At 40.3% G+C, this 121,896-nt stretch overlaps 3 protein-coding genes across 3 annotated transcripts; 1 reads left to right on the top strand and 2 right to left on the bottom strand.

Moving 5' to 3' along the window:
- Positions 1 to 567: 567 nt before the first annotated feature.
- Positions 568 to 24,664, bottom strand: LOC124111938. The gene is made up of 26 exons (XM_046471854.2): positions 24,555 to 24,664; positions 23,488 to 23,686; positions 22,192 to 22,314; positions 21,470 to 21,599; positions 20,892 to 21,013; positions 20,440 to 20,637; positions 20,099 to 20,281; positions 19,204 to 19,455; positions 18,599 to 18,796; positions 17,605 to 17,799; positions 16,800 to 16,975; positions 15,774 to 16,074; positions 15,124 to 15,285; positions 14,259 to 14,420; positions 13,586 to 13,793; positions 13,244 to 13,419; positions 12,428 to 12,595; positions 11,951 to 12,181; positions 7,023 to 7,193; positions 6,390 to 6,593; positions 4,671 to 4,931; positions 3,906 to 4,088; positions 2,969 to 3,124; positions 2,250 to 2,267; positions 1,740 to 1,830; positions 568 to 822 (listed from the first exon to the last, which is right to left on the bottom strand). Exons 1-26 carry the CDS (start codon positions 24,630 to 24,632, stop codon positions 687 to 689), a joined length of 4,482 nt encoding a protein of 1,493 aa, XP_046327810.2. The 5' UTR covers positions 24,633 to 24,664; the 3' UTR covers positions 568 to 686.
- A 7,819-nt stretch (positions 24,665 to 32,483) lies between these two features.
- On the bottom strand, positions 32,484 to 36,361 carry LOC124111976 (sushi, von Willebrand factor type A, EGF and pentraxin domain-containing protein 1-like). The gene is made up of 6 exons (XM_048403891.1): positions 35,987 to 36,361; positions 35,556 to 35,729; positions 34,484 to 34,597; positions 34,083 to 34,337; positions 33,589 to 33,786; positions 32,484 to 33,214 (listed from the first exon to the last, which is right to left on the bottom strand). Exons 1-6 carry the CDS (start codon positions 36,297 to 36,299, stop codon positions 33,042 to 33,044), a joined length of 1,227 nt encoding a protein of 408 aa, XP_048259848.1. The 5' UTR covers positions 36,300 to 36,361; the 3' UTR covers positions 32,484 to 33,041.
- A 1,030-nt stretch (positions 36,362 to 37,391) lies between these two features.
- On the top strand, positions 37,392 to 62,112 carry LOC124111975 (sushi, von Willebrand factor type A, EGF and pentraxin domain-containing protein 1-like). The gene is made up of 27 exons (XM_048403830.1): positions 37,392 to 37,456; positions 39,259 to 39,340; positions 39,695 to 39,863; positions 40,055 to 40,177; positions 40,493 to 40,628; positions 42,002 to 42,126; positions 43,051 to 43,221; positions 46,819 to 46,995; positions 47,231 to 47,479; positions 47,978 to 48,202; positions 49,955 to 50,143; positions 50,553 to 51,026; positions 51,293 to 51,454; positions 51,827 to 51,988; positions 52,418 to 52,610; positions 53,001 to 53,191; positions 53,573 to 53,716; positions 54,358 to 54,588; positions 55,051 to 55,221; positions 55,640 to 55,843; positions 56,308 to 56,592; positions 57,368 to 57,568; positions 58,060 to 58,218; positions 59,484 to 59,519; positions 59,648 to 59,741; positions 60,874 to 60,997; positions 61,484 to 62,112. The coding sequence occupies exons 2-27, from the start codon at positions 39,266 to 39,268 to the stop codon at positions 61,565 to 61,567; spliced, it is 4,554 nt and encodes a 1,517-aa protein (XP_048259787.1). The 5' UTR covers positions 37,392 to 37,456; positions 39,259 to 39,265; the 3' UTR covers positions 61,568 to 62,112.
- Positions 62,113 to 121,896: the final 59,784 nt, after the last annotated feature.

Raw genomic sequence — 121,896 nt, 5'->3', positions numbered from 1 at the left:
TTTCATTTAACGCACGTTGTCCATGTTAGACAGGAAAACATTACAAATAAACACTACAAATGTTCCCTCGCAGTCAATCTATATATCTGGTGGTAAACATGAGTCTCGGAAACCCAGACAGTTGATGTACGTTACGTTATCAAGAACAGTAAATGAATTTACGCCGCTTTTAGCAATATTCCAGCAAAATCACGACGGGGCACACCGGAAATGGGCTTCACACAATGTACCCATTCGTGACCAACTCGTGTTATTCCGGGACAAGCCGTCTTGCAGGTTACGGAAAGGGGCGAGTGGTGACGAATGACAATGTACCCTGCGGGAAATTAAACCCGTGTCGAGCGAACCCCTTAACCATTGGACACGGACTAGGACCAATGCATCTTCATGCTTTTCTTCAAACATAGGAACCCGTGAAGATCCGGGGTATAATAAGTCTTCAGCAACTCATGCTTGCCGTAAAAGGCGACTATGCTTGTCGTAAGAGGCGAGGTTGTCAGGCCCGCAGACATGGTTGATGCATGTCATCGTATCATAATTGCGTGGATCGATGTTCATGATGTCAATCACTGGATTGTCTGGTCCAGACTCGATTATTTACAGACCGCCGTCATATAGCTGGGATATTGATGGGTGCGGCGTCAAACAACAAACAAACAGACAATCAATCAAACATAGGCCCCTCTTTACATCTCTCCATCGTGAAGGGACAGTGCGGTTTTGGGTCGGAAGTGTGTGTTTCTGGGCAGAATATACGGTTGTTGTCGTTGTATTGTCTCCATCTCCATCTGCAGCACCTTCACCTTTCGGTAACGCTTCCGCCTGGAATACAAAGGGTGTGTGCGCCACTTAATCGGGTTGATATGTCTTCACACCTTGCATACACTACTACTACTACTACTACTACTACTACTACTACTACTACTACTACAACCATCAAACATAAAAGGGACAAAACCCTTTCCATTTTCATAAGAAAACTCTGCTAGTTGCAGTGTCGACTTATGATTCGAACTATATCATGAGCATATGTTTATGAATCACTGTCAAATTAATAGTGATTCATAGCATATGTGTTCGCAAAAGGGTGAGCGTATCCTGTCCCAACGTCACAAACACATGCAAAAGCAAGCCCATTGTTCACCTGAAAAAACACGGGAACGTATGGTACAAGTCAAAATAGGTACTTGCATCGGACGTCATTCTTGTCACTGATGCGTCAAATTTGTAAATTTCATCCACATGTCTACCTAAAACGTTTTGAAAGCTTGAAGGCACGGTGGTACCGCCTACAGTTATTACCTCGATTAACTGATCAGTGTACATGTATCGTGCAGTTCTCTACTCCCAGGAGAGTATCTACAACCCAAGCGGCCTGTGTCGTTCTATATCGTTCTGCATTCACATTTACATCTAATCTACCGGGTACCCATTTACTACTTGGTGAACAAAACCTCTTCCCTGAGGAGACACAAGAGGTTGTACAACCTATGTTGAAATGCCGGTCAGGACCGAAGCACTTGTAACTCTCAGGAGTGAAGCTGCCACCCATTCATCTGATATGTAACCTGTGTTTTTGACACGAAGCCATGTGCGACCTTTCGGCTAATGGACCACTTAACACAACGTCATACTCATTTCGGGCTTCATTATACTGAGTGGGTGAACGTCGATATGACACCGTTATTCTGAATCGAGCCTTGTAACAGAAATCACATTAATACAGCATATTGTCTCACCATTTCTTATATAGTACGACAATGACGATGGCAGTGAGAACACAGCATGCAGACACGGAACCGGCAATGGCAGCTACAGGAAGGTTCCAATCTAATATTGAATTAGAAAAAAATAAATTTTATTACCTATAGTCACCCTTAAACTTTTTTAACCTATTCATATTATGGCGAAAAAACATACTCATTATAAATACTTTTACATAATTTATGTACATAAATGTCATTGAATCAATCATATCTTAAAAATAAATGTTTTCATTCAACCCACGTTTCTCAACTTTGTTAGATAGGAAAACAATACAAATAAACACTAAAAATGTTCTCTCGCTATCAATCTATATATCTGATGGTAAACCCGTGAAAAATATATTTTAATCCCTACAGTCATACTTAAACTTTCTTTTTAACCTCCTCATTTTTCATATGACGAAGAACATAATCAACGAATATGTGTTTCACTGTATGATCATAAGTCTACAAATATGTGTCACAGTAGTTATTGATACATACCTGAGCCTTTTACATCAACTGAAAAATACAATGAATTAGTCACGATCATTACAATTGATAGGATATATAATAATAATGTAAGGAAATACACATCATTACGTTTATGATACTTTAGTTTAGCAAATATTATTATTTCTGACACAGTGAGTGAGTATGGTTTAACGCCGCTTTTAGCAATATTCCAGCAATATCACGGCGGGGTACACCAGAAATGGGCTTCACACATTGTACCCTAGTCGGGAATCGAACCCGGGTCTTCGGCCTGACGAGCAAACGCTTTAACCACTAGGCTACCCGACCGCCCCATTTTCCGTACACAAGATGGAGAGCTAAATAGACAAACTAATGATGAGAAAATGATTGCAAAAATGTTCTTATGTGAATTCTGATAGATCACACCGACCCACAAAATTTAATTAGATAATTTAATTAGATTTAATTTAATTTAACCTTGGGTTTTAGTGCGTCAGATAAGTAGACACTGGAGCAATTTTTGTTGTTGAAGTATATGAGTTTTAATCAGTAAATAAAAATACAGTTGTAGTAAACATTTGACAAAGCTTGTTTATCAGTCTTGAAAACAATATTGGCCTCATATCCTGATATTTTCGAGAAAAAAAAATATCTTACACCAAGCTTCACGCTTATAAAAATATGTTTGTCACGTCACGGATGGATATAATTGAGCATTTTTTTATATTATAGAACAGAACATGTACCGTTGCATTCGTTCACGTCAACAGCACCTCGCCCAAGAGTTGTCTTCCCGGAAGTACAGGCCTTACAAAATGTCTGCCCAGTTTCATCCTGGTATCTTCCCTTGTCACATGTCTCACAGAGGCCGTTCAGCAGGTATGTGCCGGGTCCACACGGCACTGTCAACACATACGTCACGTCAAACACGTGACAAGATACACATACATGTACAAATATACATCAACGTTTAGGTTTGGATGCAAGGTGGTGGTAATAACGAGATTTGTTTCAGTCGAGATGAACTGTTAATTTTTGATTGTCCATAAATATGCAATTCTTTGGGCTAAAATATAGCCATGTTTTTTTTGGCCTCCGCACGTATTTTTCAAAATAACCGCTTCCTATGATTAAGTAGACTCTGTCATCCATACAAGTTACACTGGTATTGTAATGAAGAACCGAGTTCAGTGTGTTCCCAATTGGTTTTATTGGTATTCTTTTGTTTACAATAAAAAATAAAGAACCCCCCTTCTCACTTTTGAGAACCATTTGTGCAGCCTAACTATCACCATTTCTTTATTAGGTATACATCCTTTTGTTTGATACATTTATCGACACAGCCACTATTTAAAAAAACAAACATTCTGAGTAAGGAACTACCGTAGCCTACAGCATAGCGACAAGTGAGCTGGGTTCAACGCCACTGTGACATTATTCCAGTTATATCACGGCGTGTCAGCTTGATATGGGAGGAAAGCCTGAAGTTACGGGTTGGTGCTGACAAACCTAGAAACATAATCAGACTCAACCGGGATTGGAACTCAGAATATAACCTGGGTATTGACACGAGGTGGCAGCGCAGGTGCAAAAACGGTGTTTGTGAAGTATTCTATTAATGCTCATCAACGAACATGTTTACAGTTTCGATGACTGATGGATACGTCGTAAAAATAGACCCACCACAATAGGCATCGACCCTTGTCAGAGTATCGGGACACGTGACGTCCCCTGTGATGGTGGTAGAATGTTGGTTCAAGTAGAAGTTCCTGCCTCCGATCTTGACAGTGAAGACTCCGCTTTGACCTGATGTGTTCATGTGTATCACTGCACTTTCCACATCTTTCAAGCTGACTATGAGGCCAACTATGAAAAAAACGGACAATATTTGTATTTTATCATCCAGCTGAGCTGTCATCAGCAGTTTTTTATAAATAGTTCCATTGTCTCTTTATACTAAACAGAAACACGTTATAAGAATGTTATGGGTGTGTGAGTGAAAGAGTGAATTGTGTTTAACGCAAATCGTGTCCCATGAGTATTCAGAGTAATGGTTGTTTTCATTGATGTTCGAAAGGAAGAGAAGGTGACGTTAACCTATGTTGTGTACTCCGGTTTAACATTCTCAATAATACACACTGAATATATGAACAATAACTTTTTGTTTGTTTGTTTGTTGTTTAACACCTCACTCAGCAATATTTCAGCTATATAACGCCGGTCTGTAAGTAATCGAGTCTTGACCAGAAAATCCAGTGATTGACAACATGAGCATCGATCCACGCAATTGGGATCGATGACATGCATCAACCAAGTCAGCGAGCCTGACCACCCGATCCCATTGGTCGCCTCTTACGACAAGCATAGTCGCCTTTTACGGCAAGCATGGGTTGCTGAAGACCTGTTCTAACCCGGATCTTAACGGGCCGAAACCATACCTGTACATACCAGAAACAGGACTGTTTCCAAACGTCACCGTGAACCCAGTTGGATCTGCCGAACGTTTTTCCCGCCGTGACGCGTCACAACTGTCGATGGTAATGTTTTTCACCTGACACCGTTTGTCTATAATACAAGGGACTGAGGTTGTCTCAGCACGAACCGCCCCTTCAACCTTTCTCTTTGCATCATCCATATTGGTGTGGTCACATATCAGATCCATATACTCGGCTTTATAATTAACCGTCAAGGCTTCTGCTGGATGGATTTCTACAATGTAGATAAAGGAATCATTTTTCCATGGGGAAATCCCATATATGTGATAAAGGTATATCATGATTGTGTGGAAATCTCAGCCGTTACAAACATACGATGCCTTGTCTGTTTTTGTTTGACGTCGCTCTCAACAATATTCCAGCCAAATTCATTAAAGTATACAACAAAGCCAGAATTACCAGTGTCGTTTATCCAACGAAACAAATAAAATTGGGCGTAAAAGGCAAAATAGCGTTGAAAATTATATTAGTGGATCACTGAAAATGAGTGATGACACCAGGTGTTCTCGAAACCGGTTTGCATGTCCTGTGCTTCCGGTGGCAGTCGCCACTCAGAAAATGTGCACAATCCAGTGATGGACCATTCATCCGCATGAAGAGGTGGCAGTCATATCGGAGTAAACAACCTGATTTTAACGAGATTTATGCCACCTTTACGACAGCTTGTAAATAATCAAGGTTGGACCAGTATATGTTGCTAGGGACCAGTATATGTTGCTAGGGACCTATATTTTACCAGGGATCCCCACAGGTCGATTTGTATACGGTTCAGTTAACGTCACTGTGGAGTGCACATAACGCCTACATGAGATGATTTAAACTTCTTAAGAAAGAGACTTTCGGGTCGATTGATCCTGGCTTAATCCTCGATAGTTCAACAGAGCCACTAGTATTTTACTCATTCGCATTTAGTAGTTGTTGCGTTTGATAAACAAAATATCCAATTATGATGGGTAATTTAAGACCATCAGCTCACAAAACCCGTACCTCAAAATTGTACGAGTAATTTAACATTCATATTCATTCCGTCTTAACAGGTCACTTACATTTGCTGATTCGTTTATGACGATTAAATGAAAAGCCATGTGCTGGATGAGGAATCATGACACAGTAATAACAGTTGGTCCTAACAGTGTGCTACAGCAGATGTCACGCCTTTTAGTCATGTGTGTGAGTGAGTGAGTTGGGTTTAACGCCGCTATTAACAGTATTCCAGTTATATCACGGCGTGTCAGCTTAATGTGGGAGGAAAGCCCGAAGTGATGCAGGTCTCAGACGTTTACCACTTCGGTGAAACCCACGGGCACGGGTATGTTGCTGACAAACCTAGAAACATAATTGGGGCGAACCGGGATTCGAACCCGCAATCATAGGTTTCTGGCGTTCCCAAGGGACGCAACTCTGCACAGCGAATCGCGGCGCCTTAGACGACTGGGCCACCCGTGCCTCTTTTAGTCATGTAATACACTGATAGAATGTATACTAAAGCATTCCGTTTCACATATAAACATGTCAATCAAGAAGAATAAACATCAGTTATCCGCTGATGGAACCACCGCAGAGTTAAACTTGTATTAATCAATAATATAATTAGGATGATAAAATGAATATGATAGTGGTGATTAATCCTGTGTATGTTATTAAATACATGTTTATTATATTTGAATCTTACCCATGCACTTTGGCAGTCTGTGATAGGGGTTGTCTTCAGTGATGAAGTTCCACACGTATCCCGTCTCATCACCACACTCGTACACGTCCAGAGGGGGGATGTCGAAGTCGTAGCCTTCTTCGCAGCTCACGTTGCAGAACATCATCTTCCCGTTCATGTCGCAGTCGAAAGTGCCATTCATGGGTGGGGTAACTTCAGAACATGCTGCAACAATAACAAAGTCGCCAGAATTGATCATAGAAGCGTAAAAATATAACACTAAACCGATGATTATACTACATGTATTTCTGAATAAAGCTTCAAAAGAGTATTCAGTACAAACAAAAAATATTACCATCCAAATCTTTCATAGTCTAAAGTTTGTACCCGGTGCAAAAACATCGTCTGACCACAGAGCACATTGTGCGCTTTGGGCATAATTTCCAAAATGGAAAATGCGAGTTACAAACGAACCAATACTATTATTTGATAAAGTCGGGTCAGTTATTAATGCGTGAACTCAAACATGTAGTACCCATTGTAAGCACTCGATCAACAGAAGTAGTATTTTTATCATAGGAGCGTTACTGTCACCTTTGACTGAGGAACACAGAAACAATGAATCCCATATGTCACCAGTCGCCCGCACTATACCTGGACACGTCTGTGTGTTACAGTCCCTTGCGTTAAAACTGTCCCCCTCACATTCGCTGCCTCCATGTTGTGGTACCGGGTTGTCACAGCGTCGAGAACGATTTTGTTTCCCTCCATCACATTCCTCGCTGCATCTGCTCCAGTTTCCCCAGCTTCCCCATCCGCCGTGTACTGCAGAACAAAACATGTCCCTATAGAGGTGTGCCCGTCACCCGAGGTGTACTGCAGAACAAAACATGTCCCTATAGAGGTGTGCACGTCACCCGAGGTGTACTGCAGAACAAAACATGTCCCTATAGAGGTGTGCACGTCACCCGAGGTGTACTGCAGAACAAAACATGTCCCTATACAGGTGAGCACGTCACCCGAGGTGTACTGCAGAACAAAACATGTCCCTATAGAGGTGTGCACGTCACCCGAGGTGTACTGCAGAACAAAACATGTCCCTATACAGGTGTGCACGTCACCCGAGGTGTACTGCAGAACAAAACATGTCCCTATTGAGGTTTGCATGTCACCCGAGGTGTACTGTAGAACAAAACATGTCCCTTTACAGATTTGCCCGTCAACCGAGGTGTACTGCAGAACAAAACATGTCCCTATCGAGGTGTGCACGTCATCCGAGGTGTACTGCAGAACCAAACATGTCCCTATACAGGTGTGCATGTCACCCGAGGTGTACTGCAGAACAGAACATGACCCTATAGAGGTGTGCACGTCAACGAGGTGTACTTCATAAAAAAACATGTCCCAATACAGGTGTGCACGTCACCCGAGGTGTACTGCAGAACAAAACATGTCCCCAAACAGATGTGCAAGACACCGGTCGTGTACTGCAGAACAAAACATGTCCCTATAGAGGCGTGCAAGACACCCGAGGTGTACTGCAGAACAAAACATGTCCCTATACAGGTGTGCACGTCACCCGAGGTGTACTGCAGAACAAAACATGTCCCTATAGAGCCGTGCACGTCACCCGAGGTGTACTGCAGAACAAAACATGTCCCTATTGAGGTGTGCACGTCACCCGAGGTGTACTGCAGAACAAAACATGTCCCTATACAGGTGTGCACGTCATCCGAGGTGTACTGCAGAACAAAACATGTCCCTATACAGGTGTGCACGTCACCCGAGGTGTACTGCAGAACAGAACATGACCCTATAGATGTGTGCACGTCACCCGAGGTGTACTTCATAAAAAAAACATGTCCCTATACAGGTGTGCACGTCACCCGAGGTGTACTGCAGAACAAAACATGTCCCTATACAGGTGTCCAGGTCACCAGCTGAGCATTGCAGAACAAAACATGTCCCTATACAGGTGTCCAGGTCAACCGCCGTGAACTGCAGAACAAAACATGTCCCTATAGAGTCGTGCACGTCACCCGAGGTGTACTGCAGAACAAAACATGTCCCTATAGAGGCGTGCACGTCACCCGAGGTGTACTGCAGAACAAAACATGTCCCTATAGAGGTGTGCACGTCACCCGAGGTGTACTGCAGAACAAAACATGTCCCTATACAGGTGTGCACGTCACCCGAGGTGTACTGCAGAACAAAACATGTCCCTATTGAGGTGTGCATGTCACCCGAGGTGTACTGTAGAACAAAACATGTCCCTATACAGGTGTGCCCGTCAACCGAGGTGTACTGCAGAACAAAACATGTCCCTATCGAGGTGTGCACGTCACCCGAGGTGTACTGCAGAACCAAACATGTCCCTATACAGGTGTGCACGTCACCCGAGGTGTACTGCAGAACAAAACATGACCCTATAGAGGTGTGCACGTCAACGAGGTGTACTTCATAAAAAAACATGTCCCAATACAGGTGTGCACGTCACCCGAGGTGTACTGCAGAACAAAACATGTCCCCAAACAGATGTGCAAGACACCCGAGGTGTACTGCAGAACAAAACATGTCCCTATACAGGTGTGCACGTCACCCGAGGTGTACTGCAGAACAAAACATGTCCCTATAGAGGTGTGCACGTCACCCGAGGTGTACTGCAGAACAAAACATGTCCCTATACAGGTGTGCACGTCACCCGAGGTGTACTGCAGAACAAAACATGTCCCTATACAGGTGTGCACGTCACCCGAGGTGTACTGCAGAACAAAACATGTCCCTATAGAGGTGTGCACGTCACCCGAGGTGTACTGCAAAACAGAACATGACCCTATAGATGTGTGCACGTCACCCGAGGTGTACTTCATAAAAAAAACATGTCCCTATACAGGTGTGCACGTCACCCGAGGTGTGCTGCAGAACAAAACATGTCCCTATACAGGTGCCCAGGTCACCAGCTGAGCATTGCAGAACAAAACATGTCCCTATACAGGTGTCCAGGTCAACCGCCGTGAACTGCAGAACAAAACATGTACCTATAGAGTCGTGCACGTCACCCGAGGTGTACTGCAGAACAAAACATGTCCCTATAGAGGCGTGCACGTCACCCGAGGTGAACTGCAGAACAAAACATGTCCCTATAGAGGTGTGCACGTCACCCGAGGTGTGCTGCAGAACAAAACATGTCCCTATAGAGGTGTGCACGTCACCCGAGGTGTACTGCAGAACAAAACATGTCCCTATAGAGGTGTGCACGTCACCCGAGGTGTACTGCAGAACAAAACATGTCCCCATACAGATGTGCAAGGCACCGGTCGTGTACTGCAGAACAAACATGTCCCTATACAGGTGTGCACGTCACCCGAGGTGTACTTCAGAACAAAACATGTCCCTATAGAGGCGTGCACGTCACCCGAGGTGTACTTCAGAACAAAACATGTCCCTATAGAGGCGTGCACGTCACCCGAGGTGAACTGCAGAACCAAACATGTCCCTATAGAGGTGTGCACGTCACCCGAGGTGTGCTGCAGAACAAAACAGGTCCCTATAGAGATGTGCACGTCACCCGAGTTGTACTGCAGAAGAAAACAGGTTCCTTTTAGAGGCGTGCACGTCACCCGAGGTGTACTGCAGAACAAAACATGTCCCTATACAGGTGTGCACGTCACCCGAGGTGTACTGTAGAACAAAACATGTCCCTATACAGGTGTCCATGTCAACCGCCGTGAACTGCAGAACAAAACATGTCCCTATAGAGGTGTGCACGTCACCCGAGGTGTACTGTAGAACAAAATATGTCCCTATAGAGGCGTGCACGTCACCCGAGTTGTACTGCAGAACAAACATGTCCCTATACAGGTGTGCACGTCACCCGAGGTGTACTGTAGAACAAAAACATGTCCCCATACAGGTGTGCAAGGCACCGGTCGTGTACTGCAGAACAAACATGTCCCTATACAGGTGTGCACGTCACCCGAGGTGTCCTGCAGAACAAAACATGTCCCTATACAGATGTGCAAGGCACCGGTCGTGTACTGCAGAACAAACATGTCCCTATACAGGTGTGCACGTCACCCGAGGTGTACTTCAGAACAAAACATGTCCCTATAGAGACGTGCACGTCACCCGAGGTGTACTTCAGAACAAAACATGTCCCTATAGAGGCGTGCACGTCACCCGAGGTGAACTGCAGAACAAAACATGTATCTATACAGGTGTCCAGGTCAACCGCCGTGAACTGCAGAACAAAACATGTCCCTATAGAGTCGTGCACGTCACCCGAGGTGTACTTCAGAACAAAACATGTCCCTATAGAGGCGTGCACGTCACCCGAGGTGAACTGCAGAACAAAACATGTCCCTATAGAGGTGTGCACGTCACCCGAGGTGTGCTGCAGAACAAAACAGGTCCCTATAGAGGCGTGCGAGTGACCCGAGTTGTACTGCAGAACAAAACAGGTCCCTATAGAGGCGTGCACGTCACCCGAGGTGTACTGCAGAACAAAACATGTCCCTATACAGGTGTGCACGTCACCCGAGGTGTACTGTAGAACTAAACATGTCCCTATACAGGTGTCCATGTCAACCGCCGTGAACTGCAGAACAAAACATGTCCCTATAGAGGCGTGCACGTCACCCGAGGTGTACTGCAGAACAAAATATGTCCCTATAGAGGCGTGCACGTCACCCGAGTTGTACTGCAGAACAAACATGTCCCTATACAGGTGTGCACGTCACCCGAGGTGTACTGTAGAACAAAAACATGTCCCCATACAGGTGTGCAAGGCACCGGTCGTGTACTGCAGAACAAACATGTCCCTATACAGGTGTGCACGTCACCCGAGGTGTACTGAAGAACAAAACATGTCCCCATACAGATGTGCAAGGCACCGGTCGTGTACTGCAGAACAAACATGTCCCTATACAGGTGTGCACGTCACCCGAGGTGTACTGCAAAACAAAACATGTCCCCATACAGATGTGCAAGACACCGGTCGTGTACTGCAGAACAAAACATATCCCTGTAGAGGTGTGCACGTCACCCGAGGTGTACTGCAGAACAAAACATGTCCCTATACACGTGTCTAGGTCACCCGCTGAGAATTGTAGAACAAAATTTGTCCCTATACAGGTGTCAAGGTCACCCGCTGAGCACTGCAGAATAAAACAAAATAATGCGGTTGTCCGTGCACGTCAGTAGAAAAAAATCTTTATATAGGATGGCTTTAAGCGACACTTATATATCGATAAATATGAAGGCATAAAGGCCACAATTTTGCATTTTGTAGTAGACATTCTTTTGCACATGGCCAAATATTGAAAGGCACTTTCAATATTGTACCCATCTTGGGGAAATGGTCAATAACCTACAACCAATGTATGCATCGACATACTTGTAACTGAAAGGGGTGTGTAAATCTTGGGTAATTGGAATCTTGTCGATGCGGCCTAAATTAATATAGACCCACTTACTCTGTAGCTTTATCAAAAGGCTGTTGAAATATTTTTATTTATTTACTTTAAAAGGAAAGTGAGCACATAGTGTAAGGGACCATTTCTCATGAAATTCAAACTACTGACCTAGAACATCGTCACAGTATTGTCCCGTGTATTCCGGCGTACAAAGACAGGTGTAGCTCGCGACGCCGTCCACGCACGTAGCGTTGTTTGCACACACGTTACCGCCACAGTCGTCCATGTTGACGTCGCAGTTCACCCCGGTGTAGCCCTCACTACACGTGCACCTGTAGCCGCCTAGCTGATCCGTGCAATCGCCATGGACACATGGACCAGAGGTGCATTCGTCACTGTCTGAAGAGAAAACCATGACGTTGTTCAAGAAATACTAAACACACCGTAATGGTCGCTCCCGTATTTTGAACCCTTTATATTCACACCATCTTCTATCAAAATGACATAACATCATAAGCTTCACCACTGCATATAGTAGGAATCATATTCCTTTACCATATTTCATCTAGCAACTTCATCTGTAGTAAGCCTAATTTCCGTTTAATAGATTTTAGTTTAATGACTTCTGTTGTGCATAAGTCGTACCATCACACTCGCTGGGTATCTGCAGGAAGCTGTCCTTTAAATCAGCTTGACCAAATATTCGCCATGAAAGAATGTCTCCACCGTCACGGCTGAAACACTTATGAGGGTTGTCGACATTGCTTCCGGACCAAAGGTTCATCTGTGAGATGCTCCCGACGAACCCTTCCCCTGTTACACAGGAATGATTTTTGTGTTAAACTTGTGCACCCAATTCTACTTAACTCGACCTATTAACGTTTCTTAATACACATATGTCATGTTGTGCCATGTTTGGTTTTTGGGTATTCGATGTGTACAGTTACCCACGATTATTTATATACCTGTACGTTTATATGACAACAAATCTCACTTTAGTATACAATCTTGGAAGTGACATTGTCGCGTTGTTGTCCATACAGAAAAGAGCAAATAGTAGCAAAATTGAAAACAGCTGGACAAGTACTTAAAGTGTTGTCGTTTATGTAAAGGTTGATGTATTAATAATAAAGACATCACAAAAAACATTATTATGAAGTTTGTTCATAGTAATTATTTTTGAAGGGCAATAAGGCGACAATAACACTTCTTAGATTCCATACATTATATAAACAACAATGAAAGATTTCTTTCACATTACGTTATATCATGTAAAGTATGTAAAGTAAAGTAAAAGTATAAGTATTATGTCGTCATAGGCACACACTACATAAGTTTCAATCAAGTATATGATATTTACGATAGAATACACTCGGCAAATAATCTACGTATAATTGTAATGATGTAATTGTTACAGATTTGGCGAAGTAACGCCATATAATAAATGATAGTTGTCCATACCACCAGCGGTGAAAACCAGTGACTCGTTGATGGTCATGAGCTCTGTATGTATATACCCTGACGTCCTTCCACGAACACCGTCTGTGTGGGCTTCAACTGCGCCAAGTGTGACCACGACGGTGTGCTGGTGCCATCTTGTATCGTTTAGGAGGACCGCTGACTCGATGATGCCACTTCTATATGCAAGTATAAAACTGTAAATAGTTTACTCTTTTTCTGGAATTTGCAACGTACAATTTCGAACAAACAATAACTTTTGATTTCGACGTTAATAATAGAAAATAAGAAAATAGTAAATTTACAAGTGGCTTTAGGGCACTGAAAAAGCAATTGATGATGTACCCTTGTGAAGAAGTCTTAAGCTGATAGTCTTCCAACCGAATTGACATCAAGTCTTTCCCCTCCGATGTGACCGTAAGGACATGACCTTCACCTTTGGCTGCCTTCAGCCATAGGGTTAAAGTGATATTGTCTACATCCATCTTCTCTCTAACAGATATCTCAACTTCCGCAGTAGAGTTTTCGCTCTCTATAAACTCAACATCAAATTCTACAACAGAATATAGGTATCTTTAACCTTTTCAGAATAGATCAATTAGAACAGATGCCTACCTATACAGAGTGCACAAGTATCTGGGATTACGTAAAAGCCATCCTAAAATAATAATAAACGCATTTCAACATAGAAATAAGTTGAGGATGAAGCTATTGGTACGAACGCATTTTGCCGGACACCTTCCGGCATGTTTGGAAGGGATGTGCGGGAAGAAAATGTAATTTGTAGTTACCAAAGTTTATGAAAAATACCAAGTTTCTGATGAAACGTGTCTCTCATGGATGTCAATGATGGGGTTACCGCATTCCTTTATGGAACTTCTAATTACGACTATTTTTCAATTTTCAATTTTGAGGTTTAATAATGTTTAACCAGACTGAAAAGCAGTGGCGGATAGGTGTCCGTTAAAATGTATGAGTAGCAAGCTATTTTACCATAAAGACCAAATTAATATTTTACCCTGGCATTTGTCAACTGACTCTGCTTCTTGGTTCAAGGTAGTCCTTCCACCGGGACACTCCAGACATGACCTGCTTCCCCATCTCTCCTGATACTGGCCGATGTCACACAGACTGCAGGGCTCCACTCCGCTCGCAGAGAACATGCCCGGCTTACACATAGCTGGCAACATGGAAGCGAATTGTGAGCACCTGCTGAATCAATGTCATTGTACAGATGACATTTTAAGAATTGACTTTTTTCATGAATAGTATTTTTAATTTTGCTTCGGAATACCCACAAATCATATGCCCGAGAAAGCTTCGCAAGTGAAGTAAATACAGCAATTGAAGTAAATACATAATGTCAGACCCGTGAAGATCCGGGTTAGAATAGGTCTTCAGCAACCCATGCTTGCCGTAAAAGGCGACTATGCTTGTCGTAAGAGGCGACTAAGGGGTTCGGGTGGTCAGGCTCGCTAACTTTGTTGATGTATGTCATCGTATCCCAATTGCATAGATAGATGCTCATGACATCAGTCACTGGATTGTGTGGTCCTGACTAGATTATTTACAGACCGCCGTCTTACAGCTGGAATATTGCTGGGGACGACGTAAAGCAACACACAACAAGAACGTCAACTCCAGACAATAACAAGTCTTGATTATCCACCGAAACATATCATTGGGCGTAAAATCTAAAATAGATGTAAATATAGTTCAATTTCAAGTTCAATATGATCAATGAGTTATAACCACAAAGGTTGTTCAAAAGCAAATCAAGTGCGGGAAATGACACGTAAAAGTTAATTGATAGTTTGCTACTCTGTCAGAGAGTCAGAATTTCTCAATCCTGCGTGGCCAAAGACACTCCACCCTACTATTACCTTCACAGTGCGTTGTAGACGTTGCTCCTGTTGCCACTGTGGTCGTGTGGGTGGGACAAGGACTGCATCTTGTCTGTCCAGCACTGTCTGCATACTGACCAACTGGACATTGTGTACATTCGGCTGTATCGGCGTTGAAGTAACTGCCTCGGACACAGCCCACTGCAGACAGTAGGATATTCATATATACACTGAAAACGAGAAGCGGTTATGAAACATGCCATAAAAAATCTTCAATAGAAATATTTCAAAATTGGCAGGGTTATAGCAAAAGTTAAACAGCATTTTATTAATTTCATGTAGGATTGAAGGTCACATTGGCGTTTAAAAGTCAACACAAATGTTGCTTTTTTAATCATATTCAGGAACGGACATGAACTCTGGAAGAGGCTGCATTTTTTGGTTAGAAAACGGGATATTTGCCGGTTACTGTGAAAGGTAAAGCCGAACAATTTAAGTTTTTATACCTTGTGTTTGGTATATGCCTCAGCATGAAATTTAAGTCAACTTATATAAAAACAAAACCCGGGAAAATCATATAGGTGAATGGCGTCTTGCGCATTGAAAATTGGTTTATTAATATTATTGTTGTTGTTACTTTTAAAAGTGTTCACTTGCCATAAAGCAACTTTGTGGCATAGCATACTCACCACATCCATATGTTCTGTATGAGGGGAATGTACCAAGAGGACAATCAAGACTCAAATGGTCACTGGTCACTCCTACTGTGTTAACAGGTTTGATCGAGGCGGGAATTAATGCCGAGGAGTTACTGTTTACGTCAGTTCTTATCGCCTGCAGCAGGATCTGCATGTTTGAGTTGGCATCTTCAAACTGTGCTTCATTCAAACGTGACGGATCCAGTGGTGATACAATGTTGGCATGAATGTGATATTCCTTTCGATGAGTCTCGTTGACGCTGCGCTTTACGTTAATAGCTCCACACGTAACCTGTATGATGTCGAAGGTTTGGATGTATAAAAGTCTTATTGAAAAATTCTATTCAAGAGGGTGGGAAAACATTTTCTATTATTATATTGAAAATAGTACAAAATGGTGCAACTTTGAGGAAAAGGTGCATGACATGGGCATCAGATTTTCATACAGCGAAACCTTGTTATTTCGGACGGTAACGTTCCCAATCAATATTCCGGTTTAACAAATTTGCGGATTAAAGACTCAAGCGTAGTGTGTGATGTTCCTTATTATTTATGTATACGTGCCGAGCGATATCGTCCGAAAGGTGGACTTTCCGGATTAACGGGATCCGGACTAAACAGGTTTCACTGAATATGGGTTTGTGGCTGGACTGGTCAGTAATTGGGAAGAATGAAATTATATATAGACATTTAAGATTTTGTAATTAGTGTAATTTAGCTCTTATTAAAGATGCATATCCTGTTTATATGCCATACATATGATAATCTATGAAGTAGATACTTACAAAAACAGTTTCGTTTTATGTAAATCCAAGAATCCACAAATTTGTCTCTCTAATATTTTCAGTTAACATTGATGTTATACGAAATTTGTCTATGTATATTTATCATGCTATGTCTGTTTGAAAAAAAGTTTATGTTGTATACAACCGCTTCCTAAATAGTGTATACCATGGGTCTGTGGCCTTACTGTTTTCTATGAATAAATTATCTATCTATCTAAAAAAGGTATCAAACCTGGACGTCGTCAGCCCGACAGTTGGACTTGTCACAGGCCTCCTTGAAAAGGCTGGCTTTGAAAGCAGTTACAAAATTCAGTTTGATTACATCCATGGTAGCTGGATTTGGACATTCTCCATCAAAGTACCAATGAATGCCCATGCGCAGTGTCGCTGATCCGGGATGTCTTACCTCTGACAAAGAATATGTAACATCTTGATACATAACATTAATACATCAGACCTAGCCCAGGGACATGAGGGACCCACCGGCCTTCAGGTATGGAGTTTCGGGTATGTATAGCTAGATGTCGACATGCCTGACTATTTATAGCTGATGGCGACACAAGAATATATTCAACTCAAAATATCGTCTTTATTTTTAAATGACATGAATATGGAAATGATTGTGTCGCTTTTATTTTTTGCAAATACAATAGGTTCTGGTGTGTCTAATACTTATACTTTCTATAAAGTTTGTTTGTTATACTTTGAGTAGAATACCGTAATACACCTTCATACCGTCAACAACATATATGTTAAGTCGTTAATCATTTAATGCCGTGTACACATGGACGTTAGGTGAGACTCCTGTGTATCTTGGTTTTCATTTGCAACTACACGGTACTTATTTGGTTCGCGAAGAGACCAATTTCCCAAAACTTTCTTCCAACTGAGCTTATCGTCTAAATAATAACGTATACAACTGGTGTGTATGTAGTGATGGGTGTTAGTTTTGAAGAATGGAAGAATCATACATGAACGTTTAACCCATGAAACATTGGAACAAGGTTAAGCAATGAAAGTTAAGCCAAGTTCAATACTTGCGCAGTCTGGTATGCTTCCTGAGAAATCCCATGAACCCGACGTTCCACACACGAAGAGTTTCTTGTACAGGAATGTTGGTGGGATATCTGTACCCGTCATACACTGCATCTGACAGTACTTGCCTCCCTCCCACAGATCACAGGCCAGGGCACCGTTACCGGGTGGGGCCAGTTGGGGGCAGGTTCTGGATACTTCATACACATGGAATATTTACGTTTATAGCTGTCAAAGACAGTTGACAGGTTAAGGAGTGAACTTGAATGTTGGATTCGAGAGATTCCTAATTGTAGAATTGAAAGAGACAAATATAACCAATGAACTGCAACGTGAAAAAATTCAGAAGACAATTAAACTAGTTTTTACCTATCCGAAAAAAAAACAAAAGCCACAAAACAACAACAACAACAAAACCGAAAAAAACAACCCACCAAAACAAGAACAAAACAAAACAAAAACAAAACAACTTTTTTATTAGTACAGTGGTCACGGAAGATGACAACAAAGCATCGCTAAGTGACAGCTATTTATATCTAGAAATTAATAATTTTGAAATATAGTACCGAAACATTTTTAATTATAAGTGATTACAATACATACGGTTTTCAGTTCATAAATTCATTTTAACCCCCATTCCATTTGTTTTCTATATAGGATCTTGCAGTTCACCCGAGAAAAGACTCAACTCAAGTACTTGCAGAAACATCTCACTGTCACCTTTAGGAGCCCCAGAAATCATTTCACACCATGTCATTGCTTAAAGCTACCAAGTAACCCTCTCCTTATTGTATTACACATGTTGTTATCTTAGTGAATCTGCATATGTAATATGATGGCCTGCTCGACAAAGATGTTTTTTTATTTATTGTATAATTATTTATATGTTGTTGAAATGAATTTGTACTTCTGATGTCGCTAACAGTGGTCTGGGTGTAATATATAAGTTCAAAAGTCCTATTTAGTTCAGTTAAACAATCACTGTTTTATACTCACAGTGGCAGACTGGTTGCCTGTTCGTCCATGCCACATACTTGGCGTCTTTCCCTGGTTTCTCACACCTCGTGTGATCTGGTCCCCCGAGCAGGCTGTACCCTGACTGACAGGTGAAGTTACACCGCGCCCCGTATCTGTGGCCATGGGGACAGTCCACTCGCATGTAGGGATGGGCGTATTGGGCCGGACACTTCAGTTCTGAAATTGTTTGAAAGGGCCAAACGCTTTTTGTCCGTTCCATCCAGTAATAAACGAAAGTCGTGTCGTGAATCTACCAGAGAATATTGTAAGTATTTTGACCTGATGAGCGTGATTTAACATTAAGGCGAGACTTTATACAAAGTGATTAGGGATACCACCGATCCTTAAAAATGGAAAGCAATTTAAAAATGAAAACTACCATTGGTTTATTCCTCTGAATGCAAACGACTGTTTACCACAAAAGATGGTACAATAGGTTTTTGTACACACATTTGTCCTCAAATAAAGAGTAATGTGTTTTTAGCGGGGAGACTGTAGAAAAATATACTAGTTTATAGACTCCCTGCTCTTAGTGTACCTTAGATCACATTATCGTGTAGCAACCTTACTTTGCTCAGTATTACCTCTTATGACGACCTTGAAGCTACACTGTTGCCCCTTGTTACCCTGGGCGTCTGTGGCTGTGTACACAACTGAGTATACCCCCGCAGCCTCGAACCCATTGTTGGACAGTTTGCTAACAGGTGTCACTGTGACCTTGTTACTGTTATCACTTGCCGTTGGTTCCGCCCAGTCAACGAAGCCGTTTTTTGACCCTTGCTCCGTGAAGAACAGCTGGTAGCTTGGACAGGTTGTGAATCTGGGCGGTTCTGTGTCTGCGGGTAGACTTTATTATATAACAGATCGTATGTTATGGAAGGTCGAAGGAGCTGATTATGAATTATAAGAATAACATTCTACAAAATGTATCATGTAACATATTATTGCCAAACATTGTTTGTAGATTCCCAATGAGGCTACATAAAAATCTTGTGTGATTATATAACGTTGAAGATAATAACTTGATTACTAAAACAAAACATGTACAAAAAGGTAAACAAAATAATGACGATAGTGATGTAAATGTATCTTATCATGAAATGACCCACCTAACACGTTATGATAAAATGACCTAGAGCATTTTTATTGCATGCAATCACCTAGATGTTGGTTGGTTGGTTTGTTGTTTAACGCCGCACTCAGCAATATTCCAGCTATATGACGGCGGTCTGTAAATAATCGAGTCTGGACCAGACAATCCTGTGATTAATATCATAAGCATCGATCCACGCAATTGAGATCGATGACATTCATCAACCAAGTCAGCGAGCCTGACCACCCGATCCCGTTAGTCGCCTTTTACGACAAGCATAGTCAACTTTTCGGAAAGCATGGGTTGCTGAAGACCTATTCTAACCCGGAATCTTCACGGGTCCCTAGATGTTGGATGCCTTAAAGATTGATAACGTGAATAATTACCAATGCACACTGGATTTGTCCCACGCCAAGTTTTCTGAGCAGTGCACACTCTAAGACGGGTCATGCCTGGCTTAACGTCATATCCGGGGCGACACTCATAAGTACACGTGCTTTTGAAGTACGCCTTATCAGAACACTTGACGTCAACATTTGCCACAGGTTCTAAAGATGGACATGTTACTCCTGAAACAATTGTGCATACATGTATACATTGCTAACTGTATTCTCTTTTAGAAGTATAGTCAACGTAACAATGGTATGTTATGAAAAACAGCCTACTCTTTGAGAGCATGTTTTGGATATGGCTAAGGGTTTGTGCAAGCAGACTTCAGTAACTTTACTTTCACAAGTTGGTTCAGGTTCCGACCATCTGCCATTGTCCCCTTGTGGTTCGCATGTCCGGACACTGTGTCCGTGTATCTCATACCCGCTGTAACAGCTGTAGGTGCACCGTGTACCCTGAACGAAGTCCGAGCTTGGATGACACACGTAGTACCCGTTGGGGAACACCTTGCTTGGACCAGGGCTGCATCGAACCACTGAGCACAAAAGTCTGTTATGTCACAAACATTTTATATTTTCACATGTCGGTTTTACGGCAAATATATACAATTGTAACAGATGAAAGAATCAGTATTCTATGCTTATGGATGCTGCATCGGAGTATTAGGTACGATAACATCTTCTTCACGTCATTTCATATCAAACTGTACTGTCCGGTACAAAATGGTGGTATCTTAGTTATCATGTAACGTAAGTCATGTCATTAAACAGATATAAGGCAAAACCCTACCCCGTACGTAGACATAGAATGACATTCGGTTTTCATTTCCTGATCTGTCCTTAGCGGAATAGACTACTCTTGTTCCGCCTTCTCCGAACGTGTAGCCAGGGCCAGGGCCGTATCGATGTACACTGTTGGTACGAAAGGAGAGCTGATTTGTCGTATATATGACAGATATATACAAAGGGGTGGTGGAAGGGTGTGTGTGTGTGGGTCGTTCTCTAAATAAAGTATATTGTCCCCGAAGTTTTAAAAAAAAAATGCTTAGGACTGTGGAAATACAATGAATTGTCTGCTTCAAAAAATGTCTTCCTTAAAAAATATTCAGGCTTATAGTTTGGAATAAGAAAATATTCTCAACCAAAGAAAAAGAAATTATGCTGTGATAGCGACTGTCTGCGTCATATCATCCAAATATAGAGTACCCCAGAAAATTAAGATACATTTTAGGGCAAACGTAATGCAAAATATGGTAATTTGTCGCGTTACGTGTAGAAGAACAATTACCACATAAGTATATGTGTTGCTAATTTCACGATATATCTTATAGAAATGCAAACATGAGCATTATATGAAAGGGACCCTACCCCACAGTTCCATCTCTGTCATCCGTGGCCGTGGGCTCCTTCCAGGTGACACCGCGTTTGTTGGTCTGTATTGGGTCAGCCGTTTTGTGAAGATCGGGCAATATCGAATTAAAAACAGGCTTTTGGTTATCTGCAAATGTATAGAGAATAAATAGAGAAAGGGTTTGAATGAAAAAAATGTGGTGGTTTGGTCAGGCTCGGTAACTTGACTGACTGATGTTACACTACACCAGTGGAGTGGATCGTTCTCATGATTTTAGTGGACCGCCTCCGTGGTCTAGCGGCAGAAGAGCGTCTGCCCGGAGAACGGAAAGTCCCCGGCCGCCTCATACCAAACGACGTTAAACGATGGTTCTTGTTGTTACCCGGCCTGGCGCTCGTCATTAAAACAAGGACTGCTTGGCTCGGAGTCAGTATATTGTCTGAGCGGGGTATTCATGTTAAACCGCTGCATGGTATCTCAGTGGGCTAACACTATACAATCGGCAATAGTCCGGACTAGTACAAGCAGCCACCAACACGAGCAAGCACGTCGCTATATAAGCGCAATAATCTTGAAAGCGTCATAAAACCCCATTTCACCTCACCTCACCTCATGATTTTGGTCACTGGTTGCCTTGCTTCAGGCTCGACCATTTACAGGCCGCCGTGATATAGCCGGAATATTGCTGACTTTGGCGTTTATCAGCATCAACTAAAATATGTTACATATAGTATCGTACCTCTTGGTCGACTTCGGCAAAATACCATGCCTGCAATATTTCCTAGCACAGCAGCAAGTAGGAAACCAAGAAAGCGTTTTTCCTTTGGTGCCACTTCTTTCTGCAAAAACTTGCTTGTTACCCCTACAACATGTCAGATATACCATACATTATATTTGCAGAACTAATAAAACATTTAACCGAGAAATCGCTGGACAGGTAACTTCAAGCCCATTTCACTGTTTATTCTACGTTAGTGCAATGTGTGCATAATGCAATTTGCTTTTTGTAGACTTGTAGACTTATCAAATTTAGACATGAAATAAGGAGTGCAAACCTCACGACTGTTATTTTAGTTATTATTTGTGTCAAATGTCAATTTACTTGCGTGTAACAATGCCTAAGGAATGGGTGGTAGATGATTCAATAATGACAGGCAGGTTGTAGTTGGTTAACTAAAAATACAGATGTTTTCCAGCTCCCTTAATTTTCTACATATCAGGGTTTCAGTGTAGTTTAAATCAAGAATATGTTATTCATACTGATGATATATTAATGTCAGTCGTATATTACGACCTTAAACTCCATTGAATTAAAGGATGCAAAATAATAAACCAATAGGTAATCAACTGGTAGGCTGTTGATGCAGTTGACAGCTCTCATGATCTCACCATTTTCTACCTTTATGAAACATCAACAGGCTGTTTGAAGTTCATGGTACATTTATTGTAAAAGTCAAAAGCAATTTCATGGTACAAAAAGCAATCAAACACACAGATAAAAAAGCTTCTGAAAGCTTTCACAGCACCTCGATAATGGCATCAATATCTTGGGTGGCATATATATCTCGATACACTACATTCGACCATCATGATTGAAAAAGTTGAGCGTTCTTGCAGTGTGTACAATTCCTCTCCCTCTGTTCTTTTGATAACCTTGGCCCTTTTGTCGAGTGCTTTTATGAGTTGTGGATGTTTTTGGTTGGGTCCCAACCGTGTGCTTTTTTACACCATCTGTACATTTTTATCTCTTGTTATCGTAAAATTCAGTTTAATTCGAAATTCACGACAAATCGTTCACCTCAAAATGCAAGGACTTCTCACAGTTGAGTGTGTTTGGACAATCGTTTTCAACCTGAATTCAGTTTTCTTTAGCCAATGGATTAAAAACTATTATCAGTCTAACAACGTATACAAACCAGGTGAATATCACGTACCTTGCTTCATATTGATTCACTCCCGTATAATGAAATACTAGTACCCGATTGACGTGTTGCATGTTCCCCTAATCTCACCCTTTGGCTCCTCGATATCTTACCTCTCTGACATGCCAACTCCCATTCTCCATCTACACATGTCGCAGTTCCTCGGTCATCAGGCGTTTGGCACACTACGTCACACTTAGTGCCTGGTTCCAGCAGCTGTGTCCGGTTGTGAGGCAACAGTACTGTGCCATTGTTTAAGTTGCAGGACTCCAAGGCAGGATCTAGGTCAGAGTGCCACGGACATGGCTGAAACTAAGCAAATAGGCACATCACCCCATCTCCGTACACAGTCAGCATGTCTTAACAAGAGGTGTGGTTGTTTTGTTATGCAAACATCTGGAATCCAAGGGACAAGTACATCAAATTACAAGCGATGTATGATGGCACTCAGAAGTCATTGACTTCCAATCCAGACTATGCTTTTTAAAGTATTTTGAATAAGTCATACTGTCCGTAACAGTTGTTTTGTGTGACACTTTAGAGGTTGCATGATTAGAAAACATATTCCGTTACGTAACATAACAATATTAATATTTCATTTTTCATTTTTTGTATTTCAAAGTGTTTGTATTTATCGTGTAGTTATCCGAATTTCGATAACGAACGTCGATATAACTAAATTTCGTTTATCCGATACACTCGTCAATCCGACTTAATCATATGCAACGGGACCTGACTGTATGTGGTTCCCTGAAATTTTAAAAATTCCGCGCATCAAATACTCCATAACATATGATGTTTATCGATAAACAACGGATCAGGTCAAATGTGTCCATGACGATTAAACCCGCCAGAACCCGAACAGAACGCGAAGAGGCCATCGAAATCGAATCAAACCTAAAATATCTTTTTCAATATCGCCAAACCGAATGTCAAGTCTTTCAAATCTAGGATTGATTGAAAAAGTATTTTAAGAAGAAAAGCATTCTTACGCAGTGATAAGGCAAGAAGATTAACTAGCTTGAATTTTACTGATTAAGTACATCTATAGGTAGTGCGAGTATTTACACATAATCCCTTCATTACATGAGCATTGCATCTATCCATATCTAGTCGTCAACGCAAGTGTACGTATTCTTGTATTGTACATAAAGATGGAATGTTTAATCTTTTATCGTACCTTGAAGTCTGGGATTTCTCTGTGTGTTGCGCCCGAGAGCACAAATACCAGAAACAGCGGATAAACTTTGTTAAACATCTCCCTCCTCGGCCTCGAAACCTTCTGTGTGCCACAAGTGCTATTGACACATACGTCATTACATCTAGTGTTACCTGATTGACCGTCTCAAGCTGTCAGTCACTGAGGACCGCAGCCAATGGGGTTGAAAGTTGGCAGCGTTTCAAAAGATTCGTCATAGTCATAGCATTGCCAAAGTTTGCAAAACAGCAGCTAATGTTAGGTCAAACTGCAATCGTTTATACTCCAGAATTAATGGCGTTGAACAATAACTACCCTGACCATAGTGTCTTTTCGGATCGTCCATGCAATAATTCAGTTTAGTCCCTTTTATTAAGTGTGATAAAAGGAGTGAGTGAGTTAGGTTTTACGCCGCTTTTAGCAATATTCCAGCAATATCACGGCGGGGGACACCAGAAATGGGCTTTACACATTGTACCCATGTCGTGATTCGAACCCGGGTCTTCGGCGTGAAGAGCGAACGCTTTAACCAATAGGCTATCCGACCGCCCCTGTAATAAAAGGAGGGACGTTTGACCTGGCATGACCAAAAGGCAGCGGTCTAAAGGGCCGAAGCGTACAACTTCACAAACATTTTATATGTTTCCTTGGCTAGACATTCGGCTAATATAACGTAGCTATATCCTTCAAATAATCTGTTTTATATCAGTGGGCGATCTAGTTTGGTTTGCTTTAGTTTGTTGTTTAACGCCGCACTCAGCAATATTCCAGCTATATGACGGCGGTCTGAAGAATAATCGAGTCTTGACAATCCAGTGATTGATATCATGAGCATCGATCCACGCAATTGGGATCGATGGCATGCATCAACCAAGACAGCGAGCCTGACCACCCGATCCCGTTAGTCGCCTTTTACGAAAAGCATAGTCACCTTTTACGGCAAGCATGGGTTGCTGAAGACTTATTCTACCCCGGAATCTTCACGGGTCACTGGGCGATCTTAGAAGTGTTATTATCATGTAGTTTGCTATCATTAATACTAATACTCTTATTTCCTTGATTTGAGTTTAACATATTTTCTCGTCACAGAAATCGACATTTTCTTCCTTCACATGTGAGCATAATTCTGATTTGGATTATGATACCTTGATACTTGCTTGACTCGTAAAAAATACGAAAATTAACAAAATTCACGCTTATTATAAACAAAACAAGAACTAATCTTAAAGTCTGCTTCACAAGATTACAGTTGTACATGAGCATAGCATCGATTTACAATAAACAAAGCACACACCGGCTCTATCTCAAATTAGGGAACAAAAATAGAGGCTTTTTTCAAAGCTGTGCATTTATAGAACAGACTTAGGTTAAATGCGTAACTTTTAATGTTTGAGGTTTGATTGTTGAGGTGACTGACATGTTGTGCAAGTGTATTGTTAACTTTGTTTTGAATTGAGTACACTGAATACGACTGCGTGTGGTTGACAGCAAGGATTTGACAATGTGATCAATGCATTCTAAAACATTGCATTATCAGGTAGATCGATACATAACCATAGGATATACGTCAATTAATCATACAGATTGGTTTATCTAAAGATTGATGTGTCACCGTGTGTACCAGGAAGTTGTACTCGTGAAGGAACAAACTAATCCGTTTTGATTTTCTCTTAATAGGTTTGTTGTCATTACCTCTAACTGAGATAAGTACATTGCACTGGATAAAGGTAATCCAGCTTAGTACCATACTGGCTGTAATGTGAAATATTTTAGAAAGCATTATGAAAATTACCTGAAATAATGTTTTTGTCCCATTTCATAAGAAATCCTTCCAGATCGATGCTCATGATGTCAATCACTAGATTTTCTGGTCCAGACTCGACTACTGACAGACCGCCGTCATATAGCTGGAATATTGCTAAGTGCGGCGTTAAACAACTCTCAAACAAACAAGCAAACAAACAAACAAAATATGAAGACGCACTGTAGATAGGTAGGGATAAAAGGACAGTGTAAATTATCTAGATATTAGTAAATGCACATTGTAAATTATCTAGTTAAAGTACTTTAGAAATGCTAGAAAATTGTTTTCTGGCTTCATTTAATAAATACCTATCAAAGGGCTATGAAATTAGCCTATATCGAAATAACACAAATCTACCTAATCTATCCTATCCTAACTGAAACAGTGATTAGCATTAAAACTATGTTTTCATGCATATATGAAACGAGGTGATGATCGCACACAAGCCCGTGCATTCTCACATGTGCAACTGTCCCCCGAGCTGTCACCATAGTAAAAATTACCATTGCTGTTATTGTACTTTATTGAGATATGCGTTGTAAAATATGTTCTGTATTATATTTGCTTGTGAAAATGATAGAATAGTTACAAATTATAAAGCGGGATGAGTATTGCAAGGTTGGGTTTTTTAATCAAGAAGTATTTGTTGTTGTACAGATAATTTCTTTAGCCAGCATCTGACTCAGCTGATGGCGTATCTGAACTGTACTCACCCAAAGGTATGACAACTGGTGTGATTCTAGCAAAGGCTGCGTTGATCAACCCTTTGACAAGTGCGAGAATATGTTTTTATGTTTGTTTTTTGTTTGTTTGTTGTTTAGCGCCCCACTCAGCAATATTCTAGCTATATGACGGCGGCCTGTAAATAATCGAGTATGGGCAAGACAATATGATGATTGAAGTCATGAGCATCAATCCAAGCAATTGGAGCAAGCCTGACCACCCGATCCCAATAGTCGCCTCTTACGACAAGCATAATCGCCTATTACGTCAAGCATGGGTTGCCGTTGACCTAGGACCTTCACGGTTCTTGCCCCTTGTATGACATGGCATATCGATCAGTTTCTTCAATTCTATGATAAAAGATTTTAGCATTGAACAGAACACTGGCCCATACAGCAAAACATATCTGTTATACATTTAATTATCATTAGAAAACATTTTGTGACAGGATATTAAACCTATTGACGATGCCTGCAAGAACAAGGTGGGGTGAAGTTACAGTATGTTGTTACAGTCTTGATACTGTGTGATACCTGATGAGGTGATGACATGCTGATGGAAATATTTCTGAAGATCATCCTGATGAAGGAAATCCACCTCTTGAAAACTTGCATATATATTTGAAGACTTTATATTTCGAAAACAACAATGAAAATCTCATTTATTTTGGTTTGTCAAAACTACCAAATTCAAACGATATACTTGGCAAGGAAATCACTTAAGATAATATATATCTGAATGTATAATAAACGCAAACCCTTGTACGATTCCGACTATATCGTAAGCATGTGTTAATGAATGACTTTCAAATAATGATGATACCAGGTGTTCGCGAAAAGGTGTGCGTATCCTGTCCCACTGGTGGCACCCGTCACGAACACATGCAAAGGCAAGTCAATTGTTCATCTGAAAACACAGAAAAAGGTCCTTGAATGTTGTAATCCTTGAATGTTTGGCAAGTCTAGATTACTGCAGTATTTGAAAATGAAGAAAGTCTCTGGGCTCCTTTTTTTCTATATTTTATAGCTATAATTTAACAACTGTTTTTTTGTGTAAAATATGTTCCTTTCAGAAACTAGATGTTAGTCTATGTACTTGGCTATGTGATCATTATTGGTTTGTTTGTTTGTTGTTTAACGCCGCACTAAGCAATATTGAATGATATTAACGAAAACTAACTACAGTTAACTCAGAAACTATCGTTGTCGATCTTAAAGTTTCGCAAAGTAACTTCTCATTGACATGTGAAATTGGTCGTTGGTCTAATCAATCTCATTAAAATCAGATCACTAAACAAAGCGATAGCGAGAACTAAGATCTGATTTAAATGAGATTGTTGGTCTAATGTACTTTTCCCAGACAGAATCCGTCATATTTGTAAAACAGGACCAATTGGTGAAGAATATAATGATTATCCTATTTTTTAGCCCAATTTTGTCCCTATAAATCTAAGCTTCTTTAAGCTCGAGTATATTTTTATTTATACTAAATTATTTTTTTTAACAAAACTAAGTAAGCTCATCATACGTATATCCAAAAAGTTAAATTGGGCTCCTAAATTGAAGTGCATATTTTGTTATAATGTATCATGTACAGCTATGAGTGGTTTTGATGAATAAAGAACTTGGGATGAAATAACCCTAGTGTCTGATGATTGTCGGCTTGAGTCTTTTTATGTGGATGGCTTCTGTTGTTTTCCTACAGGCTAGAGGCCAGGTCGTTGGAGCTGGTCCACCAGATCTGTTGGCTTGGGTTTTGCTGAATGTCATCTGAGATGGCGGATTTGTATTTTTGTGGTTAGGTTTGGTCATTGTTGTTGTTTTCTTTTTATAATTTTATCCTTTTAAATTGTTAGTTTCCAGATTTTTTTTGTCAAACCCCTTGCTATGACCATCGCCAAAAAACCGGTGTTAAATTACGGTGTCGTTTTCTTTTCTCTTGATTTCTTAGACCTTATCAGCGTCGTAATCTCTCTCAAACCTAACGTCGAGTTAGTTTACATAACCCAACCAACTGTTGACACATGTCAGGAAATCTGATGATTTAACGATCTTTATCAAACCTGTTTTATCGAAGTAACCCACTTCCAATCAGTATGTTGTTCAATGTTGATAGCAACATAATCCTTCACGACGTCATGTGTCAGTTGGAAAAAATGGTAAATGATCAATATGATATTAAACATATGACAAAATATAGCTTTTAGTTGAAAATATAAACCACTTTTCATTCATATAACCTGGAAACGGTTAAGTATATCTTAACAAGACTCTACGTTTCAGTATTAAAATATTTAACTTTCTTTCGAAACTAACGTAAATACTGTGGACAAAACTTTCTTTCCTCTGCCCAATAAAAAAATAGTCACAAATAAGGTAAATGATAAAGTGTTGCCTTTTAGCATTCTGAATGAAATGATTTTATTAATTGTGGCTCTTACGTTACGGAAACACGATCAAATTTAGAGATATTCGAATGGACTATGTTTCTGGAGTACACATCGATTTAGATTGTAGACTGCCTCCGCGGTCTAGTCTGGAGAGCGGAACGTCGGGGTTCGATCCCCGGCCACGTCATACCAAAAGACGTTAAAAGATGGTACATGTTGTTACCCTGTCTGTCGCTTTTCGTTAAGGGGCTAAACAACGACTGGTCGGCTCGGAGTCAGTATACTGTGTCTAAGTGGGGTATCCATGTGCGGCAAGGTATTATAGAGAGCTAGCACTATAAAATTGGCATTAGTCCGGACTAGTACAATCAGCTATATATACACACACGCGTGCATGCAATAATCCTGAACTCGAAGTTAAACGCAATTTCGCCTCACCTCACCTCTTTAGATTGTAATATTTTCAGTTTTATCAACTTTAGTATTCCATAGAAACAAGCTTATTCTATACACATAGACGTTCAGCGTAAACTAACAGAGAGACACGCTCTTCGTTAGGAGAGGCAACGAAATACAATTTGCATATCTCCATTCAATTATGATAATATTTAAGACAAAGTCTTCTATCTTAGAGAAGATGAACATTATGTTTTCGACAATATACGTTACTCTCGTGCATGAGAGTAAATGAATTTTGTTCAACCTGCTACCTTGTCAGCAATAAAGGCAAGAGACCATCTTCAAAGAAAGACATGTATTTTTATAAAATGGTCATCATCATTGTTATTATTGAGTTATGTTATCTAATGAGGTGAACATGGTCTCTAGAGTCTTCGGGGCGGTCGGGTAGCCTAGTGGTTAAAGCGTTCGCTCTTCACGCCGAAGACCCGGGTTCGATTCCCGACATGGGTACAATGTGTGAAGCCCATTTCTGGTGTCCCCCGCCGTGATATTGCTGGAATATTGCTAAAAGCGGCGTTAAACCAAACTCACTCACTCACTCTAGAGTCTTCAATTAATAAAATTTTGGCTAATGACACGAAAATCACTTTAAATCAGTATTGATGAAAACAATATTAATTATTCCTCACTTGCGTTTTCCCGAGTAACGTTGTGCCGTTAAATTTCTGATCTACCAGTGTAGGAGATGGTGGCCCACATCATCACACTACAACCACCAAATCTGTCCATTTACTGTATGCATGCCGTGCATAACGTTCCCCGCGACGCCTGTAAACACGACGTCTACCATCTGCGCAGCGAATCATAAAACGTGACTCGTCATTAAACCATACTTGTCTCCTTCGCAGATGTGACCATGTACAGTGAACTTGACACCATTGACGTCGCAACCGACGATGCAGGTCCGTCAAAATGATACATCTGGCGTCATCTGGCGCGAATACCTTCAGAGCGTAAACGGTTCCTCCCCGTCTGGGCTGATATCCTAGACAACCCTGTCATTGCCGAAGTTGTAGAGGCGGCTGGGTTGGTTCTTTCCTATGAACGACGTTGTCGTCCTGTGCTCTAGTCGTGATACGTGGTCGACCGGATCTAGGAAGGCTGAATATGTTTCGCCTGTATGCAGTCGGCCGATGGCGACGTTGTATTGGGTGGCATGTTTTCGCTGTTCACTTGCTGTAAGAGTGTAATGGCATGCAAATTAAAGTCCGACGTTTTAATAGCCCAACAAGTGATGTTCCACGTGATTGTCATATTGGTGTGTTTCGGCGCCAGGCTCTCACGTAGTTGTGTTATTTTGCGGATTGCCATCTTTTCACCACATTTCTGCAGTACCTCATTCTTTCCAAACATATCAATCCCAATCCATGCAGAAATGACCAATGCATTTATAGTATTAACTGTGTATGGATGTTGGCAGATATTTACGATTTTACTACTTTTGCGGAGTATAGATGCAGTAATTACTAGAAAGGTTTACTACATGAACCTTGTGATTATTTGACTTTGATACGTGATAAGATGAAAATTAAATTAAATATATTCATACCAACATTCATCGACATGTCTCAATCATATCACTTCGCACGAAAAAGATGCACAAATGTTTTTCGAAAGTCCTAGAAAAGGTTTTGTCTGACAGATTGGGAAAACTTGATTGTTGTCTTCATGTGTGTCCCAATAAGCGATTGTGGAGGTTAATATATTGACCACATGCGTACAACTTTCCGCGCCAGTAATAATAAACTTGGCCTTCTAATGTATGTCCCTAATATATTACATTATGTCAGTAGATCAGATTTTGGGATTGAGAAACGAACTCATCTGGTTGTATCAAATTCACACTGAATTGTTGATAAAGAAGAGTTATACATACATCAAACAAGCAGTTGTATACGAATATGGACCGCATGAGAAACACACATAAACATGCATCTCTATACATACATACAGATGCACCTCTGCGCACACAGATCAAATATGCCCCTCTGTACACACATTAACACGCACCTCTACACAAACATCAAACATGGACATCCACACACATACACATGAAACGTGTATTTCTATACAGACGAGTTAACATGCACAACTATACACACCTACTTCCAACATAAAACATCTACATCAAAACACACTGTTAAAATGTTCTTATGTGTTTTTTAAGTATCTTCAGATAATAGTATAGTGAGGTGCATGCACGTGTGTGTGTGTGTGTGTGTGTGTGTGTGTGTGTGTGTGTGTGTGTGTGTGTGTGTGTGTGTGTGTGTGTGTGTGTGTGTGTGTGTGTGTGTACTTGGTCAAGTCCGGACTTAATGTACTTGATGTTTTGTAAAGCTAGTCACTGAGATACCATGCCTCAGTCTAACATGTTTACCCAAATTTCATCCCCTTCATGAGGAGCGGCTGACATGATAACAACAAATACCATCTTTTGACGTCGTTAAGGGGGATGACGCGGCTAGGAGATCGAACCGACGACCTTCCGCGTAATGACTGTAACTCACATAACACATCACATAGAAATACGTAGTATCGACATAGTTTTTAATAAATGAGATTGTAATCATAACAAGCCAATCAATCGGAACCTTACATTTACAATTGGATTTATAACAAGCATTTTCACTCAGAAAACAATCTATTTTTCAAGGCGCATATGACTTACAATGTATCAGCAATGCAATGATTGAAGTTTATTTACAGATGGCAATCCAGGGAACATACAGCAATGTCGCACACGAATATTTCCTGTCAATAACATACATTTTGCATCTACTAGAATATGCCATACACTTTATGTTCACGACAATCAAACACAATCTGATGTTATTATATATCACATATAGTCGAACATCTTTGTGTCGAACTCTCGAGTTCGAGACATCAGGTAAATTGTATGCGTAATCTGGATACTTGGGACACCTAAATGAGTTCGAGACAACCGGGAATTCGACACATCCGGGTTTGACATAACTAGGTTCCACTGTATATATTCCCTTCAAACAGTTCTTCAATTATTTCATTAGCATATTTTGACGGTAGTTCGAAAACGATTCTGTCGATGTTCACACTGGTGTATGTCTACCATCTAAGCCCCGCACACAACAGTCACATTGTCAGGAGAGCACATTGAAGGGTTGTCAGTACAGACAGAGTTGAAGGACGATCGTTTCAGTGCATGGATATAGTCTTCCCTTTGCTTGTGAGTACCACTGAGACAGTCTTCACGGGTAAACACCACATGGCCAGCTGAATCACCCTCTGTAAAAGAGAAGCAGTCGTATTGCATGTATGAACACAACAGCTGACATCATAACGGGCGTATTCTGGTTCTGATCGTACCCAAACAGACATCACATTGTTAATCGTATTGCAAGACACTGCAGTAATTTCAAATATGACAGTGTCCTTAGAAAGTTCAGGAAAATCTTACATTCGAGCCTCGTTGTGTCGAACATGGATGTGTCGAATCCCTGTAGTCTCGGACTCATTTAGGAGTCCCAAGTATCCAAATTAAGCATTAAGCATAAAATTTCCCTAATATCTCGGAACCCGGATAACTCGAACTTTTTTCCCTATCCCCAGGACTTTGACACAAAGAGGAGCGACTGTATATAGAAACTCATGGCACCCACCATTGCATCGTCGTGGAATAGGATCTGGAGTCCAGTGGCCACTTGCACCACACACTACCCACTGTCGCGCGTCAAAGCTGAGTGGAAGAGAGTAGTTGGCGTTGCACCCAACGAGACAGAACTGACCATAGTCCGCTCTCCACCCGTTACACAGGACGTAACCTTTGCTCGGAGCAACAATAGAAGGACACGGCTTGGCTGTATCCGAAACATAATGAAATACAGTGAATAATATTATCTCCCATAAATATCAATACATTTTTAGAACTTGAGAAGACAACAACCGTGTGTAATTGATTACATAAATAATCGTTGTTGGTTGTGTCCTGATATGCAGACAGATCCTTAAAGTTTAGCTCAAAATGTTGTTACCTTCTGTTGCGTCGTATATGCAACATGAACTTCACAATCGTTGATGGTTTTGTTAGTGATTGTGACATGTATGTATATGGCCAGTGTCACGTGTATTCGAACGATTCAACGAATGCCCTTACGTCTGACGCTGATTGTAAAGCTGCAGTTCGTCTGAAGGCCGTTACTCGGTTTGACTGCAGTGTAGAGGACGGTGAAGTCTCCCCAGGGGAAGGTGAAAGTGTTACTGTCATAGCTGTCATAATTAGAGGAAGTATTCACAGGGTTGCCATGCGGGTCAGAGAAGTCAGGAGCTGTCCATGTGTAGTTCATCTCACGAGATGAGGTAGTCACACGAACACTAGAAGGGCATTGATCAGCCACTGGCGCTTGTATATCTAAAATAAATGTAAATAAGTGATTCCTGTATCGGCAACCATACATTGTACAGTTTACCTGTGTTCTCGTTTATGGTTTCGTGGCTAACGCTTATGCAGTCTCTTTGGAAAAAGGCCGTCCGCCGCTTACACTTACACTTACTTACCGACATCACAGTTTTTCCCAGTCCAGCCGCTTCCACAGATACAGTCATACCTGTCCAGGCCATCCACACATGTGCCGCCATTCTGACACGGGCCACTCTTACACGACTCGGCGACTGGAACAGTCCAGGATATACTAGTACGTGATAGGTCCAAAACAGATATGAAGAAATACGTACACTCAATAAAATGTTGATGCAATATACAAGATACAATTTCTCGAACACAGGAGTATTACAAAATATTACCTGTGAGGGTAAACATATCGGGGTTCATGAAAATCGTATGTGCCCTAGGGTCATATCACGTCACGAGACAACAGTGTATTGTTTCCGTCATCCGGACGGCATTGTTGACGTCATTCAAATCTGATTGTGACGTGAGGTCTCACTAGAAACGACGTCATAACTGAAGATTGTTGACGTCATTCGCCAAATTGTGGTTCCGCGACTTGCCATCCTTAGTTATCACTAAAATTCGTCTCTGTGTGTGTCATATTCTTCGGTAATAAACAGAAGGTTATATTCTTGTTCATGTCATACCAAGTTTACAAAACTCGTGCAAAAAGTCCGGTATTAGTACTTGTGTCGTAAACATAGTATGACACGAACACTCAATTAATATCCTCCATATTATGAATCTTAATAATACAATGCGACACAAACACACATATTTTCCTGCGTGGAGATTAAGGATTTCGGTCCAAAATTACCCATGTTTTTCGTTAGAGACGACGACATGTAACGTGTTCTCAAGCTCGGTTACTTGGTTGATTGCGTGTGTTCCAACCACATGATATCAACCACTGGTCCAGATTCGATTAAGTACAGGTTGTCATCATATAGCTGCAATATTGCCGAGTGCGGCGTTAAACAAAAAACACACGATGCCGATCCACATGTTGCCACCATATTCATTCAATCAAATGGATTAAGAACACTTCATAATTCACGCAGCTACACGTGAATTACATTTAATCATACACTGATCGAGAATACTTAATTAATTATAATTATGTTGTTATGTTATTTCCAAATTCCGTTTTATGCTTTCACAATGACATGTCATACGTACATAGACATCTAGGTGTAGAACGACTCCACCCTCCGTTAACCAAGCAGGTCCTCTCATAGGAACCAGTCAAGTTATAGCTGGTGTCACATGTGTATGTGATGACGTCATCATAGTTGAACCGTGTCCCGTGTACCTGTCCGTGTGTTATGGACAGTGGTCTGGCGCATGTCACAACTGAAGGAAGCGGGAGGAGGAAAATACCAACAACAAACATTTATGTCACATAATTCTGTTTAGATAATCATTGCATATTTCGCCCCTTTGCACTTTAGATAACATGTCACAAAACCTATTTCATTAACATAATCATTGTTTTTATTCAGTTTATCCATATTTTATTATTAACGAGTTACAAACATAAAAATCGTTATCTCGAATACACTATTTTGAAGAAGGTATGGGCAACATTAAGCGATGAAATAGATACTTACCGTCACCACAGCACACTCCATATCTTCCCCGTGGACAAGTGCAGCGATATCCATTATAGTAACCTGCATCACAGTGTTTGTTGCAGTCCCTTCTTTCCCATCCACCGTTTCCTTCATCGCATGCTTCAAATCCCTCACAATCTGGCGTGATGTGATGCCACACCTTCCTCTGGCGACTCTGACTGCCATAACATCTTCTGGAACACTTAGACCAGGCCTGCCACGTGTCCCAGCGACATCCACACCTGTCCCATTTGTCTGTTCTTTGGCAAGCAGCGATGGGAATGATCGCGACCAAGATCACCCACAGCATGGTTACACCTGAAATGAACTCTTGGTTTGTGTCGACTCGTACTCTACACTTGTCTGACACGCCCTTGTATTCATGCTGATAAGAGTTGGCAAGCATTCAGAGCTAAACAGGGACATTACACACTGTGCCGTGGTTAATCTGCTTCATATTTAGAGTGATAGTAAGGTATCCACCACAGTGTATGACAATAGGGATGACTTCAACCTTCCATCAGTAAAACTGTCACTTCCTCTTTATGTCACTTGCCTCTGCATGTGTTTGTGACGGGTGCCACTGGTTGGGCAGGATACGCTCACGTTTTCGCCAACACCTAATATCATCAATATTTGATAGTGATTCATAAACACATACTTATAATATCGTCGGAATCGTTCTTATGAAAGTATGCAAATTGTTTTCTTGCTTCTAAGAAGGCAGAATATACTTACATTCTGCTGCTGAAACTTTCATAATACCAATATATCTTGTAATGTTGCATTTATTCAATACACATTAAATTTGTGTGACTTAAAGGGAAATAAAAGATGCGTTGTTTCTCTAACCTGAGCCTAATCAAATATATGATAATAAACAAATTTGATGTTTAAAAGTAACGTGACGTACACGTGGATCTAAATGAATTACAATGAAGATCTAATCGAATTACAGTGAAACCCGACTGAAAATGTCCGAATTAACAATGTTCAGATTAATGACTCCTGCTTACGGAATAACGTTATTTTGTATATATAAGCGTTCCCAGTTATAACGAGGTTTCACTGTTATACAATGTCTATGAACGCTGTTTAAAGCTTCATTGAATTCTGTTTTGTGTGTTATGTACATCATGTGTGAATGATGACAAACTTAAATCATTCTGTTTTTAGAGCCGCAATGCCTTAACACTACTTTGACGTAAAACGATTTCATTGGTTAAAAGATATAGGGTAAAAGGCATTATCAACCAGGACGTCTGAATTAAAGGCCCCACAGCATGACTAAAAATCCAGTGACATTATTGATTTGCTTGTACCTCACCTCGGACCTTTTATGCACACCACCCGTGTATGCAAATCGGTGGGCGGGTAAACCTGATAAGAGTTGGCAAGCTGTCAGACCCTACAGGTATATATTTTTCCTTGCTCTCTTGTGTCGCAGACACGTTCGCAGAGAATAAGGTAAGCACATTATGCTGCTCATATTTTCTTTTTCTTAAATGTGTTTCATAAAATATTTTTATCTAATGGTGATATATTATACGCCTCTTTTCAATTATGTTAAAATATTAATTCTAATTATTCAATGTCAAAGGAAATGTTCGTCATTTTGACATGGGCTACACGACTTGGCGCCTGGAAAATGTTTTGAAATGAAACATTTATCATACGCGAAAATATTTGTAAATCGAATTTTCCTCCCTATGCCATTTGCAAACGGAAATACCACTACTTGATTAACAGATAGTATTATCTCGTTAATGTCAATACTCTGGAAACCAATCATTGGAGAAACACATCGATATCAAGGTGTAGAACGGCTCCATGCTCCGTACACTGTGCAGGTTTTCCTGTAGCAACCGGTTAGAACTGGTAATACTTGTGAATGTAATGACGTCACAATACTAGAACCGTCATCCACGTACCCTAACCACAGATATTGACACTGGCTCAGCGTAGGTCATAACTTAAAGATAGTATGTTTGTTGTCCAGCTATATAAGGACGACCTATTATTGAATCTGAACTAAATAAATCAGTGATTAATATAATAAACAACGATCCACGATGACACGCAATCTTAAAGATAGTTTGCATATTCTAACAAGGAGAAATTAATGTTCTAAATGTAAATGTTTCCATGATGTCTTTTGAGTTATGTAAAGGTAGACATAAAACATAATACACCTACATGCACATGTTCGACTGTACTTGAAAGTCCACATAACAGCAGGAAGATAGAGAATTTAGCAATCAATAGCCATGTATCATAAATAGTTGATACACTTGACAGTGAGTATCGGTACAAATGATTGGTAGCTACTTACTGATAACACAACCACAAAATCAACCCTGTGGGTGATTGAAGCCGGTGAAGATGCCCGCTTCACAATGTTTGCTGCAGAGAGACCTGTCTATACTAGCAAACGGGTTTGCAGGACTAAACTTGTCCACAACTGGACACCAGTGGCACTCATACTTTTATCTCACGTTCTTGGCTTCCGTAACACCTTCTGGAACACTTTGACCAGGCCTGAAATGGTACCCAGTAACACAGGGATCACGCCCAGTGTATGCATATCAGTGGGCGCCCTCATATAGCTTGAACATTGCTTACTACCGCGTTAAACAACAAACAAACAAAAACAAAAGATCAGTGGGCGGCGAAGCTTATTTTTTTGTTTTTGTTTAACGCCACACTCTGCAATATTCCAGCTATATGACTGTGGTCTGTAAATAATCGAGTCTGGACAAGACAATCCAGTGATTGATATCATGAGCACCGACCCACGCAACTGAGATACGATGACAAGCTAGGGCAAGAATGGGTTGCTTAAGACCTATTCTACACCGGATCACGGGTTCGGCGAAGCTGATAAGAGTTAGCAACCTTTCCGATTTCACGTGCTATATAAGTGGTACATTCTCTACACACATGCATGCGTGAAAGGCATGAGGCAATGTCATTATGCTCCTGTTCATGGTTCGAATATGTGTGATTAATGTCGATTGGTATTTTGATATATTTATTCCATAACATAATATGACAATAAAAATATGTTAATTTAAATTGTGAGCAATACGATTTCCAGGAAGGAAAATGTGGGAAGCCTGTTTATGGTGGTACCCACCGTGACAGTAAAATCCTACTCACTCACTCACTCACTCACTCACTCACTCACTCAAACTGCAAAGTGTCTTCTATGTGCTTTGGCAGCTACGTACAATTTCAATGGTTAGGACAAATGTTTTTGCTATTTGCAGGGCTGTCATGGCTGGTCGTTCGTCCTCTCTGGCTGCCTACATAGTTACCTTGATGATACTTATCCATACACATATCAGTCAGGTATGATACATTCCATTAGCTATACACTGGAGAAGTAAATTATAGAAATACTAAACCAAAGTGACACTGATAATATTTTGTGATAACTAATTTGAAATGAGCATGTATGATGTTGAATACTCGGAACCCGTTTTATAAATTATAATTTAGAATTTATGAGCACTTAAACACGTGAATTTATCATGGTCGATACATGTACAGTAATCTTAATGGGCCTTTTAAACAAAGACGACGATCTTGTGTTTGTGTCACAGTCTTAGCGCTACCGTCGCTTTGTGTAACGGGTCCTAGGATTACGCTGAAGAAATGTTTGTGGTAAATATGATCCATGTGTGTTTCCTATTGATTACACAGGCTGCAAACACTGGATGCGGGTTGCCAGAGTCATTTGCTGGGTCTTGTGACAAAGATGTGATTCCTGATACCTACTCAGTTACCCAGCATGTTCTTCCAGGAACTAAGTGCAGACTTTCGGGAGCCGTGCGAGTCATGCTATGTAACGAAGACAGCACGTGGACACATGGTAACACAATAATGATCTTAGATTTTCATCCGAATTACGATAACCAAACCTTAATAACAGTTCAATTCAAATTCACTACAATAACAAAAGGAAAACAATAATTATATAGTATCAAATACAAATGACCTGACACGCAGTCTGGTTGCCATATCGTGAAAACTGTATTGAAAAAGTGTGATGCAATGTTACAGAATTTGATGTCCGGAAACAAACCGCAATAACCAGACAGAAACGTCAAGTGGCGGCAATAATAATGGCAGTAACTGGACTCATTACTGGAATAGGACAAGTGGTCTGCATGTTTGTTTGCAAAAGTAAGTTCCTGTTGGTACATTAATTATATATTCTGAAGGGTTTTTTAAAAAAAGATTCCATTTTTCAAACTTCAAATCTATGTCTTTCAATGGTTTCCAGATTTTTTTGAAGAGTTGCATGATTTATGCATTTAGGTTTTATGAATAAAATAACATAAAAATTGTTCATTTGAGGCCTTCATCCATCTCAATGTTTTCATGATTCTACAGTGTGGACTTGTTAACACATTACAAAGGCCTACTTCAACCTAGCTTTAACCAAACATCAACCCACGTCCATGAGTATTTTTTAATCATCACAATGTTTGACAACAGAGAGCCCTCCACCAAACGCGCCCCCAACGATCACCTGTCCACGCGTGAGTGATGAGATAGCAGAGACGGGTAAGACAACAGCACATGTGACATGGGCTCAACCTACTGCTGAAGACCCAGAGGATGGGAGCAAAGGGTAAGCAGAAGCCGTCAAGGTCAATTACTCACTGTTCACTATTCTTATAGTAATAATTAAAAATAATTTTTAATCAGCACATAATAACACTACTACTACTACTACTACTACTACTACTACTACTACTACTACTACTACTACTACTAATGAATCGCTGTGTTGAGAAGCCCTACACAGTCCTTCGCTTGGATGAGGTCGGCTGGCCTGAAAAGTGAAACAGAAGGCTTTCTGTTTGCTGTTGAGGACCAGTCACTTCCCACTCGAAACCGTCAATGTGTGATTTTGAAATGTAAATATGAAATGTAGATAATGTAATGAATTTAATGAGAATGTCCAACACATTGTCAGTGGATGCCTAGCTTTGGCACAAACACAGTATCTTAAGCGACGTGATGGAGTAGCTCGATTATTTCATTACCGTCTTCGCCATGCTTGTGGTTTTGACATAGACGTCCATCCATGGTACGGCCCAGAATATGTAGAGGGCGTAATGAAAAATGATAAATATAAAAATTCTTTGGAATAGGCCCGTATACAGCCCCAGACGTATCCAGGCCAACAAACCTGATCTTGTCCTTTTTGATAAATCCAATGAAATCATTTATATCATTGAATTTTCTGTCCCCTTTGACCCTTATGTGATTGACAAGATTGGGGAAAAACATGGCAAATATGCGGACCTCGCTTTCGAAATGTCACGCTTGCATCCCAAGTACCAAGTTGTTCGACTCCCCATTGTTCTCGGTGCCTTAGGTTTGGTACCTCCCAATCTTTTGACTGACATTGGGAGATTTCCCAGATTTGCTACCAGGAATGCAGCCCTTCTGACAATCTGGGTAATGCAGAAGGCTGCAGTGTTGGGGAGTCTTCACATTCTCCGAAAAGTTCTTGGTGGATTTGACTAGGCAGCGCTTCCTGGGAGAAGTCCCATTCGCTGTCTGGGCTGCGTGTAGAGGGGGCAAGGGCCCTGAGCTGATGATGAGCCTAACCAGCCTGACTGTGCCAGGATCACTCAAACCCTCTTTGCTGATTTTTTTTATTTTAATCTGTAAATAATAATGATTGGTTTGTTACCAACTGACCTCTTAGCGTAGATAAGGAGAGTGTCAGGGTTCTCCGCCGGGTTCGCAGCCCTTCTGTTCAATTTGGGTAATGAAGAAGTCAGCTGTGTTTGAGATTCTCAATATTCTCCGAAAGAAAGCTCTTGTTCGGTTAGGAAGCATTTCTTAAGGAGAAGTCCTATTCTTGGCTGCGTGTGGAGGGGGCAGGAGCTTACGATGAGCCTGTGCTAGGACCATTCGCACACCCTCTTATGCACTTTTATATAAATCTGTGAAAATAACTAACACCTCTTAAAATTTCATGAACCAAAGAGTGCAACTTATTGCGGGAAAAGATCCCGGAAGTGAGTTTGACGAAGGTGCCCATTTCATACAATACAAGACACAGGACAACGGAGGGCTCACTGCATCCTGTACAATACAATTCAATGTCAAAGGTTTGCTCAAAATAACGGCTTATTTACTCAAATTATTTCGTTTGTTTTTTTGTTGTTTAACGGAGCACTCAACAATATTCCAGCTATATGACTGTGGTCTGTAAATAACCGAGTCGGGACCAGACCAGTGATTAATATCATGAGCATCGGTCGACGCAATTGTGATGGGATACCGTTAGTGCCCTCTTACGATAAACATAGTCGCCTCTTATGACAAGCACGTGTTCCTGAAGACCAAATCCAACCCAGATCTTCACTGCTATCAAGTTATTGTGTGATGGTTGTAATTATAAGTGATAGCATGGTTAAACGTGGAATGTACATACTATTTGTAGGATCTGTTTCTTTATTTCTTTAATGGGATGGTTGGGTATACTAGTGGATAGCTCGTCACGCCGAAGGCCCGGGTTCGATTCCCACATGAGTACAATGTGCAATGTCCCCCGCGATGATATTGCTGGAATATTGCTAAAAGCGGCGTAAAACCATACCCACTAATTATTTCTTAAATATTACACAAACAAGTAATGAACAAAAGGAGTAAGATTTTACTACATGTATTTGGCATAAATACATTTCCTTCTTTCTCTATCCGGATAATATTTCAGTTTGGTTTTTAATCCCCTCCGACTGAAACGCAAATCCACCCCAAGTTGAACAACTGATATTTAAAAAAAAAATCCATTAAGAATTAAGGCTACTCTTGATTCCTGTTTTAGGACAGACACCAAGAGAAACTGCAAATCCCACAAATATTAATTTTCAGTTTTCTTTAATTTATGCCCAACGACGACCAATATTCTATAGATGAATTCTATGTGAACAACATTCAAAATATATTTCCCAATTTTGTGTTTTTGAAAACCTACGAAATTGTACTTACCATGTACTTACCGTCTTTATGGTGACTTTTACAATATTCAGTGCAACGTTGTTCCCCGATCCACTGGCCGAGTACGGGGAGAGTGGAGTGCGACAAGAGAGAGATTTCTGGGTCCAAGTGTAAACTATACTGTGATGAGGGATACGAGCCAGATGGTGCGACTGAATCCGTCTGTAACAAGGAGACATGGAGTACTTCTTTCAAGTGCACAGGTTAGCTGGAAACCCGAAAGATTTTAACGCTTGTCCAGCATTAGCATTATCTCCAGATTGTAACATTGATTATTCTTATCACTCTGTGAACAATATAAGATCCCCAGAACGGCTGTTTCGAACATCATTCTCAGTAATGTCATTTAATGACATGTGAAATATGTCACTTTGACATTTCTATGCTCACAACCTATCTTTGGTGTTTATACATATGTCACATGAGACTTATTTTCATAAGGAGTGTATTGTGTGTAAATGTGATAGAAACGTCAACACACGCACAATTTACAAATTATAAAAGTATTATATAAGTATTTTTATTATCCTGCTATGACAGTGTGTAATTTGCTTCTTTTCTTCAATATCCAAAAGACAGAGTGCAAATGGATCGCATCCGGAAGTATCGAATCGTCCATGTCATCTGACCTTGTTGTATAACAGTTGCCTCAATGCTTTCATATTTTCCCCGCTTCCTTTGCGGCTTACTTTAATGAGTGAGTGTGTGAGTTGGGTTTAATGCCGCTTTTAACAGTATTACAGTTATATCACGGCGTGTCAGCTTAATGTGGGCGTAAAGCCTGAAGTGATGCAGATCTCAGACGTTTACCACTTCGGTGAAACCCACGAGGACGGGTATGGTGCAGACAAACCTAGAAACATAATCGGGGCGAGCCGGGATTCGAACCCACAATCATAGGTTTCTGGCGTGCCCAAGGGGCGCAACTCTGCACAGCTAATTGCGGCGCCCTAGACGACTGGGCCACACGTGCCCCCTACTTTAATGAAGTGATTTCGTGTTTGTGAATGATTGTTGTTCATGTAACCACATTGCTTGTTTCCTGTTTTAGTGCTGAAGGTACTTTACATTTAGAATGGATGATGTGAACCTGGCAGTGAGGGAGGTAGCTGGACTGGACTTGTGAGACCAGCCGTCCCTTCATCGTTCCTTCGTGGTCTCTGTCAGAACTAAACGCCAGGACCTAACGCCATCGAAATTCCTGCTTTTCAAGTGTTGAGCGGCAAAGCACAATAACCAGAGGCTTTGGAGCCTCTAATATAGTTGCGTCGTCTTGACCCATGGTGTGCATAACATATCTGTTGCCATGGACATCTACTACAAAGGGGGAGGGTGGATCCCTGTCTCTTTGTCGGCATTGCTTGTCTCTGCATCTCCGGTGGCGTCTCCAGTTGTCCTGTCTGCTTCCATGAGAGAATTTACTCTCCTCTCCTCTACCCTGACCTACAGCGTGCTGTCGTGGCGGTGGTCCTACTTTTTCAACGTGCTGGTCCTTTGGATCCGGTTGCATCCAGGTGCATCACGGAAATTCGCTCGCAGTCTTACTCCTATTTTCTGTTGCAATAACCCAGGTCGGCATCGAACTGTATTTGAAGGCAACATCTCCGATTTCCATGATCAAATGTCTCACGCTGCGGCTACACTATAGTTTCTCAAAGCCTCATCATCGTAATGTGCCCATTTTTGCATGATTCACAGACATTATTTAGAAGTTCTGTATCCTCAAGTTTGCAATTCAACAGGGGGAACTGAGGATGCTTAACTATATGTCCCAGTACACTCCCATTGCTTACGGTTTTACCTACAAGAAAACATTTCCAGTGGCGGATTTCCAGTAGTCAGCCCGATCCAATCCCAACTAGTCCAAGTTAGATTCTTACATCTGTCTGCAACGTGGGGAAGTTGGTGACCACGCCCCCAGGTCCCTTCAGTTTTAACACACCCTTGAATCATCTCTCCTTTAGATGAGTTGCTACAGATCCAATCACTGGTGTCTCTATATGAAGACATCTCTTCTCTGTGCAAGACCTTACCAGAGAGGTTGACTCCAACTTCGACTTCTTCAGGTTTTTCTTGAATCGCCCAAATCAGCCTGATATCCTAATGCCATTAGACCAGTCTCTGAATCTCCAAAGAAGGCGGGGCCGTCTAGTCGAATGTCATCATCAGAGTCTCTTTGACAGACTTCGTGCCCACTCATGACCTGTTTGTTCTATATGCCTCCCTGTAAGGATGGGGGATGCACATAGTGTGGCTGTAATGATTGCCACTGACAACTCATGGGGTGACACGTTCCGGTATTACAACCAGTTCTGTTCGTGGCGGGAGCTAATTAGTGGGTTACCAGTGACCTAATGGACCTCGTCTCAGTTGGCTACACCATCGCCGACAAAATGTATGCTCTACCTTGCTCTCATCTGTCAGATGTTCCCTCCTCTCTTCTGTACGCAGTTAAGAAGTAGACCTGTTCACAACTCGATTCAATCACCAGTCCCGGATTCTCAAGCATTGGATCACTACACACCCCAGAACATCCCAGTCCTGTTGCAGCATAATGTGGTTTCCAGACCTCGTTAGCATACAAAAAGAGTACTTGGACTACAGTCGTGGTGCAATGTATTACCACAATGAGCACACCGTGTTTTGTGAATGCCATTCCATTTCCCCTCGTTCCCATTATAATAACAAGTATCATCAAGTGATTCTCATCGTCATCGTCGTTCTGTCCTCCGGCATGGGATCTCAATGTAGTCTAAATCATTTGATCACAAGTACATCTGAACCATTGTAACAACTGGGTTATAGCTTTTTATGCAGAAGAAGGTGTTTTTGATATCTTTGGCAATGACAGTCCAGCTGCGAGAAAAATGCTCTTGATGTCATACATGTCACATTTGAATGGAGTGACACGACCACATCTTGTTTTCATGTGGGACTTTGTCAATGACGGCTGCTGGTGTATAATTTTGTTTCCCTCTATGATCCCGGGACTCCAGGACTTCGATGTCTCGCCTTATCCTGTGCGATGACTTGTTAATAATAAAAGTGATATAACCCTTTCCACAATCTAGGAAATATCCATTGTACGATTGTTACTTTATCACAAGCATGTGTTTTTGCATCAGAACCAAACAAGCGTTTCCACTATCAGCATAAGCAATCATTATCACCAATCTCACCTATGCGCAAGGTGGATGACTGAGAACGACAACCTTTGAGGCTTACCAAGATGCTTGATTGTCGCATCTCCACGCCAACAACCCGTATGAAATGAGAGCGTTGTTGTCTATTCTGGTATTCAACACACACGTTTCATTCGTCATCATCATTGCAAGGTGTTTTAGGCAGTCGCGCGCAATGTATTGCCACATCAGTTACTATCTGACTGTTACTATCTGCAGGACTTTTCAGTGGAAGATGTCATGTGGCTACAGTCCACTCATCTTGTGCCGCAAACCACCAACTATCGACACCAGTTATCGTCGGCGTCATCATCGTCTACATGTTTCTACATGCAGTAAAAGAACCGGCGATGATCAGCAAGAGATACACGTGCTAACTTAACATTGGGTCTGAGATTGGATTTCCTGTTAGATTGTACTGGCTCAGACGCATTTGCCTCTTGCTTGTTCCCGTCTTTCCTGTCCGATTGAAGCCAGAGGAAGAACAAGTGCATCGAACTCCGAACCTAAGTTTTACGAATATCACAGATAACAAGCAAACTGCACACTGTCTAAGTAGGGTAGACATACAATGTACGGAATACTCTAATAAATTTAAACTGTATTGATATTTTACAGAAAAGGAGTGTCCGACAATACCTAATGTGACAAACGGGAATATATATTGTATGGGAAACCCGCCAACATACAAGACGATGTGTACACTATCTTGCAAAAGGGGCTACTCAACTGAAGGACCACCAATGATCATTTGCAACAAGAAGGGCGAGTTTTCGCCACCTGGAAAATGCATAGGTATGACCTTTAGCTCAATTAAATCGATTATATAACTTATTATCCTAGCAAATGTTTTTTGTCACTATCATACTACATTGGTGCTTATCTTATCATTGGAACAATGTATAACTCGATATAAAGTCAATGGTCAACATGAAATTAACAGGGTTTCAAAGTATGGTATGTTGATGATTAAATTTGCCATATTATTTGCAGATTGGTGCAACAAACAATGCTTTTATTTAATGTTTAGATACCAAACCACCGGAGTTTATTGACGGTTGTCCCCCTGACGTTGAAGAGTATGCTGAGCAGAAAGGTGGAGCAAGGGTGGTGTCTTGGGCAGACCCAGCGACCAAGGACAACTCTGGCGTGGCCCCAACAGTGAAGGGCACTCCATCGACCGGGCACGCCTTCACTTTGGGTCGAACACCTGTCCATATTGTTGCTACTGATCAGGACGGGAACACAGCATCTTGTACTTTCACCGTTAACATCAAAAGTTAGCACACTCCTGACAAACGAAGGGAAACATTTCATCTTTGGTCATAGTGATGTTGATTAGGACATATTTGTATTTCCATTAAAGATTTGCCTTGTTTATTCAAAAATGAATTCTAATCGCAGTCTCGGCCTAATTTGCATCCTACGTCTAGCCATTGTAATATTTGTTTTGTTTGTTGTTTAACGCCGTACTCAGCAATACTCCAGCTATTTGACGGCGGTCTGTCAATAATCGAGTCTGGACCAGACAATCCAGTGACTGATATCATGAGCATCGATCCACGCAATTGGGAAACGATGACATGCATCAACCAAGTCAGCAAGCCTGACCATCCGATACCGTAATACGACAAGTATTAAGTATTTGAAAATGTGATGTTTTTGTGTAAAGTTGTAGTTACCAAAACAAGTCGATATTCGAAATAAGAAATACACAAAAAACATTTGCTAGGACTTCCAATTTGTTCCAGCCGGGGTTCCCGTTATTATATTTCAGCTCTGGTTTGTGACGATCCCAAGTTAGACAAGTCTGGAAGAGACCTTCTCATGTACACGTGTTCTGATGGCATGACCTATGGAGACTCTTGCACAATGTCCTGCAAATCGGGCTACCCACTGGAAGGCTCCAGCAGGATTTTGTGCAATAAAAGACTTGGTTCTGGTACACCTCCAAGAGTTCATTGGACATGGCCAGATGATACTCTTGAACCCTACTGTAAAAGTGAGTGACAGAATAGAGGAGTGCCTCTTTGCTCGTCTACACCAAGATAAAGGCATGTGTTAGACGACAGATATTTGGAAAAAATAGTTACTGACAAATTTCAGACATATAACTGGATAACAATGAAGGTCAAGACCAAGGTAATTCATTATGAATTAGGTATAAAATACTTCTTTACTCGACAACATGAGTATTTATGATTTCAGTTTGATGAAACTTGGCAAGTAAATCATAAGGGTGAACCAGAGTTTAAGGTTAAGGTCACTGGAGGTCACATATGAAATATGTCTCAAACTTCAGGAAATGACGGATTAATTCATGAATAATGTCCGAAAGAGAAAGAGTGTCCATAAAGCAAAACATATACACGATAAAACGATGTGTAAAGAATCGCTCTAATGTATTTTAAAACCCACGCATCATCGCAAGGATCAAATATTTTGTCCAAATGTCAAACCCCAAATTTTTACATTGATGTTATCAGTCAGAAAGTCAAGCATGTAAACTTCAGATGGCATTTGCTTTAATTTTTGACAATGGAACGGAACGTCCGTACATAGTTAATAGATATATCTCCGGTCACTACGTTTTGAATGATCAGAATGACGTTTTCATTTAAGTTTGTCATGTGGAATAGTGGTGAAGTTGAAAAATGAAAACTTTTCAAGAACTGAACCTGGTTCTTTTGAGAGATTGTTAAAAGTCAAACAAATCCTTTGTGGGTTTTTTTAATCCACATGGTATTCATTTCATTTATCTCAAATACTTTCTATCAAGTCAAAAGTTAATGGTATTGATCACGTATGCCAAGGTCTTTGATCAAACAATTAATGTAATGATGCTTACATATAACGGTTATGTTATTTGAGGCATTGTCAGTGGGAACAACAACAAACAAGTGACCAGCATATTTTGCTTGGGACCTATTCTAACCCAGAACCCCCACGGGTGTTATAAAGGTAGCTGACCCGTGAAGATCCGGGGTAGAATAGGTCTTCAGCAACCCATGCTTGCCGTAAAAGGCGACTATACTTGTCGTAAAAGGCGACTACCGGGATCGGGTGGTCAGGCTCGCTGACTTGGTTGATGCATGTCATCGATCCCAATGGCGCGGATCGATGCTCATGATGTCAATCACTGGATTGTCTGGTCCAGACTCGATTATTTACAGACCGCCGTCATATAGCTGGAATATTGCTGAGTGCGGCGTTGAACAACAAAAAAAAACACAAAAAAACAATATTAAGGTAGATGCATGTATATGACTTTCTCCTCTACATTGAAGAGGCATGACATTTTCTCTGTTACAGTTGTACTGAATTGGGCATATGTTTTCCTTAACCATGAATGATTTCAGCAATCGGAAGTACTTATAATTTATTATTAGGGTACCAAGAGGATTTTTTTCTAAAAGCTGTACTGCTTTTGGGCATGTGTTTTCCAAAATCCAGAAGAGATGGCATTAAATCGAAAATGGTTCTAACTAGGCTAGTGGCATGAATATTTCTGTTTTATGTTCTACGACATTGGCCATGTGTTTCCTAAATCTGGAAGTCGTACCGCATTAGACAACAATAGGGATAAAAGATGAAAATGGGTAGATATTGTTGAGGTCAACTAGTTGGGCAAGAGAATGGGTTCATAATGCAGTTGGTTTAGTAATGAGAGTATACCTCCAAATCAAATCGTGAGACATACATTTGTTTTGAATTGTTTGTTGAATCAATTAGTTTGCTCTTTGTCTTCTATTAGTCAACAAGTGCCCGGACCTCAATGAACCTCTGAATGGTGCCCTAGCATGTGACCGATGGAATCATGGGAAAATGTGCCAAATGCAGTGTAATGAGAAGTTCGATGTGCCAAGAACTGTGCCCGCCCAGTATGTGTGTGGGGAGTCGGACGGCATGTGGCGCCCAAGTGACAACATACAGGACTGTACAGGTATGTTAACATGTCTTTCATTTTGTTAGCTTGCGGGAAGATGTTTTAGCTAAACGGATGCAACCCACTCACAAGTATTATATTTCTATGTCCGCATTTGATTCAATAGAGCTTTATCAATTTCTTATAATTATCCTTATTACTTAATTAATATTTTTCGATTTCTCAAGTTTTATGTTAAATTCATCAAGTAATTTCATGAGTGACGCAGCAAGGAGTGAAAATATCACTTTTGTATGTCACGATAATTTGACACGAAAAATAATCTCACTCTGAAGACCATTGAGGCACACTGTAATTAGATCCGTAAGAAAGTTTTATCAACAGAGAGAAATACCGATTTCACATTATCCGATTATTTCAATATTTCATTTCTTAATACTTCATAACACCATATATCATTACTTAGTGAAACGTCGCCCTGGATCTATGAATATGCCCTCTGAGCTGTATTACTACAGCGGAGACTGCCCTGATGATGCAGCAAACAAACAGATTAGGGAGAACTTCATCAAGATGCTGAAGGCCAACCCTTTGTTCAAAGAAGAGTGTGGCGGAACGGTACCAGACTGCAGGGCCGAGTTCGTCAGCGTTAAATGCGGTGCAATATCTGGCCGTAAACGTGACGCCAATGTCAATGTCAAAGTTGAATTTAACGTCATATTGCCATACAGGGAGAACGGTCAAAACACGAGCGTTGTCGTCAAGTCATACGAGACTGCATTCGACAGAATCAAGGGTGCGATAGATAAGGCTGTTCAGTCTAAAAGCCTCGATGTTGGAGTTCCAGGGTTGGAGCTGCAGGATGATTCCTACGCTCCTGGCATTCCAAATTTCTACTGTGGGAAGGGCATGACATCAAGTTATGGCACTGCTTCATGTGGTAAGTGTTTAGTGTTTCGTTGTGCAATAATGGAATATTCCCATGATATCCCTTTTCTTTAAACTTGTTTGCAGGAAAGGCATTCAAGAGAGCAACTGTCCTTCATATAGGCTAATGTTGGTTGAAAAGTTAATAAGGATATGTTACTAAAATGCAAATCAGTTTAATTCTATTCTTGACAATTGAAATTCAGGATGGAATGATGAGCATAGGAGTAAAATAATGTACCCATAGAGTAATTCAAATGTGATTTCAATTACAAACAGCCGGCTGTCCATCTGGTACTTTGTACAACGAAACTGCGGACAGTTGCGCTGATTGTCCCTTAGGATCATACCAAGACAGTGGTTTTGCTTCGATGTGTTTGAGATGCCCAGATGGCTTTTCTACAAAGTCCACAGGCAGCAGGAGAAAGGAAGAATGTTTAGGTAGATTGATATATTGATTGCATATGTGAAGCCTTACTTATGTAAGGTTGATAAGTGACACCTTCAAATAACACAAGCTAGGTTCATGTAGGAGTTTCAGTCCAGATAATTAATGCTTACTTAACAGAGAATTGTAGCATATTAACTATATCACTGTTTCTCCGATTTTGTTTGCTTGATGGGAAGTGTAATACTTCACAAAACCGAGCCTTGAAATGCTGATGTGGCATTGATCGAAATTAAGTCAACTAATATCTTATAATTTGTAAATATTATCATGTGAATGTTATGAAAACACAACACAGTCAACAGCTGCTGAATATATACGCAGCAAAAACCATGACGTCTTTCAAGTTTGTATTTGTTCTGCAGCTATGTGTGAAGCAGGGTGGTCTTCTGGGTCCGGTCTTTTACCGTGTAGTCCCTGTCCAGTTGGGACCTTTCAAGAGATGCGTGGTATGACGGCATGTAAATCGTGTCCAGTTGGGCAGTCAACCTTGAATCAGGGTACCAACAGCATTCAGAATTGTGAAGGTAAGTGTATCGCAAGACATACAGGCTTAATAATGAGTTGGGTTGAAAGCTGCAATGGAGAGGCAAATACCGATTGGTGAGATAGATTGTAAGAACGGGAGATTTGGAACATCATTTGAACACTATTTTTTGTTTTATGTCACAGTGTGTCAGCCTTATCTAGGAAGATAGTCCGAAGTGATACATGTCTAAGACGTTTAACACTTTGGTGACATCCGCGAGCACTGGTATGACGCTGACTAACCAAGGGTAATAATCAGGGTGAATCTGGGATTTAAAACCAGGACCAGCAGATACTGGTCGTAAACCGAAATGCAGTGTCTCAGACGTATGGGTAACCATGCCCCATTTGGGACCATAATTTACACATCGTGCATGATGACAATCGGAAATATTTTATTATTAATCACATCCCTCTTTGTTTCACAGATTTCGATATCTTTGTAACGAAATCTAAGTCGGGCCATTCTGGAACAGTTAAGGCTGATTTGGCGTCCCTATCAATGTTTTTCTGGATAAAGATACAGGGAAACGGTAGTTTGAAGGTGGAGATTTCAGACGAGCATGATGCGGAGAGGTTTCATGTCAACATTGCGGATACAATTATGGTTAGAACAGGAAGGTAATATGTCATAGATATGGACGGTTAAAATTTAATATTATGAAAACAGTCCGTTATTTTATTAAAGATGAGTATTGTGGCATATATGTCATTAAGAGTTTGTTTGTTGTTTAAAGCCGCACTCAGCAATATGACAGGGGTCTGTAGATAATCAATCCTGTAATTGACACCATGAGCATCGATTTACGCCATTGGGATATGGTGACATGCATCAACCAAGTCAGCGAGCCTGACCACTCGATCCGTTAATTTCCTCTTACGACAAGCATAGTCGCCTCTCATGACAAGCATTGGTTGCTGAATCTTCATGGGTGTCTCATTAAGAAAACCACTAGAAACTACCAAACTAAGCAGGGACGTCTATTTCCTATACATTTACCCATGTTGCAGTGGCTTAGTGGATTCAGGTTTGTCTGCAAGGAAAAATGACTGGATGCACATTATTACGACGGTTGACACAAGCACGAAAGAGCTCACTATCTATATTGGCGGAAAACAGGCGTTCACAAAAGTACTTAACAGCATCGCATCTCCAATGGTCCTAAACGGGAGTACTGTCTCACTGACCTCCGACACAAAAGGTTTGATTATAGCAGTCAGTGTTAATACTAGTCTGCATTATATGGCTATATTATATATGTTTCCTTTCAAGACATTATTCCGTTGTCGTGACAGATAGCAGAATTGCTTACGCGACATAAATATTCACTTAAAGAAAGTAACACTTTAATAAAATTTAATATAATTTTCGTTAAGTTCTCTGTTGTATACATGGTCAATGACGTCATGTCACGTCCTACTTCTCATGATACTGGCAGTTTGTTTCTTCCAGTCACCATTAGCCGCTTCGAAATAAATATATTTTACGTTGAAATAACATATTATTCTTATGTTTACATTTTTTAAGACAATATAACGGACGTTCACAGAACACTAACCTTCTGGACATTTGTTTATTCTAGCTACCGTCAGTAGTTTCAACATACTTGGACGGATGTTGACAAGTAGTGAGGTCGTAGAAGTCGCTTCCGGGTGTGGCGTCCATGTCCATGACTCCTCCTTCGAGGTTAACCCCGAGGGATTAATTGTACCTAGCACCTGTGATTGTAAGATTAATTGCACAATTATTGCATATTACGTCCCTTTTAAGACTTAACCTGATACCATTTTTAAGGTTTTATTAGTGCCCGTTGGTATGTGTGTGATGACGTGTGAATCCTTCGATTACATATTTACAAAAATCAAATTGATGCTCTTACATTATTACCTTGATCAATGAACGTGTCCACACTAACACAACGGTTTGCTGAGGGCGACCCTAGTCGCGCATGGTTTTGAAAAGAATAATTTTAACATTTGTGAAGGGGTCATTCTTAAAGATTTCGGCTCAGTCCATCACACCCTGCAAATGTACACAACAAATGTATTTGTATCATCAGTATAGTACAAGATAATTAAGTATGAAGCACAAGAACAAAATTTCCGAGAGTTATAGTTGGCGTAATGCAGACGTAATTGTTAACGTGATAATCACACACATTGCAGCATGGCATTGTTGACGTCATAGATATGTAGGCTCTGTTACCTTCGCGTTTTTTGTTTTCACAACATTCAACTCCAGGTGTCTGTGTGATCACACTAGTTTCATTATTCATGTATTTCGTTTGCTTTCGCCTTGCAAATACGATATTCTTATATTCGTCAATCTGATACAAAAAAAACGCATATAATAATCTGTGTTTTCCAGCTGTTAACGAATGCATGTCGAGTCCCTGTGGCAACCACACCTGTGTGAACGAGGTGGGCAGGTACAGGTGTGACTGTTCACATGGCTACTCTGGACGGCAGTGTGAGGTACCCCCTGATCACTGTCTACATCACAGCTGTCAGCACGGAGCACGGTGTGTCAACGACTACTCCAACTACACATGTGTCTGTGGCCTGGGGTACCGGGGACGACTATGTGAAGAGGTTATTGGTAGGAAGAATATATACTCATGACAAAAACAGCAATACTCTTTCTACAGTAAAAGCTTTAACAACACTGCAGTGACTTTTCCTTTCATTACCTATTTGTTTTCTGTGTTTCCCAGATTATCATTACACTTCATTTACCTTTCATTGCAATTTTTTGTTTGAACAATTTGTCCAGTTAAACTGTTTACCAAGTACTGAAGGGGCGGTCGGGTAGCCTTGTGGTTAAAGCGTTCGTTCGTTAACCCGAAGACCCGGGATCGATTCCCGACATGGGTACAATGTGTGAAGCCCATTTGTGGTGTCCCCCGCCGTGATATTGCTGGAATATTGCTAAAAGCTGCGTAAACCCATACTCACTCACTCACCAAGTACTGAAAGTACGAATGAATTTATATCTGACACATACCTGAAACGTACCCAGACGAAGAAGGGTGTACATACCTGCATTTCTTGCTGTTTTAAGTGAACGGTGGGTGGAGTTTATGGTCTGACTGGGGTGAATGTAGCGTGACCTGTGGAGGAGGAGTGATGACCCGGAACCGGAAGTGTAGCAGTCCCTCACCTGATCCGGATGGGAAACCATGTGAAGGAGCTGAGACCTTGTCCGACAATTGTAATGCACATGAGTGTCCAGGTAAGCACGCGATTCTAAACGCTCAGTCGGCAACGGGGTATTTTCAAATAATTGTCCATCAGGGCTGAAGCTCATTCCTCTGAACGCGTGCCGAGTGTCTTTTCCAGGAACCGCCTGATAAAGTTTAGAATTTGTAATCCTTAAACAGGTTTGCTCAGGGTGTTCAAGTAACCACTGAAAACAATCTAGACTTGGGTCCTTTTAAATAAGCATCTGAAGCAGGTTCAGAAATGTAGGCATGTTTACGCTAAACATTCTTGCTCAGTGTCTATTCAAGTAAATATTTTATACAGTTCAGAATTGGACAGACATACTCTACACATTCTTGCTCAAGGATTGTTCTATTAACACAGTTCATAACATTATATGTTATCAGTACCACTGATATGACTGGTACACGGAAGCAATGGTGTTTCAGCATGTAGGCATCTCCTGAGGTCATACGGTGTCGAGACACACTGTAACACGACTGACGACTTGATCCAGTGCTCAATCTCGTGTCGGGATGATCTGATGTTCGTCAAGCCGGTGCTGCCGCTGTACGAGTGTGGACGGAAGACCAACTACACATGGACTCACCAAACGGATGACAACCCTCATGCAAGGCTGCCGGCGTGTTCTGGTGCGTAGCTCATATAGACTGTGTTAAAGCTCGGTCGGTTACAGATGTAGATTGCCACCTTAATCAACAAAATAACAAGTCTTCGTCGAGGCTTTTGTCTTTTGGAGGGCTTAGGTTCTTATGAGAACACGTCGATTCATAAATAGTCCAATAAACTAAACACCTTTCGTACTAACGCTACCACTTAAATAATTTTCAAAGTAAAACAATTATTTTGTTTTTTTTATTGTATCCGATAAGTGGTCGAAGAAAAGTGCATACTCGAATATTAAAGTTGAAGTACCCCATGATAACGTTTCTATCAATCTGGATGCACTATGAACTATAGTGTTAAATACACTCACGCTCACAATTATGTTCATCCCTATACCAAGAAGTGACAATAATTAAGAAAATTGGTACATGGGGGATCTAAATATCGTAAGTCACATCCCTACCATTAATGTTGGTATTGTCGGTATTAGCTGTAGCAAGTGCCCGGGGCTACAGCATACATCACCAAGTGGAGTACCCATCCCTATCCTGTGACACTACTGAACAAACCAAGTCCTCCCTGACAACACAGCTCCTTGCCAAGACAAATACACTGAAGTGTATTGAGGACAACTCCTGCCAGACTCGGGTAGAATTCTGTCCCGGTACCTCCAGAAGAAAGCGTTCCACTGGTGCCCCCGTTACAATTGTGATGACGTCAAACAACGACAGTGTTCCTCCTATGAACATATCGCTGGTATTCAGTGATAAGTCACGTAAGTAGATATTCTGCGTAATCTAAAATAATATACCACACTCAATTGGAAGAATGGGAAAATTGCCGCTTTCAAAACTGCGTGGCATAAAATTGGTCTTTGCATCCTAATTCAACTAACTGCTCATATGTCCGAAAGAAAAGAATAGACAATCTGACAGGAAGGTGAGTGAGTGAGTGAGTGAGTGAGTGAGTGAGTGAGTGAGTGAGTGCTAATGATCTTTACCCACGTCGCTCCTATTGTAATTGCGATTCACAATAAAGGTTAAACATACAACTTAAAACTAATTATGTAAAACTGACAAAATGGGAAATACAACAATGAAACAATTAATGATTAACGTTCAGTAGCAAGTGAGTTGGGTTTAACGCCGCTTTTACAGTATTCCTGTTATATAACGGCGTGTCAGCTTAATGTCGGAGGAAAGCCCAAAGTGATGCAGGTCTCAGACGTATCGTTCGAGATTAAGTTAATAAAGTTAATAAAGTCCACACGAAGAACACCTGAGATGATGTCACGCTTTACAGTAGTTCCTGGTCAAATGCAAATACCATTTTCTGTGTAGCAGTCGCTATGGAGAGTCGAGCCCCAGACATGTCATTACCCTGTTGATTTGGGTCGAATCTCAAATTCGCCCTAAACAAGATCCTTTGTGGCAAACACCAAACCTGCATTACTCCTACTTTTAGCTGACGTGCTAACATGCAGTTCAAAGCAGCGCAAAACCTTACTTTATGTACGTTTGTCATGCGTCCACGTCTTATTAACCTTACAGGGTCCGGGCAGCTGAAGGCGTACTTCACTCACGTGGCCACGTTTGAGATATCAGCCCAGCAGCTCGTCAACAACAGCAAAACGATATTCACAGTCAACCTGGGGGGCAGGACGTACACGGTGGACCCCTCCAGTGGTACCACAGCTGTGGACATCAACTGCCCTCCCGGAACCATCCCTACAGATGCTGCTGGGCTTTGTGGTACGAAGTTCCTTGATACGAAAGTACATGGTGTACTGGTTAATGCTTCTTACTTTTGATGACTTTTAACAATGGATTAGGTCGACAATTGAATAACCGAATCTGTATGGACTCTCCTCTGTATTTTGTGTTGATCACATTTAATCATGAAATAACTGGTACGTGACCCCAGAAAGATTAAAATAATGTCCTTGGCACACACGGCAAATTATTACAATGTATATATAGACAGCGTACATTCGAAGTAGTAAATTATCACTCCTTAATAAATGAATTAGCACAGTTGCAACACGCTCAGTATATTAGGCTGCTACATGTACACCTAAAGAGCCGTTGAACGGTGAAAGATCTTGTGTGGATAAAGCAGTTTTGACAAGCAGTATGTGACCTCAGTTTTTTTGTATATTTAATACTTATACACCTGATGAAATCACTTGTATATATAAATACGATTCGGAGGAAACTATTGAAACTATAATTGTCTGTTATAGGTGAATGTCCTGCTGGGTCGAGAGAAGAGAACAACGTATGCGTCCTGTGTGGGAAAGGTTCCTACCAAAACCACCCTGCCAGTATGACGTGTACTCCGTGTCCGTCAGGAACGACAACTCCAGGTCTCGGAGCAACATCCGATAATGATTGCAGTACCGGTACGTGAAGAAGTTATGCTTATGTCCAGACAAGATGGGGCATGTGATTCCATTTCGTCTGGTGCTTGTTTTCAGGGTCCTTTCGAATCTCGAATTCGCTCCGTCAGCACTATTTTCACGTCCCTGTGTTCGTTTGTTGCTACCAAATAGTGATCTATATGATGACCTACGTCACTATGATACAAATGAGAAACTGTTGAAGACCCACTTAGGCAAGAAAGATATGTACAGTACTGTTGGACACACAGTTGATGAAATCAGATGGTAGCTGTTCATTACATGAGCAAGATTATAAAGGAGGCAAGGATCAGTATAGTATCAGTATAGACCTGGAGCAAAGAGTGGCATGAATAATGTATGAAAAGTATGATAATAAGCATGCATATTGTTTACATGTCGCCCCTTTGGTGGCTTATACAGTACATGTATTTAGATAGCATGACGTTGGTGGCTTTCTTCTTAGATGACATTATTGTTAATGTTGGGTAAAAGGGGCATGTACATCATAGTCTAATAACGTAGTGTTGTATTATAGATGAGCGCCTTCCTCCAATACACAACATTCACTGTATAAAGCATCAGCAATATCGGTAGTGAATAAACTACTGAGAATGTATTTATACCAAACCTCTTTTTATTTGTTTAAATACCAATATTACTCATATCTCATTTATAATTTTAAAAAGATTTAAATAATGCACACTACTTCAGAGACTTGTTATATGTTACTGACAAATGTCATCCTGGTTGGAGGAGGCACGGGTGGCCCAGTCGTCTAAGTGCGATTCACTGTGCAGATGTTGCGTCCCTTGGGCACACCAGAAACCTATGATTGTGGGTTCGAATCCCGGTTCGCCCCGATTATGTTTCTAGGTTTGTCAGCACCATGCCCGTGCTCGTGGGTTTCACCGATGTTAAACGCCTGAGACCTGCATCACCTCGGGCTTTCCTCCCACATTAAGCCGACACGCCGTGATATAACTGGAATACTGTTAAAAGCGGCGTTAAACCCAACTCACTCACACTCACTCATCCTGGTGGGAACAACTTGAACTCTTTACTAAATATGTTGGTAAATGTAACATTATCTCCTAACTCCTGTGATAGCCACATAACCATATCAGTACATATTTGACACGTGTTACCCACGTGTTAATAAATATCTGAATTTGCAACTGTAGCTGTAAAATATCTAGTTTCCATACAAAATCACCCAGTTACAGTGGCTGTTCAGTCATCCAACCATTCTTTTCATTTTGTTTCAGATGGTGACCACTTTTCTCCCAGTTCTGATGTTGAGGGTAAGTCCGAGAAAAGGTTGTATTTGTAGTCCATTTAAATGGTACATATATTTCATTTAATGTAATTGAATAACATAACCATCATACAATGTGTACTCTATGAAGATGATGGAGTATTTCGTTGGCAGATTCAACAAACACGACGTTGGCTATTGTGCTTCCTACAGTGATAGCTCTGGTGCTGATCGCTGTAGTCATTGTGGTGGCTTTTAAGGTTAAAAGGTAAGCACAAACAGTTAATATGAAATCTACGATTAATGAATAGCAATTAGATATACAAATACGGAGACAAACATGTGGGATAAGTCAATATTAGTATCTGACTAAAAGTCGTGCCCTCATGACCACTGAGGCCATTACCGTTAACAGGCTGACAAGATGAGGAAGTCATCTATTGGATGACTCCACGCCCAGATTTACTTTCACTTTATTGGAGGTCATTGGAGTATGAACCTTCATAGTGTGAGGGCCCAACTGTATGAACGTCGGAGCTTGCAACGACGTTCAAACAATGTTTGGCACTCACTCTCTGAAGGTGCATACTCCAGTGAACGTACACAAAGTGAATGTAAATTATTACCTATTATTCTACTTTATACCTCAAAGGATGTATACACAATTATATTTAGTATGCGCGACTTCATGTATATACTTACAGACATACAACAACCAGCTGTTGTTCCCCAAAAGGAGAGGTGTCGTGAGCGTATGTTTGCTCAAATTGTTCTACGATAACATCTATTGTAGTTTGGTTACATCAAATAGATTCAAATAATATCATCATTAGATTAGAAAGGTCTGTTAAGAACTACCTCAGTAAATAAGTAACAATGATAGCAGATCGTGATATATTTACATCAAGTACAGGACGTTAAATTGTGAGTGGGCATGCAGTCAAACTCAATTTTTCCCAAGATTAAAGGATCTGAATGCTCAGAAACAACGCTGCTGTATTTATACCTGTTCGGGAATTCTAAGGCTGTTGTGGAAGTAGTCCGTCAATGTTTACGTCATCTTATGATTACAGTCTCGTGAAACATGTGTGAACGTCAAAATGTGTCGCATATTATTCGCGGTCATGTGACCGGCCTCTCGTCCTAAGACAAAACCGTATAACCCGTCTCATTAAAAACACTATACATGTGTGAATCGAGACGATATCAGAACTTTTAAAGGTCTAAACGTTTTTGCTCGGGGTGGGTGATAAAGGCAGTTCCTGTACGTTGCTTTCCTGTCACATCGCGAATGGGAACACCAAGCATGGGCCTCAGATAGTGTACCCATGCGGAAATGTTAACAGGCGCTAAGCTTGAACCACAGCACTCACATGATCACATGGTCATTCATACAACAGCACCAGAGAGAAGAGAAGTGGCAGCACTGTTTGGCCCAAGAAAGACAAGGTAGATTCTTCTCCTCTTCCTCCACCCTACACTCCCAGTCACGTGGTTATGGACCCAGGGAACGTGGGAGCTGCTGTAAGTAGATACGCCCTCTCTGTGAGGGAGACAGATTTTGGAGACGTTTAACATGTAAAGTTCTCATCACTCTCACAGGACAAAAAAATGTATTTCAAATATTGGACACAACATGGAATGGACATTCATTTTCAAAATTTTAATATATTGAGCTACCGATGAAAAAATATAGACAGTCAAGAATATTGCGAATATTTATATATTTCGATCGTATTCGTTTGTGTTGAATTTTATTGTACAACATTATGTCCTATATGTTGTGAAGTCTGCATACGGTCTGATTAAATGAGTAACCAAATTTGTTTGGTATTATTGTTGTTTTGCATCATCGTAATTCCATGTTTGGATAAGTATCAATGATTTTACAGACAGTGATATATCAGATTATATAGCATACATTACCCGTGTCACTTTTGATATTGAAAACCATATTTTACCTTCACAAACGTATGTACATAATGAAATGTACATTTCATATGGTTTCAGTGGTACCCACAGCAAACAGCCCCCTCAAACTCAAGCATGTATCCGGTGAAGCACCCCCCACAGTTAGATGTGACAGCTGAGTAGGTCCTAGATAGCAGATGGGCCTAACAAACACGCCATTGTTATAATGGCCATAACGCTCAATGCGTGCGTGCATCTGTGGAGTATGCAAAACAATTATTTGGGTGCAGTGTATTCTAGTTAGTGGCATATCACATGTCTATAATAGTAACAATGTTTTCTTTCGGATTTTTATTTCACCATGGATTATTTTTAACAGAAACAAATGCATTGTGTTGTAATGTGGCAACCCGTTTTTTTCAACATGTATTACCGAGTTACTCATTTACATTATTTCTATTCATGGCACAATTAATTGTCAAATGCATTAACAACCCGCTGTCATAACCTTAAATAATGATGTGTGCTGCGCATACCAAACAGACAAACAAACAAAACTAGAATTATTTGCATCCAGAATTATGGACTTACAGAATTCTAAGACGCCGTAATTGGCTGTGCAGAGTTGCGTTCCTGGGGCACGCCAGACACCTATGATTTTGGGTTCGAATTCCGGTTCGTCCCGATTATGTTTCTTTGTTTGTCGACACCTGTGCTCGAGGGTTTCACCGGAGTGGTAAACGCCTAAGACCTGAATCACTTACATCACTTCGGGCTTTCCTCCCACATCAAGCTGACACGCCGTGGTACAACTGGAATATGGTCAATGCGGCGTTAAACCCACCTCACTTACTAATAAACGTTAATAATTAATTGTTTCATTGTTGTGTATCCCATTAGGTCAGTTTTACATAATTAGTTAAAGTTGTATGTTTAACCTTTATTGCGAGTCGAAATTACAATAGGAGCGACGTGGGTAAAGATGATTAGCAACGACAGACTTAGGTGTGATAAGGTGAAGCTCTCACCGTATAATATTTCATAGTGACGTTATATGCCTGAAACATTACAACCACAACAGGCTAGAATAAGGCCCCGGTCTTCCAAAAAGATGTGCCCATAAAATCAGCAGGGCAACAGAAATGCGTTAAAAGGGAGGTTACTCTTACAATCTTCATATCTCCTTGAACACGACCACTGCAACTCTGTGTGTCAGTTGTTTAACGCCGCATTCCGCAATATGCCAGCACTGTGAAGACTGCCTGTAATAATCAAGTCGGAACGGCAAGCCTGTGACTGATATCATGAGCAACGACCCATGCAGTCGGGGTATAGTGACTTCGCCTTAGCCCTCATACGACAAGCATAGGTTGCTGGGGACCAATTTCCAGGGGTTCCCAATGTATTCGTCTCTTACGACTAGGAAGTATAAAATGTAAGAGCAGTGGAAATGACAATGACAAGAATGATAATCACCTCGCCGCAACAGTGGTTAAGCTTCAAACCAAGGCTGAACACCATGATGAAACGTGATCTTCCCAAGAAAACTGGTCTGGATGTAATGTCAGATGAAATGTAAGATGAATTGTGAGATGAGCCAGAGACGCACTCGCTCCACCAACATTCTACACAGTGCTTGTCCAGTCCGGTGTCACTTGAACATCACAGAAAGTTCCACATGTTTCTATAACGCTTGACATCCTATTCCGGACATTCACAGATAATTTGACCATCTATATATAATAACTTCCTCACCGCCGCTTACATTAAAGAGTACTATATTCCTGACAACTACTCATTGTCCAAATACAATGCAATGAGGATCTAGTGAATCTCAACAGAAGCAATATAATACAGTTACAATCATTGTTCAACAATAAATTACGCTGCCATGTAACAATATATAACTGTAACCTGGATACACGTGTATTGTATAGTTAGTAAGTGAGTGAGTGAGTGTGGTTTTACGCCGCCTTCAGCAATATTCCAGCAATGTTCCGGCGGGGGACACAAGAAAAAAAAAAAATCACACATTGTACCCGTAAGGGTGATTCGAACCCTGGTCTTCGACGTTTTATTCAAAGCTCAACACCTACAGTATATGTAGATATATAATAAACTAAAGCTAGCTTGCACCTCCCTGGTTTCTGTTTGGTATTGATCGGTGAAGAAATAGTTCATTAAAAATCAAGAGTTATTCCCCTTGCACTGTCTGGCGTCCGTGTTAGCATCCTTGTATGATAATCTTGTAAATAAGTCATTTTGTCAATATTTTTGCTGTAAAAAATTTCATATTCATATTTAATTCAATTTGAATTCATGAAACTATGTTTTTATTATTGTATAGGGACAAACAAAAACAACGGCAATACTCATAGACACTTAATATAAGCTAATTTATACACAACAATATGATGTCTATCTAAATTATTAATACATGCAGCATTATTTTTATGATATATTCAACTATTATTTTGCAAGGTGCCGCCCTACACGTGTGAGAGGGGCGATTTGCATCCCCCATCAGTTGCATTCTCGTGGCGATGAGTGCAATATATGAATACGGACAATAAGTTTACACAAAGTAACGTGTGTATATATTTTAGACATAACATTACAAACCAGGCCCATGTTATATCATCATAATTAGTAGGCAAGTCTAGATCACTGCAGAATCCTTTTATCTGTTTTTTTCTGTAAAATATGTTCATTTTAGAGACTAGATGTTAGTCTATAGTAGTAGTAGTAGTAGTAGTAGTAGTAGTAGTAGTAGTAGTAGTGGTAGTGATGCAAAATATTTTCAGTTTCGGGTTTCACGCGGGTAATCGTGCCTTACCTTTATACAATATTCATATCGAGTGACACAGCCACAGGCACCCAGCCTATATTACCACATACATATCGTACAATGATCCTCGCGATACTGTTTTTTTTAATCTACGCTAATTTGAAACTCAAAATGTGATGACAATCCAGTAACGAAATGTCACGCACGACGCCTAATATCACAGCAATGGCAACATATCAGTGGAAAGAGAATCGGTTGTTCCTAGTGGGGAGCAAGTTAAAGACGATACCGGTGACATCAAGCGATTAATTGAAATAGAAACTCTATTGATAACTCAATAATCACAAGCAAACATTTAAATTTACCCATCCATTTTTTTCATCCGAAAGCCTGAGGCTTGTATGTGATGCGAGATCTTATTGCTTAAATCTCATCTCCGTATCGCCCACTATCAAATAAATTGTATTTGATTTGCTCCACCAATCCTAATCATCTAATCCCGAAATAGATAATATCATACCGACCTCAAACGAAATTTCTTTAGCTGTTTATTTGTCTGAAAACTTTTAAAGCGCTATCTTCGACACACCTGCGCGAATTCAGTGTGATTTCGCAGTGCACGGACTATAGCTTACCAATTAGTCTCTCTCCCGCACGTGTGAGGTTTAGATTCTGCCGCAGGGAAAAAGAGTTCGTCGTTTTACTTCATATGAAAAGATACATATTTTCTTCAGAAATAATTCAACAGCGACACAGCTGTAACAGCCTATGGCTATCTTCATATTGGTGCTAGTAGCTTGTTTAATGAAATTTGGGTGTCAAATTGTTCTAAATTAACCCGCCTCGCTAACCGGTAACAAGCAGCCCCCGATTGAGATTCACAATACACGAGATGCAATTCACAGCCGATTTATGAAACATATTAGATTTCTTTCAATCGGCCAATAGTCGCTTTCAAAAGGCAAGAAAAGATTATATCCATATAGAGTGTTACAATAAGGAATGGGGGACAGCGTTCTTTTAGAAAAGGGGGATGTTATTCTATCCCACTGGACCGAGACACAAGCCTTTACTCGACAAATCGAGATTTAATGGGATCGTATTATAGCATGGCGAAAATCAAACATTTTGAGCCGAGTGAAGAGTGGGAGTAATTTGACGTATAAACAGTCGAATCGTGTCTCTAAAACTGACGAAGTTGGGTGCCCCCAAGATATCACCCATGGAGAAAGGGCTAAAGAATTCCCCGACAATGGGCCAGTGAGAATTGATGAAGAGGGAGGGGCAAGCGCTGCCCCCGGGGCAAACGAAATAGGATTAGAGCCAAGTACACGGCCCTCGGTCCATGCATGGAGAAATGAGGAGAAAATGTCCTCTGCTGCGAATCCGTTTTCGTCACATTTGCTACACCTCTCATCTTAGATAATTCAATGGCGGATGCGATCCTTGCTCCTATATCGGGTTAATCCTTAACACCTCGTTACGTGAAAGATTCTCCTCTGAAAGAAGGGCTTCTTCTTCCTTAAATGGGAATCAAATTAGATACTGGATGAAATCTGTCCTCCTTTAGAAACATGCGCATCCTATCGAAAAGACTTCATTGCTGGGTCAATTTTCAAAACAGGTTACCGCGGGTGATACCGCCATGATGTCCTCTTGTCCTTCCTACTTCACCGTGGAATCAGAACATACTGTCCTCTAGGAGTAAGCCTCTCAAATATAACAAAACAAAAAGTCAGCGGAATGTGTATTGGATCTGTCAAATGGTGGCATACCAAAATTGAGCTTCGCATTGAGCTTTAGAGAATAGAACAAGGAACCTCGAGTGACGACCAGGCGCACTAACAATTGGGCTACCCGAAGCATGTTTTTTTTATGATAGACATGCGGAGCTCTTGTTTCATGTCGTTTTGACTTAAGTCTCGGAGAAGAAGCTTTGTACCCAGTTGGAAGAAGAACGGTGACAGTTAAGGATATAGGAGGTGTGACGGGTATACCATGTCTGCATGACAACTGTAACGAAGTCTTGTCATGGTGTCTATCCAGTAACACCTCACAATGACTCCGTTCATGCGTGGACTGTATTAATGTTATGTTGGGGGCACGAATGGTCCAGTCGTCTCGATGTGCCGAGATGCGTCTCTTATGTGTGTCAGAAACCTATGATCGTGGGTTCGAATCCCGGATTCGCCCTGATTACGTTTTTGTTTTGTCAGCATACCTGTGATTGTGGGTTTCACCCGAGTAGTAAGCATCTAAGACACGCGTCATATTCCGCGACCACAAACAATCACAGCCTGATGTTGTGGACAGATTGTCTGCCCGGAATGCGGAAGGTTGGTCTCGATACCCTTGCCGCGTCATACCGAAAGGTGTTAAAGATAGTGTGTACTTGTTGTTACCCTGCCTGACGGTAAAGTGGATAAAACAGGAATTGGTCGGCTCGGAGTTCTAATAGTGGTTCTGAGTTAGGTATCCATGTTAAACCGCGACATGGTAACTGAGATAGGTAACACTAAAAAACCGGTATAAGTCCGAACTAGTTCAAGCAGACATGTACGTCGATATATAAGTGAAAAACAACCCTTGAAAGCAACAAATTCGATTTCACCTCACCTCACCTCTAGTAAATTCAAACCGTTCAAAGCGGCGTAAAATTACACACACTCACTCCTTCTGGGACCATATGGGTCAATGTGCAGTCATGTTAAAGACTCGCAAAAAGGACGATTCAAACGCATGCTGATTGTAAAGGGAGGTAACTTTGAGTGGAAGACCCGTCTATCCGCGCGACAAGACGGTGTTTGTCTGCTTGCAATAACTGTTTTACAAAGAAAACACTGTGGCATGTGTTATGCCTGCACTTGCAACGCCCCAATTGGTGCTTTTGCAACAAAGAGACGTATAAACCAAACAGCATCCCGACGCATATAAATGTACCCCAATCCATAAACATGTACGTTGAGACGAACGGGACATGACCTTAGAGATGCGTAGGGATGAAGCACACACAAGCTCCACCGAAACAACCTTGTTGAAACTATCGTACACCCTGCATGTGGACACTTCTTTTTATAGTGAGTGAGTACGGTTTTATGCCGCTTTTAGCAAATTCCAGTTACCAGTATATCAAGTGGGCTTCATATAGTGTACCCACGAGAGGAACCAAGCTGGGCTTTTGGCTTGACGAACGAACGCATGTACCCATAGGCCATCACAACGGCATGTATGTATAGGCAGATTTGGTTCCTTGGTTCTCATTGTCTTTAACATCGCTTTAGACACATATTTGTTGTTAAACGTCTCCCTAAGCAATATTCCAGCTAGTTGACGGTGGCCTGAAGATAATCGTGTCTGAGCCGGACAAACCAGTGATTGATATTATGAGCCACGTCACATGCCGCCGGGGTACGATGACACACAATCAACCAAGACTCGGAACCTGACCACCCTATCAGTCCTTTTTGTCTCGTACGATATGTATAAGTTGCTGGGCACCAATTATATAAACCATTTGAAGTCCCAAGGGTATTTTTGTTGTTTGTTCGTCTGATGTCGTTTTTATTGGGTTTTTTTATTTTATTTTTAAATTTCATTTATTTTCTGTCTTATTATTTATTCTTTATAAAAAAAAATTTAAAAAAATTATATTTTACTTCTTCTTGGGTTGCTGATGTGAATGACCACAGATTGATTGCATTCACCCAAACAAGTACCACTGACAACATGCTCTCTCCCCTATGATCTGGTCGCATGGGTTGTCATCTGATTTTCCCATAAAACAATTACAGACATCTTCAGTCTTCCTTTTTCTCTTCTGTAAGCCATTGTAAAGAAACGAAACATTCCTAGACAGTCCACAATCACTTCGGCTAAAAACGATTTATTAATTAATTTTATTAATATACGGCATATAATCTAACCGAATATCCATCCACTTCATTATCTAAAAATCTACATCCTCTCCTGATTGGGGTCTTACACTTTGAGTAAAGAACTACTTTCTTTCCCCTTTAAGCTGAGCGCGAGAATGGCGTAAGGTTTTCCGACTGACGCATCACACCTGGAAAATATTCCGCTCGGGAGTATGTTTATTTCCGCTGTGCGTGTGTTGGTTTCAAAATAGCGACATATTCCTCTAATTTACTGCTCTGACTTATATCGAGTCTGACACGGGATCAAGTGTTCTTATATCTGTCAAAGAGGCTGCTAATGGCTCTCGCTGTGTGGTATCAGAGGGCACGGTAGAAAGTACATTGTGTTTAAGCATTCCTCGTCAAGGATGCACACATTTATTGCAACGTTTAAGTCAGTGACTTGTGATTGATACTATGAGTGCTGTTAACTTCACATGCTTATGCCAGGAGTTAGACAGGCAAACACATGGACATCAATCTTGTTTCCAAACCCATGTCTTAAAATGTGATACGAGAGTTATCAATGAAAATAGGAGATGATGTTTTAAAATATAATAATTACATTGACTCACGAGAGAGTATTATCGATTTCATATCTGAAATGTTTATTTATTCATATCGGCAGAGTTATAATCTTTATCATAATTATTAGTATCTAAACATGTTCATCACAAGTTGGATATTTTTTATCTAAACTTAAACCAAAGGCCATTGCACTTAATCTTGGCTTAGCCGAACAATAGTTGTATGATGTAACCGCAAAACCGGGCACGTAATAGATTTTTCTGTGCCTGAACGTAAAGATAATATAAATTACATGTTTCTATTTCTATTAAAATCGGATAGCGGTAAGGTAATAAGTTATAATACTGATAGTCAAGTATGTTTGTGGTGACATTCACGTTTTGCCATAATGACATACATGCGGTATAAATCATTCTGACATTCAAATATCATCATGCTGACATCCAAGTGTTATTATAATGACATATAATTGTTATCATGCTGATATCCAAGTGTTATCATGCTGACATCCGAGTGTCATCATGCTGACATCCAAGTGTCATCATGCTGACATCCAAGTGTTATCGTGCTGATATCCAAGTGTTATCATACTTACATTCAACTGTTATCATGCTGACATCCAAGTGTTTTCATGCTGACACCCAAGTGTTATCGCGCTGACATCAAAGTATTATCATGCCAACATTCAATTGTTATCATGCTGACATCCAAGTGTTATCCTGCTGATACCCAAGTGTTATCGCGCTGACATCCAAGTGTTATCATGCCGACATTCAAGTATTATCATGCTGATATTCAATTGTTATCATGTTGACATACAAGTGTTATCATGCTGACATCCAAGTGTTATCATGCTGACATCCTAGTGTTATCATACTTACATTCAACTGTTATCATGCTGACATCCAAGTGTTTTCATGCTGACACCCAAGTGTTATCGCGCTGACATCCAAGTATTATCATGCCAACATTCAATTGTTATCATGCTGACATCCAAGTGTTATCCTGCTGACACCCAAGTGATATCATGCTGATACCCAAGTGTTATCGCGCTGACATCCAAGTGTTATCATGCCGACATTCAAGTATTATCATGCTGACATCCAAGTGTTATCATGCTGACATCCAAGTGTTATCATGCTGACATCCAAGTGTTATCATGCTGACACCCAAGTGTTATCATGCCGACATTCAAGTATTATCATGCTGACATTCAATTGTTATCATGCTGACATCCAAGTGTTATCATGCTGACATCCAAGTGTTATCATGCTGACATCCAAGTGTTATCATGCTGACACCCAAGTGTTATCATGCCGACATTCAAGTATTATCATGCTGACATTCAATTGTTATCATGCTGACATCCAAGTGTTATCATGCTGACATCCAAGTGTTATCATGCTGACATCCAAGTGTTATCATGCTGACATCCAAGTGTTATCATGCTGACACCCAAGTGTTATCGCGCTGACATCCAAGTATTATCATTCCAACATTCAATTGTTATCATGCTGACATCCAAGTGTTATCCTGCTGATACCCAAGTGTTATCGCGCTGACATCCAAGTGTTATCATGCCGACATTCAAGTATTATCATGCTGACATCCAAGTGTTATCATGCTGACATCCAAGTGTTATCATGCTGACATTCAAGTGTTATCATGCTGTCAACCAAGTGATATCATGCTGACACCCAAGTGATATCATGCTGATACCCAAGTGTTATCGCGCTGACATCCAAGTGTTATCATGCCGACATTCAATGGTTATCATGCTGACATCCAAGTGTTATCATGCTGACACCCAAATGTTATCAGGCTGACATTCAAGTGTTATCATGCTGTCAACCAAGTGATATCATGCTGACACCCAAGTGTTATCATGATGGCATTTAAGTGTTATCATTCTGGCCTCCAAGTATCATACTGATGATTCAAGTGTTCTACTGACATTCAAGAGATCTCATACTGACATTTAAGAGTTATCAAACTGACATTGAACTGTTTTCATACTGACATTTTTATTATACTAACATTTAAACGTTATCATACGGACATTTTTATTGTTATCATACTAACATTAACGTGTTATCATATTGACATTCAACTGTTTTCATACGGACATTTAAGTGTTACCATACTGACATACAGGTGGTATAAAACTGACATTCAAGCGATATCATGCTGGTAACGTATATTTCAAGTAACAACATAAGAAAAAAATAGATTAGGTTCCCTCTTGACATGCGCAATTATTTAGGCAATTTCCTCGATGTAAAAAGTGCGAATGCCAAACTCTCCCGACTTGATTGAGACGTTTCGAAGCCGGTGGCATTCTGAAATCTATCTTAACTGGAACCGTACACAAACAGGATGTCGGTTTAGCTTCATGGATGGTTGGTAGCCATGACCCAAGATCAGTTACAATGTTTCCGATTCGCTTGTGTTCGTTTTTCGTCATGTGCGCACACACATCTTAGTTGACATAATCAAATAAACACGATGCACGTGATACTTTGCTTACTCCAAAATTCGCCAACCTTTGCCCGTGACAGGTTCCTTAAATGGATTATTGACATGGCGTAACGGCTGTCGATTTCGCTTGATTTGTCACTCCATCTAATTACCGGTTGATATATTTGTGTTACCCTGCTTGGTTTTGTAAGTATGGGGTTTCTTCGTTGCATATGGCGTCAGTGGTAGCTTCCTCGGACGGAAATGAGGTGTATATTCATGAAAAGTAAATAAATACTAACTTACCTGCATAAACAGTATTTGGAAAATACTATCACAACATTTGAGTAGCAGGCAGACTAGGATGTCACTCCTGCATTAATCAGCGTTCAAAAATACGTTTTTAAGATGGAAAAAAATATCATACTCCCCGAGTTTCATCATAAGCTCAGTAGCATTTATATAAGCTTAGTCAGCTTCGTAAGGAAATGTTTGGTCTGAGACATTAAAACTGCCCCCCTTCTGTGTTGCAAAATGAATACATTTCTTAAACGTTTTTCTTTACTTATGAGCAGCAGAATCTATACACTTGGACACACGTACACAGCAAACGCAATTCTAAATCAACATATCGTGTTTATTAGTTTCATATTACTGGATTCTTGGTTCATCGTTCACTTGGTTGTCTGGTTTGTTTACAAGCCGCCGTCGCATAGCAGGAATACTTACTTTTATAAGCAAATTTTGTTGATGGCAGGTACTACTGGTAGGACAGACATGCTTACCCTTTCGCGAACACTTGGTGTTATCACTGATTTTCAGTTATACATTCATATAAGTTTGCACAGCTATTTTGCCCTTTAAGCCAAATGTTAATCTGATAAGCTAGACTGGTTACTCTCTTGCATTGGCAATTTATATTAAACTGGTCATGGTGTTTTCTCGTGCATTTCTTCTTCTGTTAGGATGTGCATTATATGTTTGTGATAAGAAACGTGTTTACATCTGGCTGTTCATGCGAAGGATTGTCTTAATCCAGGAAAATATGCAGCGTATTAACTATAGTAATATGAAAAAAATCGGATGTTCTTTAATCTCTTATGAGTAGTATATATATGGTATGAGAGGGCAAGGTAGAAAGTACATTGTGTTTAAACATTCCTAGTCAAGGATGCACACATGTATGTCTACATGTCAGTGACTTGAGATTCAACTATGAGTGTTGTTAACAGACTTCACATGATTATGCCAGGAGTGAGAGAGGCAAACACATGGACATCAATCTTTTTTTCACACTCATGACGAATACTTATGTCAGTTGTGTTACCATTTGTATTACCAAAAGATGGTGTTTTGGACTGTATCATATATTCATTTAAAATATTGGGCACGAGAGCCTTAATTGCAAATATATGATGAAACAAATCGACAAATCTTACACTGGGTCATAACCATGTAGCGTTCTAGGATCAAATATCTTCACTTCTGATTGACGCACTTCAGAAAAATCATTATTTTGTTGTTTTTTTACATCTAAGTAAATATTTATTCGTGTTTTGATTAAGAAGTAAATTCATGTTCGCATCCCTGTCACAAGAAAATGGAAACCATGACAGGCGGTTGTCTCTTTATGTTTGTGCGTGTGTGCGTGCGTGCGTGCATGCGTGTGCGTTGCTTAACGCCGCCCTCAGCAATATCCCAGCTATATGACGGCCACCTGTAAATAATCAAGTCTGGACCAGACAATCAGTTGACTGTTAACAAAGATCCACGCAGTTGGGGTACGATGACACGCAATCAACCAAGTCACTGCGCATGACCATTCGATCCATTAAGCACCCTCTTACGACCAGCACAACTATTTAAGCTATTGGGAGATATTTGTTGTTTCTAGTTCTGATGCCAAATCATGCACTTTGACCCATCGCCTGGACCCACTGCCTCTGCAAACCCATTTGGCCCAAAATGATTACTTTATATGGTATTAAATACGTTTATCTTAATAGGAAATCACAGTTGTAGTGATGTTTTGACGATCCTGTAATACCACAATTGTCAAAGTTGTTTGCTTGTAATCGGAGCTTAATGATGGATTAGGTTGTGATGTAGACAGTTTTATCCCCGATTGCCGACGGAGACGGCCACGAGATATGTGTCATCTGATTCACTTGCCTGGAAAAGCCTCACATTGCGTGACAAGCCAGTCTTCAAATTAGGGCTCACTGCTGCAGAGCAAGCTTGATTTCATTCCACTTTTTCCCTTATTTAGAAGGCAGAGACAATACCAGATTATATTGATGATGATAATCTTTCGGATGATGTGGATGATAATCTTTCCTATGATATTAGTGATAATTAGTCTTATTGATTATAATTATCCTGGTGACATTTGTTATTATTCTGATGACGTTGATGAAAACTTGTTTGATTATATCAATGATAATTAGTCTGACGATATTAACGATAATCTTTCGGATGATATTTTTTGTGTGGATGATAATCGTTCCTATGATATTAGTGATAATTAGTCTTATTGATCACAATAATTCTGGTGACATTTGTTATTATTCTGATGACGTTGATGAAAACTTGTTAGATAATATCAATGATAATTAGTCTGATGATATTAACTATAATCTTTCGGATGATGACTTTTTTGTGAATGATAATCGTTCCTATAATATTAGTGATAATTAGTCTTATTGATCATAATAATTCTGGTGGCATTTGTTATTATTCTGATGACGTTGGTAAATTGTCTGATGATATCAATAATAATTAATCTGATGATATTAATTATCATCTTTCTGATGAAATTGGTTATTTAGTCCATAATTGTTTATGGTTAACTTCGATTGACAAAGATTATTTTAAGTCTGATGATAGCACTGATACAAATGTTATTGATATTGTTATGTTTTAGGATGTTGATAATAATCATTCTGTTTGCGTAAATTAATCATACTTAGTCATATCGATTATTATGATAATCATTTTGGTGAGAATAGTATACTATTTCTAATGATACTGCTGGAACCTATTTTAATGATGCTGAGTATTAACAAGATTAACTCACTCCCATGTTGATTATTGTGTCCTTGTTATTGATGAAAATCATTAGCATGTTGTTGATAATACGTATTCTCATCATAATGATTATAATCATTTGTCTTAGACATGTATGACTTAAGAGTTAGTTAGTTTAAAATAGCCAGATTTTGAAAGCCTTTTAAAGCTTTCTTGGTTTTTAAAACATGTCTTGAAGTAATCTGAAGAACACATGGCAAAACTCGTTTTCTCGTTTCAGTAATTGTAGGTTTTGGAATTATAACAACATCATGTGGAGATTTGAATAAAACATATGAAACGAAATGGAGAACAATAACTATGAGAAAATTCGTGCACATCTTGGTCACAGCTGATGACTTGGTTGGGCGTAGGGGGGTGGGGGCGGGGGGGGGGGGGGGGGGGGGGCACGGGTGGCCCAGTCATCTAAGGCGCCGCGATTCGCTGTGCAGGGTTGCGTCCCTTGGGCACGCCAGAAACCTATGATCGTGGGTTCGAATACCGGTTCGCCCCGATTATGTTGCTAGTTTTGTCAGCACCATACTCCTGCTCGTGGGTTTCACCGAAGTGGTAAACATCTGAGACCTGCATCACTTCGGGCTTTCCTCCCACATTACATAAAAGCGGCGTTAAATCCAACTCACTCACTCACTCAATGGTTGGGCGTAATAGAAGTATTAGTGAGGGCGAAGGAAATAATATGTATATGTACCCTTCGGGTCAAAAAAAACTACTAAGGGTTATAAGAAGCGCCGATGTCTACCCGCATAGAAATGCAGCTCATCCTACAATAAACTTGTTTGAACGTGTTATTGAAATGGCGGACAGTAATACGTTGATGAACTTGGTTTTGATAGAAAATAATGCCGCTTTTCAGGATGGCATCCCTTTGTCAAACACTGTACACATCACCTTATATTCGTGACTTGGGCAGTACGGGGAACCTACCGATATAACAGGGAGTCCTTAGTTGGACCTGTATGACTCGTGACATCGTGCCCCGACGATGTGGAGACTGGTTAAGAATCGATTACATTTTATAAAGGTTAACGATAGCGGGCCTCCGTGATATAACTACAATCTTGAACAACAACATTCGCTCTCTACAATTTTATAATAATAAAACTGAAATAATGCCACACATTACCTAACTCAAGAAAGCAAACAAAATACAAATAAATAATGATTTTCAACATTGTTTATTTTTTTAAATAAAAAAGACTGTTTCCAGAGGGTTTTTTATGCATTTGCAACTCACCAGGGACTCGGGCAAATATTATCTCGGATTTGTTTAGTTTTTTAAGTCCAGATCGCGACCCAGTCACACAGTAAGCCTGCTGTTCAAAATATCCGCGCACCTGTCGAGGGGAGGCTTGTTTGAACACTAGTGTACTACAAAGATGGCCAAACCAAGGCTGGACATTGGTGCAAGGAAGATGACCTCCTTAGGTAAGTTAACATCTGGTCAGACAGGTGGACCTTTACAACTTTATTTCTTTATTTCCTTATATTTAACCGATGCTGAGTGAGATACAACAAACGTATAGCATAAAGGTGTTCTTTGGAGTGTTGCAGCTTGGACTTGAGGACATGTTGTTCGCTTGTCACACGAAGTCAGGTTTTACTCAACATATGGAAACAGTTTGCAAAGTCCACTTATGAGGCATTGGTGATAATACTACAGTATTACAAAACAAGCATAAAACTCTCCTCTCAATGCAATATATTTTAAGAATGTTGCTTCTAATGTCGTAGATAGGGCTAACGTGTTTAATCCGGCTGCTTTATTTTACTAACTGGTATGAGAAGACAAAAACCTAATTAAGGAATACAGGTAGTAACCATATTGATGAGAATATTGTATACAAAACGGCAAAAAGGTAATATTGATACAACTAATTGTGCCTCGAATAAAAGCGTTTCCAGCTGCAGAGCTTGTAATTCTTCTCCGACATGAATTGCGTGGTACGCGCTGCTCTGTTTATCATAAACACTATGAAACTGAGAGACATACGTTTGAGCATGCACACCGCTAGCTCCAGCTATACATGATGTTACATTCATCCCCGATGCAAGACGAACGTCTTATACAGCTTGAAAAAACAAATCCAAATGTTATAATATTTCTCGTTTCTCACTACCATTCATCCGTTAAGATGTGAATGAAATTTCATCCAAAGCTATATATGACGTCAGGATGATGGGATTAGTCGTCATTGTATGTGCATCATCCGCTATAGCTCCACGCGTTATCACGAAATCTTCTACTTGAGGACCGACATCATTAAGTCCATATGTTGTACTTGTTCCACAACAAAACGTCTAATCTTTGCCTCAAATGCCCTTAAGACATATTCGAGCTAAAACATACTGTGTCAACTTGTACGAGGAAATGTTTTAGAAAAAACGGCGATAGGTTATGCACTCAACTTTCTCTATTCATTGAAGCAGTTTCGAGGGTAGTATCATTTAAGCTCGGGGCGATGAGTATGCATTATGGGACCGTTTCTGTCATTGAATCAGTGGTGAGGGAAGTATCACTGAAGCTTCGGGGTTCTGACACATCTTGTTGTAAGCAAAATGTTTACTTTAGCGACAGTATTTGCGATAGATCACTGTATAGTAAACATACACAATACACCGTGAGCTAGAGGGGGAACCGAAGTGCATCGGCGCAATATTAGATTCCTTTCATTAAATCAATGCGAACAAAAGCGAGTAAAGCTTTTAAATTCGTGATACCTTTAGAGCTGCCAGACCTTGGAGACTCGCGAGGGGGTCGAACGTAAATATATGGAATTTAAAAACTTAAAACTTGTGTTATTTCTATTAATTGAACAAATAAAGAGTTAATGGAAACTGATTATCACTGACAATACGTAAACATATATTCTGTGAGATTGAACTAAAAGTAATTTAGTATGTTTTTTGGTATAATGTAGAAGATAGAGCTGAAATACCACGTTGCACTTCTCGAACCCAATACCGTTGACCTAAATTCTCTGAAGCGATAGTCTAAAACTTTACAAAAGAAATATGGCATTTGAAATAGCTCTCCAATGACCCACAACAACACGTAGTCAGGTGTTTCATTGATGAACAATAAATACCTAAATACAGACAACTTGATATCCTTGGGGTTAGGGGGTGGAGGTTGAGGGGTGGAAATTGAATATTTTTCGGAAAATGTAAAACTGTTCACTGGACATTTATGATGAATGCCCCCCAAAAATGTATTGTGACAGAATATTACATTGCATGCCTGGAAATGGTAAATATGACCTGTCACACACACACACACGCACGCACGCACGCACGCACGCACGCACACACAGGGATAAGCTGAAAAATATGTTATGACATTCTTTGGAAGAGTCATATGACTGCTGGTTATTTGATGTTATTTTTACTTACATGTTTTATACACTATTTGACTCAAGCTTATACTTTTAAGGGAAAGTAACAGAATAGTCATTTGAAATAGAAATGTTTGTCGCTGTCAAACGAGAATTCAAACGTGTTTTACGCCGCATTTAGCAATATATCAGAAATAAACAACAGAAATTAACTTCCGACATTGTAGCCTTGTCAGGAATCGAACCGTTGCATTGGCTGTGACGGACGAATAAACTTTATGAAACAAAATATTATAACCGTAAGATTGATAGCGGTTTTGCAAAGGTTTTCTCAGAATGTCTGTCAAGTGAAATGCGCCAAAATAGCCGTGATCATGTCCCCAGAAACAGGTAGGTGAAAGCTTTAACGCCTGTCCACGCAAGCCGGGTCGACGCAACAGCAAACAACCAGGTATTCTCATGCTAAGAACCACTCATTTCGCGTGGTCCAAGTACCGCGATATATCTCACTTACTGCCGACAGCGACGTAAAACAACATTCAGTCACTCACACATCGCCCCTGGCGCCACAGTGTTCAATCATTATGACATTGTGATATTCATTACATTGTAACTTAAATATCTTGCACAAGAATATAATGATGTATAATTCTCCTTAAAGTACCTCGATAATGATTGCATAACACTGGCATTACATCAATTATAATATCGATCCATGGTATACATTGAACTGGTTTAACGTTAACCTACTTGTTAACCTACTTGTGATATTCATTACATTGTACCTTAAATATCTTGCACAAGAAGATAATGATGTATAATTCTCCTTAAAGTACCTCGATAATGATTGCATAACACTGACATTACATCAATTATAATATCGGTCCATGGTATACATTGAACTGGTTTAACGTTAAACCTTCTTGTTATATTTAGACGTGTTTATTTCCTATTTCAAAATCGAAAATATATTTATGTTTATTGATTTGAATTCTTTACGATGTTTTCGATACACAAACAAAGACTTTTGAATCTCAAAACTGATCTACCTTCTGTTAAACGAAATGACCCCTTGAACACCCCCTTCTGGAACCTCATCTCATAGAGCGCCCCTAGGCAAAGGGTGGACACACCTAAACCAAATAAACCAAAATGTTTACACTCACTAGTATTCATATGATACAAAATCGTTAGAGCGAGTATAAAGGAAGGTGTATGGAGAATGCAAGTATAAATACGCTGACTACAATCGTGATTAAAGCTTTGCTTCAAAATATTGACTCGTGGAGATTATTGTATAAATATGAATTGATCTGTGTCCCGTAAAGAACCCAAGCAGCAAGCATATGGAGAAGAACACATAGCGTAGTGAGCCCGAATGACAAATAAGCCTTTCAATCGCGTGGATGGTATTAGGTAGGCGGTCTTGTTGAATTTATTCCTTTATCAATCCCTGTCTTTCTTCGCAGCGACGCGCGCACCTTGCAACAGGACAGAGCCAGGGTGCCGTTTTAGCACCGGACCTTTATTCAGGGATTCGAAAGTGATGATTAAAATTTCCAAATTTGAACAAAGGTGGAGGGGTCTTTTGGATTTCCTTTAATGTGTGTCCGGAAGGGATTAACCTCTTGCCTTCGCAGGCACTTTGCATTCATATTTAGACAATTCATAGGAAAAACACTTTGGTACTCATGTGTGACAGCAATTAGGCTAAGTCGAGCGACTTTTATTGAGAAACGAACACCCTCTCCCTCCCCTCACCACTCTTAGGCGCGTGTCAAGCATCCGAACAAGGTCTGTATATTAGGAGGAAGAATACTTTATTATTGCTTTGAATCAATCGTCAATATTATCAACAGCAGGTATTCTTTTTCAATGAACTTCCACACATTGTAGATCTCTGCCCGATGTCATCTGGCAGGATGTCCCAACAAAAGACAAGAACGTTTTGCCAGAGCCTTGTCTGTTTAATTCACCTACTTTTTTCCATACGAACAAAACGGGTGCTTATTTTCAGTATTCATTCAATGACGTGTTTTACTAAACATCGACTGTGATTTTTTATACTGATTATATCTGATTTTTAAATCCGTGTTGATGTCTTGTAAATTGGAACTTTTCTGTTTGATTACAGCTGATATATTACCAGAAAAACGACCAATACCGGGGATTAGATTCATGGTATGTCATGTCGATGCTAACTATAAACATCCTTGATTCATGCGTTTGTAGATCCATGTTATTTTTATGCAATGCATCCACTGTAAACAGTATAAATATAAAATGACAAAAACCAATTCCATCATCATAAGAAATTTCTACTAAAAGCGTTCACTCTACGATACCAACAATATCATAAACATAATGTTTATGCATCACTATCAAATAGTGTTGATACCAGGTGTTCGAGAAAAGGCGATCGTATCCACCGGTGGTACTCGTCACAAACACATGCAGCGGCAAGTCAACTGTTCACCTGCAAAAATATGGGCATAAAGTACAGGTGAAAATATCAACAAGCCCTGTTTAAATTCAAAATGAAACATCTTACATCAAAGAACAATGAACAGGGATGTAGACATGAATTGAACTATAGATCGAACTATTGTAATTGTCTTGTAATCAACCTTCTTCTGATTGGTAACACACCCCAAATGTACTTGATCCTTAGATGTTTGTTTGTTTTTTTGGTTGTTTTGTTTATCGCCACACTCATCATTATTCCAGCTATATGACGGCTTCTATAAGGATTCCAACCTGGACCAGATAAACCAGTGGTTGATATCATGGGCATCAACTTACGTCGTCGGGACACGATGACCTGCAATCAACCAAGTCAACTTCTCACCTGGAAAAACACGGTAATTTACGGTACAAGACATAATAGGGAATTGCAGTCATTTTCGTCAGTGGAGCGGCAAATTTGGAAATGCCCTTCACATGTCTACCATGAAACTTCACATGAATATTGAATCTATCTCAGGGTAAATTCAGATATATTGGGTGCAATGAGAAACATCGCGTTTCTTTTCTGTAAAGTTGATGAAAAATGGACACGACAATAAATGGTGTCTATATCATTTCTGTTGCAATACTCTTTCAATAGCCTTCACCATAGGGAGGATCAGGATGTCGGGACACCTGTGACGCGCAATCTGAACACCTGTCATATCATTCTGTGTTGCTGAAATTTATAATTTGTAATGTAACATGTTTTCGCAATTAAATTAGTTTCTTCGTGAACTTGCCTTTGAAAAATCTAAAATAACTACGTCATCAACCATATAATGATGAAATACAAGCTACAACAATATTTCATGTTTTCTATTTACCTTTGTTCAATTTGGACACCTGTCTCCAACATAGATTATGATTAATATGAGACTTGGCCGACGAGGTGCCCTGGACTCTAATATAGAGTAAAGAAGTTAATAGTTTTATGTTAATGGGCGGGTCAGGGGTGACCCATTCGTCTAAGGCGCCGCTATTCGCTGTGCATAGCAGGTGTGTCAGAAACCTATATTATCATGGGTTCGAGTCCAAGATTCGCACTGGTTGTGTATCCAGATTTGTATGCACCATACGCGTGTTTTTTGGGTTTTACCAAAGGGTTTAACCTGCATCACTACGGGCTTTCCTCTCACATTAATCTGACACGCCTTGTTATAGCCGATTTACTGTTCACAGCGGCGTTGGTTATTATGCCTATGATCTCGTCGGACTCTGATTTTAGCTTAAAATAATTTCTTATGACTATGGGAAGGGTTTTGTCGCTTTTTATTTAAACCAAACCATATTGATGTGTATGTAACACAGAAGGTCTTCTGAAAACACATTTTGGATATGTTATATAATGAATAAACATTCATCCGTGCTTTAATCAAAAAGTCTCTCTCTCTCTCTCTCTCCCTCTCTCTCTCTCTCTCTCTCTCTCTCTCTCTCTCTCTCTCTCTGGTGTAAACAAAGCAACATTGAGGTTGAAGTTCATTTCTGTACATGTGTCTTAAGCTGTATCTTACAAACATCACACAGATGTACAATATCTTGTTAATATTAAACGTGTTCAAGGTGACGTTATTATTGCCGCTGCGCTATTTGTAAATATATGTGTGCAATTATGCCTATAGGCCCTAGTTGGGAACTCATGCCTTGATTGATTGAATCTATTTTGAAATTCCAAAATCAACTTCATTAAAAGGAATATGTTCTGGAACATTTACCCTTCAATTTGGCCATTGTTGGACATTCATATTACTTAACCTAACACGTTGCTATTTAGTTCTGTTCGCACATGACGCAGAACATCCAAATCAACTGCTTCACAGCCAGGGCTTTTTAAGACGTCATCACGGGGTTAATTCAAAGTTTAACCTGCAAATAAAACGGATCCGGATTTTTTATCAGCACAGGGACGCTTAAAAGTGGAAAGGACAAAAATATTAAATATTTCCATCCCCCGGTGCTCGTAATGCTGAAAGGTTTTAGCCCGGCACTTCTTAATCAACAAATTTGCTGATAATGAACCAAAGCGACGAATATCCTGTTACGAACACGATAATTGCTTCGCTTCGATCACGACACCTGTGCGCTTTGAGATATTCTCCTCTCCTCTTCTCTCAAGAGTATTTTCTGATAAAAGTTCAAATGGCACAAATCAATCAGAAATCACGACTTTTCAAAAACACCACCTGCCAAGCCTCAAATGCAAACCAGACAGAGTTACCGCCCTTTGTACCTCGCTGTATCGTTTTACACGTGCAAACAGTGAGATTTGTTTCGTCTAAAAGGATATATTGGACGTGTTTGTATTCGACTAGATGTCAACCCCATAAGTTAGGGGTAGGTAAACACCCGTTCAGAAGCCAGTCGTCTCCAATACAGGGTCAGGTATCACCGATATTGGAGACCCCACACCCGTCCCCAGTGTAAACAAATTAAGACTATGTTTGCTAATCAAATGATAGGACTGTGTAAAGGGTTGGATGTTGATTCTGGCACTTGTGAAGTATTATGTTTAACCCTATATATTTACGATATGCCGGTAGCAAATGACAACTACTTGTGTTCAGATCAAAAAGAATTCGAGAACTCATTATTCTCAACGTTAGTCAAATGTAACGATGGGTCAATACAAAAACTGCTTTCTTTCGAGTAATCTTTTTTTCATACATATTTATGAAATACTTTAATGCATTGTATAAACAGATACATGATATAATCCATCAGAAGTTATCTTACATGCTTTAAGCGACAGAGCTAGTTTTACAGCATAGTTATTTTTTATATAAGTATAGGGAAATCGCTCACAGTTTTACGTAAAAGCCTATTATAATTATTATTTCACTTTTAAAAATATTTATAGACGTATGGATAAAACGTGCATATACATATTTACATAAAATTATAATTTCTATATGATAGTGAAATATGTTATCAGCAAATGAAAAAAACCGCGTTCATTTACGTATTTTGCTCAATTTACAAAGTGCAGCGACATTCAATTGACATGCTGATACAGGGATATGATGTCACGAAACGAGGCTACTAAGACGCTTTCACCTTTAGTGTACGAGTACCACGTGCACCTCTTCAAATACGCAGGAAATTTAGTCGGGTTTAAGCACCACCGATGCACGACAGTTGCGCAATACGAGTAGATATCCTTAAAGACACAGTGAGGTGAGGTAAAATGGGGCTTAATGTCGCATTATTGTTTCACGTATGCTTGTACTAGTCAAGACTTATGTCGGGTTTGTAGTGCTAGTCCACTGAAATACCATATTTCCGCTCAGACACATTATATCGACTCCGAGCCGACCAGTCCTTGTTTTATCCCCTTAATGCCGAGCTCAAGGCAGGGTAACAACAAATAACCTTCGGTATGAATCGGACAGGTATCGAACCAGTGACCTTGGAATAGGCTCTGTCCAGTTCTCTACGGACGGAGGCGGTCCCCTCAAACAGTGAGTGAACGAGCATCGTTTTACGCCGCCATTAGTAATATTCCACAAATCTTAAGGCGGATCTCAGATATATTAGTAATACCGGTATGTAGTATATGAGGGGCGGTCGGGTAGCCTAGTGGTTAAAGCGTTCGCTCGTCACGAAGAAGACCCGGGTTCGATTCCCGACAATGTGTGAAGCCATTTCTCGTGTCCCCCGCCGTGATTTTGCTGGAATATTGCTAAAAGCGGCGTAAAAACATACTCACTCACTCACTAGTATATGAAGTCATACATAGTCATATCCATTATTTAAGATGTCACTTGCAGAATGCCCTGGGATCATTGTCTTTTAGTCATGAAATATGTGTTTATAAACGCAGCGTTTCGTGCAACAAGACAAACAAACCAGGTTTTATATTCATCTTATATGAGATATTAGTATTATGTACAGCCTCTTTAAGGACATTACTAAAATGCAGAAGCTTTAAAATGTAAAATGTAACCTCGGCAATGTAGGACCATTTTACGAACAGGTGGGGTAAGTTTTGTATTTCCCTCATATTCCCACAATCCTCTGTACCTAATACCGATTGTCATATCCCTCCCACTTTTCGATCTTTCGTTCTGCCTCGGCGTTTATCTGCGTAGCCCAGCTTTATCTATGGGGGACAACTTACCAGACACTTCCCTCTAAAAAATAACGTCGTCCATTATATATGACGTCTTCAAGTTGCGAACGCATATTCGAATCTCCAGAAATGACGTCATAATAGAACAATATCTCATCGTGAAATAATCCACGCTTCGTTCTTCATTGTTCTTTGCGATTTATGGCTTAGCTACCGTATATAGTGGAATAATCATCAGGCTCCAAAGGATAGCATTACTTAATATACTTTGTTAGGTTTCTCGTTGAGCATCATACCTAGTAGGGGGCACGGGTTGCCCAGTCGTCTAAGGCGCCGCGATTCGCTGTGCAGAGTTGCGTCCCTTAAACATGCCAGAAACCTATGATTGTGGGTTCGAATACCCGTGATCGTAGGTTTCACCGAAGTAGTAAACGTCTGAAACCCGCATCACTTCGGGCTTTCCTCCCACATTAAGCTGACACGCCGTGATATAACTTGAATACTGTAAAAGCGGCGTTAAACCAAGCTCACTCACTCATCCCTAGTGTTATACCGCAAATGTACCGCATACAATGATACCAACAACCGACTCGACATGCAGGTGTGGACGATATAACGTTATGTCACCAGCAAAATCCTCAAATGACCACTCCTTATCCTTTCAACGGATTACTGGATAGATGTTGGAGTGTCCCCTAAAGAAAATTTCAGTGCAGCCTCAAATTACAGCCTACAAATATCTAAACCTTGTTTTGTCACCAAACCCCGGAAACTATATTGGAAACTATATGGTCTAGAAACCTATGTCAACAACATAGAAAGGACATGAGCCTCTTTGTGTCATGCATCAGATGCCTGCAGTTCATATTGGAATTAAACATGGCCCAATTACATGTACCAAATTACCATATCGTGGACAAATCCTGCTGCTACAAATGCATACTTATTTCTACTAGCAATCATTGTTTAGAAGTTTGTGCTGCGGGTGAGATTCTTCTTACCAATTTTCTCATTTTATTCATGTTCTATTCATTATCAAAGACTTTATGATTCTATCTCAGTTAAATAATCTTTTCATTAATTTTTTATCGTCATGACGACAGTGTTCTAGTAATCTCAACAACTGCAGTATAATATATCGTTGCATTATTAAGGTCAGCTTAGTGAAAGGTAGCGTCCATTTACTGCCTCAATCTTCTATCACGATGACAATCTACCACAAAAAATTCACTTAATGTACTATTTATCCGAGTATAATATTCCAAATATGATATCACACCGTGTTCTTCAGCAGAGAAACCGTCGGTTTCCCTTACCTTTCACAATAGGGTATATATGTGACCTCAACTACAACACCAGCACGGCGGTCAGCGTTCTTAGAAGTCAATTGAATGATCAGATCTTAATCGTGGCGGGTGCGTAAGATCATATAGCAAAGCTTACTGACGATTTCACTAAAACCGCGACCTCAGTTTTGATATCATAAACCAAATCATTTATAGATCACGAGGGGGACTTCATATACCCATATAAATCACAATTTAATTCATCCAATGCAATTTGAGACACGGAAATGGGCCACCTCTTTGAAGTGACCCTCTTATGAGCGATGTTGTAGGCTTGTACAGCCCTGGGAGTGTGGCATGCTCCCCAAACAGATATCATAGAAGATAAACTCAACTTTAATGTATTTATGAACGATGTTTCGTGCCCTAAAGCTTTGAAATTAATATAAGACAGGTGTGGAGCAAGGTGCCATTCTTCCACCCCTTCTGTTTGCATATCTTCTTCCAAATGTCAACAGTTTCACGGGTATCAGTGCTCGGTTATTTTCCTTTCATTTTCCGAAAGTAAGTGCCCTGCACACTCCAAATCTCTTCGGTTGTGGGCTTCTGTTTTCCTAAATATGGAGTAGTCAAGTCTTACATCTCAAGATGAATATATTCAACCTGAGTTCGTTCTTACAAAAACAACAGAGCAGGTTCCTTAACATCTTGGGTCTAGCTAGACGCCTCAGTTTCAAAGCTAGCCAAATTTGCCCGTGTTTGTCGCCTACTTAAGATTGGGTGTTATACAAAGCTTCCCCCGTCGATGATGGTGTCACAAGCTCGTTATGGCAATGAGTCTAATCAAGTGGTTGGCAAATGTTAGTCCTCGCCTTGCCTGATGTATAATTTCTCGCTAAACTATCACTTGAAACTTGCTTCAAACATATTGCATATCACATACTAATTTACATGAACTCTTCAACAACACGCTTTTCTTCAGGACAGTTTTCATAACACCGTACCTGGGTGCAGTAGAATTGAACTGATTTTGACACATGCCGTACACACTGCGTAGTAGCTGTTTCTACAACACACTGGTGGAATGTGCAATGAATACCTGACTGAAAAGGACGTATATAGGCCACTGCAAGAACAGCGTCCATAGAAATCCGCATTTAATTATGTTCACTTTTCATACTTGCCGCAAGGAGGAAAGATCAACTCAATTTAGGTATCAGTTATCATCATGAATGCGTAGATGTTCTTAAAATATGACGCTATTGTGGTTTTACTTACAGAGAACAGTATGTTACAGTGCTTCCTTTAACCGATTGCATATCACAATATCATTCATACAATGGTATATTGTGTACGTTTAAACTGAATTAATACATACAAACATGGTATAAAGACATGTGTCATGCATAGGCACCGCTTTTAAAGAAGAAAAGATAATAATGATAGCTTAAGATTCAAAATGAACTGAAAAGGTTTGAATAGTGGGGCGTCTGTTGAGAGTCGGCCAAGCAACCCATACTCGCTAAAACTCACTAGGCATTAAACCATTATGCCACATCAATTAATCATTGTTTTCGGTTGTTGTCTTTTATTTGAGGCATAGGCAAACATTCGTTTATGCTGTTACGATAATGTAAATACCATCTTGTTGAAAACTTTCATTATTTTGTTATTCAGACATATACTGTCATTTAATAGACAAAGAGTTTAAAGACAGTGTTGAAGCTTTTATATCATGACATCTTTGACCTCAAGACATGTTCATTCCTCTTTTTTACTTCAGGATTTAAAAGTTCCATAAAAGTCCGTGTTGAAGGTTTTATGTCATGACATCTTTGACCTGAAGACATGTCCATTCCCCTTTTGTACTGGAGGATTTCAAAGTTCCATAAAAATCCGTACAAAAAGAGATATGTTGCTGGGTCCAGCAAATGTACCACCAAATCCCAGTCTCAAAAGATTCACCATAATCCTTAATACAAACAAGAATGGAATTTCTTTATATCCATAGATAGTATTTGAGACAAGTGGAATTACTACCAAATGGATTCTAAAAACCTCAAAGAATTTGCTTGATTTTTTGCAAACTCAGGAATGAACCAAGTACAATTATGTCAAAATATTTGATTTTTCACCTTTCTATACCACTATCCCACACGAGAAACTTGAGGGGAAAGGACGAGGTCCTATATAGTCATGGTATTACTAAGTAATATAGAAATATATGTTCAACATCTTCTCAGAAGAAAAGACAATGAGTAAAATACAGAATAACCTGGATTAATGTAGAAGGTAACCCTGTTCACATTTGGGTATGTCGCTCTGTTTTACTGTTTGAGAACAAACGACGAGTGGGAGTAGTTCATCGTACAATAAAACACTGCAGGGAGAATAAACCATCAAGGTCGCAGCCCAGAGTGGTTTATTCTCCCTGCATTGTATAAACGTACGGTATACAACAAATTATGATGACTCCCTCAATTCAATCTGACCTCGGCAATTTCGGCCAATTCCATTTCATGCACAGGTGGATATTTCCCGCATATTCTCACAATCCTCACTTCGATTACCTGTACCGTTTCTCCCAATACCGATTGTTATACCTGTCCTGCTTTTGGATGCGATCGTTCGGCCATCGCGTTTAACTGCGTTGACCAGCTACATCTATGGGGAACAACTCACCAGACAATCCCCTTTCAAAAATAACGTATCATATATACGACGTCATCACGTTGCGAGCGAATGTTCGAATCTCCAGAAATGACGTCATGATAGAACAATGTTTCATCGTGAAATAAACCACGCTTCGATTTATCGCGTAGGTATCTTGTATTCATCAATAAGTTATAGTACGATGTTCAAACTGGATGTAGTTCTTGTGAATGTAACCAATTCATGTATGGGTATGTACCACTGTGTTTAATGTTCATCAATATATCATGGTACAAGCAAACACCTTTGTGTCGAACTTTAATGCGTATTCCTTATTTTTATTTATCATTTTCGTTTGTGGCGAACATCGGATATCTCGAAGTATTTACGACGGTCCCTACAACTAGGACACAATGGTATTTGACTGTAATATGTTTAAATTGATAAACAGATCCGTGTTCTTGTGGAAGGTAGCCAAGTCAAATGCGGTTATGTATCTGTGTGTTTACTGTTAATAAATGTATCATGGTAATAGGACGGTTTCACCTGTTCCGAACGAGAGGACTATTTATTGAGTGCCTCCATATGCAGGCACTGCCCCCCTAGTGAGGTCTACACATGTTAGCTAACCACATGCACCTGTAATATGCTGGCAGTCTGTCAAAATACACAGTCATAATTATCTAGAATTAGCGGTAGACTGTAAGAGTATTTACTTAAGAAGAAACGTGGTTTTCATTATCGTGTAAGGCGACTGAAACACAAAGAGATAAGGGGGTGGCTTGTAGCCCTGGTTCACACCTAGAGCGCCGTGTTTCCAGTTATGATAGGGATGGTGTTAATGTTTAAAAGATGCCATGAAACTTGTAACACTTAGGTTGTAACCTAATTGCGCTCGTCATTTGATAACTGGACCAATTAAAATGTTTCTATGCTTAAACGGAAGTACGGTAATGCCAAGTTCCTGTGAACGTCTGCACAGTTGGCGGTTATATGGATAATTATATATGTTCTGATAATTATATATGTTATATATGGATATATATATATATGGATAATTTACACATACATGTCCTACAATGTCAGGCACATTTTATCTGCAACACCGTCTATACAGAGAGAAACAGAGCATGATCGAGTGTCAAACAGAAAGACCGATGGAAAGACAATGGATGAAATCAGAGAGATCGAGGATAAACAAAGAAAATTGACTGAGGCAAACAGAGAGAGAAGAGGATGAATAGAGAGAGGAGAAACTGACTGAGAGATCGGGAGAGAGGAACAGAGAGGATTAGTGAGAGAGGGGAAACATGGAGATCAAGTGATGGAGAGATTAAGAGTATGGAAGAGAGAGGGGAGGGTCCATTTGTATATGAAAATGTAGAATAACGCTTCCAGTTCTTATGAGGGATTGTGCGGTGGGGTAGCCTCGTGGTTAAAGCGCTCGCTCGTCACGCCAAAAACCCTGGTTCGATTCCCCACATGGGTACAATATGTGAAGCCCATTTCTGGTGTCCCTCTCCGTGATATTGCTGGAATATTGCTAAAAGCGGCGAAAAACCATACTCACTCACTCCAGTTCTTTTGAGGGATTGTGCGTTTGGGTAGCCTCGTGGTTCAAGCGTTCGCACGCACGTGTTCCCCCTCGGTTACATGGAAAGAATATCCCTTAAGGCGGCGTAAAACTCAACTGAATAAATCATGTACTTTACATCTCTTGTCTTATTGCATCCCGTGAACAATCAGCAAGTTATCGGCTGATTTAACATTGCCTACTGGTTCATACAGTCGTCCTAGACGTCTTCGTTCCCCCCAGAGTGACGAGTGACTGTTGTTATACGTCGCATTCAAGACTATTCCGGCTATATCACTGTCTGGACATTCAAACCAGTGGCTGGCAGCACGCCGTCGGAGCATTACACTAAAATACATACTATAACCACCGGATCCACATTTGTTAACTTTTACAACAGACACAGCTTACGTAATTGGAACCAATTCACCCGGAATTTCTAAGATGTTCCAAAGAAACCTATGGCGTGAAAAACACCCATCTATTGGTATAAAATCGTTAACGCATCATACACACTACCATGATAAATATCTTTCAAACATTAGCATTCAATATTGTGCTTTCACATCATTATCATATTAAGTTTGAAATATCAAAATAATGTATTAGTAGCAATACATATATTTTTTAAATGAAGTCATTTTTTAACTAAAGCTGAATAATACCTTCAGTCTAATGCTTAATTGATTCTTGTTACTCGTGTGCTCTGGCTTGGTGGTGAGATGTCAGCGGATCGGCTTCACCAGACACCATTAAAGACCCGATGTCCCGACAGTCAACACTGATGGTCCTCGGTGTGTGCAATGGAGATTTGTTATTATTGCTCTTCTTGAAACGTGAAAAACTCGCATGTTTGATAAAGAATCTCATATCACAGGGGATCTATAGGATGTCATTGGATGGCACATAAAAAATCCCGGAACAAAGAGGTATCAGATCATCATTTGGAGAAGCAGAGAAAGAGGTTTTAAAGTGGGCCCCCATATAACACATTGATCGAACTCAGCCTCCACAAGCACCTCACCGCCCAAATGGCTTATCCGTCTTTGTTTGACAACGTATTTGGCTCATTATAGCAATTGGCATGATTCAGTCACATACAAGGATAGTGTTGGTAAAGTTTGTCCATCATTGATTAAAACCCTTCTCTTCCCGATCATATAACAGTCAGTGCACGGATTAAATTAATCCTCTTTTGCACGGGCAGCACGCAATTATCAGTCCCCATTGAGATTTTCAGGAGAGAGGAATTCTTGGAGCCCGGGGGAGCGGCAGCAGGGGCTCCGGACTGTGAAGAGGGACGGGATTGCAAGGATTACTTTCGCATCATTATCAGGCGTAAAAGTGAGAAGCCATATTTGTTGAGTATCATATTGAGAGAGCGATGCTTGCTCGAAGAAATGTGCTAGTCTGTTCGTCAGAGCATGCGTGTTTAATCGGAAGCACATTTAGCCATATTATCATTTCACCTTGTTATTTAGGCTTGACAAAGCGAGAAAACTTTGCTTTCAAGATGTGAACGCATGCCCTTGGTGACGTCGGTTGAGTTAACAGATAGCGTAAGGCTTCATCTTTACAGTGATGCCCACTTTATACTTTCCGCCATGATGGACAGTGTCATGGGATCCTACGTTTTATCACACAAGATTGTCTCACAGGATTCTTCTCAGTGAATAAAATAGCTGGAGGGTTGTTATCCCTCTGTAGGATAACTTACAAAGCTGTCATAATTACAAAATGTTCACAATGAAGCTATCAGTATCACGCGACACCATGAGAGGGGGATGTCTCAATGATGTTTCCTCGGGAACAATGCTGCTCATTGTATCTGTCCCACAGCATATTATAGCAACCCTCTAACTTAACGTTTGAATTCACATTGCAGCAAAGTTTAGCTTCGGATGTAAAAAGGAAATATTCAGCACTTCTATGCCTGGTTTATCAGATATTGTTAAGCTTGTCAAGAGAGGACACATCGCTTATAGTCAACCACCCATACTTCCACACATAAACTTATATTTAACTCCATGTGAATGATCATACCCCAATCTGCGTTTCATTATGCAGCGGTTATTCAAAACGCAGGGTTCTGGTGCATACACTTGCGGTAACCGGTATCAACGTACCACACGCGAAGAGAAGACGTCCACTTCTTATTTGCGTTGCCCAAGTTGTACTGATCTGTTAGATCCAACGTTAATGTAATCTATTAATATGTCGTAATCGTATTTACTCAGATAAAACGTGAGGTGATAAGAAAGAAGTTTAAAAAATCACCTACATATAAACTGCGACTTCGCATTTTCCGGTAATATTGCCTGTAGCGTTTTGATTCACTTGCTGAAAAAAATCCCTCTGGACCAAAATCAATAGAAACACTAAATACGGATATCGGGTTTAAAATTTGCTCTAACTTATCTTCTCGTGCAAAAAGTGTAGCGAAGGAGCGAGATAGCTTTCAGAGTTGACAGTCGCCTGTAACGCAGGGCTTGCGTCCGACACACCCTGGGGATTGGGCACCGGTTGAGACGTTGTCAGTCGCGAACTTAATTGTCCAGCGGGAGCACACAGCTTGTTAAAAGATCTTTCGTATCCGTCCGCCTCTTGTCTTTCTACCCACTCTCTTCCGCGGCGTAAGGTGTCGTGCGGTTTTTCCCGTTTGTATAATTGCAGGAAACCACCAAACTTGGTATAAAACATACACGTCGACCGATGTGACGTCCATGGACTGCGACGTGATATGGTTGTAATTGCCTACTCCGACGAAGATGAGGTTCCTTAGGGTAATAAAGCTTCTGTATTATGTCAAACTCATGGTAAGACGGCAGTGAGAAGACATTGGATAATTAGCACAGTTACTTCCCTTTGCGTCAAAGTTACCTCCCTTGTAAAATGGCTGATTCCGCTGTGAAGCGCTTCCGTCTGTGAGGGACTTATTCAAGCTGACAGATAATAGGTGAGCGACTGGCTCTGCTTCCTTCACTGGTCTCCCATGGGAGGGGGGATAATTCTCGACGCATTTACACAAGTCATTAGGAAGGGGCTGGTTGTTCTTGCTTAGCCAAATCAAGCGCTGTCACGCAAAAGATCAAGGCTCACCGAGCGAAGCAGACGACATTGCCTGCAGAGACAGTACAAGAGCTGACCTGTTAAAGTAGGACATGAACCGTCTGGCTGCTGCATTTACTTTGATACGAAACATGAAGCACGCACCAGAAAGATTCACAGCTTGTGAAGTTCGGAACCTATGTAGACAAAGTTTCGTAAACAATTTAAAATAAAAGTAGATAGCTCGCGCGCACAGGTGGTAGACGCCAGGTTTATAACTGACTGGGGAGTTATTTTTAATGTTCCAATGTAGGTCTCTTGTATGGAGACAAACGACAGATCGAACTGATTAATATTAAAAGTAAATCAGTATTTTGAATGGATTTACGTACCAGTTATAATCGATGTCCAGTAGTATAATCACATACTAATTATGTATGCATTACTTTAGGTTAAAATTATACTCTATTTAAAGCCTTATCGACGTGTTTAGATTGAGCGAGTTTGTGAGTGAGTAGGGTTTAACGCCGCTTTGAACAGTATTTCAATGCACGTGTCAGGTTAAAGTGGGTGGGACGCCCAAGGTTACGTAGATCACAGACGTTTATCGCTTTGATGAAACCATTGGTAAGGTGCTAATAGACAAAAAGGCATAATCAGGGCGAATCGGGAACAGATAATCTCTCCGAGCAGAGATTCTTTCACACCTTTGAGAAGCAACTCCTGCACATCCAATTGCAGCGCTTTAGACCCAAATGCCTGGTTATATACATGAGTATACACTTGTGACACAGATTGACCATCTTTATATAACAAGGTTTTATTCAGCCAGATGGTTGTACGCTTCTTTTGGCAATATTCCAGCAATATCACGGACTGGAATACCAGAAGTTGGCTTCACACATTGTCATTATGTGGGGAAACCTTCGGCGTGACGGTCCCCCGCTTTAACCACTCGGCTTCCACACTGCCCCTCAGTTTAATGCTACTCACGAAAAAACAGGTGTTTCACCAAATACAAATGGTATATATAATCAGAAATGATTATTGTCCTGGGTGCCTACAAAACAGTTCGTTCAGATTGATGTTTAAAAACTGGCAAAAGAATTCTCCAGGACTTATATACGAGACAAAATAGGTTTTTCTCCGAAAAACAATCAGTAATCATCAATGTTTTATCGAACGACAAAACTCGATAAATAAAAAGTATACGCAATGAACTTCTTTCATTTCTACAGAGTATAAAAATATAACACGAGATCGATCGTGAAATCTAAATTCGATGAACACAAACAACACTTAGTGGGGCGTTCATTTAGCAAAATCCATGTGCCCAAGTTCGGACCAAAAACAAGCATCATTCCTCCAATCGTCCCCTGAAGGACTCTGTCCCTCTGTCTATCCCAATGTCCACCTCCAGCCAGGAAAGCAGGTGGCATTTTGCAGCCAAATTAACTTCCCCCTGCTTGATGAAGTAGTGAGCTTTACCAAGGAGGGTTGCTTTCACCTCTCGCCTCCGGCAGGTAAAATCCAAATCAAATTTGGTAAGGAGTATTTGACCGACGAAGACGTTTTGTCAAGTGTAAATCGATTCGATGCCGGCGTGTAATTCTGTTTATGGGGAAGTCTAAACGAACAGCGCTGCTGTTCGGATCAAAAGGCGCGTTGTTCGAGGGGCGGAAAATTTGATTTCATGTTTTTCAATCTATACGGCTAACTTTCATGTGACTGCAACCGATACCAGAGGCACTAGACAGAGATGCAAGTATCACCGGTGAAGATGGCATTAGGGAGAACATGTGATTTACCATTAAGGGCTAGCGCCAGGGCCTTTCACGCCAAGATCGGCCCAGTCTCCTTGCAGCTATGAATTAGACATCGCGAGACTAATTCGGATTCTGTTGCTATCAGGGCTAAATGGAAAACGCCAAACGTAATTACGGCGGCAGATAGAGTATTTAGCAATTTCAATATCAGTCGCTAATAGTATTATGGTCAATGTGTGTGAATCGTGGGTTTGAGCTCTCCAATTTGCAGTTTCATCCGGGATATTAACGCTCTTTACGTCGCCTTGGCGTTGATTGGGTGAGGAATGGGGCCACTTGCTCCAAACTTGAATAACGGACACAAATACCTGTCTAGACATCGTGGCCACAACAAAGAATCAGCGATGATGAGGAGCATCAAAGGGGAGTAACTCTATATTCGACGTAATATCTGACGTCAAACTTGTCGACGTCATATCGACGTGTTGTTTGTCAGACTGCGTGTAATGGCGAGTCAGAAACAATGAACGATTTAATAACTGATAAAGGCTGAGGGCCGATGTCATTATACAAGTAAAGCTAATTAAATAGGGTTTTCCCATGTTCTTGATTAGGAGAGGTAAAATTTGATTTTATCAGAATCTAAAGTTGATTCAAAATGACTGCAGTACAAAGGGCAAACGGGGCTCTTTCGAGCAGAAAATAATTCCGAGCTGATCAGATCTCGCTTTTTCACAGCATTGTGTTATTACAGGGACTGGAAGATCAGAGGGGGACACTGGGTCCTAATCGGGCGGAAAACTGCCACGTATGGGGGGCTGATGTTCACAATAGAATGTGATCGTCACGGCAAACTTCTAACATGTTCTTTTCTTCAAGCATGACCTAGGGCGACGGGATAGCATAGTGGTTACAGACCTGGCTCGCTGGCGAAGGCACAGGTTCGAGTCCCAGTATGGGAACAATGAAGCCTGGGGAAAAGGGTTGGACAAGGTCCCTAACATCCCATTGCTTCGTTAGAGGCGACTTAATTATCGGGTATTAGGCTCTGTGACTTGGCTGATTGGGCGTCATCGATGATACGACTGGATATTGGAATATTAGGGGCGTAAACAAATATCATTAATTCAAGCGAAGGGATGGTCTATCTTGTATAGCCTTGTGGGCAGCTTCAGCTGAAATGTGACTGGATTGTGCATGACAAATTTAATACTTTCAGTCTTCATGGTCACCTTAAAGCAGGATTCAATTTCTTCATTTTAAGATAAAGACATATTTGGGCCTAGAAAGAGTGACTGATAAAGAGAGACCTAGCTTGGTTCAACGCCACTTGGACAGTGTCTCAGTAACATCACGGCGTGTTTATTGTGACACCATGACAGTGAAGTGATGCAAGTCCTGGGCCACTTTGGTACCATACGTACCATGCCAACGCTTGTCCACCCAGTAGAAAGACTTGATCAGTGGGAATGTGTACCGTGAAAACGCTTGCTCACCATGCAGTTTTGATTGTTCATTGGAATGTGTACCCTTACAACGCTTGTCCTCCATGCAGTCGTCCTTGATCAGTGAGAATGTGTACCCTGACAACGATTGTCCACTATGCATTCTTGTTTAATCAGTGAGAATACGTACCCTGACAACGCTTCTCCGTCAGGTAGTTCTGTTTGACCAGGGAGAATGTGTACCCTAAAAAATATTGTAGTCCGAGCAGACTTCCTTGATCAGTAAGAATGCGTACCCTGACAACGTTTCTCCAAGTAGTTCTGTTTGACCAGTGAGAATGTGTACCCTAACAACGAATGTAGTCCGAGCAGTCTTCCTTGATCAGTGAGAATGTGTACCCTGACAACGATTGTCCACCACGCAGTCTTGCTTGATCAGTGTGAATGTGTACCCTGACAACGATTGTCCACCACGCAGTCTTGCTTGATCAGTGTGAATGTGTACCCTGACAACCATTGTCCACCACGCAGTCTTGCTTGATCAGTGTGAATGTTTAACCTGACAATGATTGTCCACCATGCAGTCTTGCTTGATCAGTGTGAATGTGTACCCTGACAACCATTGTCCCCCACGCAGTCTTGCTTGATCAGTGTGAATGTGTACCCTGACAACGATTGTCCACTATGCAGTCTTGCTTGATCAGTGTGAATGTGTACCCTGACAACGATTTCCACCACGCAGTCTTGCTTGATCAGTGTGAATCTGTACCCTGACAACGATTGTCCACTATGCAGTCTTGCTTGATCAGTGTGAATGTGTACCCTGACAACGATTGTCCACTATGCAGTCTTGCTTGATCAGTGTGAATGTGTACCCTGACAACGATTGTTCTCCGAGTGGATTGGCGTGAACAGTTCAAATGTTTACCTTGACGACTTCTCCATCGAGTAGTTATGTTTGACCAGTGAGAATGTGCATGTACACTAACAACGGTTGTAGTCCGAGCAGTCTTCCTTGATCAGTGAGAACGCTTCTCCGTCAAGTAGTTCTGTTTGACCAGTGAGAATGTGTGCCCTAACAACGACTGTCCACCATGCAGTCTTGCTTGATCAGTGTGAATGTGTACTCTGACAACGCTTCTCCGTCAAGTAGTTCTGTTTGACCAGTGAGAATGTGTGCCCTAACAACGACTGTCCACCATGCAGTCTTGCTTGATCAGTGAGAATGTCAACCTCGACAACGTTTCTCCGTCAAGTAGTTGTTTGACCCGTGAGAATGTGTACCCTCACAACGCACTCTTGCAGTTTCTTGCTTGTCCACCCTTCAGTCTTGCTTGATCAGCGACAGTGAGAAGCTTGACAACTCTTGTCCACCATGCAGTCCTGCTTGATCAGCGTGAATGTGTACCCTAGCAGGCTTGTTCACCCAGTAGTTTTGTTTGATCAGTGAGAATGTGTACCTTGTAGCCTAACCAAACTGGTAATTGCCTGTATCACAAGAGGATTGCGTCCTAAATTAAAACTAGCCGAAATACTTCAAGAGGTAGGGTGCAGGTTGAATAACATCTTTTTGAAGCACAAACAATTGGAAGTCATACGGCCATACGCGGATCCAGATGCAGTGAGACGAGATTAATGATAGAAGGGGAGAAGTAAAAGTTCGCTGTAAATCGTTCAGTAGTGACGTATAGATAAAATTGAAATGGTGATAAGTTTCCAACAACAACACCGCAACCAAATGCAAACTGCTACACGGATGTAAATGTAACTTGTGATCACAAAATGTACCCTTCCCTTACATAACAATCCAAGAGAATAACCAATCTTTATTATCCACTAAAACCGATTTCATTTGGTGTAAAGCGCAAGATAGCTGTGAAATTTATAAGAATGGACCACTGAAAATCAGTGATGACACCAGGTGTTTGCGAAAAGGGTAAGCATGTTCTTACCCAGCGGTAGCACCCGCCATTCACATAATTTAAAACAACAACGCTTCTTGGTCTTCCTAAATATCGGGTGTATGTTCTGAATGATGACACGAATCGATGGTGTCAACAACTCAAGAGCGGGTAATGACATATTTCAATGCTATAACAAATATGAAGGGTGGGGCGGGTAGGGAGGAGTATTCCCAACGCCTGTCATAAACACGGCCAACACCTCAATGGGAATTATACAGGTGCTCAGTTGGAAGAGAAGTGCCAATGATATAATGATAACAACGAGATGTCAGGATATTTTGGAGAATAGATATTGACAACACCGCCCGGCATCTCAATGTGTGGACAACTTGATATGTATGATTACTTCATAGGAAACGGGTGTCATCGCTTCATTGCCTCATTTGCATAAAAAGGAAAAGAGAATCACACCTCATTTGACCCTGAAGAGTTCTATTGACGCCTTGAATTGCCTCCCCTTGAGTGTGTCAATAACCATTGTCCAAGTTATTGGGAAATAATTACGCTCTAGTCATAACTACAACCATACCGACATGACGGACGGTTCTCATACACTTCCCACCATGGTATAACAAGCGTTGCTGCCTGCTGTGAACCTGCTGGAGTCATTATACATCGCCTTGTTGGTTCCCACTGACCACACCGAGCCCAGACAAAATGTTTTGACTGGTCGCAGTTGCTTCGCATCAGCACTGAGCCATGAAACTATCTTGGCTTCGGAGTGCTAACGAGCAAATGACATATTTGTTTACACAAGATTGATATTAAGGTTGGGTTTCATAAGACAGGGTGACCGGCCTTATCGGTGTCTAAGCAGGATGGGAAAGGCTGGGATCTTAAAAGGGGTAAATTGAGCATCTTTCGACACCAAATTGCTTTTATTCCGAGCATAACCGATTTATGTGCCCCGGTGGCGAGCTGACGGGAAGTTATGAATTGTTACAGGATTTGTGTTGTGGCCGACCACATCAAAAGAGGAGAAATGGTCATTTTATTTTGGTTTTGATTGTAAAAACACCACAGTGCCCAAAGGGGTCTCTGCATCTCTGCTGGAATCAATTTTCTTCCATATCAAAGTAGTCGGCCTGAAAATTGGTTATGACAAAGATAATCTAATCTTGTCTGCTCTCCATTCGCCGAATCATTTTCAGGAATATATCACGAATCAATGCGCAGAAATAGGGACTTAAAAATATACAGGTGTCTTTGGCGAAATGAATTTCACATGATTAATAATATGTTTATCCTTAAACTAATTGTCAAAAAATAGAAATATCTCCAGTTCTTGTAAACACTTGTAATTGTTTTACCGATAAAGATTTTTTGTCGCCAAATCACTTTGATTATTATTTTTTATGGAAGTTTTTTTTTTCTATTTTCTATTTATTATGCCGTTTACAAAATTTACAATATAAAATTGTGTCTTGTAAAATACTGTAAATGGTTGATTAATCCAATTGTTTTGAGTTATTAAACGTGACATATTTTGATATGTGTATGTCAACAGAATGTTCCGTTGAACTCCGTTGTGTCGAATTTTCAGTTGTATCGAACGGAATGTCCTGTCTCGGCGAATTTCTTAAATTTGCATTATTTTTTTAAACTTATAATAAGTGAAGGAACATATCTTTTATTTCACAAATAAAGTTTTCTAATAATATTGCATATATATGTGCCTTGTTAATGAACGGTTTTGTTTGTTTGTTGCCATATTCCATCTATACGATGACATGCAGTCTGCCAGGTCACCGATCTATTTAGTCGCCTCTTACAACAAGCACAGCTTGGTGGTGACCAATTCTTACCGGAATCTCCACAGGTTTGTTAATGAACAGAAACCAATACCAATGCTACCATTAAAGATATTTTATATATTTCAATGAAATATATCTCTCGTCAATTATGACTATTGATGACAATAGATGTTTATTGGAGAAATTGAAGCTGATACAAAAGTATGCATAAAAATCAAGGATTAAAGTTTTCGCTTACATTAAATATTTGCCAGTGTGCATCTTATCACACCGAAATGTATAAAGAAGATAACCGTTCACATTATTTCAATCAACCCATAGAAGAGGCAATCTACTGAAACCACCCGTCTGGCGAAAAGCGGTGACACGGCGTTATGTTATCGTATAATTTCAGAGTTAACGCGCGGCAAATCGCTCTTGTACACACCAACATCTGCTTGGGGCGGTGAAGTTTCAACGAATAAATGTAACACATTTCTGTTTGTTCACACCAATCGGGTAAAATGGCCGCCAAGTAACGTGATGCTCTACGTCTAAATTTTTCTATTTACAGAGAAAACAAAAATGTTGACAACAAGACGTGTAACCATATTGAAAAGCTCGAGTCGTATTTCTTCATTCTGATCTCCTCTCCTCGAGGTGTAGCCCACCCGGGGCATAGAAGATATGCCATGTTGTGTTAATGAAGCGATTTAAGTAGCGCAGCCCTAAACTTTCAATAATCAGACGGATCAGGGAAGATATGACCTTCACCTTTGACCTGCTGAAGGCGCGCGCGCTCGGCGGCAAGATGCTGTTTTCTTTACAACTATTAAAATACAAATAGACCAAACTGACACGGCCAGATTATAAACTTCTCATTAGTGACTGGGGAGCAGGAAAACAGAACGTTAAGTTGTCTGAGTAAAGAAAACATCAAATTGGCCTGAAAACGATTCCCGAAGTGGCGTGTTAAACTAAAAAGGCAAATTTGTATCGGGTGTTTGAATGAAATTGAAGAGGGGTCATGCTTTGGTCAGTCTGAACCGACACTCCTCAACATAACCCGAACAACGTTACTGATATTTCTTTCATCTTCAATGTTAAAAGGAAATATTTAAATGTGTGAAAATATGCTTTTTGGTGTAATTATTTTCTTTGCATTAGACTACTTCCTGACAAAAGTGCTTCCCTCTATGTCAAATGACACTGCATCACCTCTCTGTGTCTTGTATCTTCTTATACGGAGGGTAGACCATTTCAAATTCCTGGTGTGGCGTGCCTAGGACCTTTGTGAGAGACAGAATGCCTTTCGGTAACAGCTACGGGACCTCCATTTTTTCTCTGAAAATATTAGCCAAACAAGATTTCTTTCTTTTTTTCGAATACATTAATTTCAAACATTATGAATTACAAAACATTATTAATTCTTAATCATGTCTATACTTTCAACAAGCTATAACAGTGGCAATATGATGAATTTAATATTAACAGTGAGTGAGTGTTTGGTTTCTGGACGCCTCTTTGAACGCGGCGTGCTACAGGAAAAGCCAAGCCACCAGGACAGCCATTTACGTATGTGGTACACACTCTACACACGAAGGCTATGAAATCAAGTATTACACAATACATTTCTCGATAGATACACCATGATTTTATCGTCTAGACTGGTTTTGAATAATTTTAATGCAGATATTCCACAGTAATGGTACAAGACTAGGATATGGCACTCCCCAAAAAAGGCATCATAAATAGTAGCCGCAAAGAAAAGACATTGTGACTATATATTATGCTGTATATATGTAAACCAACGTCCTCGAATTACCATTATCAATATTACATTTAGAGACAATACAAATCATCAAAACTCAAAAAGAGCAAAAATTTGAATATTGGCATAATGTTTCCCTCTACGGCATCTCACGTGCAATGTGTTTCTATGTATTCCTCTGTGGAGTCATTTTGAAATCAACACCAGTGTTTTTCCCCATCGCCCCCGGGCGGGAGAACTAGAGGCAGGTAATGATTTCAGCTTGTAAAAAGATACCCCGCCTCTGTGTTTAAGTCTTGGCCACAGGGGAAAAACTCGCACAGTCTGTATTAAAGTTTTGCATTTCGCGTGGATGTATTTAAATCATTGGGTTTGTAATTAAAGATAATTGACATATTATTCTATTCCATCATTAATCATCTTCCGCAAATAACCATTGGATATTGTGTTTTAGCTTGTGGCGGAAAACTCGTGAAGATGATCCGTCACTTGATGCCTTTGTGCTGCATTCTGGTGACCCTACGAGGAAGAGATGACCATTTGCCTTCTAATCACATCTCATTATATCTTCAAGGTAGATCTCTGTGCAAGGAGACACGGCTTCATATAAACGTTAGATTCACTGCTGAATTAAATAACTTTGGGGGAATTTGCTTTAATTTATTAAAGATGTTCATATTCATTAATTCTATTCACCTGTAAAATGATAAAAATACATTGTTTTGCGTCATTTATTTCCATTGGCTCTACGGCACTGTTAGCAATATTGAATCATATCACGGGGACCCCAGAAATTGACTTCATACATTGAATCGAACCCTGACCTCGGGCGTGACGAGCGAACGTTTTAACCACTAGGCTACCCTACATGTACAGATAAGGACTTGATAGGTTGATTTATGGAATTCTTGTACTAACGTATTGTTATGTATAACTTAAGTTGTGTATACGGTTTAATGATATAATTCTATAAGGGGAGTCATCGACTCACAGGAATCCCCGAGGTTTATACATGTATATGAAATGGGGATGAGAATGAGATGTCATAATTGGGATCAGGATAACCTGGCCTGAAAAGTGAAACAGAAAGCTGTCAGTTTGCTGCTGAGGACCAGTCACTTCCCTCTCGAAACCGTCAATGTGTGATTTTGCATCAAAATATAAATATGAATAGTGGATTATGCAATAGATTAATGAGAATGCCCAACACATTGTCAGTGGATGCCAAGCTTTGGCACAAACACAGTAAGTGAGCGACACGATTGCATGACTCAATCCTTTTATTCCCGTATTCGCCATGTTTGAGATTTTGGCTCAGATGTTCATCTATGGTAAGAATATGTGGCGGGCGTCATGGAAAATGATAATTATAAAACTTTTGTAATAGTCTAATAGACAGCCTCAGACGTATCCAAGCCAACGAACTTGACATTGTCCTTTTTGATAAATCTAAAGAAATCATTTATATCATCGAGTTCTCTGTTCCTTTTGACACTAATGTGATTGATAAGATTCAGGAAAAACATGCCAAATATTCGGACCTCGCTCACGAAATGTCACACTGCATCCCAAGTACCAGGTTGTCCAACTCCCTATTGGTCTTAGCACTTTGGGCTTGGTACCTCCCAATCTGTTAACTGACATTGGCAAAGTACCCGGATTTGCTGCCGGAAACACCACCCTTCTGACAATCTGGGTATTGCAGAAAGCTGCAGAGTTGGGGAGTCTTCACATTTTCCGAAATGTTCTTGGTGGGTCCGACTCGGCAGCACGACCTGGAATAAATCCCATTCGCTGTCGGGGCTGTGTGGAGAGGGTTCAAGGGCCCTAAGCTGATGATGCTCCTAACCATCCTGAGTGTGCCTGGAACCTTCTTTGCTGCATTTTTTAAAATATGAATCTGTGAAGTAAAAAAATAATAATTATACATTTTATACCCAGGTCACTCAATGACACGAGCAATTACGTGTATACATCGTCCCAACAGCAACATATGTAATAGTTTGAGTTGCTCGCCTTATCCTGAAAGACGAAAGCAAGAAGCACTCATTAACGAAGCAAATCTATTGCATATTCTTTTCACGTTTTAAGTAGAAAACATAACATCCTCTGTGATTGACGTATAATTTCAAAATATTGTTTCAGACAATGCAAAACGCTTTAAAAACTGTTGCATTATTTATGTCTTGAGTATACACGATAATCGTGATAAAAGCGTATACAAAATTCATGAACAGGTAATATTCCATAAGATAGTTTTAAACCATAATATTTATACACAACAATAACTTGTGGATTTCAAGATTGCTACAAGATTATTCGTAATAGTTATGGTGTTAGTGTTAACAATTCACGATCGGAAATCATTACCTTGATCAAAGGCCTTGCCCTCTAGTCCTTCCTTTGGGTGGCGGGAGTTTGTTTGGCTTCCAAGAAGCGGATGTCCTCAACATTAAACTAACATATCAACAAAAGCCTTCCAGCCTTCAATGATGTTTTTCGGAGAAATATTATCAACCTGTCATTGAATGAAAACCAATTAAATACCATCCTGTGGACATTTGTACCTAAGTTGGGGGGTTATTCGTTATTTATCTTGTCATTACATATGTCTATTCATATCCTTTGGTTTAACGATATTTGTTCGATTAATGACACGTGTCATTGCCCCTTTTTTTAATTTTGAACAAACATTTCATTTGATTGGTTTCCGTTTCCGTGGATATTAAATCATATTTATAATATTTCAAACATTAAGACTGAAGGATTATTACTTGTGACAAGTGCCATTTTTTATACATCACAGAAATGTATGCAGTTACGTTTCAGTTAAATCGTATTGTTAGGCTATAGGCAAATGGTTAGTGCCTAAGGAGAAATAGACCTGTGTTGATTCCAAACATTTCGTTTATTAGACGATGACTACAAAACAGTGTTTTCAAGAATTTCGAGATTTGAATTAATTCGATATAATGAAGGTTGCGATGTTTGTGTCAAATATATAAAATCACAGTTGGTTTATGACTTTGTGAGAGGCGAGTAATGACTGAATGGGGTCTTACACGATTTTAACAGTTCCCATTTGAATATATCGGCGTGGGAAACCAATAATAGTCTGCACTCTTTATAAACATGTAGCGAGCGAACGCTTCAACCACTAAGCTACCCATACAGAGGATGATGGTTTCCAGCACAGACCACCACGGACAATTGGTGGGTCTATGGAAAAACTTTCTCAACAAATGAATTGGGCATGGGTTGCTCAATCGCCTGAGGCGCCACCCTACGCTATGGAGAGTTGCCTCCCTTAGGCGTACCAGAAACCTATGATCCTGGGTTTCGAATCCCAGATTCGCTCGTATTTTGTTTCTTGATTTGTCAGCACTCTGTTTTCGCTGGTAAACTCCTGCGACCTGCACCTCTTCGGGCTTCCCTCTTAGATTAGCTTACACCCTTGATATAACTTAAATACTGTTCATAGATGCGTTAAACGGAGCTCACTCCTTAGTCTCTTAATTGTTTCGATAGTGGTGTCGTGGTGCTATGTGCCATAATAGCTTCCACTCTGGACAATCTTCAACTGGGATTTTTTTTATCATCCGAGAAAGCTGGCTAAGAGATTGAAATAACGCCATGGCTGGAATTTCTGCAATATCTTCTTCAATATCACATACTATGATCTATGTTAAGCTATTAACCTATACTATTACTCCCTTTACTTGTCACGTATGACTTTTAATGTCGAGCAGATAATCGTCTGTGTGATCTAACCCAAATAAATGCTTCACAATGAGATCGTTCCGACTCCCAAGATGGCCGACCTTCGCCTCCTGGCTTGACATTTTCTCCGTGTAGTGTTTGTTTGGCCGCTATGTAACACTACTGCGAGATCCCGCCCTTCCTATCACACACCACTTCGCGGACAAACATCAGCTGGGTTAGGTTTCAGTCCCCCACGGTGAAGCCCCTCGGGCCGGAGCTGTGCGCTATACCATAGGTAGACACGTTACCCCCGATCTGTGGACGTGTACAATAGAGGGGAGGTATTGTTATGAGCTTGTCGTTGACAGGCATGCAGGAAGACGGGATGGAGACTGGTTATTAGAATGGGTTACTGTCTACGATATCTGAAAATGAGGCATGTTTAATTTGCATACTGTTGGGTCTCCTGTAGGCTTCTCTTAGACCATGTGACGCTGCACTGAGTAGGAACTGCCTTTAGAGATGCAGGCTTTAGATTTTGCATGAACTGAACAAAACGCTAAAGTATGGATAGGATTCGGGTGGGGTTTGTTCCGATGGTAATGAATTGGCATGTAGTGTAGAACGCTGTCGGGATGAGAAATGGTTTGTGTTAGTTCCGACAATCCATTTGAGGTTTGTTCTGATGATTCGCTCCTGGGGCTTGTCAGGAACACAGCAGTCCGGATGAGTTACCGGTGCGGTTTGTTGTGATGACTGTCCTGACAATTCAGTGAGTCTTATTCTGATGATTCACTCCTTTGGCTGTCATTGACTATAGAAAGCTGCAGTGCGGGTGAGCTTTTGGGGAGGTTTATTCTGATGATTCGATAGAATACTGTCATGATCGGATCGCGAATTCGTACAGATGATGCACTAGCATTGGGTGAGAGGTTTTGGTGATTCAAATATTGTGAGCACCAATTTCCAAGTAAATGTCAGTCGGGCTTAAAGTGTTATCCGCTCGAGAACGCATCCTCGTTATTTTAATGAATCAAATAAGCTGCTGTTTAAACAGGAATACATTTTTTATTCGAGGTGACAGGAAAATGTAATTCTTGTAGGAATATACTAGCTATAATTTTTTTCAACGTAAACTTTATCAAATTATTCAAGAGCATCAGTGACGTCATGGCCTAATGTGAATTATGCCATTAGGACCACACAGCTCACGGAAGCAACCCCCGTTCATCTTATACAGATACACAGTAATAACAAGCTGGAATTCTATTAGATGATAGAGAAAAAATATGCGATTTTTTATTTGTTTTTGTGGCAGTTTGAAATTACTGTCTGGTGTATGTTTATTTAAGTTACTTCCCCCGTGGATGTAAAATGAAGACCCTAGATTTTTATCTTCTTCATGCTTTGGAACTGTCAAGGTTAGATAAACTCCAAGTTATATCAGACATAAATCATAACTCTTGTAACAATTTATTGTTCTTCTTCTAAAACGTGTCTGGTAACAATGCAGACTGTAGAGGGTAGTATCTCGACGTGTCTGCCTTGGAGATGCCATCCAAAGGAGAAGCATTACACAAGACGTCGAAAGGACTCAAAAAAAGATCAGATGCTATGGCTGGGCTCATGAATGCGTTGTGCTTTGCTTTGTACTTTTACTGAAACTGTTGCGAACGTATTCCTGTGGATTCTTCGGCTCCTGGGAGTTGTTGCTGTTTGACAGTATTTCAGTTATACAACGACGATCAGAGGAAAACCTATAGTGACGCTTTGTTGAAACACACACAGGCAAGGTGCTGAATAACCATATCTAGGGTGTAATGTTACTGTATCTGTTGTATCTACCGCTTGCACGATTAGCATCTCAGAGTAACTACAATTGTTCCAGATCATCCTCCGGAGCAGCTATGACTGATCCAGCTCTTCCTCGTGAGAACTATGACTGATCAAGACCTTCCTCCGTGGCATCTGTTTTAACGTATTGTACATTGTTAACGTACACTTACGCGATGGAGATACAAACGATTACGCTCTGTACATTAATGACATAGTGCCTATCAACAACGCACAGAAAATCCTTCTCGTACAATTACGCACTCCAAATTCTGACCTGAAAATTATGGACTGTAGATTTTATGTTCCAGTTCTTCCAGAGCAACTACGACTGGTCCAGATCTTCTTCCAGGGCAACCATAATTGATCCGAACCTTGCTCCAGAGTAACTACGACTGGTTCAGACCTTCCTCTAAAGCAACTACGACTGGTCCAGACCTTCCTCTAAAGTAACTACGACTGGTCCAGACCTTACTCCAAAGTAACTACGACTGGTCCAGACCTTCTTCCAAAGCAACTACGACTGGTTCAGACCTTACTCCAGAGTAACTACGACTGGTTCAGACCTTCCTCCAAAGCAACTACGACTGGTCCAGACCTTCTTCCAAAGCAACTACGACTGGTCCAGACCTTACTCCAGAGTAACTACGACTGGTTAAGACCTTCCTCCAAAGCAACTACGACTGGTTCAGACCTTCCTCCAAAGCAACTACGACTGGTCTAGACCTTCCTCTAAAGTAACTACGACTGGTTCAGACCTTACTCCAAAGCAACTACGACTGGTCCAGACCTTACTCCAATACAACTACGACTGGTCCAGACCTTCCTCTAAAGCAACTACGACTGGTCCAGACCTTACTCCAAAGCAACTACGACTGGTCCAGACCTTACTCCAGAGCAACTACGACTGGTTCAGACCTTCCTCCAAAGCAACTACGACTGGTTGAGACCTTCCTCCAAAGCAACTACAACTGGTCCAGACCTTACTCCAAAGCAACTACGACTGGTCCAGACCTTACTCAAAAGCAACTACGACTGGTTCAGACCTTCCTCCAAAGCAACTACGACTGGTCCAGACCTTCCTCCAAAGCAACTACGACTGGTCCAGACCTTACTCCAGAGAAACAACATAATGGTCAAGACTTCCTTCCAGAGCAGGTATGAATGATCAAGTTCTTCCTCGTAAGAAACTGTGACTGATCCAGACCTTCCTCCAGGGCATCTGTTTTAAAGTACTGTACTTTTTAACCGTGTATTTACGCATTGTAGATTGGTTCCTCCAGAGTAACAACAGGCTGGTTAAGACCTTCCTCTACGCACTTTAGATTCTTCTCGTACAATTACGCACTGTAGATTACGATTACACACTGCAAATTCTGACCTCACAATTATGCAGTGTACATTTTGTTCCAGTTCTTACAGAGCAACTACGACTGATCCATTTCTTCCTTCAGAGCAACTACATCTTGTCCAGACCTCCCTCAAGAGCAACTACGACTGATCCATTTCTTCCTTCAGAGAAACTACATCTTGTCCAGACCTCCCTCAAGAGCAACTACGACTGGTCCATTTCTTCCTTCAGAGCAACTACATCTTGTCCAGACCTCCCTCCAGAGCAACTACGACTGATCCATTTCTTCCTTCAGAGAAACTACAACTTGTCCAGACCTCCCTCCAGAGCAACTACGACTTGCCCAGACCTTCTTCCAGAACAGCTATCACTGACTCAGACCTTCCTTAAGTGTAACTATCGCTGAATGAAACCTTCTTCCAGAGCAACTGCGACTGGTCCAGACCTTCCAGAGCAACGTCTGATCTATTCCTTACTCCAAAGCAACTTTGACTGATCCGAATCTTCCTCCAGAGTAACAACAGGCTGGTTAAGACCTCCCTCTACGCACTTTAGATTCTTCTCGTACATTTACGCTCTGTTGATTACACCCGTACAATACTGCAAATTCTGACCTTACAATTATGCAGGATAGATTTTGTTCAATTACGCACTTTTGATGCTGCCATTTATACGGTTAGGCAGTGTAGATTCTACCCTCACAGTTAATACACTGTACATTCTTCCCTTACAGTAACTACAGATTCAAACTGTACAATTACGCACTGCAGATTTGAACCTAACAACTACGCACTGTAAATTCTACCCGTGCAATTACGCACTATATAATCTGTCTTTACAATTACGCACTGTACATTTTACCCTCGTGTCGGCATTGTGGACTTTTATCTGAAACTAATACTATCTTCTTCAGCACACAAAAGTCTAACCTAAACGGTACAATCCCCACAGAAATGCCACCCACTCCACTTTGACTAACACCAGTGTTATCCAACATGTCAGTGTTCTTGTCTCTTATAGGAACCCTCAGCACCGGCTGAACGACATTCATCACAGTGCAAGAAATTACAAGTGACAAATTATTCCAACCGGGCGACCTTGGATTTAATGATTAAAGAACACTTTAGGAAAACAAGCACGCACCTCTCGTCCAGCGTAAGAGATAGGGAGACGTGCTCCAGTAATTAATAGAATTCCTAAACCTCATCTCAACGTCTGATGACACGGCATTACGAAAACTCCCTTAGGAACTACGGGGACTTTAAACGCCTCGGCGTCCCTGAAAGACAAGGAGGGGTATCTTTTGATCCCCATGGTGGGGACACCCCTTAATAATGATGATAGTCGCGGTTGTGTACTCTCTATCGAGGGTGAACGTCAAGTTTACACACTTGTGCCACTGAACGAGGATTGAAGTCGCTGGTGTGGCCACTGTCACGCAACATCTTGCCTTTTTTTATTGCCTAGACGTAGGGGAAAGTGAAAAATCCATTCCCCTCTACCTTTGTTCTCGAAAACAAGCGATCAATTGTACACAGGATGTTGCAAACAGGATTATGGTTGATAGTTTCTCAAGCGTCATTCACCATTGTGCGTTGTTCGACTTTTTCAATGGCAGCGCTGCACGAGAGGTCCGCCCGTGATTCGGTCGGCGCCATCTTGCCCGGTCCTGCTGTGACGTCAGAGTGACAGACACCTCCTGGACGTTTTATTAACTGTGCTTGGAATAACAAAGTTAATGATTTCATTAGAGACTGATGATTGGCGAATAATGTTGTAGCTCTATGTGTTGCGGGTCTGTTACTATGATTTCGTGTTTGACTGAGTTTCTTTACATTGTGATGAATGGTAGGACATTGAATAGGCTACATATCATCTCCCTCTCCGGGCTTTATACATCAACGTTTACTTTTCTAAATATCCAGTGTTGAGCTTGGTTGATTTCGTGATATCAGCTTTCTTTCACAATGAGTGGGGACACAACGCAGAAAACCTTGGAAACTGTATATAGATTAATATACATATTTACATGTATGGTAGAGCGAATTGGGATTTGATCTGCTCAGAACATTATTTCTGAGTATTTGATATTATAAGGACGCTGGGTGAGGGGAGGGGGGGGGGGGGGGGGGGGTGAAGGGGGGTCGTAGGACTGTAAGATCAAATTGCCTCAGGTTTTACTGAAAATGGGGTACGCTGAACATTTACAAAATGTATGAGAATGGCTTGTAAACATCTGTTCGGATCCTCAGAAACATTAACATTCACTCATTTGTAATCACCCGATCTCCACCAGTCCGACGACATAGGTACTGTGGAATTATTCTGCCCCGAGTCGCAGCCAGTAGGAATGCTGTTTACAAACGTGATGTGTGTATGAAGTGAACAGATATTTTGCATTAGATTTGCGATGAGAGGACTTTATCTGCTTTCTTAAATTAAAATGTTTATGGAAGTATGAGGAAAGTAGTCATGTTCAAAATATCGAATGTTAGCTGCGATATTTTCTGTTATACCATGTGAACTGAAGCAAAGGAAACAATCCAATGAAACTCCGTTGATCCGGATTAAACATCCATTAAACTCCATTAAAATGTCCGGATAAAAGACGTCAATGAATTAACGAATAATTGTTACGGAGTTATGTGCTTTGTTTTTAATGTGCCTAAAAGATATTCGCTCAGGAAGCGGGATGTCACTGGAATGATATATTTATAGACACTGTGTATCTTATGTATTTAATCATATGTAAATCCATGTAAAAGACACTTTGCATTCTCCTTTACATGCGTACTATAAGTAATTTACAATCGTTAATATTTTTTTAATAAAATAAGTTAGGGAAAAACACATACAGAGACGTATAATTTACTTAAGCTGTTTTTTAATGCTGCAAAAGGAACCATTTCAACAACGGGGTAAATTGATAGTTTAGTGCCCGGATCTAATTCAGCTTGTTCAGCAATTTAATCTGCCATTACACCTGTATTTTCCCGCGGGAACCATCCTTCAGTAACAATTCACGTAATCCTTGTGTTCAGCTGGTTTCGCAAGTCGAGACCCAAAACTCCGACCAGATGACACTGGGGAGGAAATGACAACTTCTTTTAATGAAGATGTCAACATAGCTCCGCTGGTGCACAGTTACCTTCCTTGTATATCAAACGGATAATTAACAAAAGCGTTGTAAACGTGTCTTATTCAAGCCGAATGTTTTCAACGCCGTCTCAAAACATATGGCTGCCATGTCAACACGAACATCGTCTCAGTTACCAGCACGTCTTTAAGGAGGCAGATTTGTGTAATATTTGGAAAATAAGAACGAATGTTGTTGATTTCAGGTCCGTGTAAATACGACATGTAATAAAACTTTCACATTGTATACGGAGGAGCATAACATCGTGCACGTGGTTTTAACTTGAGATGTTGCTGCTACTCTCCTAACAAACAAAGTTACCCTCATCCTGTGACTGGAACTTTATGAGGTGCTGTGGGGTCGCATTAACGGCTTGCATATTTAAGAATGTGGAGATACTTCGTTGAGGAAATATGACCGTCTCACCTGCGTCTCTGTCAATATTTGTTCACAAAATATCGTTTGACATTTGAATAACAAGAATGTGTCCAATTCTAAATTAAGTGAAAAAGTTGTTAGTGTGGAGTTTTTAGGAAATATTTTGCTTGGTTGTTTCTGACTTACATATGATTCCAATTAGATATATAGGGTTTAAATTAGGCTGGTGGGAAATTTGAATTTCAAAATGTATAGATATTTAAACATTTTAACCATTTTACTTTAAGTTTGGCCACATTTTTAAATTAAAATGGTCATTCTTGGATCGAGGTTTTGTTTAACAATGCTCTGTTTCTTATTAATAAAGAAAATTAATTTTGAATTTCGCATGACAATATTTCATGTATATGAGTGTTGGAAATGTTTTACAGTTCGTAATTGCAATTACAAATTTGTACTTACATCTGAATAGTTACATAAGTCGCATCAGGTTTCAAGCCAGCAATTGAGGACAATGGGTTGTAATAGTACTGATTCGGTCACGTCTTGCAATATATATGTTACTCACACAAACTATCCCTAATTGTAGTAAGGCCGCTCTACCACATTTCATACTGCAGTCTTTGCTCTAAACCAATGGCCATGCATGACTACAAGTGGATTTGTAACATGTGGAATATATTACCTCGCACGTCTACAAAGGTCCGTAAAGTTGTGTAAAAAGGCAAAATCATGGGTAAAACAAAATGTACACTTGAACAGGGAACGCTACATCTTAACTGCGCATACTAAGTCACTATGTGGGTATTATTTCAAAATCCTGGATCCGTCTCTGCGCTTCTTCGTGTATCTCGAACTCCTTGATAACTTCACGTGATGCAAAGAAGCAGAACAAGCAAGTTAAAGGGGCGTCAATTAACTATAACTATTAACTACAGTTATTTGATACATTGTTTGTAAAACAAACATGTTTCGTCAACAAATTGATACATACAGGATAACATTTATTTTACATAGAACGATATGCTTAAAACCGAGTACAAAACCAATGTTTGATGGGGGGGGGCACGAGTGGCCCAGTCGTCAAAGGCGCCGCGATTTGTTGTGCAACCTATGATTGTGGGTTCGAATCCCGGTTTTCCCTGATTATGTTTCTAGGTTTGTCAGCACCATACCCGTGCTCGTGGGTTTCCTCCTACATTAAGCTGACACGCCGTGATATAACTGGAATACTGTTAAAAGCGGCATTAAATCCAACTCACTCACTCACTCACTCAATGTTTGATGGGGGATAAACATGAAACAAACAAGACATGGTTATAATGTATTTGAATAAAGATGTGTCGATGTATTTGATACTGTTATCATAGATGTGTTTTGGACGTGAAGGTTGCAGTGTTTCGGCCTAGTGACGTTTTGTGGCGTTTGTAAATGTTTGGTAAATCCAATTTTCAAGTTATCCTTTTCTTTTACATAATCTGTAATACCTCTCAAGCAGAGACCATAAACCGGTACAACAGACATTATGTCTATTGGAAGCAGACACTGTTTCTTTAACAAACCTTTCAAGACTTGTGTCCCATACAATTCGTTGTTTTCCACGAATGCTCGGATACCAAAATCTAGGGAACACAGGAGAGATATGACCTCTGACCCCGTAAGATGAATCTTGTTGGTCATTGTCATGACGAGGAACATGAACCCAAATCAATGACAGCAATCTCGTAGTAATGGGAGCCATTTTGACAAGCAATGAACACTTATTGTCCTAATCTACTGCCGCATTGATGTGTATTCATTCAGTGTCAATACTGGTAGTTGTAGCTGATTATAATCAGTGTTGACCAGTGGTCATCTAATGACCTTGAAACGACGTGACCATCGATCTAAGATACTTGTGCAATACTTCCCGGAAAAATTACTCCTCAAGTCTGCGCGCGCCGGTCTCGATATAACGCAAGCCGGAAGTCGTCTGCTGTAGAATAAACAAAAGTAAAATGGCGAATAATTGGCAGTGATTATTGGCGGGAGGAGTGTAGCATTCGGTTATAGTGGGTTGGAAGACATTTTCAAGCCGAGTGAAAAACATGTGCACACTAGGCGAAGGAGACCGAAATTAATTAGCCACAATGTTTATTTTGAAAACACGTTTTCGTGTTGTATTTTCAGGTTCTCCCTACATCCTGAATGCGTAAATAAGACTCATTCAAATGTTGTCCGTATGTTCCAGCTCAGACAATGAAGAAGGCAGCAAGCATTACGTAGTCGCTGAATATTTATATGAGTTTCCATGCGTTTCGTTGATTGGTTTAAGATAACAAATTACACGTGTTTGTGAAAGTAAAACATTAATAACATTACACATGGCTAATGCACCGTTAGAGTGACGAAAAATGCTAGCTAGTGAAATATCAAATGAAGGCTTACACAGCAGCATCCGTGCAGTTGTGCTTGCAATTGATATTAATGTTCCATTCATACTTTTGTTTTACTTTTATCGTTTTAGAAATTGTTTGAAACTTACAATTCCCATTTAGTCGTAATTTCAGGAAAATATTAGCGCGGACTTGCATGGACGCCCTTCGTAAAGCATGACTGATCTGAGGCTGCAGACGGCACAAAAAACTAATAACGAACAAAACAAGAAATGAAAGGATAAAAGGAAATAGCATCACGCACATGATCAAAAAGCCAGGCATTGATATGAATACTGATTGAAAAGCTACAAGTAAGACTGCAGTAAATATAATTATGTACATAATAATGTGCATATACATCCTAACATGAAAAAGCATGTGTCCAGTCTGTAAAAGGCTCATCAGACACTTAATTATGTAAAAATATTTAAATATAATATTATATAAAACACTTTATATCCTTTAAAAAAAGTGAGAACATTATATTAAATAACTGTTAAAGTATGTGCGCCTTAATCATAAACATAATATAATTTCAAGTGACGCTAAAAACATCTTTTAATCACAATTTCAATACCCATGAATTCATTCAATAAAAGCATAATGATTTAACATTGGTATATTTAAGTTAAAAAACGTCTGGCTGATCCCATTCCGACTTTTGACAATACCAATCAAATAAACGTGGCAAAAACCCTTTCTATTAACCCTTTCTCGCATGAAATCTCTACTAGAGTCTAGTTTAAGATTCATATAATCAAGGTCTAAATAAATGCAACCGTTAGTCAATTATTCACCTGAAAAACCAGATGGACTCTATCATGTGGATCAAGCTAATTTCTGTCTTTGAACGACACATCTCGTGCTGGCTACTAATTTGATCAGTCAAAACATAATTGAAAGAACACAACACTCGCATTCTATGAGACAAAATGATCTGATATTTTGGGAGAAGGTCAATACGGCCTCATGTCTGAATGGCCTAAAAAGGTAAAGTCAAAACGGCCACAACCCATTGTCACAACGGCCACAAGAAAAAGTCATAACGGCCACAAAAAAATACATAAAGAAGACAAAACAGAAGTATTTGATATTTGTGAAACTACACATCGCCTGTCAAGCAAAATGGTATAGATATAAACTGCCGGGCAAGAGAAAGAATACACACAAAATATTACAAATGTTGTCAAAACTTGATGAATGTAATATTGCCCGTGATACCCGTATCGAATAACTGTTTCCTTTTCGTTTCATGTTAAAGCACCATCAAATGCGGGTGTACTTTCTTTTGTCCGGTAGTTTATTATGATGGAATACATCACAAATCTGATTATTGTGTCCCCAAATAATCATAGCTTCTACTGCTTAATTTTAATTTGTACGAAAGCTGACCTAATATCACATACAAAGACGCGTTTTTGCTTTCAGTGTGAAAGGTCCATATAATATATAAACTATAAAAATATTCTGTATTCTGTTTCTGTATTGTTTCATATAGTTTAATGTTTACAGATTAATAGTTTCAATTCTAACCGCTTCGCGTCAGAAAGAGATGAAGAGCATAGCTTCTTAAAGGTATCAGCACCTGTACCAGAACGTCACATTGAAAGTATAGAGAAGTCAACCCTTTCTTCAAGAGGAAAGCTATTAATTTCTATACGATTTCTGTTTATCCTTGCTTTCAAGATCTGTATCAACATATGTTTCATATTCACATTTCGTATTCAGACAGCGTATCAAAGGAAACCTTCTTTCTAAACCATCGGCATACGAAGGGATTGCAAAGAACTTCTCTATTGTTTAAGGCCTATTAACATATGATACACTTGCAATTTTCTTTTCTTATTCCCCTAAATATTTTCAGATACTTAGACTCATCTGAACCATGTTAATAGATCTATCGTCTGTGGATCTATCAACAACGAACATGTTTTGCACCTATGAATATTTCATATCATAAAGAGTATAAAATAACACTAATCCCACTCTTTCAAGTCCAACGTGAGTGAACCGCGTTATTTTCTATGATAACATAGCTTCTATCCCTCCGGTATCAATGCATTAGAAGTCTAAGGTTAGTTTGTTTTGACAGATGATCTAAAATTAATAACTTCATATTGCTTGGTTATTTTCTCTGAATAGAATATTATAGACAGAGCAAATTGAAGTCAACTTTTCTTAGTATAATTCGGATAAAAATGCTCCGACACTCCCCGAGGTGAAACGGTGATGCTTATGTTCGCTATCGGGCGTAAACAAGGTCGTGCAAAATTGATATAGTCATTAGTGACGTGTTAAAGACTCTAAAAGAACGTTCAAATGTCATCTGTTGTAATTTGACGATCCCGCCTACAAACAAATGACCTGGCGTAGTCCTTAGTTGTCTCAACTTCCTCAATATGAGCCACAGTCAAGAGAATGATTAATTAATAGCCGAGAAAGAAATCATCATTTTGCAATGACAGTGCTGGAATATGACAATAAGTTACAGAAACGAATTTCTTTGTGACACAGAGTTCTGACTTATTTTCGCACACATATTACATCGGGTATTTACATTTTCTGTAAGGAGTTGTTTAATTGAGCTGTAAAATTATTATTCATTTTATAATGTACGGTGATCTATTTTCAATATAATGTTATCAAATTTAAACAGGTTATTTCATTCCTTTTCTATTATATTTCTTCTTCTTTTTATAAAACTACCTTAATTACAATCATATTTATTAATATTTAAATCTTATATTAACACATTGAGTAGTTATTGTTAAATAATTCATCTCGGTACCTAAGCAACCTTATAACAGTGGTCATGTATAATATTCTAAAACCTCAAAATAACATTTAATGACGAGTTCACTCAAATATTGATTTTAAAAAAACCGTGGAAGTTAATCTGTTTCATTAAAATCAAGTTTTATTTCCAATCATTCGTTACAATTAAGAAATATTCCCTTTTCAGTTCTCAAAAACATTTCTATTTTATTTCTTCTATTCTTGTCTACGACAAGCAGTCTTCAACAGGAACATATAAAGGTATTTGTTGTTCGTAAACAAAACACGGTAACACTACATGGATGGATGAGAAAGACAATAGATTTTCCAAACCCACATGAACCGTCTGTACAAAAAAAGGCTCCTTTATTTTCTTAACAAAAAAGACACAAAAGTAAACTTGTTATTTTCCGGGAAACGAAAGCTACCAGAAGACAAAAATAAATCACACCAGGGATCAAATCCGGGTGTCATATTTTCACACGGTCCCTGCCCCCCATCGCTTGCCCCACCCCCCACTAACACCTGTGGTAACAGTTGTACATACATTACACCTCACAAAGCCACCCCGTCGTGTTGCAGGGATCGACCGCTCAAGTATGTGCATAGGTAATTGACTTATGTTTCGCTCTTCCTGTTGCGAGGTGGGATCAGCCTGTCACCCTACTATTATGAGTTCTTGTGGAGGTCTTGCGGAGATCATGGGGTGGTGTGGACATTGCGACGTCTTCAACTCCATGTGCTGGATCTGTCACCATGATTTCTTTGATGATGTCCGTTCCTGTTTTTACTATTTCCATAGTGTTGGTTCCTTTCTAATCCAAAGTGTGATTCTTCCATGCTTAACGTGAGTGGACAACAATGCAACTTATCTTACGAGTTAATCCAACGGCACTACAGTTACGTACAGTTGAATAGGCAGTATGAAAAATGTATTGTTCTTTGTTCAATGATAAAACATAAGGCTGGGATGAAAGCAAAAGGTCTATTTACAGTGAGCCCCCGTTAATTCTAAGTGTATCGTTCCATGTTGAACGGTACGAATTGACATATTTTCGAAAAGCTGAAACTCAAAGTAAACCTTTACATAGTATGATACCATCAAATCTCTTTGTAATATATATTTACCCGTGAAGATCCGGGTTAGCATGGGTCTTCAGCAACCCATGCTTGCCGTAAAAGGCGACTACGGGATCGGGTGGTCAGGCTCGCTGACTTGGTTGATGCATGTCATCGTATTCCAATTGCGTGGCTCGATGCTCATGATGTCAATCACTGGATTGTCTGGTCCAGACTCAATTATTTACAGATCGCCGTCATATAGCTGGAATATCGCTGAGTGAGACGTTAACCAACCAACAAACAAACAATGTTTCTACAATGTATATTAAAAAATACGCAGAACTAACAATGTTCATACAATGTATATTTCATATACGCATAACAAACAAAGCTGTTTACCCAAATCACTTATCTACAATTCATAGGTCTAAAACAAGGACAGGTAGGCTTGGAGCATACTGTGTCGAAGTGGGGTAAATCGTGTTAAAACTGCGACATGGTATCTGCGATATTTGTCCCAACTAGTATATGTGTACGCGCGCGCACGCACGCACGCACGCACACACACACACACACACACACACACACACACACACACACACACAGATGCATGCACGTCGCTATATCATTGCAATAATCTTGAACGCGACGTTAATATCACCTCACCTCTTAAGTAAGTGAGTGAGTATTGTTTTACAGCGCATTTAGCAATATTCCAGCAATATCACGGCGGGACACCAGAAATGGGCTTCACACATTGTACCCATGAACGCGGGTCTTCGGCGTGACGAGCGAACGCTTTAACAACAAGGCTACCCTACTGCCTCCTTCACCTCTTAACTTGTGACGTACACAAGGAATGTTCAGTTTGTGTGGGCAACAGTTTATCAGTGCAGGAAAACAACTCGACGTCGATGACGTGAACACCCGGAGATACGTTTCTCAGGAAATCCAGCATTTCGCGAGCAGTTTTTTTGGATACATTTACATCTTATCAAAATATGATCATGCATCTTCTAACGCCTTGTGTTTGTTTTGTTTTGTTTGTTTGTTTTTTGTTTAACGCCGCACTCAGTAATATTCCAGCTGTATGGCGGCTTCTGTAAATAATCGAGTCTGAACCAGACAATCCAGTGAGTGAAATCATGAGCATCGAGCCACGCAATTGGGATACGATGACATGCATCAACCAAGTCAGCGAGCCTGACCACCCAATCCGTTAGTCGCCTCTTACAACAAGCATAGTCGCTTTTTACGGCAAGCATGGGTTGCTGAAGTCTGATAAATTCGAGTACATGGTTCTATACGGTGAGATACGTATACGGCAACTTACAGTTAGTTACTTTGGTGAGTGGAAATTGTTTTAAGATTCAATCAGCAATGTCACGCAAAACGTACCAGTGGGTGAAAGAATGAGCAAACGTCAACTCCGTTGGGGCACAAAGACAGAAAATGAACCACTCGCCTTCTCTTCAATGATGTGTACTCGGAACATATACTGCCCCAGCATCCTCACGGATTTTTAACGAGTAGAGGCCGGTGTTGAGATGCCAAGTGAATCAATGGCTCAAAATTATATTCTTCAAAGTGTGTCAACCAGGAGTTGATAGTATGAACAACAATGTATGCAACTGCGGAACACGATCAGCCTGATCACACGCTTCCAACCGATCTAAATTTTAGTAAATTCTTACTAGGATCCGGAATTCTTCAGGGCTACAGTATATCTGTTCAAAAATAGCACCGTACTATTTTCAGTGGTTGATTTAGTCACTTCTTTGTAATTGAATATCATGTAATATTGTGGTTGGAGGTTCCACCTCAAACCCGGCATCAAGTCAACTGAAATCGCCTATTGCCAGATTTCAGTGAATTTTAACCATATCATGAATAATAAAACAAAACATTATATCAGAGAGAGTGTCGGATTAGAAAATGTCGTTTCAGAGAATGGCTATACTAAACTCTAATGTCGTGTATTCCTTGAACAAACAAATTTGATTGAGTATTTTTTAGGTGTACTAGTAGAGACAAGTCCCTTGGGGCTCGCTAACACTCAAAAGCTGCGGGCTGTATCAGATAGGTTTGCGTGAGAACATTCCCATCGCTCCATTAGCGTACTCGCGAACAGATGAAACGGAGAAAGTAAATTTTTCGTGGTCCGTTACAGGGGTGGTTGTCCCAAAGGAAAATGGGACAATAGCTTGGTGATTTTACTCAGGCTGAATTAGGATAGTTTGCTTGTCCACTCGACAGGACATATTTAGGGAGAATAATTAGATTTACATTACCTGTCGTCGCGAGTATTGTTCCAAGACAACTAGAGTCGGATTTCAGATTATCTGCCATCGGTTGCAGATATCTGCATATCTGGTGTGGCGCACCAACGCATCATATACCAATTATCTTAAAACTTGACTCCTCTCAACACGAACAATGCTCAACTCTGGTGATCAACGCTGTAATCCCTACGTTCCATCATCAGGCGGGATTAACCCACTGTAAAATATGATCCCGTTGCGGTTCTGATCTTTGTGACATTAAATCTTTTTCCACCGGGACTAGAGCTTGATTAAAGAACCTTATAATCAAACTACAGTCGAGCACGAGAGATCAAAATCCTGCCAAACAAATCCGACAGAAAATACTAAGTATCGTCTGCTAATCACAGGCTTCCCGCGCGCGCCAAAATCAGAAACGAGCAGACGATATTTGAAGTCGGATGATCGATGGAAAACCAAGGTTCAGCTGGAACGATCGCTATACGTTGAATAGGGATTTTGTATTTCAAAATGGTAATTTTAGTCTTTATCGTTATTCAAATGCTTACCGTCGATGCCAAATGCCGCTCTGAAGAAGCAACTCAAATGCTTGAAATTGCACATTTAGGAAGTGCAAACCAATTTCATCGATGCCATGCGTCGTGAATTCTAGATATTAATTAAACTACTCAATATTACAAAAAGCTACCAATTAAAAACGAACTTGGTTCGGCTGATATTGTCCAATGTAAGTGATCTATCAAAAGCCAAAATTGTACTATTTAGCAATTGTGTTTAGTATTTGATCAGGGCCATAGCTGATGAGGGAAATTGACGTTTGCGCAAAACATGTGTTTAAATGTAAATTAGGAATGTCAAAAAAGGGGAATACACGTTCACATGACAAAAGCCGAAGATACCAAATGCTAAGATATATTTTGCTAACCTGATATAACCCTTTATTATATGGCTAAGTGTTAATAATTTGACGGTACCAAAAATGCAGGCGTGCGATTCAGGTGAATTGCGACACTGTTAACTGGGTATCAGTAAAGCCCAGTTTAAGTTTAATCAAAGTTCAATCGTTGAATGAACATGCCTTTTTCTAATGTATCAAACAAAGCATACGGGCTTCGGCGCACACTAAACAAAAACATGATGTCATTTTACCTGAAAAGACTAAATGTAACTGAGAAACTATCCGCAATTATCAAGTGTATTATGTATCCTTTCAATTAAGATTAACATCCTATTGCTTTGTTTTGAGTCCGGTTCGAATGGCACGACGATTTAAAAAAAAAGCATCCCATCAAAGCACGCTTATACTTGCGAGCGAGAGAAATATGTTAAGTGAATTATAGAAGAGATCGACATCACTTCCCCAAAATGCGACGGTAAATGGGCCCAGGGTGTTTGTCGTAACAGAATGTAGATATAATACACTGGACACGCGAGGATGCTTAGAGAGTGTCAACAGGGCTACCTAACCGTCATAACTCACTACATTCCAGCAACGTACTCTTCCAAAACATGATGGCGATGGGGTAGCCTGCTGGTTGAAGCCTCGCTCTTCACGCCGAAGGCCCTGGTTCGATTCCCCATGTGGGTACATATGGTGTGAAACCATATTTCTGGTGCCCCCCTTACTGATAGTGCTGAACTATTGCTAAAACTAG

This window comes from Haliotis rufescens, unplaced genomic scaffold, assembly GCF_023055435.1.
Source record: "Haliotis rufescens isolate VD_foot unplaced genomic scaffold, xgHalRufe1.0.p SCAF_3, whole genome shotgun sequence".
NCBI lineage: Eukaryota > Metazoa > Mollusca > Gastropoda > Lepetellida > Haliotidae > Haliotis > Haliotis rufescens.
The sequence above is the reverse complement of the archived record's forward strand: the minus strand, read 5'-3'. Positions and strand labels throughout refer to the sequence as shown.

What these genes read in the sequence shown, in the direction of transcription:
- LOC124111938 (XM_046471854.2), bottom strand. Translation starts at nt 24,632, where the DNA reads ATGTTTAACAAAGTTTATCCGCTGTTTCTGGTATTTGTGCTCTCGGGC. An exon ending in ACCTGAACCAACTTGTGAAA is followed by an intron (nt 20,282 to 20,439) that starts GTAAAGTTACTG and finishes CAATTGTTTCAG; the next exon opens with GAGTAACATGTCCATCTTTA. An exon ending in GTCGTACTATATAAGAAATG is followed by an intron (nt 823 to 1,739) that starts GTGAGACAATAT and finishes TTTGTATTCCAG; the next exon opens with GCGGAAGCGTTACCGAAAGG.
- LOC124111976 (XM_048403891.1), bottom strand. Translation starts at nt 36,299, where the DNA reads ATGCTGTGGGTGATCTTGGTCGCGATCATTCCCATCGCTGCTTGCCAA. An exon ending in TGGGAAAAACTGTGATGTCG is followed by an intron (nt 34,338 to 34,483) that starts GTAAGTAAGTGT and finishes CATTTATTTTAG; the next exon opens with ATATACAAGCGCCAGTGGCT. An exon ending in CTTTACAATCAGCGTCAGAC is followed by an intron (nt 33,787 to 34,082) that starts GTAAGGGCATTC and finishes TTTCGGATACAG; the next exon opens with CCAAGCCGTGTCCTTCTATT.
- LOC124111975 (XM_048403830.1), top strand. Translation starts at nt 39,266, where the DNA reads ATGGCTGGTCGTTCGTCCTCTCTGGCTGCCTACATAGTTACCTTGATG. An exon ending in AGACAGCACGTGGACACATG is followed by an intron (nt 39,864 to 40,054) that starts GTAACACAATAA and finishes GCAATGTTACAG; the next exon opens with AATTTGATGTCCGGAAACAA. An exon ending in CTGCATGTTTGTTTGCAAAA is followed by an intron (nt 40,178 to 40,492) that starts GTAAGTTCCTGT and finishes GTTTGACAACAG; the next exon opens with AGAGCCCTCCACCAAACGCG.